Source organism: Elephas maximus, chromosome 3 (genome assembly GCF_024166365.1).
Source record: "Elephas maximus indicus isolate mEleMax1 chromosome 3, mEleMax1 primary haplotype, whole genome shotgun sequence".
Taxonomy (NCBI): domain Eukaryota; kingdom Metazoa; phylum Chordata; class Mammalia; order Proboscidea; family Elephantidae; genus Elephas; species Elephas maximus.
In genome coordinates this window covers 158304167-158448345 of record NC_064821.1, presented here as the reverse complement: position 1 = coordinate 158448345, position 144179 = coordinate 158304167, and the positions used below count along the sequence as shown (strand labels likewise).

Sequence of the window (144179 nt, the reverse complement as noted above, 5' to 3'; positions counted from 1 at the left end):
AAGATTTTGTCACAACTCTCAAGTCAGTCACTTAACTTTGCTATGTGTCAGGCTGAATCAACACAATGTGAAAACATCTGGATGAAAATGAAACGCCTCTGTCAGTTTTCTGGGTGTTTTGTCTACCTGACATCAAACAGCTGGATTCTTGTAAACATTTGGATGACGCACTGAATTTTTCGTTTTTCATTCAGATCACAAATTTTTCTCCAGCTTGGCAGAAACTTAAAGGTCATCTAATCCCTGATATTTGGCATCGCCTCAAATGACCTGTTTTGTATTATATGCAAATCAAACACAGAGATATGAATATGTGCTATGCCTAATTATACACATCGTATCTTATTTAAACACGTGTTTATTTTAACATTTTCTTCTCCTTGGTTGTTTAACTGAATTGTAAATGAATCATTTACAGGGCAAATTAGATTATTATATGTATGAAAATACAATGAAATCCTGTAATTAGCCCAGATTTGATTTAAAAAAAGAAGGAAAAACCATGCTGCAGGTGTGTAAATGTGCATAAACCTTGTCGCTAGGCTCAACACAGAACCAATAGGCTGTGTGAGAGTTACCATCGCTCACAGAGCTATCTGCTTAGTCTACTGGGCAAGTGGTTTCGAGAGAAGAGCTATCTGCTTAGTCTACTGGGCAAGTGGTTTCGAGAGAAGTTTGCTTCACCTCTTTTTCACTTCCTTACTTATGCCTGCCTTTAACGAGCTCAAGCCAGGTGTCTGTTCCTAGACTGAGGCTGATGCAAAGTAAGGGCAAACAACTGTGAAATTCATTAAATCCAGAGATCCGCTTCAGCATCTGAATATCCCTCATCCAGATGGCCAAGGCTTCATCCCATCCCAGCCCCCACCCCCCCAATAGTCAGAGAGTTCCTTTGAAAACATTCACCCAAACAGGGCTTCTTAGGGAAATGAGCTAAGGAAGCTTTCTCTCCCATAGATTCAGTTTCTGGTCTAAAGTCTGTGCTCCATTTTCCTGATAGTCTGCTTGGAGCTTTTCATTTTGTACAAGTTGCTCTCGAAGCCACCGTCTCATTTATACTGGTAGGCACCCTGGAAATGGGTACAGCCAAATTAAGATAGAGGAGCCAATGGGACTATTTTTCAAAACTAAATAATGTGTGTGCTGAGTTAATATGGTAGTCTGGGGAGAAAAAGAAAAAAAAAAAAAAAAAATGAAGTTAGAAGGTCCAGGAAAAGGAAGAAAGGGTGAAATGAGGTGGTGAGTCAGTGCAGCAGGGAGATCTAGGAAGACTGTTCTGGATGGCGGGAGATGTAGATAAGGAGGTTCTTCTATTTGTGGTAATGAAAGCTTATAATGGGATGGAAGGGAAGTGGTAGTAAATCAATCAGTCAGCCAGCAGCAGCACTTGCTGGGTGCCCACTGTGCACAGAGCATTCTGGGTACTAATAACTGTGGGAGTTAGCGAGGCTGTAAAAGACCTTCCAAGATAACTTGAGACCTAGCGGAGAGACCACCATAGAACAACAGCACCTCTGTAAGCCTATGAGAATGCAGAATCATACTGAATAATGAGGAAGGCTATATCCTAAGCAGGCAGCAATACACGTATGTCAGAGTTAACTTTTATTGAGTGCTTACTATGTGGCAGACATTGTATTAAGTACTTTATACACATTATGCCTTATACATGGGAGATGTGGACAAGCCTAGGAAATCTAAAAATCAAGTAATATGCCTGTTCATTTTGGTATAAAATTGAATAAATGAAAGGATGGGGTAGAGATGTTAGAACAGATGCTGGCATTCAAGGATTTGATAAAACTGGTTTTGACTATTGGTGGCAGCCCTTGAAGTATGGGACATGGATTAATTGGTATTTTTCTCAGTTATGAGTTTGACCCATGGTAGAAGATGATTCTCTCTCAGCTTTCGGGAAAAAATCGTTCACTGCCCACTGTCTACATCTCAGTACAACTTCATTGTTCTATAGGTTTCACTGAGTTTGTCATCTTTCTTTTGAAATTATGCTTTAACTCTTGAGGAGGGAAGAGTATAAACCAGGGCTTCTTGCATTTCTAGCAAGTTCCCAGGTGATGCTAATGCTACTGGTTAGGGACCAATTCTGAGAACCAGGAGTAGAGCAGTGGTTTTCAAAATTTATCATACATAAGAATCACCCAAGGATCTTGTTAGACTGTAGATTCTGATTCAGTATATCTGGGAGTAGAAATACAAACTCTTAGCAGAGTTTCGAAGCTCTGCTATAAACTATCATTTTAACTGAGAGTTTGTGGAGTTGCAAAAGTTTTAAGAAGTCTACTTCAAGAGGGCAAAATCCCCTGATTTTAGAGAGATGTCAAAGTCCTCCATGATGTGGGCAAATTCCCCAATGTCTCTCTTTAGTTCTAAGGTAGGAAAGTAATGGAGTCGGAAGGTCTGTATCTGCAGTTCCATTAGTGATGAAGCTATGACAGTGTTGCTCTTCTTAAGTCTCCTGGGAAGTAACACCTAGGTATTACTCAGAGTTCTAGGGTGAAGCCTTGTAAATGTATTTTGGACGGGCCAATGTTTCCTCAAAGTCCTCTTCAAAGGAAAACTGGGCTCCTCCTCCCATTTCCTCCCACGTTGAGGCACAAGACCATAGCTGTTCCTTGAAAAAGAGTGGCCATGTTCTGTACTACAGGAGCCTGCTTTCTGCCTTCTAATTAGGTACTTAGTCAACAACTGACATAAAGGCAAAAAAAAAAAAAACCCAAATGAAACCAGTTGCCACTGAGTCGATTCCAATTTATGGCGAGCCCTATATGCAGAATAGAACTGTGCTCCATAGGGTTTTCAATGGCCAATTTTTCAGAAGTAGATCTCCAGGTCTTTCTTCCCAGGTTTGCAGCCAAGTTCATTAACGTTTTGCACTGCCCAGGGTCTCCAATATAAAGGCAGCCATTCTGAATTTTGGGAAGTAGCTCCAGTATTGCAGAAAGTCCTGTAGCAACAGAAGTGATGATTAAATAGGATAATAAAGTTCTCCTGGGAATTTGAACTGGAAAATACTGAAAAGTAATCAATATCATGAGGAGAATCAAGAAGATAAACACAGAAAAGCAGCTTGACAGAATAGCCCAGGCACGCTTGTGGTGAACAGTAAAGAGATGAAGGACCACCTTGGTGGGTTAGATCCTTTCAGTTTCCATAGGACATGTCACTCACTGTGAGACCACAGCTGCCGGGTGCTCCTGTGATGTCTCTCTCTCGTATTGCCTCAGCTATGCCTCAGTAAGCTCCCATTGACTGAGGTAGCCTGAGGGACATCGGCTCCCGGGAAATGAAAAAACCCTGGATTGTCAGAGCTGGTGGGGACCTTAGCCTGGTACTGCTCAAAGAGTGGTCCAAGGACTGGTGAAATCTGCCACCACTCCAGTCTGGAGGAAGTTAAGTATAGAAATTCAAAGTAAGCATTTAGAAACTTTTTAATAGGAATTTGACTTTGCCCCCCCCATTCAATTTCATGTGTATTGATTTAATAATAAAAAAATTGGGGCTTGCATTTTGAAAGTCTGTGCATTTGTTGTTGCTGTTTTTACCTTTCATTTTTCTAGTACTTTATTTTTATCATGTTTAATAAAAGTATCAGCATATGACAAATGGAAATTGTAAAAAATTTAAAAACTGATTCTTCACAACAGAGAGTTTGAGGAATGCTGACCTGGTCCACTGTTTTCAAACCGCGAATCCTTGATCCATTAGTGGGTGGGGACCTTTTCAAGAGTCACGGAGATAAAGTGTGGACACCAGCATTAAAAACAGAATGGAGTAGAAATCGTCAAGACACATTGCATGTAGTAAATAAATGTGAATCTGTTTTGTGAAGCTTTTTTGAAAAAATCTATGCATGTATATATGTATGTATGTATTTTTGCATGTATATACAATAGGGAGAGGAAGCTGGGATCCCCATGTTATGTCTGTAAAAGGTGCCTCTGCCATTCTAAGAGGTGTAGGAAAAAATGTGTGCATCATTGGAAAACTACGTGTTGTCTAATCACAGCTTTCTGCCTTGTCTGATTCTATGAGAGTTATTTTAAAGCTCTATAAATTGATCAAACTTAGGCTAACCATAACAAAATAGGATCCCTCGATAGGAAGGAAAGCCTGGGTCCCCAGTAAGTCTGAGGGACTTCTTCCTGGGTGAATTTGACTTTCTGCTGCTGCTGCTGAAAAAGTCCAAAGAAAGGGGAGGACCTCCTTCTGAAAGATCACATGCCGCCGGCAATGACTTTGATTACAGCTCTGTTATTTCCTTCCCATGCCTTGTTCCTGTGATATTTTAAAGTACACATCTCTTTTACTACAGCTCAGAAAAATCTAAACTGACAAATGAGTATGGACTAGGCAAATTAGAGGTATGAGGTCTCAGATACAGCAAGAGAGAACACTAGCCTAAGAATCAAAAATCAAGATTTTAGGCCCTAATTAGCTATACGATCTTAAGCAAGTTCCTGTCCAGATAAGATTCCTCATTTGTACACTGACGCAGCTGAATGCCTTCCAAATGTTTTTGCCTTTTTTCCATAGCACAGTTTTCTCAAAAGAAAGCTTACACACAGTCCCAATTTGCAAAACAACCTGAGTCCCCTGGTTCAGTTGGGTGTCTGCTTGGCTTCAGCTCCCTCCACAATGGTGGTCTCTAATTATAGGGGTCCCTCAGGACTCTGAGTGAGTAGCACGGAACTCGACAGCCCTAAAACTCCTCCTTGTGCTATCGTGTTACATTCAATTATTTTATCTCTGGGTTGCTGCTAAGTACCATTGAGTCGGCTCTGACTCATAGTGACCCTATGTACAACAGGAGAAAACACTGCCCAGTCCTGTGCTATCCTCACAATCGTTGTTATGCTTGATTCCATTGTTGCAGCCACTGTGTCAATCTGTCTCTTTGAGGGTCTTCCTCTTTTTTGCTCTACTTTACCAAGCATGATGTCCTTCTCCAGGGACAGGTCCTTCCTGATAACACGTCCAAAGTACAGGAGACAAAGTGTCACCATCCTCACTTCTAAGGAGCATTCTGGCTGTACTTCTTTTCCAAACTATTCCACCCCTTACTTACCTACTCCCCACCCCATTGACTATCTCCAATTTAAGCTCTGACTTTTGGAGTCCTTGTCTTATCCCTTTGGCTCCTGGGGCCCACCCCATAGCTTCAGTTCAAAACCTATCTGTTATATTATAACGATCTGTTTAATTATATGCTTACCCCACCAGACCTGTGAGTTCCCTGAGAGTCAGAATCCTATCTTTCCTCTTTTGTTCCTTGGGTCCAGCACAGTGCCTGACCCTTTTCTCTGCTCTTAGTACCTACTCCCTGAGTTCTCACCTCCAGCCTGCCCATGTATCTCCTGAACTTGAGGCTTGCATATACAACTACTTGCCAGACAATTCCACTGAGGGCATCTCACAGGCTCTATAAAAGCAACACATCCAAAACTGGACATAGCTTCGTTCAGAATCTTCTCCTCCTCAAGTCCTATCTCCACAAAAGGGGTTGCAATCTACCTGCTGCCCAAACCAGAAATCCTTCACACCCCTCTTTCCTTCATTCCCGCATTCAATCAGTTACCAAGTCCAATCAATCCTACCTCCAACAATTCTTGAAATCATGTACTTCTCTCCATTCCCACTGTTATTGCCCTAGTTCAGGCCACATGGATAATAACAGATGATTCTGATGGCGCTTCCTGGGTGCCAGGTGCTATACCAGAAGAAAAAGCTTTCATACATCTCATCCTTCAATGTTGATACCTACATTGGGAAGTTAGTGCTATTAGCAGCCTAATTTTACAGTTAAGAAAATTGAAGTAAATTGCCTAAGCTGGTAAGTGATGGATCTGGGTCTTAAACCTTTATCTCTCTAATGTCAGTGCTCTAGCCCTTAATCAGTACATTAAAACAAAAATATTAACAGGTGTTGTGTCCATCCTATCAGCCTTGCCCCTTTAAATCCATTCTCCATACTACAACTGGTTTTTTTTAAAAAAACTGGAAGTCTTATAAAAATACTCTCCACTTAAAACCCTTCATTGTTCTCCCTTTGCTCTGGGATACGATACAAACTTGTTCTTCCCTCATGAGGCCCTTCATAGTATGGACCACCTTAACCCAGCTGATTTCTTCTCCCAACTATCACCCCTGGCTTAAGTCATACTGAAAATTTGCTATTGGGGGAGAGGGGCATATCGTGCAAGCACCTCCCATCCACACCTCTACACCTCCTTTTTCTTCTGCATGCAAGTTCTCCCCTCCCCACTTCTCCCCCAGCCAGCTCCTAGTCACACTTCAGTTCTCAGCTCCGAAGTTTCAACTCTAAGGAGCTCTGTGTGTCCACCCCCGCTCCCTGAATACCATGTATCTTCTGAAGACATCATTGTTACTCTACATTGTAAGTGCCTGACTGTCAGAGAGCCCTGACGCTGCAGTAGTTAAAGCACTCAGCTGCTAACCAAAAGGTCAGCAGTTTGAACCCATCAGCTGCTCTGCAGGAGAAAGATGTGGCAGTCTGCTTCCGTAGAGATTACAGCCTTGGAAACCCTATGGGGCAGTTCTATTCTGTCCTATAGGGTTGCTATGAGACAAAATCAACTTGATGGCAGCAGGGTTTTATTTTGGTTTATTTGTCTGGGGAGATGAGAGGGCTGCTTCTGTTTTGTTCAGTGTTGTATTTTGTCTTAAGTTTGGTTTCCTAGAGGCAGGGCTTGAGACAAGGATTCTTATGTGATTTATTTACTGCTTTCAGGTGAAACCTGTAAGGAGTGAGGGAAATAGGGCAAGGAGGAAGATCAGCGAAGCTGTGAGTTCAGTTGACGGCTAGCCTAAACCTGTTCCCAGGGGGAGTTCTGGAGCTTGAGTGACACAGGCTGAGATTTTACCCCAACTCGACAATCTATGTGTGTGGTGGGGAGGGCAGGGTAACTTCCCAGGCATCACTGGGTGAAGTGCCCCCCACCTACAGGTCTCCAGAGAAGGGTATAGCTTGAGTCCTTAGCAACTAGGGGGTTGACGCACTGCCAGGTAATGGGGTCTGGGCCCATTTCCAACAGTATCTACTACACACCCTAGCAGCTAGAACATAGCCTACACATCACACCCAATAAATGGCAAAGCAATAAATGACATAGGTTTTTCATTCATCTATTTCTCATTTATTCCTGGCTTAATGATTTTTCTAGAGGATTAAGTCTCCTAATCTTCTCAATCTTGATTTTTCTTTAAGTCCTCCAATTTTTTTTCAACCTTTCCTGAACTCTAATTTTATGGGTTTCCAAACTTGAGCAGCTCTAGTTTCTCACTTCCTATGTCTTGTTAAGCACTAAACAAACACTTGAATGAACATTAATACTTCTACAACTTAATTAGTTTTTAAAGGTCTGGCTGGACCCCAGTCAGGATATACACAACTCTTCAAATCAAGTGGGGATATATGGGGAGAAGGTTTCTGCCATTCCAAAAATTATAGGCAAATTTGATTTTTTTAAAACCACTTATTTAGAACAATTTCCTCTATAGCATATCTACATATATCCTATGTGGAGTTCTGCCAAACGTATGTGTGAATTCTACGTAATTTGTATATATGTTATCTGGGCTAAAAGCCCTTGTCTAACAGCTGCTGCCTGTTCAGATGGCCTAGCATCAGCAAACTCCCTCCACCCCTTGGGAAACTAGAGAGAATCCTGTGGAGAATTTTCCCCACAAGAAGGTTCCCTTCTACTCAAGTGGATTCGGGTCCACACTTTCTTTACTCTTCAAGGAAATTTCCTTTCTTGGAGAAATTCAGCCCAACCAGACTCAGCCAAGTGTTAAGAGCCTTAAGGGTAGATACTGGGTCTTGTGCATCTTTACATAAAAACTAATGATATTTCATACTTGACTGTTTAAAAGTCATATACATATAGTGTTTCATATGATCCTCACAAAAATCACAACGAGGAAAGAATTACCATTCCCATTTTACCCATGAGCAAACTGAGACACCTGGAGGTCAAGTGACTCTCTTAAGGTCACATAGTTAATAAGTAGCAGAGCCACGATTCAAACCAGGATCTCTGATGCCAAATATGACAGTCTTTTCAGAGCACCCTACTGTGTAACACAAGGCCTGGCATGCCATATGCCCTCATTAGCTCTTTGTTGAGTTGAATTACCTATGGTTTCTATTATTCATGTCCAGCGCTCCCCTTCTTTAGTATAGATAACAAGGAATGGATGATGGGCTAGTCTATGTCAGTTAAAGCATTGTGCCAATGAGGTCAAAGTCATTAGTTCAGTTCCCAGAAGACTAGTTACATTTGTCTCAAGGGTATAGCAAGACCACTTAGTTCCAGTGGTGCAGACCACTCCCCTAAATAGCCATTTTTCCTATGAATGCCATTGGTCAACATAAGGGAATGGACACAGAAGGGCAAATTCTGGGGGGCATGGGGAAGAAAACATCATGACTTCCTTTTTTTGCTTAGAAGGAGGGATCAAGAATCATTACAGTTACCCATAGAAGGCTCTGGGCCAATATTTGTTGAATTGAATTCAGTGATTTGAGTAGATCTAGCCTAGAAAGGCTTCATAAAGAGGAGGTCTACCAGGATGAAGCAAGAGCAAGGGCACAGGAAGAAACAACCAGCTGGAAAGTCCTCGTCAGGCCTTCAGACAGAAGGTCACAAGGTATGTTTTCTGCTAGAGGTAATTTGGAGACTTTGAGGAGTAGGAAACTGTCCAGGATTTAGTGGTTCTAGCAGCTAAATTTAAAATCCAGAACCCCAAACAAAACCTTAACTCAAGTTTTCCTCTTCCATCCCTGCAACTTAGCCTATGGTCCCAACAAAGAAACAAATGCTTGAAAACTGCAGAGCTCTTTTGTTAATAATTTTCATGCCATTTAATTCGATAATTCCTGATTGGCAGGGCTATTTTAAATCCACCACTCTACTAGGCCAGGGCGTGGGGTATATGATGTCGCTCCCTTTAAGAAGCTTATCATCCAAGGGGTGAAACGACTGTGACATACAGTACAAATCAATCGATAATAAAGTACTACTTGCTGAACATGCTCTAACGTGTTGTTAGCTGCTGTCCAGTTGGCTACCAACTCATGGGGACCCCATGCACAAGGGAACAAAACGCTGCCCAATCTTGGGCCATTACCATGATCGGTTGCAGATCTGACCATTGTGATCCAGAGGGTTTTCATAAGCTGATTTTTGGAAGTAGATCATCAGGCCTTTCTTCCCAGTCTATCTTAGCCTGGAAGCTCCACTGTAATCCCTTCAGCATCATAGCAATCCGCAAGCATCCACTAACAAGTGGGTGTTGGCTGTACATGAGATGCATTGGCCCAGAATGTAAGAAGGTAAAAAGTTGGCTATGGGTCAGATTCCTTTGGAAAAGTTTCATGGAGAAGGACTGAACTGGGCTTTGAGGGATTGGTGGGATCTGAATTTGAGGGGAGTGGGAAGAGTATTGGTCTTCTGAAACCAGTGCTTCGCCTTGCATCCTCTGGGCCAAACTTTTAATTCATCCATTGCTACAGCAACCAGTTTCAAGCAAGTAAAAGCTGACAGCACTGGAAACCACTCACTTTTTCTCCCCTGGCCTCTCTGCCACCACTGCCTCCAGGAACCTGCTCAGTCATTCTAATACGAACCTGGAGGTGTGAGGAAGGTGACACCCAAAAGGCAACACTGCATCAAAGGGGAGCAAACGCCGGTGGATTAATATTACCCTCTCCTACCCTTCAGGCTGACAAGTCTGAGATGAGTCTACATGGCTCTTGGCAGAGGGTTCCAACTGGGATTGAGTTCCGGTTGTCCACAATGGTGATCAGATAAAAAGTAATCATGGATTAGCTTCCCCTTCTCCCCTGTTTCAACTTTTGCAGACTCCAAGCTCCCTGATGTTATTTCTAAGTACTGCTTCCCAAATCAATCACCTGCATACAAGCACTTGTTTTGGGGGGAACCTGAACTAAAACTAAGAATGAATTTGTTCTTTTTCTCCTGCTTCCCTGGGAAGTAGCCGTTCCAGTGACAAGAGAAATTCAAACAATATGGCATGGAGCGTAGAGGGTACGAATTCTCCTTACCGTGCCTCTCAGGCCTCTGACTGGCTCCGTGGTGGTTCATTGATGGAATTCCTGCCTTCCATGTGGGAGAATGGTGTTCAATTCTCAACCAGTGCAGTTCAAATGCAACCACCACTCATCTGTCAGTGGAGGTTCCACGTTGCTGTGATGCTGAACAGGTTTTAGGGGAGCTTCCAGATTATATGGACTAGGAAGAAAAGCCTGGCAATCTACTTCCAAAAAATCAGCCATGAAAGCCCTATGGATCACAATAGTCTGATCCCATTGTGTATGGGGTCTTCATGAGTTGGGGTCCAACTCAACAGCAGCTAACAACAATATGGGGGTCTTCACTTAGAGCCACCAGCGGGTCTTCAGAATATGCCTGAGTTGTGGAGAGCTAAGCCCTGACCCCCCAACTCTCAGAGCCTGTGAAAGCTGAAAGGGGTTCTTGTATTCCCAGACCGAGGGTGGTGAAGAGGAAGAGAGCTGACCCTCAGCCTGCCTGTAACATCCTTTTTGAGACTCCTGTATCTATCTTCCCAGGACCCCCAGCTCATGCCCAGGTTGGCACTTGCTCAGGATGCAGACAGCCAGGCTTCCCAGACCACTCAATCCCGTAATGTCCTGCACAGGAGCCATGCTTAGAAGGCCTATTAGGCAGGCTTGCCCAGATCTCAGCAATAGGCTTGACTGTTTCTGAATGCAGGCCGTGTTGAGTTTTGTGCTTCACAAGTGAAGCGTGATAACAAGGACTTGGGCAGGATCTAAAGCAACCGAAGAGACACAGGTTTGAGAAACAGATCTAGGCTGAATGCCTAGAGGAGCAGGGAGATTTCATTTGGTGAAAGGGAAAGATGTGCAGGGTGATTCAGTCCAGTGGAGTGGAAATCCTGTGGGAGATCTAGATGAGACAGGACTTTGTCCTCGTACAGGCTGTGGAGGCCTTGAATTTGGTAGGAAGGTAGGATGGGAAGATGCTGAGAAGGACTACTAGCTAGTTTTCTCTGGTGATATTAAAAAGAGCTCAAATAGCTTAAAGATGAGTAAAGGGATGCCCAGTCAGTGAGGGTGGTGGGCTCAGTCGCCTCAGTAATCTCTCCAGCTGAGTGCCCCCAACCAAAAACCCGTTGCCATCGAGTTGATTTCGACTCATACTGACCCTGTAGGACAGAGTAGAACTGCCCCATAGAGTTTCCAAGTAGCAGCTGGTGGATTCGAATTGCCAACCTTTTGGTTAGCAGCTGAGCTCTTAACCATTATGCCACCAGGGCTCCATGAGTGCCCCCATCAGGGCTAAATTCTACCCTTGAGCACTTGAAGGTACAGGAACACGATAAGGAAAAGAAGAAGAGGAAGTGGATACACTTCAGTGACACCTCCAGTAATCCTTTAAAAAATTTGCCGGTCTTTAATATGAGAATCTGTTCAGGTAAGCAGTTTGGGATAGGGTTAGAGCACTGGCCTTGGAGTCAGACTCAAGTGGCCCAAAGCTGTTGTTTATAGGCTGAGCAACCTTCATTAGATGGTACTTATCCTCTCCAGCCTCAGTTTCCTCATCTAGAAGCTAAGCTCCATGAGAACAGAGACCGTATCTGCCTTATTCGCTTTATTATCACTAGAGGCTTGTGGGGTACCTGGAGGTGAGTACATGTTTACTGAACGAATAAACAAATCTATAAAATGAAAGTGACATTAGCACTACTGCATAAGCAGTAAAATGTAGTGATAAAGGACACAGATGCTGGAGCCAGATTCTTAAGATTTAAATCCTGACTCAGCCACTTCTACCACTGCAGCTTTGGCAGGTTATTGAACCTCTCTATGCATCTCTGTACCTCAGTTTCCTCATCTGTAAAATGGGGACAACAATAGTACACCTACCTCAAAAGTTGTGGTGAGGATTAAAACACAGTTAATGTATGTGAAGTACATAAAACGGTGGCTGGCTCTATATTAGCTATTGTGATCATTGCGAGGACTAATTGACAAAACCCAGAAAAACGCTAAGGATGTCATATTTTGTTTTATGTATTTCTGAAAGATTCATCCCTCTTATGCTGAAATGCAGTCAGGTGTTGTGTGATTAAATATTTTTAAATATAAAATATTTTTTTTAATTGTTTTTTTGTGGTTTATTGTGCTAAATATGGGTCATACAAAATTTGCCATTTTAACCTTTTTGAAGTGTGCAATTCAAGGGCATTAATTACATTCACAACGTTGTGCGACCTTCACCGCTATCTACTTCCAAAACGTAAAAATAGCTTTTCAGTAGTTAACTCATCATCTGCCACGTTGCAAGCACTCACTAAACGTTAGCTATTATTACTATTGTTATTGCTGTTGTTGTAAGAAAACTATTCTGACCCCTCCAGGTCTGTAGGCTGGAGATAAGGCAGAAGGTTTGTCCTCAGGATCAGTTTAGTATAGGAGCAGGCAATGGCAGGGACTAACTGAGGAAGGATCCTGAGGAAAGCTGCTATTGGCATTGATGAGAATGAGAGTAGAGGGAACTCGAGCTGGTTGTAACATTTAGCCGCAGGCTACAGAAACAGACTTGAACAAGAGCGGACGGAACAGGAGAAAACAGCTACGTGAAGAAGCACTCACACTGACTGACTGGGTGGAACTAGCTGGAATATATCAGACCAATTTCTTCCTCTGTATAGTTTGTTACTTCCTAGTCAGGAGGGCTAGTTCAGTTCTTCAAGCAGTATTTATGAAACTTGTTCTATTTTTTTCAGCTCTGTGATCAGGGTTGTGGGAAAAGAAAAGGAAGAATAAGACAGCCCTTGCTCTTGGGTTTACAATTGCTTGCATTCAGAACACATTAGATAATTAAGATCGTATATGGATATATTTCAAGGTGGACAAAAGAGACAACTGCTATAAGTTAAGACAAAGGAGACTTCAATCCATTTGTTCATTCTTGTATACACCCATTTAACCAGTTGCCAGTGGAGTCGATTCCGACTTATGGTGACCCCACGTGTATCAGAGTAGAACTGTGCTCCACAGGGTTTTCAGTGGCTGATTTTTTGGAGGTAGATCGCCAGGGCTTTTTTTCCAGGATACTCTGGGTAAATTTGAACCATCAACTTTTTGGAGCCGAGTGCATTAATTGTGTCACCCAGGCACTCCATACATTCATTTACTGACTGAATATTTAATAAGCACTTAGTGGTCATTCACTGTGCTGGGGGCTGTGAAGGACAGGAAGCTAAGGAAGCTGCACTCCTGCTCTCAAGGAGCCTGTACTTTAATAAGAAAATAATGGTGATCAGAATGAGAATAGTGCTCATACAAGGCAGAACATGATAATGCTTTAAGAGGCGAGAGCTTACTTGGCTTGAGCATTATCAGAGTTGCCTAGTTGAGTCATCTATTGTGGCTTTATGAGGATGGGGAGACTTGAAGGCTTGGTATCATCTACACAGACGGAAGCAAAAGTTGGAATCTGAAGCAGGAAGACACTAAAAGGAAGCTCATAGAAACAGGATGAACACGGTTTATCTATGTGACAGCTTACTGGTTCATCAATCCATTGAACACACTTCTTTTTTTTTCTTTTGAAATACCTATTATGTGCCTGAAAGAAAAATAAGACATCATTCTTTCCCTCAGTTTGCAGTCTAATAGGGGAGGCAGACACATAAAGAAAAAAATTATATTACAGTGTGATAAATGTAACAATTGAGGTCTGTATAAAGTAGCATGCAGAAGGGTGTCATTACCCCTGGTCATTGGTAATGAGGTGGGGGCTCAGTAGGTGGCAAGGAAGCTGAGGGCACTGGAGGCACAGGGGACAGCATGTGTAAAGGCTCCTTAGGAAGCACCTTGGGGGGCAGTAAATAAGGACGGACAAAGGGTGATGCTAACCAAAAGGTTGGCAGTTGGAATCCACCAGGTGCTCTTTGGAAACTCTATGAGGAAGTTCTACTGTGTCCTATAGTGTTGCTATGAGTCAGAATCCACTCGATGGCAGCGGGGTTTTTGTTTGTTTTCTGGGAAGAGTGATGGAGAAGACAGGTAGAGATCAGGTTATAAAGGCATTCAGAGGACATTCTAGGGAATTTGGGCTTTATTTAATGGGCTGGATAATTAGTGAAGGGTTAAAGGGAAATGACATGCCACATTTGCATTTTGGAAAGGTAATGATAGCAATGTCTTACATTATTTACATTACTTAGAGCCAACCTTGGTTTATAAATAACCTTTATCATCCCCAGAGATATGAAAAAACTTGTCCAAGGTCACTCAACTAGTAAGGAGCAGAATGAGTATTTTCTCTCTCCAAGGCCATCCTCTTAACCTCAACACTGGGTTACCTCTGGCACTGCAGTGCAGAGAGGAGTGGGGGCTGGAGGTGAGGAAGAGGGAGGTGCTGCAGTCAGGATAAAAGAAAAACAAGGCCAGAGCTGAAGCAGTGGCAATATAGAGAGACAAGAGTTCAGAAATATTTACGTAGTAGGCTCTATTGAAAGAAACCCTGGTGGTACAATGGTTAAGTGCTCAGCTGCTAACTGAAAGGTTAGTGGTTTGAACCCACCCAGCTGCTTCCCTGAAGTAAGACCTTATGATGTGCTGCCATAAAGATTACCAAACCAAACCCAAACCCACTGCTATGGAGTTGATTCCGACTCATAGTGACCCTATAGGACCCTATAGGACAGCCCCCATCGGGCTTCCAAGAAATGGCTGGTGGATTAGAACTGCCAATATTTTGGTTAGCAGGTGAGCTCTTAAACTACAGCCTAGGAAATTGTAGGGCAGTTTCTACTCTGTAACACATGGGCACTTTGAGTCGGAATCAACATGATGGCACCTAACAACAACGGCAGGCTCTGTTGGACTTTGTGACTAATGCATGTAAGAGAAGATTGGCTGGTCAGACTGTGGAGAGTCTAGATGATACGAAAACACATGAACTTGAGTTTGAAGACACTAAGGAGTCACTGGCCCTTTGACATAGAAACAATTCTTTAATTGCCATGGCTCAAACTGAAATACTCAAGAGCTAAAACTGAATTCTATTTTGCGCACCCATTCCACTCTGTGGTGGAAATAACACCTCAGGTAAGGCATCAGCCAGCATCCCCATCCTCAGGGCAGACACCAAGTTCTGTGGGGCTCAGCAAGCATTGGGGTGGGGAGCTGGCTGGCCCTCTGCCATTGTCACCCATCCTGCTGGCACCTCCGAGACATGTCCAATCCTGTGAGAAGCAGGTCAGGGCCATGGGCTTCTTCTCAGAATGTCAAGGTCTTCCCTGGTCTGGGAAAAGCCAGAGCTCCTAGGGCTCGCAGGCACTTACCTCTTTAGTCGTGCCCCTCATACCCTCTGGTGACTTAAAGGAGAAGGATCAAAAGAAATGTTGAGTTACGAAGTGGAGGTGGAAAATATTTGTTAATGTCTTAAAATATTGCCCTGCCACATATAATGCTAATCATGTTTTGGGAAAACCAGTCCCCAACACTGAACAGTGTCTAACGGAGTGGGGGAGGTCAGAGGAACGGGGAGACCACTGCAGTAACGGCAGTGTTGCACCAGGTTTTGTTTTTTTTTTAAGCCTGGAGACCTCATGTCTGTGAGAGTAGAACTGTGCTCATAGGGTCTTCGATGGCTGATTTTTCGGAAGTAGATTTAGATGGCTAGGCCTTTCTTCTGAGGCAGCCCTCGGTAGATTTCCATCCTCTAAACTTTGGTTTAGCAGGCAAGCGCATTAACCATTTCCACCACGGACTATATAATTTATAATGTACTTTTACCTCTCATTTGATTCTCACAGTAACTCTGTGAGTTGGTCTTATTATCCTCACTTTACAGATAAGGCAACAGAAAAAAGTTATATAAATTGGACGAAATCGCCCAGCTAGCAAATAGAAGAGTTCAGGCTTAAAACCTTGATCTTCTGATGAAAACTTGCAAGGGAAAAAAAGAATTCCTTCTTGCGCATTCATCGCTCACTGCACTTCGTCCCTCTCTGGGAGTAAGGTGTTGTAAACATCAGATCCTAAAGGGGTGTTCAGAAGCTGTCTTCAGAGAATATCCCGCTGGGAAACAAGGCTGCGCCGCCTGAAAGGATTCCTCTGGGCTTTGGAAGGGACTTCCCACAGAGAGCGGCTTCCCGTGTCGCCTCGGTGAGCCTTCCGCAGGGTCCCTGTGTAACTTCACTGTCAGGCGCAGCAGAAAGCCCGCGCAGAAACCGCCCTCTGATTCATGCTGAATGAATCCCTGGTACACGCCGTCACACTTTAAAAGGCAGGTGTAGCTCCCCTGACGCTTTGAATAGGAACTTGTTCAAATCATGCAGCCTCTCTAGGAACCGTTTTTCAAAGGAGTGGTTTCTAATTTCTCATCTGTCGCAGTAGTAAAGGGGCGGACTTGGAAGGAGGAAGACATACTGATGGAGGAGCCCCGAGGAGAGAAATCATCCTGGATTCAGACCAGCAAGGATCAAACGAGAGGGGCGACGCTCACCCTGGTGATGAGAGATCGGGAGTAGTTGTCTGGGAAAGAATGCCTGTGAAGATAAAGGGCAGAGAAATTCCATTTGGTAGGTGGAACCCTCTCTATGCAGAGAACCAGAAGAGGCTTCTATCCTGTGGCCTCCCCCGTCCCTGATAGCTAGTATTCAAGGCTTCCTAGCCTCCAAGTCTCCTCTGTGGGAACCCTCTACTCCAGCCAGGCTACTGCTCTTGGTTTTCCAGCCTTTCCCTCCTTCTGACCCACAGCACCCTCTCTTCCCACTCTTCCTATAGCATCTTCTGTACATTCAGTCATCCTGTTCACCATTCTGGATCACCCTCTACCTTTGCTCCACCTCCCTGATCCAAATCAAATTTAAGTGCCAGATGCCTGGTGAATCTTGACCTGTACCCCTGCCCACAGCAATTCCCAGGTCCTACCCCAGTGGTTCTCAAACCCCAGAGTGCTTCAAAATCACCTGGAGGACTTGTTAAAACACAGCTTGCTGGGCAACCCAGTTTTTGATTCAGTAGGTCTGAGGTGGAAACCCTGCTGGCCTAGTGGTTAAATGCTAGGCTGCTAACCAAAAGGCTGGCAGTTCAAATCCACCACGCATTCCTTGGAAACTCTCTCGGGCAATTCTACTCCGTCCTATAGACTCTCTATGAGTTGGAATCGATTCGGTAGCAACGGGTTTGGTTTTTTTGGTTTAGGTTTGAGGTGGGGCCTAAGAATTTACATTTCTAACAAGTTCCCAAGTAATGCTAAGGGCCAGGGACCACTGGCCTATGCCATTCATTTGGCCTTAATCATGCATTGTCCTGTTGTTGTTAGGTGCCAACAAGTAGGTTCTAACTCATAGCAACCCTATGTACAACAGAACAAAAGACTGCCCAGTCCTGCCCCATCCTCACAATCTTTGCTATGTTTGGGCCCGTTGTTGCAGCCACTGTGTCAATCTATCTCATTGAGGGTCTTCCTCTTTTTCGCTCACCTTTTACTTTATCAAGAATGATGTCCTTCTCTAGGGACTGATCCCTGCTAATAACATGTCCAAAGTAGGTGAGTCGAAGTCTCGCCATCCTCACTTCTAAGACACATTCTGGCTGTATTTCCAAGACTGATTTGTTCTTTCTTCTGGTAGTCCATGGTATATTCAATATCCTTCACGCACACCATGTTTCAAAGTCATCCGTACTTCTTCAGTCTTCCGTATTCATTGTCCAGCTTTCACATGCATGTGAGGCAACTGGAAATGCCAGGGCTGGGATTAAGCACACCTTGGTCCTGAAAGTGACATCTTTGCTTTTTAACACTTTAAAGAGGTCTTTTGCAGCAGATTTGCCCAGTGCAATACGTCCTTTGATTTCTTGACTGCTGCTTCCATGGGCATTGATTGTGGAGCCAAGTAAAATGAAATCCTCAACAACTTCAGTTTTGTCTCCATTTATCATGATGGTACTTATTGGTCCAGTTTTGAGGATTTTTGTTTTCTTTACATTGAGGCGTAACCCACATACTGACAGCTGTAGTCTTCGGTCTTCGTCAGTAAGTGCTTCTAGTTCTCTTCACTTTCAGCAAGCAAGGTTGTGCATCCGCATATAGAAAGTAGTTAATAAGCCTTCCTCCAATCCTGATACTGTGTTCTTCTTCATATAGTCTAGCTTCTCGGATCATTTGCTCAACAGACAGATTAAATGATTATGGCGAATGGATACAACCATGACGCACACCTTTCCTGATTTTAAACAGCTCAATATCCTATTGTTCTGTTGGCATGACTGCCTCTAGGTCTACGTACACGTTCCCCATAAGCACAGTTAAGTGTTCTGGAATTCCCATTCTTCTCAATTTATCCATAATTTGTTACGATCCACACAGTTGAATGCCTTTGCATAGTCAATAAAACACAGGTAAGCATCTTTATGGTGTGCCCTGCTTTCAGCCAAGATCCGTCTGACATCAGCAATGATATCCCTCTTTCCACACCCTCTTCTGCATCTGGCTTGAACTTCTGGCAGTTCTCTGTCACTGTATTGATGCAACCATTTTTTAATTATCTTCATTGTCTTGTATTGATACTTTAACTGAGTGTGTATATTTTGCCTCCCAGATGAAGCTGTGAAGGATTCAAAGCAGGGCTTTGAGGCAGTTCATTAGGTTGGAGCCCCTGCTGAGAATTCGAGTTTCTAACAAGTTCCCAGGCAATGCTAACGCTGCTGGTTAGGGGCCAAGTCTGAGAACCACTAGTAGAACAGTGGTTCTCAACATTTATTACGCATAAGAATCACCTGGGGATCTCGTTAAACTGTAGATTCGGATTCAGTACATCTAGGGTGGAAATGCAAACTCTAAACACGGGTTCAAACCAGAACAAACTGGTTTGAAGCCCTGATTCAAAGGCAGTGATGTGGTAGATACCTGACTGTATTCCCCACAGCACCTACATGGTATACTCTGAGCAGGTGCCTAAACCCAAGTCAACTCAGACTTGTGGCGACCTATGTGGTGTCAGAGTAGCTGATTTTTTTGGAAGTAGATCACTTTCTCCGAGGCACCTGTGGGTAGACTCAGACCTTGAACCTTTCAGTTAGCAGGCTAGCACATTAAACCTTTGCACCACTCAGGGACTCCTGAGAGAGACTAGAGGTATTTAAATACTGTGGGAGAGAAGGCAGTGGAGGAAGAGAGGTGATGATATGGGAGAGGGAAAAATGGAGAGAAGGGGGTCTTTGAGGAGAAGGGTGGGTGGGATCCAGAGCATAGGGAGAAGGATTAACTTAGACAGGAGCAGGACACCTCTCCCATTGTAGATGGAAAAAGGAAAGGATGGCCTTAGATGCAGGAACAATGAGGCTTTAGACGCTAGGTGACTTCTAGCTCTAACATCTTGCAATTCCATGAAATTAAATTGCCACAGCATCAGTGGCTTAAAGTGTCACCTCTTCTTGGCAAAGCTTTAACTCAAAGAAATGAATCTTTCATGAGAGACTCTCAGGCTATGGGAGGCCTTTCAGTGGTGCAGTGGGATCTCCCTAGTGGCCTCAAATACCTACTACGCTGTTACACAAGGTGGAATTGGGTAAACGAGACAAACGTGTCCAACTATGACAATGTAAGGACAAAAGCAAGCTTGCAGAGCTAATACATAAGTTCTGGAACCAGATTTAGAACCCTGCTCTGCCTGACCCTAGCACCCACATCTCCCATCCACGCTTTTTCTGCAACAAGCAAGGGGGAAATACAAAGAGCAGCTTCTTCCTAACCCTTGGGATGCAGGCTTGAGCTGTCATGCTCCATCCCAGACCCACAAAGCACCAGCCCATCTCTGGGGTTCTGAGAAACCCTGATGGTCGTAGGAACAATAACAAGAATAACAACAATTAATCAAATGCCTCCTCAGCCAACTAACCATGTAAAGTACCTGGGACCTTGTAAGATACATAGTCCTTCTACATAACCTGGATCATTGGAAGAGTAAGTCATCATCATTAGCTTCCTTTCCCTCCTTCTCATCATCATCATCATTACTCTGTGCCAGGCATCGTATTGTTGTTGTTGTTGTTAGGTGCCATCGAGTCAGTTCCGACTCGTAGGGACCCTATGCACAACAGAACAAAACACTGCCCGGTCCTGAGCCATCCTTACAATCGTTATGCTTGAGCTCATTGTTGCAGCCACTGTGTCAATCTACCTCGTTGAGGGTCTTCCTCTTTTCTGCTGACCCTGTACTCTGCCAAGCATTATGTCCTTCTCCAGGGACTGATCCCTCCTGACAACATGTCCAAAGTATATAAGATGCAGTCTCGCCATCCTTGCTTCTAAGGAGCATTCTGGTTGTACTTCTTCTAAGACAGCTGCTGCAGTCTGAAGTCTGAGGCACTGTATAGGGTGCTTTATATATTTCTTATTTTTTAAAAGTATATGTTTTACCCGATTAGAAGTAATAGATGGTCAGTGTTTAAAAAGTCTAACAAGAAACTCATAACCTCAGAAGTGCAAGTGTGTTGTGCTGAAAAAAGAGGAAGCACTTGATTCAGACTGCCTGTGCTTACATTCCGGCTCTGTTAATGCAGTGTGATCTTGGACATGTTATTTTAATCATCTGTGCCTCAGTTGCTTCATTCGCTAAAAGAGGGAAATAACAGTTCTTATATCATCTTATATCATCTTATATCTTATAAGATATATATGATATTTATACATAAAGCACTTAGCGCGATACTTGATATACAGTAAGCAGTCAACACCAAGAGAAAACAAACTCACTGCCATCGAGTTGATTTAGATCAGAGTGACCCTGTAGGCAGAGTAGAGCTGTCCCATAGGGTTTCTGAGACTATAATCTTTACAGATACAGACTGCTACATCTTTCTCCCATGGAGCAGCTGATGCATCAGAACATACAACCTTTCGATAGCACCTGAGCACTTTAGCCACTGCGCCACCAGGGCTCCTTAAGCAGTCAATATAATATGGTTATTACTGATATTATTATCATTGCTTTTTTGATAAAATTCCCCATAATCCAGGCTTCAGAAGTAACCAATACTGATAGCTTGCCTCATGTTTTCTCAATGCATACATTAACATATATTTGTGAGTGTATATGCGCGCGCGCGCGCATGTTGTTGTATAAAACCAGTTGCCATGAAATCAACTTCAACTCAAGGCGACCCCGTGTGTGTCGGTAGAACTGTGCTCCTTAGGGTTTTCAATGGCTGATTTTTTGGAAGTAGATTGCCAGGCTTTTCTGCCAAGCTGCCTCTGTGTGGACTTAAACTTCCAAACTTTTGGTTAGCAGCTGAGTGTGTTAACTGTTTGTACCACCCAGGGATATGTGTGTATAAAATTTTTAACAAAAATGAGAGCCAATTCAGGGGACATCTAAGTCAATTGGCAAAATAAATTCTATTAAGAAAACATTCTGCATCCCACTTTGAAGTGTGGCGTCTGGGGTCTTAAATGCTAACAAGCAGCCATCTAAGATGCATCAATTGGTCTCAACCCACCTGGATCAAAGGAGAATGAAGAACACCAAGGTCACAAGATAATTATGAGCCCAAGAAACAGAAAGGGCCACATGAACTAGAGACTTACATCATTCTGAGACCAGAAGAACTAGATGGTGCCCGGCCACAACTGATGACTGCCTTGACAGGGAGCACAACAGAGAACCCCTGAGGGAGCAGGAGAACAGTGGGATGCAGACCCCAAATTCTCATAAAAAGACCAGACTTAATGGTCTGACTGAGACTAGAAGAATCCTGGCGGTCATGGTCCCCAAACCTTCTGTTGGCTGAGGACAGGAACCATTCCCGAAGCCAACTCATCGGACATGAAAGGGACTGGACAACGGGTTGGTCAGAGATGCTGATGAGGAGTGAGCTACTTGTATCAGGTGGACACTTGAGAGTGTGTTGGCATCTCCTGTCTAGAGGGGAGATGGGAGGGTAGAGAGGGTTAGAAACTGGCAAAACGGTCACGAAAGGAGAGACTGGAAGGAGGGAGCAGGCTGACTCATTAGGGGGAGAGTAAATGGGAGCATGTAGTAAGGTGTATATAAGTTTATATGTGAGAGACTGACTTGATTTGTAAACTTTCGCTTAAAGCACAATAAAAATTATTTAAAAAAAAAATGAGAGCCAAAATTTTTTTTGCATTATTTTTTCACTTGACAACATGGGTGATTCTCAAAACAACTTAGTACATATTCATACTTTATTTTGCCTTCATTATAACCTCTTTGAAGTCTGCATCTTCATATCCCGGATGTTCAAAGGAAACCTCTTAAGGCTGAAATATAGGGCATGGGTCAGCGATTTGGGCTTTGCAAACCATGCAGCCTCTGTCACAACTATTCATCTCTGCTGTTGTAGCAGAAAGCAGTCATACACAATAGATGAATAAGTGTGGCTGTGTTTCAATAAAACTTTATTTATGGATGCTGAAATTTGAATTTTATATAATTTTCTAACGTCATGAAATATACTTTCCTTTTTACTTTTTTTAACCATTATTTAGAAATATAAAAGGTGTCTCCATTTTTAGCTTACAGGCTACACAAAAACAGGTGGCAGGCCAGATTTGGCCCCTGGATCATAGGGTGCAACTAGCTTGCCATTCTAGAGCCTGGCTGAAGATTAAAGGGGCAATGAAATATAGACGTAACATCTTTTTCTTCTTCTTCTTCTTTTCTATTGTACTTTAGATGAAGGTTTACAGAACAAACTAGTTTCTCATTAAACAGTTAGTACACATATTGTTTTATGACATTGGTTAACAACTCCACAACATGTCAACATTTTGCCTTCTCAACCTTGGGTTCCCTATTACTAGCTTTCCTGCTCCCTCCTGCCTTCTCGCCCTTGCCTCTGGGCAGGTGTGCCATTTAGTCTCATTTTGTTTTATGGGCCTGTCCAACATTTGGCTGAAGGGTGAACCTCAGGAGTGACTTCATTACTGAGCTGAAAGGGTGTACAGGGGCCATACGTTCAGGGTTTCTCCAGTCTCTGTCAGGCCAGCAAGTCTGGGCTTTCTTTTTAGAAGTAACATCTTAATATAACCTTCCTATCTTCTTAGTAGGAAATAGCTTTCCTCTGTTTGAGATGCCATTATCCTGCCAAACTTGTTAAAACCCTACTCATCTTTCAAAGCTTAGATCAAATGCCACATCCTTTCTGAAGCCTTCCCAAAGTTCCCCTGAGGAAATAAATGCTGTTCTCTCCTCAGTGTTCTCATAGTACTACTTTTTCTTCTACCAGAATCCCTACTAGGCCTAAAACTCCTTGTGACTTCAATTTAGCCCATGTGCATCCAGAACTAGTGCAGCATTTGGCAACCAAGGAGAGATGAGTTGAACCCTGAGCTTCACTCTTATTCTTTTGGATGCAAGTAAAAGCAACCCATTAGAACTAATCCAAGCAAAATTTACAAAAAAAAAAAAGGAGGGGGGCATTTAGAATGTGGAACATTTTGAGATCTCGTAGAGACCCTATAGGACAGAATAGAACTGCCTCCACAGGGTTTCCAAGGAGCAGCTGGTGGATTCAAACGCAAACCTTTTAGTTAGCAGCAGAGCTCTTAACCACTTCACCACCAGGGCTCTTTTAAGATCTTAAAAAAAAAAAAAAAAGAATGAAAACCCATTGCCGTTGATTCCAACTCATAGCGACCCTATAGGACACAGTAGAATAGCCCTATAGGGTGTCCAAGGAGCACCTGGTGGATTTGAACTGCTGCCCTTTTGGTTAGCAGCCCTAGCACTTAACCACTACAACACCAGGGTTTAATTAAGACCTTACCAAAAAAAAAAAACCAAACCCACTGTAGTGAAGTCGATTCCGACTCATAGTGACCCTATAGACCTTAAGGAACCTAAATTCAAGAAGCCTTTACCTAGCGCTAGAGTCATGGTTTGTAAAACTGACAGCTAAGGAGGCCATGTTTTCCTTCCCTCTTTTCTCCCTTCCTTCCTCCCTTCTCTTCCTTTCCTTTCATCCTTCCTTCTCTCTCTCTCTCTATCCGAAGTCATGTGGACTCTCATCTCTACCTCTTTGAGTAGGTCTATTTTGTTCCAATTTTCATCCTTGGCAGTCCTCCCAATAAATAGAGATCAACTAGCTTCCGTGAGGCCGAATTTTAAATTTCTGAGAGAGAGAGTCTGAGAATGGGTTGCATAGTATAAACATAAGTGCAGAAGCTTATCTGAGTGGGCAGTCCAGGGATTATTCTCCAGGAACGGCGGTACTGTATTGGGCAGACACTTCAAAATACCTGTAAGACTTGTTGGCTTCTTTTATATCATCATGGCTTGTGTCATGGTTACTTGTGTACCTGTCTCACCTTTCTGCTATCTACTAGATGGCATGCTCTTTAGAGCAAGGGCAGTGTCTTACTTATTTTGTTGTACCATTAGGGGCACTCAGGGCTCTCAGGCCTGCTTAGAAGCCAGCATAGGCAGCTGCTTCCGAGGCACAAGCCACAGCTGAGTAAGTCTGCTTAAACTGATCTTGAGAACCGTTTGAGCTGATTCTAAGAGGGGCAGATTTCTTACCAGCTTGGCTCCAGAGTTCCAGTTGTTCCGCCCTGCAGAGCTGGAAGGAGATAATTGCTCTATAACTATTATAGTTACATTCATAGTACATCTGGACCTGAGGCTGTTTGACCTCTGAAAACCTGAAATGGAAATAATGCAGTTATCTGAGCTAAAGACAATTTAATAATAATAAAAAAAAATACTGAAACCAGAAAAAGGGAATTTTTTTTTTTTTTTACTCCTAGCACAGTGTTTTGCCCACAACAGATAATAGCAAATGCTTATTGAATTGAGTTGAAAACAACAGCTTTTATTCAGCCTTTAATGCATCTTTCATCCTTATGAAAGGTACGCATTCCATCACTAGGCAAGACATGTGGCTTAAAAGATAAATTCCCTTTTTCTGGTTTCAGTATTTTTTTTTATTATTATTAAATTGTCTTTAGCTCAGATAACTGCATTATTTCCATTTCAGGTTTTCAGAGGTCAAACAGCCTCAGGTCCAGATGTACTATGAATGTAACTATAATAGTTATAGAGCAATTATCTCCTTCCAGCTCTGCAGGGCGGAACAACTGGAACTCTGGAGCCAAGCTGGTAAGAAATCTGCCCCTCTTAGAATCAGCTCAAACGGTTCTCAAGATCAGTTTAAGCAGACTTACTCAGCTGTGGCTTGTGCCTCGGAAGCAGCTGCCTATGCTGGCTTCTAAGCAGGCCTGAGAGCCCTGAGTGCCCCTAATGGTACCTGATTCCCTGCGCCCATTAACCAAGACTAGTTTAAGCTCATGCTCAATGCCATTACAGCAGCCAAGGTCAATCAGAAGAGGCAGTCCCTGTCCTGGCTGCCTTGTGAACTGCTGGAGAGTTTCTCTCTATAGTTCATTATATCTCCTCTGATCTGCTCCCTTGGGGGAGAAGTTGGCTCATTGTTTACCAAAACCAGTTGCTCCCACTGGTGGCTCTGCTGCCTCTTTCAGCTCTGAGGAGCTGCAGGCTTCAGGCAGATTTCAAGGAACAGGCATTATAAACACAGCCATGGCAAATGCCTTCCTTGCCTTGGTTAACACTAAGGCCCTCCTCAGGGTCTCCTAAGCTCCCTTCCATATCCTGATTAGAAGGTGTGGGGGATGGGGTGGGGGGCTGGGGGGAGTCAGGATAAAATGGCTTTTCTGTCGCACTAAAATGTCACTCGTATTATTACATGTACACTTGATTCATAATAGACACATGCTAAGATTTTCACATTTGAAGTACTTAATGTACTATCAAGGCTGATTTTCCTCCCAAGAGAATTGGGTGTGAGTACGCACGCACGTGCCACTTTTTTAAATTAAATGCATAGAACTCCAATTTATTATTAGTTAACCCGCTCAAATAACAACTATATAAATATGAATCAAATAAATATGAACTCAAGCAAATCTCTTTGACTACTGTTTATCATTTCATCAGGATCCTTTAAAGGCATTTCATAGGTCATTAGTGACAATTAATGTTCTTCAAGAAGTTGCCTACAAACAGGAAAAAATAAACTTGTGCTAAAAAACAAACAAACAAACCACATGGTATGTTAAGACTTTGGGACATTTCATCTTTTGGCAACTTCCAGAATGGTTATTCCCTCAGCTGACCCACATATGAGTCCATTCTCCTGATTGATTATAACTTACAAATAATGAAAAAGCTGTGTTTATTCTGAAGGAGGGGAATTTCTGTTCCTCACTACAATGAAGGTCTATTTTTACCTTCTATTTCTACTGGAAGTCAAAAATGTGAATCTATTATTAATATATATTTTTGAAGTTAATTAAAAAAAAATACTCCCTTAAATGGTTTTTGCCTATAAAAGTTATAATTTTCAATTTTCTACCAGTCTTAAAGTTTGGGGAGAAGCAGATTACAGTTTGTGAATTACCCAGATGCTGTGTTCTTTCTTCTATACGCTTGTCTGAGGGTCACATGAATGTTCTTTATTGACCCGAAGCTTAGCTGAGAAGAAAAAGTGCGTGAAATTTCAACTCATAACTTTCAAGCCCCAGAACATGCGTTTGTCACAATGCTTTACTGAGATGCTTGAACTCTACTCTGGATTGTTTTGAGGAGTCTTTCCAAACAGAATTTTAAAATAATAACATGGTTTTTCTAAAATGCCCAGTGTAGGAAATATTTTCCTTGTGTATTTATGTTTACAGACTAGAAGTTCAAGTGGGAACCTAATAAAGGTCAAACAGATGATGATGTAATTAGTAGGTTTTTTCAATAATCTGTGGTTCAGATGAGTTGATGGAAAGATGGACAATACAAAACGGCAGTGAAGTACAGGGGCTTTGGATCAAAAAGAACTAGGTTTTGAGCCCCTTGTATTTATGAGCTGTGTGGCCTTAGGCAAATCACTTAATCTCACCACATCTGTGGAATGAGAACAAACATAACATCTAACATTTGTTGATTACTTTTTATATGCTGGGCACCGTGCTAATTATGTCACATGCATTCATTATCTCATTTCATCCTCAAAATAAACGGATGAGGAAGACACTATTAATATCCTCGTTTTACAAATGAGGAAATTGAGGCTCAGAAAGACTGAGTAACTTGTCCAAAAGCGCAGAGTAGCAGAGCTGTAACTCAGTGCCATGTCTGTTTGGCCCTAGAAACCAAGTACATACACACCATTGTGTCCCTATAGTAGACTCTCCCTTACAGGGTGAGTTATACAAACCCGTTGCTGTCGAGTCAATTCTGACTCGTAGTGACCCTATAGGACAGAGTAGAACTGCCTGCCTCATAGTGGATTCGAACTGCCCACCTTTTGGCCAGTAGCCAAGCTCTTAGGAGATAATGCATGTAAAGAGCATGCCTGGCACATAGTGGTGTAATTCTTAATACGTATTAAGAATTCTTATTATGATATTACCAGCTAAAATTTGTGTACAACTTTACTGTTTATACAGCTCATTTACCTAGTTAACTCATTGGATCTTCATGATATCATGTGACTTAAGTATCATAAAACTGTGGCTCAAAGAGTCAGCTTATTTGGATCTGAATAGGGTTTGAGCCAGAAGAAAAAAGAAAACAAACTGTGGCTCAGAAGGTTAAAAGACCTCGCCAAGGTCATTTAGCTTGTAAGCACACTGATATTAGAACTCAGATCTTTTAATTCCAGAATCCAGCGATTTCCCCCTGCCTTTTAATCTTTGTGGGGTAGCTATGTTTTTATATAGTTCATTTCATTTATTATTAGGAAGGGTAGCTATAAAAAAAAAAAATTTTCAGATTAGGTGGGTTCTAATCTTGCCTGCCCGTAAGCTGCTGTATCTTGGCAAGTCTTGAAATCCGTTTCTTGATTTTCTGCCTGGTTCTCTCCTTACGTCAGACAATGCGCCTTCCAGAAATGTGGAGGAGAGAGAAGCCTCATTTGTCCAACTCCCACATTCTTTTCCACAGTTAAATATATCCAGGTAGACAGCAAATTATGAATGGGTTGTATTTTTTTAAGGTTAATTTGTAACTTTGATGTTTGGAAATCAGAACATTTTTCCCTCATAAAATCCATGTTTTAAAAGGAACTTAAATCCCGCAATGAGCCCACAGGGACTTATCATGAACATGTGCCAGATACAGGGAAAGGAGGAAAGGAAGTGTGGCGGAAAACGAAGCAAGGGTCCGTCTCCTTTCCTTTCCAGGCTTGCCCAAATAAAATTTTGAAACAGATTATTGGTCTTTAAGGAGCCCTGGTGGTGCAAACGTTAAGTGCTTCGCTGCTATCTGAAAGGTTGGCTGTTCGAACCCACCCAGCAGCTCTTTGGGAGAAAGACCCAGCGATCTGCTTCCATAAAGATTACAGCCTAGAAAACCTTATGGGGCAGCTCTGCTCTGTCACATGGGGTTGCTATGAGTCAAAATTGACTTGACGGCATCTAACAACAGCAACAATTTGCCTTTAGTATCTCCTTACCTCCACATAGTTTGTCTCCTCTCCTAAACCCTAAACCCATTGCCGTGGAGTCAATTCCGACTCATAGCGACTCTATAGGACAGAGTAGAACTTCCCCATAGGGTTTCCAAGGATTCAACTGCCAACCTTTTGGTTAGCAGCCGAGCTCTTAACCATTGTGCCACCAAGGCTCCTGTCTCCTCTCCTAGTGCCCCCTCATCACTCAAATCAGGTCTGTATTATATCAGAGCCTTCTAAGCTCCAAAACCCTCTACCTGCTTCCCCTGTTCTTTCTGCTTCACCTTCTAATCAAAATGGTTTAGGTGCTTGGAGGAAAGTAGGCAAATGAAATAATGCAATAAAGTATGTTGTTAACTTCTGTTGAGTCAGCCCTCTACACTTGGAGACCCCGTGCACAACGGAACAAAGCACTGCCTATGTCCTGCTCATTGCTGTGTGCTGACAAGTCAATTCTGACTCATAGCGACCCTATACTACAGAGTAGAAGGGTTTCCAAGGCTGTAATCTTTACAAAGCCGCTTCTCAGCTGGTGGATTCGAACTTCCTCTGACCTTTCAGTTAGCAGCAGGGTGCTTTAACCACTGTACAACCAGGGCTCCTTCCATGATTGCTAGCAGCCCAAATTGGGTCTTTCTTGCTTGTCGCTTCGAGCCACCATCCCGCTCCAACACACCTCCTCATGCTTGTGCATAAACACATATCTCATCAGCTACCTTGGTTTCTAGTCTCTCTGTCATAAACCGGACGATTAGCAGAATGGTAGCATTTCGGTGCTGGAAAGAGTTTCAGAACTAATATTGTTCGCTCATTCTATACTTGAGGAGACAAAGATCAGAGATCAAGGCCTGGGTTCACATAACCAATGAATGGTGGAGCCAGCACTAAAATCCAGATCTTCTGCCTTAGAATCCAGAGCACTTTCTGCCACACTCCATGCTTAGCATCCAGAAGTCTTGTAAAATAAACTTAGAAACACTCATGCATTAACCTTGTTCACTTAGCCACTTGGATTTGCTTTTTTCTCTTTGGAGTTGGCAGGTGGAAGCCATCAGTGCTGGAGGCAAGACAGTCTGACCTGGTGTTCCTACCAAAGTGTTCTAACCCACAGGCTTGTGATTATTCTGTCCTCTGCCAAGTGGGACTGCAGAGGAATTGGAAAACCAGGGCTGTCCAGGGGCCCTGGTACATGCTTTCTTCTCCATTAGCTACTCATGGGTGATGTCAGGAGATTAAACAATACATGGGCAAATGTTAGGATTATTATCACCTCTCCCTTCTTTTCCCTCATTGAGCATGTAGATTGTCACTCTAATAATTGGACCACTCTTTTTGCTCCCTTAGCAAAATAGCAGAGTGGTGGAGAGCATGGTCTCTGGAGAGAAAGACTGCCTGGGACCAGATCTCAGCCACCACTTCCTAGCTCAGTAACCTTAGCATGTTGCTTATCCTCTGTGCCTCAGCTTCTTCATCTAGAAAATGGAAGCAATTATAGTTTATATCTTATGGGATTTTTTAATATGTGTGCTTAATAACTGTTAGTTGTTTTCAGCCAACGCCCTGTGGGTGTTTTTAGTTTAGTTTCCTTTTTTTAAAGGAAGAGAAACCTTCCTGACCTTAGCTGGCTTTCTCCATTGCTTAGCAATCTGTAAATTGTGCAGTCATTTAAGGGTAAGTTGACGCTTTATGTAATTCTTGCCTATGAGGCCTCATTGTGTAGAGTGAGTCACCACCACTTAGAAGTGGACAGTTAGTCAGTAGCCCGTTAAGGGGAGGTCAGAAGGTCCCCTGACTCAAAGAGAGAGAATCCAAACCCAGCCCTGGGGTGCAGAAAGAAACAGCGTGCTTCTATGGCTAACTCGACATGAAGTGCCATGGAGAAGCTAGGTTACTTGAGTGAGAGGGTATAATGCAGTGGTTAAATGCTGGGACAGACCTGAATCAGATTTCAGCTCCACCTCTAACTTGCTGTGTTACCTTAGACAAATTACTTAACCTCTCTATGCCTCATTTTTATCATCTGTAAATGGAGATGACATTACTGGAAATGACTTCATGATATAAATGCTTGGAAAAATATCTAGAATTGAGTACATACTCAATAAAAAAAATTATTATTTTCAGTATCACCACTATTACCATTACTAGTGGGAGTCTTCAGGACAGACAGTTCTAGGGATCAGCAATAATGGAGGAACCAACCAAGGGGAAAACCTAGCAGGAACAAGGATGTGTCTTTAATGTGGCAAGTTCTAGGTAGCCATTTAGCTAGTGTTAATGTTGTTAGGCACTGTAGAGTCAGTTTCTAATCATAGCAACCCTACGTCTAACAGAACAAAACTCTGCCCAGTCCTGTGCCATCCTCACAATCTTTGCTATGCTTGAGCCCATTGTTGCAGCCACTGTATCAATCCATCTCATTGAGGGTCTTCCTCTTTTTCGTTGACCCTCTACTTTTGCAAGCATGGTGTCTTCTCCAGGGACTGGTCCCTCCTGATAACATGACTAAAGTACGGGAGACAAAGTTTCACCATCCTCACTTCTAAGGAGCATCCTGGCTGTACTTCTTCCAAGACAAATTTGTTCGTTCTTCTGGCTGTCCATGGTATATTCAATATTCTTCACCAAACCATAATTCGAAGGCATCAATTCTTCCTTGGTCTTCCTTATTCATTTTCCAGCTTTCACATGCATATAAGGCAAATGAAAATACCACGGCCAGGATCAAGCACACCTTAGTCCCAAAGTGACATCTTTGTTTTTTAATACTTAAAGAGGTCTTTTGCAGCAGATTTGTCCAATGCAATATATCCTTTGATTTTTTGACTGCTGCTTCTATGGGCATTGATTATGGATCCAAGTAAAATGAAATCCTTGACAACTTCAAACTTTTCTCCACTTATGATGTTGCTTATTGTTCCACTTGTGAGGGTTTTTGTTTTCTTTATGTTGAGGTGTAATCAACACTGAAGGCTGTAATCTTTGATCTTCATCAGTAAGTGCTTCAAGTCCTCTTCACTTTCAGCAAGCAAGGTTGTGTCATCTATTACATCTATTGCATCTTTCTCCAATCCTGATGTCCCATTCTTCTTCATATAGGTCAGCTTCTTGGATTATTTGCTCAGCATATAGATTGAATAAGTGTGGTGAAAAGATACGACCCTGATAAACACCTTTCCTGCTTTTAAACCACGCAATATCCCCATGTTTTTCAAACAACTGCCTGTTGGTCTATGTACAGGTTCTGCATAAGCACAATTAAGTGTTTTATAATTCCTATTGTTCACGATATTATCCATAATTAGTCATGATCTACATAGTTGAATGCCTTTGCATAGTCAATAAAACACAGGTAAACATCTTTCTGGTATTCTCTGTTTTCAGCCAGGATCCATCTGACATCAGCAATGACATCCCTGGTTCCACAACCTCTTCTGAACCCGGCTTAAATTTCTGGCAGCTCCCTGTTGATGTACTGCTACAATCGTTTTTGAAATGTTTTCTGCATAATTTTATTTGTGTGTGATATTAATGATACTGTTCGATAATTTCCACATTCTGTTGGATTACCTTCCTTTGGAATAGGCATGCATATGGATCTGTTCCAGTCGATTGGCCAGGTAGCTGTCTTCCAAATTTCATGGCATAGAGGAATGAGTGCTTCCAGCATTGCATCCATTTTTTGAAACATCTCAATTGGTATTCTGTCAATTCCTGAGATTTAGCTAGTTGCTAAGTGTACAAGGTCATAATTTATTCCTTACTGCACTCCTATGAAAGGGTGGGTGAAGTGCGTTCACATAATTTCCATTTTGTAGAGGAAGATTCTGAGATATAGAGTATTTGTGACCTTCCTGTAAAAATACATCTCAGGTTTTGCTCTTCTATTAGTACCTGAGTTTCATTCAGCTGCTGGTGTTACTGGATTAACTATTCTGGCCTAGGCATAGGAGACCTTGTGAGGTCTGTGACTCTGCAACATGCTAAAACTATAAATGTCATGTAATCATCCTGTCCTTCTTCTGGAAACCCTGCTGGCGTAGTGGTTAAGTGCTACTGCTGCTAACCAAACAGCTGGCTGTTTGAATCCACCAGGTGCTCCTTGGAAACTCTATGAGGCAGTTCTACTCTGTCCTGTAGAGTCGCTATGAATCAGAATCGACTCGACGGCCCTGGGTTTCGTTTTGGTTTTGTCCTTCTTCTTCCTGATTTCACTTTGCTCTCCTGACTATATGTCATCTGCAAATTTCCACATTCCTTGTGTTCTTTTCTGTTCACATTTAGTGCCTTCCTTTGCCATCTCATTTACTCTGCATGTTTCATTCTCTGGGCTTCCATTTTCCTTCTTTTTTAATGCAGTGTTTTGTTCCCCCCCATCCATTCCCTCCTTCACACCCCACCTTCCTCCTCCTTCCACACACCAATCAAATTCCGGCTTGCTTCTTGCCATATTCATTATCCTACCTCTTTCCTCCCTCATTCCTAGAAAACAACTCACAGAGACTTACCCTTCCCCCTCCAAGGCTCAATGCCCACCCTCCATAAATCCCAGTAGCCTGGCAATAAGTAACTTCAGCATCACACTTCACAGCTCTCAGAGTTTACACTACTTGCTACTACTCTCCTTGCTACTGCTCTCTAGGGTTTCTGCTATTAAAAAAGGCTCCACTTTAAAAATATCTTGGGTACAAGTTGAACCCACAGTTAAGTTTGCTCACGCATTTACACATTTCATGGTTTTATTTTAACTAGTAGCTCAGGTCTATTCTCAATTATGCAGTGAGGATTAGATCCTTAGGGAACAAAAAAAAAAATTTTTTTTTTTCCTAGTAAAAAGAAAAAAGCCATCTAAACATTCAACAGAAATCCCAGTATTGGGTGCACCCACCCTCTTATCTGCTGGCTCCCGCAACCCCAGGCTGATTGGACTTTGCTTTTTCCTTTGTCGGGTCGTTTATTTCACTCTTCCTGGAGCTCAGATTGCCTGCGTGTCTGTGTATGTGTGCACACGTGTGTGGCCACTGCTGTTTTTCTAAGGGCTCACCTCTCTTCTGCCATTTTACCAGGACACAAGAGGCGGCTCTCCCGCTCAGCTCTCTTTCTTTCCCTGCCCCCAACTCAGCCTGGGCTTTTTCCTGTCTCTTAACTCCACCAGTGGAGCAGCAACTAGCTGAGCTGCTTGCGTGAGAGAGAGAGAGTGTGTGTGTGCGCGTGTGTATGTGTGTGTGTATGTGTCTGCGTGCGCAGCTAGGCCAAGCCTGCGAGCCCGCCTGTCACTGGAGAGTTTTAGTTTTTGCATTTAGAAGAAAGGAGGAGGGGAGACAAGGGGGAAGGAGGAAAGGGGGGAGGGGGGAAGAGGGGGGGGCGCGGAGAAGGGAGGGAGAATGTCTTGTTTGTGGCTTGTCAGCAATTGCTTGAGACAAGCTTCCATGTGTGAAAGCTACTTGGCATGAATGCCTGGGCCGTACCAAGCGTCACCGCAGCAAGAGGGGGAGTCAGAAGAAAAACAGATCAGACCAGAGCAGACAATAGGCCCCTAAAGTGTTCCCCCTAAGTTGCTTTGATGTTGTCCTAGTGTCTTGATACCAGGAGGCCAGGGATTGCAGGAAAAGGGTCTTTTTTGTCTTCATTCACTTTCCCCCCTCAGTTTCTGAAATGATTCTCCAGAATTTCTCCTCATAAAAAAGGTAAGCGCCCTAACAATTCCTTCTTCTGTGGCAGGCTTGATCGCCCGTGCCTGGAAGTGGGGGTCTCATTCCTGCGCTGCTCAGGAGGAGCGCTGGGGTCCTGCGATTGGCGCTCCTGCGTTGCCCCTGGAAATCTTTCAAGGCGCTCAGGGCTGGGGATGGCCCCTCTTTCGAGGGAACCCCAGTAACACGATCTGTGCCTCTGCGTTGGTGGGGGAAAAGGGGTGGATGGAGAGGGGTGGGAGGAGGGTGGGAGGGGAAAAAAGAGAGAGAGAGAGAGAGAAGCCTGAAAGAGAGGGAGAGCAGGGCAGAGCCATCCCTCCGAGGAGCCCCAGCCCGGAGCCCAAGGCGGCCTTGCAAGCTCCGGGCTGTGCATTCTCAGGCGGAGCCGGGCTGCCCGGGGCTCTGCCGAGTTACTGCAGAGATTGCCTCGAGCTTTGTGTGTGCGTGTGTGCCCGTGGGTCTGTGTGTGTGTGGACTTCCCACACATCGCCCTGGCGTGGCTCGTTTTGAAGGGGAGGTACCCCAAACCTTATCACCGGAACTCAGACTCTTCAAGGCAGAGCGGGATGGCAGGCAAGAAGGGAAAGCGAGCGAACTCTGCCCGCAAGACAATCCAGAAACTTTTCCAGTCTCTGGCCGTAGACCTGTAAAGGAGTTGTGGGGTGCCCCGTGCCTCAGTTTCCCCATCTGCACCATAGGGAGAGAGGAGATTGAGGTCGCTGCGTGCCATCCTGGAATTTAGCAAAATAGAGCAGATCACTGTCTAAAACGCTCCGAGAAACCTTCGGGCCAGAAAGGCTGTGGAATCACAAAGTAGAAGTGTTATCGTTATTCTTGATCGTCATCATCCTGATAATAAAACCATCATTAAAGACACCCTAAGACAAATAGACCGGGGAGCACAGATCAAGTGTCTGCGCATTTCTAAGGAAACAAAAAGCCTTTTTCCACCTGTTGGCTTCTGTCCTTTTCTCTTGTGTCTTTTCCTTGGATTTATTGGCCGATTTGTACAGAGAATGGGGTGGGAGGGGTTGGGTTTTCCCCTTTCCTCCTCCCTTGTACATATTTTTTTAAAAAAGAAGGTCAATGTAAGATGCTTGAGAGAGAAAATGTGCCGCCTGTTTTAGCAGTTTAGTCAAGACCTTGTATTTTCTGGCGCTGGCAGGGCACGCGGACACATCTGTAAACTCTGCCTTGGAGGTTAAAGATTTTTATTGTGGCTTTCAGAGATTAAATGAGATTTATTTACAATTGCTGCTTATCAGAGAGTAAATAGCTTACTCTCTGTGTGAGGGTTAAGAATGCGAAGGCTGTTTACTCATGGGCGGTTTTGTGGATAAAACGTTTTGCTTTTTTAAGTGACATCTTGAGAGGTAGGAGTAGAGGGCTCCAATTGGGTCCTAATATTCATCTTTAAAAAAAATTTTAAGGAAAAAAAAAGACTTATTCTCTTGAATTTGTGTATTTCCTTTCTTCTGTTTTTATACGGTGATTGTTTTCAAGGCTCTCTATTGTAGTTCCCTCTGAATTCTCTAGGGGAATTCAGCTTTCTTACCTAATTCTAGGTTTTCTGTGACTCTGCTACTTGTCCAAAAAAAAAAAAAAAAAAAAAAATCTGTAGAAGTCTGGGAGGCTATGCCTCCTTCCATTGTAACTGCAAATGTTTACCAGACTGATCCCCTGTGATAGCTAGAGATTGAAGCAGAGGTCCAGCCCAGGCTGAAAATACTTCTTTGCATAGAGGCCTGGGGAACCTGGCTTCTGGGTGTGGAGAATGATGAAGGAAAGGCATTAAGAAGGTGACAAGAAGGTCCCCCATCCCCTACATTTCATGTTTTACTGGAATGGAGCTGTACTTCACATCATGAAGCATAATTGTTTTCTACTCTGTAGGTGAACGATCTTACCATGGTTTGTCTCTGGCAAGATTTCAGGGACCAGGTATCTTCCTAAAATGTTAGAATTTCGGAAATGTAAGCGAAGCAAAAGGTTATCCATCATGCCTTAGATGAGGGCACTAAGACACAGGAAAGATAAGCAGTGCTCTGAAGGGGTTCAGTGAAACTGGTGGCATCCGGACCACACCCAGGGGCTCAAAGTGCCCTGAAGGTCAGCATGCCACCCAGCCTACCTCACCTCCACACTTGATTTTACACACCCAGCCCTTGGGCCTGTCAAAGAAAGGCACCTTTAGTGTTCTGCCTGCTGTCCTGGATTATGACAGCACACTCTGCCTTGCTAATGTCATAACATGTCACAAACATGGCAAACACGTGTCACAACACGAATTTGCATGATTTCATTCATGTGTTCATTTGTCCATCCAATTAATATTTGGGGGGGCATTTGCTGTGCCCCCGGCAGTTTGCTAGGCACTGAGGATGTTGGAAAAAACAAGCCAGATGTGTCCCCTGCCCTCAGGGAGCTTACAGTCTCTGTGGTCTGATTGACATTAACCCCACAGTTACACAAATTAGTGATTCTAATGTTGATAAGGAAACCCTGGTGGCATAGTGGTTAAGTGCTACAGCTGCTAACCAAAGGGTCGGCAGTTTGAATCCACCAGGCAGCTTCTTGGAAACTCCATGGGGCAGTTCTACTCTGTCCTATAGGGTCGCTATGAGTCGGAATCTACTCGACGGCACTGGGTTTTTTAATGTCGATAAATGTATATTGAACTGCATGCAGAGGTCATGCACAAAGTTGTATACGGTATTGACCTGAAGTCCAGAACTGGACATAAGCTAACTTCTGATTTTCTTTGTGGCTGAGTTCCCCTTGCCTCAAGCCCAGCCTCATTCCACCAGTGGCATTCCTACTTAGACAGAGCTCGGCATTTCCAAAGGTTATCTAAAATTCTCTTTCTCTCAGCACACAGTACGGCAGAGACACAAATAATATCTGTTAGCCCTTTCCACTTGTACTATTAAATAACTTCACAGTTGCCATTATCACGGTAATTCAAGGTAGATGTAACCTCTGCGTTCTGTTAAACCCTAATGGGTATTGAAGGGGACATGTGGTTAGTGAGGTTCTTGTCTCACTTTACTTATTCTATGGTTAGTCCAGTTGATATTAAACACTTAGCTTCTGGAAAGTCCACCATTATCACTGTCATCTTGGAATTCCCGAGACAATTAGACAGTGAAATGGTCTCTCCCACCCCTCCCAACAAGAAGACGTATTTACTTATAAAGGAAGAGGGAAGTATAAAACCAAAAAAACCTCTTCGACTTTGTCCGCATTTTGGTTGGGTTATTAAAATTTTACTGGTTTGATGCTATCAAAGGTAGGATCATCTTTTTCTCTCTCTCCTATTTGTGTTCATCCTGGGAGAGAATAGATGGTTGAAATGCCAGTCATTTCCATGGAGGTAGATTCATGTTAATGATTGTATCACCATTTTCTACATTGTGTCTTACTCTATTACTCAGAGGAGTTTTGTCTTCAGGGTTGTCAATCCATCTTTCTTTTTTTTTTTTTTTAAGATTAATTTAGTTTAAAAAGAAGACAGACATCCCCACCCACACATAAATCATAGGTTTGGTGCCTATACTTTAGGAACCCACACACGTCGTGTGGTTAAGTCGTTTTCGTGCGATGAGCAAAATCAGAGTCATTTCTGTGTACCCAAATGTTGTCACGCAGGGATGTACCCTGCCCACATTGTAGTGACAAACCAAATCCTAGCTGGCCATGGTCTGCATTTGGCATTATGTGACCAGTGCCTTCTCCTATAAGAGGTATGTACTTCATTTGCAAGTCTTTGATCATTTCCGACATACTCCCTCCCCCCAACAAATGTGTTACTCACTGGGGAGCTGCCTCTGGAGGAGGCAAGCTGAGTTGGCATTGGAAGAGCAATCTAAAGACAGGAGTATAGTCTGAGTGGGAGTAAAGGAAGTGAATAAAAGAAGGAGCTGGTGGGGGCAGAGATTTGAAGGAACTAGGGAGCCAGGCGGCCCTGATCCAGGTCATCCTTAACTCTGGGGGAATAAAAAGGAAGAATGGGATGACATTTAAAGGTATAACATGTAGATACTGTGTATAAATAAAAATGCTAGAGCCTCTAGTCCTACTGGAGAGAAAACCAACACAACGTGCAGGGTGTTCCAAAAACTCATTATTTACAAATACTGCTTTTGCATGGGGTTTTATGGAAGGAGATTCTATCTTTACCCTCATCCACAAATGTGCAAGATGTAAAGTAGAAGTTCTCTCCATTCCTTTTAAACCTTGACATTTTAATACACTGTAAAATAATATCTACTTAGTCCTCTCTTATAATAGCTCTGTGAATTAAGTAATATTGTCATCCTTATTTTTTTAATTATATTTGAGTAAGGTTTTGTGATTTACCCAAGGACTCTGAAGAAAATAAGAAAAGAGATGGCCAGCTGATTAAATTCTCTGTTAGGCCAAATCTCTGAAAGAGAGGTGAAGCAGAGAACTGAGACAATTACCAAGATAATTCAGGTCAAAGGTAAGGTATTGACCTGGCATTTAAATAATTGCCTCAGTTTTGCTCCCCCCCGCCCCAGAATTTAAAGAGTCAATTAAAAAAAAAAAAATGGATATCTAATTCTAACTTAGTAATTATTTTTTTACAAAGTACATTGGACCAGGTTCTGGTTTTGGTTTGGCCAGTCTGCAGCCTAGGACTCCCACTCTACTGTTCTGAACCTCCTTTAAAATGACGGAATTAGACTAGACCATCTACCGTTCCTTCTAGCTCTGATATTCAGCATGTCTTTGATTCCACGAATAGAATCTTCCATGAATCTGGTGTTTATGGTCACCTAATTTGAGGCCCCATTCAAGAACTACTGTTACCAAAGGGGAAATATTGTGGATTTTGTGCGTCTATAGGACTCATTCCTACACATCCACCATGCGTACTATATTGACACTTTGAAGTGAAAGGCGCAATAGGAAAAAGTGGAATTTTAATTCATGGATTTTACGAGAATATGCCAGTCAGCGTGGGGGACACATGTGCAAGGAGTCTAAGAACCATTTTCAACAGAATAGGCTGTTTTGAATGCATGTCTTTCTGTATAACAAGTATGAATTTAAAAAAGGACGGGCACTGGGTACATCTCCTAGCTTCGCCGTTCTCACATGTTTTTTTCACAGAAATCGCGCTGTTCCTTTTTGTACTGTGCTCACATATTGTTTGTAGGACACAAAGGACCAGTTTAAGCAGCCGTAGTGTTGATGATACATGTTATGTGTTTAACACTATGTTTTTGGGGATCACAGGAATATTGACAGTCTGTAGGATATGCAACTCCTGGAGGATATTGTTGAAGACTTGCTGGTATGTTATATATAGACACACAACACACACACATGTACATATATACATACGTGTGTGTGTGTGTGTAGTGTGTGTTATACCTTTCAGATCGTGAGTAATAAACTGCATCTGAAATGTGGCTGAAGGTGGGCCAGAGGGGGTAGAGCGAATGATGTTTTCATTAATCATGTTTTCTATGAGTCATTCTAAGCACTATTCATTTGAAATTGACTAAACCATTGAATAGATATAATTTTTAACTTTTACATAGCTGATCTTAATGCAATTTTTAGAACACCAGAGTAAATTCTTCTACCAGGAATATTCTTCTTACAAATATCTTCTCGTTTGTAGCAAGGAGACTAGTTCCAAGTCTGTTTTGACTGTTAGTAAATCACTGACTCTCTTTGAATTTGTCTTAAGTTTTACTACCTGAGAAGTAAACACTAATAATGCATGAGATATAATTTCTTTCAAACTGGGAAGGGGATTTGTCTTACCTTGCTCCTTTTTACTTAAAATTCCTAACACTTGTTACTTTGCTTAACTTCATAATAATCCAGAAGAGTAGATACCTAAGAGAAATCTATTATTAACTTTAAAGATGGGAAAGCAGGAATAGGTTAGTTAAATGGGTATACAGTCATCCCTAGGTATCTGCAGGGTATTGGTTCCAGGAACCCCACTCCATACCAAAAATCCGTGAATGCTCAAGTCCCTTATATAAAATGGTGTTATATTTGCACATAACCTACACCCATTCTCTCTTATAAGTTAAATCATCTCTAGATTACTTATAATACCTAATACAATGTAAGTGCTATGTAAATAGTCGTTATACAGTACTGTATTATTTAGGAAATAATGACAAGACTCAAGGCGAACAATGATCAAACAAGGAGTGCTGGAGAGAGACTAAGGATCTGAGAAATGGCAAGAGGCTACAGCAGGGGATGCCTACACATCACTTCATTCTCATGGATTCAGCATAGTGCTTGGAACATGGGTAAATTCAAATTTTCCTTTTTGGAAGTTTTTTTTTTTTCCAAATATTTTCCATCCAAAGTTGGTTGAATCTGCGGATATGGAACCTGCAGGTACAGAGGGCCAAGTGTACCAGCAAGCTCTTTAGAACACGAGTATGTGCTCAGTAGAAATATGTAAAATGTTTGGCTATTGTTGAATGCAAGATACAATAAAGGAAAAGAAAAGCATATTGTAGGTACTATTGCTGATCTAATTTTTGATGATCTAAATAATTGTGAAATGTATTTTATGTTAATCACTTAAAGACCACTAATCTACCCTAAAGAAGTAAGAGCTGTGGCACCAATAGACAGACACACATCCATGTTCATTGCAGCATTATCCACAATAGCAAAAATATGGAAACAACCTAAGTGCCTATCAACAGATGAATGGATTAGCAAACTAGTACATTCACACAGTGGAATACTATGCAACCGTAAAGAATAACAATGAATTTGCTAAACAACATAGATGAATTTGGAGGACATTATGCTGAGTGAAATAAGTTAATCACAAAAGGATTAATATTGTATGAGACCACTATTATTTAAAAAACCAGAAAAAGTTTACACACAGAAAAATAAAAACATTCTTTGATGGTCACCAGGAATGGGAGAAGGAGGGAGGGAAAATTACTAACTAGACCGAAGACATGTGTTAATATTGGTGAAGGGAAATGTAATACACAATATGGGGAAGTCAGCATAATATGACCAAGGCAAAGAAGACACTGAGAGGAATGCAAGAATAAAGGGTGACTATGAAATTTTTTTTTTATGGTAATTACTGTAATATAGACAATCCTGCAACGCTAGTATTAACAAACAATAATTTATGAGTGGATACAAAGGTAGATAGGTATGCTAAAGAGGCATGGGAGTATGTAAGAGAGCACACCCACCTGCAGATACAGGTTTGGTTATGGATATTTCTACACACATAATTGTAGGTGCTGCATGTATATTAATACAGGCAATAGAGCGCACAAGGGCACAGTCATGGAAACCTCTTAGACATAACCAAACACCTCGCGGGACGAAGTTCCTAGGCTCAAAAGTGAAGGATTATAGACTTGGGGACATCTACATCAACTGGCACAACATAGTTTATAAAGACAGTGATCTGCATCCTAAGTTGGAGAGTTGCATCTGGGGTCTTCAAGCTAGCGAGCAGCTGTCTAAGATACAACTACTAGTCTCTTCCCATCCAGAGAGTGAGGAAAATCAAAGACTGAAGGGAGCAGTTAGTCCAAAGGACCAATGGACCACATGAACTACAGCCTATATGACCCTGAGACTAGAAGAACTAGAAGGTGCCCAGCTACCACTACCTATAGCTCTGACTGGGATCACAGCAGAGGGTCCTGGACAAAGTGGGAGAAAATATAGAACAAAAAATCCTATTCACAAAAAAGAGCAGACTTACTGGAGACTGGAGGAACCCCTGAGACTATGACCCTAGGACACTCTACTGACCTGGAACTGAAGCCATTTCTGGAGACCACTTTTCAGCCAAATAATGGTTAAGCCCATAAAATAAACAATAACACCCGAGAGGAATGTGCTTCTTAGAACAATCAATTACATGAGATCAAAAGGACTACATTTGCCCAAAAGCAAAGATGAGAAGGCAGGAAGTGGTTGAAAATCCATATGAAAGGGAAAAAGGAACCCAAGGAGGAAATGGGGAGAGTGCTGACACATTGTAGAGAATCCAGACAATTTCATGGAACACTTTTTGTGCAAACTATTGAATGGGAAACTAATTTGCTCTGTAAACTTTCACCTAAAGCACAATAAAAAAAATTTTTTTAAATGCCACTAGTCTAAAGCTTTGGAGAGCTTTAGTAATTTCCATGAAACCCATAATCACTCTTTTTCCTGAAAAATAAACTCAAAATTACCATTAATGGAAGTTAAAAGAAACCGAGCCATCATTTGCTCAGAAGAGAAACCTGTAAACCCTGAGATAGCTTTATCTTCTCTAAAACCGAAACCAAACTCACTGTTGTTGAGTCCATTCTGACTCATAGCGTCTAGTGACTCTATAGGACAGAGTTGAACTGCCCCATAGGGTTTCCAAGGCTGTAAATCTTTACAGAAGCAGAGCAGCCACATCTTTTTTCCGTGGAGTGGCTGGTGGGTTTGAACCACCGACCTTTTGGTTAGCAGCCGAGTGCTTAACCACTGCACCACCAGGGCTCTTACTTTGTCAAGTGCTATATATATATATTGGACTTTCTCTTATCCTTGGGGCTGGTATATGTTTGAGGAGAGAAATTTTACTTAGGGTCTGTGGACAAGGGACATCTTGAATGAGGATCAAGGGCACACTTGATCTACCGATGCCTGGATTAGTGGTTTACTGTATAGAAGTCCATGACACACTGGGGTGTTTAAGGCAATTGTAGTCTAAAGAGTGTAGGATTTTTAGGTTCTGCACCAGCACTCAGGCTGCTGCCTCTGCCTGGAATGTGCTTCTGCCTCATCTTTGCCAAACCAACTCCTGCTGCTCCTTCAAGACTCATCCTGGGCATTTTTCCTGGGAAGCATCTAAGCCCCGAGCTGCTCCATTCCTGCTCCATCACCCACTGGGTTTGGTGCACACTTATGCGGCCCTAATTACATTGCACTGGAATTGTCTGCCTACTCCTCTGTGTTGTGATCCTCTCAAGGCTTGGGACTGTCGTATGGTTTATACCCCCAGCACCTAGCACAGGATGGGACAGAGCAGGAGGTCAATAAATGCTGTTGAAATTAATTGAGCATATTGAACACATTGAATACAGCTTATTAATGAATTTAGCTAAATACAAATAGAATGACAGGTAAAAATGTTAAATTTTACAACCTTGTATCCCAAACCAAAAAAAAGAAAACCAAACCCAGTGCCGTCGAGTTGATTCCGACTCATAGCGACCCTATAGGACAGAGTAGAACTGCCCCATAGAGTTTCCAAGAAGTGCCTGGCAGATTTGAACTGCTGACCCTTTGGTTAGCAGCCGCAGCACTTAACCACTACGCCACCAGGGTTTCCAAAGGGAACAGTGGACCCTTATATCCCGGATAAAAGAGATGGAAATTTCTTCAGTTAGGATATTCACTTTTTACCCCTGTGTTGGTCATCTAGTGCTGCTATAACAGAAATACCACAAATGGATGGCTTTAATAAAGAGGAATTTATTTTCTCACAGTTTAGTAGGCTAGAAGTCCAAATTCAGGGCATCAGCTCCAGGGAAAGGCTTTCTCTCTCTGTCAGCTCTGGAGGAAGGTCCTTCTCCTCAATCTTCCCCTGGACTAGGAGCTTCTCTGCACAGGAACGCCAAGTCCAAAGAACGTTCTCTGCTCCCGGCACTGCTTTCTTGATGGTATGAGGTCTCCATGTCTCTCTGCTCATTTCTCTCTTTTATATCTCAAAAGAGATTGCCTTAAGACACTATCTACTCTTGTAGATCTCATCAATGTAACTGCCAGTAATCCATCTCATTACATCATAGCGATAGAGTTTATAACACATAGGGAAATCATACCAGGTGACAAAATGGTAGACAGTCATACAATATGGGGAATCATTACTTAGCCAAGTTGACAGATATTTTGGGGGGACTCAATTCAATCCATGACAACCCCTGATGCAAAACATAAATCATATATTCATAACAAAGCATTTTAATACTACTGAATCCTCCCATTTCTTTTATGCCCATCTTTTCTCCCCTAAAACTCCTGTTTGTCATGTTTTCTATTCTTGAGCCTTGTAGTTTATCACAGGTGATTTATCACAGGTGATAAATGAGTTGGCGAGGTTTTCCTCTCTTACCAAATACCAGAGCTATTTGGTGATATTTAGATTGCAGCCTATTCTGTCACATGGGGTCACTACAAGTCAAAAATCAATGCAACAACACCTAACAACAATAACAACAAGTAGTACTAAAGAGGAGAGTCCCTGGGTGGTGCCAACAGTTAAGCACTTGGCTGCTAACCAATACACTGGAGGTTTGAGTCCAGCCAGAGGTGCCTTAGAAGAAATGCCTGGAGATCTATGTCCAAAAAAAAAAATCAGCCATGGAAAACTCTACTCTGACACACGTGGTGTTGCCACGAATCAGGATTGACTCCATAGCAACTGGCCTTTTCAAGAGGAGAAGCTTCTTTTATCTTAGAAAGAGTGAAAATAAAGAGTTCGTGAGGAATAGTCTGCACTATCAGAGGATACTTAAGACGGATGCTTGACTTACCAAAACCATAACCAAACCCATTGCCATAGAGCCTATTCCGACTCATAACTTGACTCACAGAATATGTAATTGTGACTCATCTGACACAGAGATGGGAACCATAGAATTTAACTTTCATCTTCTAAAAAAAGGGTTTAGGTGCTGAACCTCCAAGAAAAGTTCTGGTTACAAAGAACTGCCCCATTCAAGTTTCCCCAAGAAAAGGGGCATGCTCTGTGAGGATGCTGTACACGGAATCTGAAAACCCTTCACATACCACGGCAGCTCTTGGGACAACCTCGTCTCTCGTATCAATCTTTCTGTCACTGTGTCTTCACTTTCCTAAGACTTCTTTTGCTACCCACTAGTTTAGTCATCTAAGGAGCCCTGGTGACGCAATGGTTAAGCACTTGCTAGCCAAAAGGTCTGCTTTCGAACCCACCAGCCACTCCATGGGGAGAAAAGACCTGGCAATCTGCCCCTGTAAAGGTCACAGCCTAGGAAATCCTGTGGGGCAGTTCTACTTTGTCATATAGAGTCACTATGGGTTGTAATCGACTCGATGGCACACAGCACTAACAGTTTAGTCTTCTGGCTTCACTATGAGTAACCTCTGTCAATCTCATAGCTTTTGCTTACGCCTAACTGTTACTTCCTCACAAGTTTGATTTGCCAAGATCCCCATGTCCAGAGCACTGCCGTCTCCACCCAGCCTCTTCAGGCCCTGGCTTTTCCTCATGGCTTCTCTCCTTATATTCTTTTGGCTGTCATTTCCCTCTGACAATTGTTTCATTCTCTCAGAATTCCCTAATGCAGATTCCCAAGAAGGAATCCAATAACTCAACTCATCTTTTCATTGCTATGTCTTATAGGTTCCCACCTAGCCTATTGTTGCATTGCCCAAAGGTCAGAAGCTCACCTCTAGTTCAAGTGTCTGTGGCAAAAGAGGGTGGGTAGAGGTAGGAGGTTTGTTAAAAAAAAAAAAAACAAAAACAAAAACAGAGGTTTGTTACTTGGTGTAAAACAGGGTTGTCTTTTCGCAGGGCTGTGGCAGGACTGTCTTTCCTTCCATATAGCTGGCAATGAATGTAGCTGACATGTCTAATATAAGGCCATTATAGAAAAAAAAAAATTTTTTTTTTTTTTTAAAGAAGTATAGGGAAATAAGGATAACCAGTTCATTAAAAATTAAAATCTTTCTTGGACGACAATTGGTAGAACTGAGATAAGAAGACCATGGGAACAAACAGCAAATTTACAACCAGGAAAGAAATTGGGAGAGGGAAGTATATTAGAGTCAGTTCTTAGATGATTGACTTCATTTCATGCATTTTTTTTGAAAAGCAAGAGTAGGTGAATGGTGAGAGTGAGGATATATTTATGTGGATCCCAGAGGCTAGTTCAAAAAGTAAGTGTAACCCCAGAATTGGGAACCAGGATGAGGATAAATAGGAATAATCAGCTCCTTGGGGGGCAGAAACCCTAATCTATACTTTCTTCCCATATTTCCCTGCTCTATACTTGGTTCCTCTTATCTGTGGCTTTTGGAACAATCTGCCACTAATTAGTTATGTGACCTTGGGTGGGCTATTCTCTCTGAAACTCAATTTACTCATCTGTAAAATAGGGATAATGATTATTATTTCGACAGCTTTTTATAAGAATTAAATTAGATGGGATAATATATTGAAAACGACGGTACATATTGCCTGTATGTAATAGGTCCTCAGTTGATTGTGGCAATTATTCTAGCACATAGGAAGGAAGAAAACATTGACTAAACAATGTGCTAGATAAAACTCTCTTGTTATATCATTTGCTTCTTAGAACAACCCTCAAGGACTTGTATTCTATTCCCACTTTTTGAATGAGGATGCTATTATAGTTCATTGAGCATTTGCTTTGTGCCGAACACTGAACTAAACCCTTTTATGCATTACCTCATTTCACTCCAAGATAGGTGTTGTTAATATCTTCACCTCACAGTTGAGAAAACTCTGGTCTAGAGTTTAATTTGTCCAAGGTCATTAAATGAATAATCTCGTTTGTAAGGATCAGCACAAAGCTGGTTCTTATGAGGCAGAGGTTAAAGATATCCGAAATGTCCAACTTTTCCAGACTTCTGTACCACTCCATCATCTATAACATCCAGTATTCCCCCGTCTCTTCTTTGGGTTTGGTAATTCACTGCAATGTCTCACAGAACTCACGAACCATATTTATAGTTAAGAGGTTTATTAGGTAAGAAACAGGGTACAACTCAGAGTTGGGATCAACTGGGAAGTAACAGGAACAACGCAGGACGAAGTTTCTTGATCAGGACAGCTTCTTCTCACCCTGTACCTCTGGGCCCTGCTGGGGGCCCTCTACTGCCAGGCCCTGCCGATCTCCAGGTTCTGCTGCCCCTGCTGGTATTGCTCTTGCTACTGCTGCGCTGCCACCTCTCACTGTCTTCCATGTTACAGCTACTCTCTCTCTCTCCATGTCTTCCTTTAAGCCTAGCAGAATGGCAAAACTGGCCAATCCCTTGTTAGGGTTCCATACACCTTATTTGTATGGTCCCACCCCCTACAAGAGTGTCATGTACCTTGTTTACATTATTAACAAACTATCCAATCCCCTTGTTGGGCCACAAGCTCCTCATTTGCATAGTCCCACCCAGTCATTTGGTGGGAGTTACAAAGATTATGGCTAGAAGGGCCATATTAAGTAATTCACTGAACCACAGTCATATAACTCCAAGCCAAAAAACCAAATCCATTGCCGTTGAGTGGATTCCTACTTATGGCGGCCCTATAGGACAGAGTAGAACTGCCCCATAGAGTTTTCAAGGAGTGCCTGGTGGATTCAAACTCTTAACCACTGCACCACTAGGGCTCTACAACTAGTAAGTGACAACCAGAGCTTGAGTCTATCTGAACCCAGGTTGGTTTGGCTTCAGAGGTTTTCCAAAGCCCTGTAGTTGCTAAGTGATAGAGTCAAGATCCAGGCTGTTTTAAGGGCAGTGCTTCTCCAGCTTACTACCAGAGGTACGTGTTGGCTGAATGAAGGATAGTAGTAGGCCACACTTGTAAGGATGCTGCTGCACCTGAATCTGGACACCATGACTGAACAGACAAGGGCAGATTTTGGAACAAGTACAGAGGAAAAAAATTTTAAAATAATTAAAATATGTCAAAATAAGGTTTCTGAGACCTGATGAAATCATTTAACAAATGTGTTAAATATCTCTTGTCTGCCAGGCAACAAAAAATGAGCTTGGCCTTGCAGGGATTGCAAGATGAATAAGGGTGAATCCCTGCCTTTAAGGTGCTTTCATTCTGGTGGAGGGAGACAGATGCTCATACAACTAATTATAAAGCATATAGTGATGGATCAAAGAACTGTGGTAGTTCAGGAAAGAACAATGTATTTGCTGGGGAAATGAATGGTGGTGGAAGAAACTAGGGAAGGCTTCATGCAGGAGATGATACTTGCAATGGTTCTTGAGGGACGAATAAGGAAGTGCTAGAAGTCTATCGTTTCCTTTTTCTTTGTACCAGTGGGTTTATAAAGGGTAGTACAAAGTAGCTAACTACTGAAGTAATCTATTCACAGATAATGGTGTTTTCAAAGATTAGGTTTTTTTTTTTTTTTTTCTAGTGGCAGTGGAGAAATATCTACTCATACTAATCACAAGAATATTTTAGCATTTTCCTAGTCTGCACTGAATGGATTTCTATGGAAGGAGTCAGAAAATGGAATGCTCTGTTCTAGGCATCCTAGGTTGGGGATCTAGAGTTGTCCAGCAATCCAATAAGGGTCTGCAAATCTCGAGAGTGACCAAATGTTACGCTCTTATTAGTACTCTTATGTGGTGCTAAGTAGGTGCAGATGAGTCATTTATCTGTCTATTCTTTGATTGGAGATTTTAGTCTGTAGTTTGAATTCCCAATTTTTCTTACATACGATACCAGACTTCCTGGATTCCTAATTTATAACATTGTGTCTCGCTGTCTTGTCTTCCATAAGTATGCTCATGATTGGTAGTCTGCCTGTTCTAATTGTTGGCTCGGGTTGTTTTTCCTTGTTGGTATAGAATAAATTAAGTTTCCACATCCTAATCCTGTTTAAAGAGGCCAGGTATGCATCTGCTGCATATGGACTTTATCCACGTGCTGTGAGAATGTGTATTCATCATGCTGGTCTTCGCCCTGTAAGGTAGAAACCCAGCTAAAGTCTCTTGTTTTGTTTTGGCTTGTTTCTTTGCTCAATTGCTCTTTTCCCAAGCTCTGTCAATTGACATTATGCTTATCCTTCCTTCAAGAATTGGCTCAAATGCCATGTTCCTCACCAAGTCTTTCTTAATTCCTAAAGCCCGAGAACCTGTCCAGCCTCATGGTAACCATATTGTACTTTCCCTAGAGTAATCATAATAGTTATATGTGTTGACTGTCACAAATCCCCTATCTTGTGATAAACAAGAGGGCAGAGAGGCCAGTTCTATTCACCAATGCCTCACCCAGAGCACCCAACAGGGTCCCTGACTTACAGGTGGTTGGTGCTCAGAGATGTTTATTGAATTGAACTGAGCTGAACTGAATACATGGCTCCATGGGATTGGCTTTGGGTATGGTAATATTAATGTCTCAGCTCCAGTTCCTTTTTGGAAAAGGTATATTGCATTAAAAAAAAAAAAAGTTTAACTGGTTTTTGGGTGAAAGAGGCCACGTAATATAAACAATGTAATTATTATTAATAAGCATTATGAAAATAGTATGAACTGATAGAATTACTTCCTTTCCTTGCTTTCGCTGGCAGAGTGGGCAGGCTTGGTAAACTAACTGGTCTTTTCCATCTCTAATATCTATGATTCTTTGAAATTTTATGTAGACAAGTACAAGCTAATGTACACTGGAAGGAACAATTGAAACAGCTCAAATTCACTGATGGGCTCTGAATTACGCTACTTGTAAGTGCTCAGGAAAAAGATCTCAGATTCATTGTGGATTGCTCAATGGAGACATCTGCTCACTGTGCAGCGGCAGTCAGAAGAATGAATGAGATATAATAGGCTGTATTAACTTTGAGAATGGGATAAAGAATGATACAGAAAATAATATAGTGCACATAATTTGGCATTGACTATTTCTGTAATTACAATAAAACATTTTAATGATATACATTGATGTTATGACTTCACCTTAAGAATCAGAACTCGGCATTGAAGCGTTTCTTTTCAAAGAAAACAAAGCAGAAATACAAAGGATCCAGAGAAAAACAACAGACAGTCTCCAATACATACAAGGGATTTGCCTGTAATGGGAAACTGAAAAGACAAGGACATTTTAATTTGGGTAAAGGAAAAAAAAAAAAAAATGACATGGTATAAATTTATTTTAAATTAATGAAAGTTTCAGAAAATGGCTAGAGCTGGCTTCTGATTATCCTTGGTAATGGAGGTCAGAGATAGGCAGGATAATTGAAATCCCTGCTAATCTCCAACTCTCATTTTAGCTATTAGTTGCAGCATTCTGTCCTACCAAAAGTTGTAACAGATGAACAAATACAAGACACAGAAGTCCAGGGTTTGTGGACTAAATGGCACATGAGAAATATAGCCTGAGGTATTGGGAAGTGCATAGAATTTGGTATCAGGTAATCTGGGTAGGTTCTATTCCTGGTTGTCTTCCTTAGCTAGTGCTTCTATAACAGAAATACCACTGGTGGTTGGCTTTAAAAAACAGAAACTTATTTCCTCACAGTTCAGGAGGCTAGAAGTCTGAATTCAGGGAACTGGCTCTAGGGGAAGGCTTTCCGTCTCTGTCGGCCCTAGAGGAATGTCCTTGGTTCCTTGGTGATCTTCATATGGTAAATAGATATCTTTCCCATTTGTGCTTCCTCTTCTCTGTGTCTCTGCTGTTCCTTGTAATGCAGATGTGATTAGGTTTAGGACACACCCTACACTGATATGGCCTCATTAACATAACAAAGAAAACCATATTCCCAAACAGGATTACATCCACAGATATATGGATCAGGATTCCAACACATTTTTTGGAGGGGATACAATTCACTTCTTAACACTGGTTATCATCTGTATGACCTTGAACAATGTGCTTAACTTCTTCTAGGAGACCCAGTTCCTCATTTGTAAAATGGAGATAATTGTAATACTTATTTTAGGTGATACTTATAAGAACTACACAAGCTTGTTGAAAGCAGGTGGTGAGCTGTGATGTGTGATGCATGATTGGAGGACTGGTTGTGGAGAGTGCCTGCTTTGCCCTTTAGCTGGCTGGCCTCAGGAGCCAACATGGCTCTCAGCATCTGGGTGCTTACACCTGCCTTCCCTTCTCTTGAGTCTCCTACTTCCTATGTTCAGGACAGGAAATTGTAGAAGAGGTAGGAAACATTTCCTTCCATTTCCAGAATCACCCATGGCATGCCTACTCCCTAGCTCCCTGAAAGTCTTAAAACAATTTTGCCTAAGTTTTTTTTTTATTAATGTATGCCTATTTAAAGGTGATTTCACTCAATCTTCATAATGGCCTTTGGCAGAATAGTCAAGCCTGTGCTATCTTGCCTCTGAGTTGATTGACAAAGTCTAGAAAACTGAGTTATCTGCCTATAGTAATCCCGCCACTGGCAGTGACTGCCCTTTCCTTAGATCCCTGGGAACACCTACTCTACCCTTTGGCAGACAATTCAGGGCTCACCTCTTCCATGGCATCTGTCCTAAGTCCTCAACTTCTGCTGGGAGAGGTCATCTTGTTTGCCTTAGCACCCTGTGTTTCCTATGGTAGGTCTTCTCACCACATTATTACCTTAACGTCAGTAGAAACCCTTGTACCCTATTCAGTTAATAGTCGGTCTTTTAGTTGAACAAGTTCATTAAAGCAGGGATCATATAAAATGATGAACTCATTCCTTAAGCCTTTATTTTAACTTAAAACTTCCCTCAGGTTTCGATGTAGGACCAAGGCCCCGTCTTGGAGTATAGGGCCTCCCATTAGAGTTCTGCGTCCTGTTTCTTGCATAAACCACACCCCTGCGGCTTTCTCAATTACTTTGGGTCTTGGTTTCTTTAAAGTGGAGCCAGATCTTAAAGACGCTTGTGAAGCAATCAGATTTCTCCAGATTTAATGGTGTTTTATAGTTGCCGCTCTCACGCCTAGGCTGACAGCAAAACTTTTAGCAACTTGCTTTTCGTGTGCCTTTCCTAAACATTTGACTTAGGTCATGTAGAACCAATTTATCTCCTTTGCACTCATGTGTCATTAGTTTAAGTAAATTTAGTTAAATCATGCAGTTACAATAATAAGAACTAGCATAAATAGGAAGGAGCCCCGGTGATGCAACAGTTAAGTGTTTGGCTGCTAACTGAAAGGTCAGTGGTCAAACTCACCCAGCAGCTCCACACAGGAAAGATCTGATGATCTACGGCCATAAAGATTACAGCCTAGAAACCCCTATGGGAGAGTTCTACTCTGTCACATGGAACCAACTGTGAGTCGGAATCAACTCAAAGGCACCTAACAACAAAAGCATAAATAGGTTTGGGAACAAACACAGTGACTCTTGGTAAGCATACACCTCTACTGGTGGAAACAGCATAGTGTGGGCATCCCAGCAAGTAGCCTACTACTAGGAGTGATGGCACAGCATGCTGGGGGTCCTACGTCTTTACATTTCCAGAGGGAATAGAGCCCACCGATTAACCAGTTACATGTAGGTCACCTAATAGAGCCCCTATCCAATATGGCTTCTGTTTCATATCTCATCCCTAGAAGATGAACACCTTGAGACTCTAGCTTTTATCTTTGTAGTTTGTCTTAGAGCCTAACATAGTGATGGGTATATAGTTGTTGTTAGCTGCCATTGAGTCAACTCCAACTCAAGGCAACTTCACATACAACAGGACAAAATATTGCCTGGTCCTGTGCCATTTTCACTGTCGCTGGTATGCTCCAGTCCATTGTTGTGGCCACTGTGTATTTTGAGTGCCTTCCAATCTAGGGGCCCATCTTCCAGAACTATTTTGAACAATATTCTGTCGTGACCCATAGGGTTTTCATTGGTTAATTTTCAGAAGTAGATAGCTAGGCTTCTCTTCCTAGTCTGACTTAGTCTGGGAGCTCCGCTGAAACCTGTCCACCACGGGTGACCCTGCTGGTATTTGAATTACAGGTGGCATAGCTTCCAGCATCATAGCAACATGCAAGCCACCTCGCTACAACAAACTGACAGACAAGTGGTGGGGTTATATCGTACGCCTTCAGTAAATGTTGACTAGCTAACTGACCATACCAATAAGAAGAAAATTCACCTTTGTCACTGCATAGCCTCCAGTGGATGTCCTGAGCAGCAATACACTGTTCAGAAATTGGATTAGGATGGAGAGAAAGAGCTAGCAGATGAATTTCTAATATTGCTGTGAGGTAAGATGATATGTACAATTAAATAGTTTTTAAAAAAAATGTAAGGCAGCTATGAAGAAGTACATTTTGTATAGTATATAATTAACCTGAGCAACTCGCTAACACAAAAAACCAGCAATGCAACAAGCTCGATAACATTTTATAGAGGATTAGGTATGTTCTTACATGAGGAAAAATCCACACTTAAAACCACAGTATCTGACTATAAAAAGCCTCTCTGATGATTATGCTCAGGGCCAGCCAGGTCAAGAAAAAATTTCCCTTCCTGATACATCCTTGCAGCACTGAGTTTATTATATGCTTCTTGTGGCAAAGTAAAGCGTCTTGAATTGAATACTGGAAGAGAAAAGAAGTCAGAGCTGAAGGATATTAAACTTGACAAAGACATTCTGCGGTAGGCAATTGGTTTGGAAGATGCGGCAGAATGATGGCGATGGCCAGGATATTCTCTTTCCTAAGATAAAGCAGGCAAAAACATTTAGCCCTGTGCTCAATAGATGAATTTCAGTTTGAACCAAAATATACTGAGGAAGCAGAGTTGGAAAGTTACAGAAACCTTAAATTTATATGACAACAGGAAATGAGATGAGAAAGAGGTTCTATAGGATGGAAATAATCCGGCATAGGATCTGGTCTGAGCTTCTTCCTTAATTTCCCATATAGGGAATCTGTTGGCCAGTTCCAATTATTAATTCCTGAGGACCTCCCCGTTCCTCAAGATGCTGTGAAACAGTTGTCTGGAAGAATGGAATAGAATTGTATCGAACACTCATTGTATGCCAGTCATCATGCTAAGTGTTTCCTATATGTTTACATATTCATTTGGTTGTAAATTGCCACTGTTTTTAAGACCAACTTTATGTGCCACTATGAAAGAAAAAAAAAATTCCAATTAAACTATTTCACACCATCAATATTAAGATGCATCTCTAGTTCAGAGCTATTAAGATGTGAAAAATTATGCATCTTAATAAAATCAATGAGATAAGGCATTTCATTTAACCCTCCCAGCAACCTTTAAACTGAGTATTAATATTGCCAGCTGAGAAAAGTGAGACTCTGGCCTCTCTCTGGCTTCTATGCTGAATGCACCTCAGTTTGTCTGTATTGCTTTTAAAAAGAGAAATTCAGAACGAATCACTGTGCACTATATGGAGTGGAGGAGAACGATCGTCTCTCTTGTTTTAGGCACCACACTTGTCTTGGTGCAGCTCTTTCTGGAGCATTCCATCACAAAAGTGTAGTTAACCTCTCTTCTCTCCCTCCTCTTCCTCCTTCTCTTCTCCCTCTTTTTCAACACATGCCCTGTTATATAGGCAACCAATTTATATGTTGAACTTCAATTGCTTCTGCTTTTATCACATTAAAATTTCATTTTGTAACGGTTGACATTTTCAGATATTTGTTTTTATTTTTTGTATCTTGATGGTCATCTCTCCCAGTTTTGTGACATCCACAAATTAAGTTATAAAAAAAATGTTTTCCTGTAGCTTTAGCTAAATCGTTACTATAAAAATTGAGCGGGACAGGACCAAAAACAGAGCCCTTTAGGAGGTCATACAAAATCTCTGAGTTATTCAGTTACCAATCCACCTGATCCTCCTATCATGTCCTGTATTTCTCTATCTTGTCCGCATGAATACTGGGTGCTGTCCATGTACTATCCCATTTAACTTATGCAAAACCTCCACGTACCAAGGATTATTATTACAGTTAGGCAAACTGAGTGTCAGAGTGGTTAAGTAACTTGCCCAGGACTAACCTGTTTGTTAGAAGCAGAACCAGGATTTGCACCCAAGTTTCCACATCTATTCCACTCTATCGTGGCTGCACCCATTCAGCAATTACCTTGCTGAGACCCAGAGATGGTATTTTTACTCCATTTTCCTGAAACTACAGGAGAGTGCATCTGACCTCAAGGAGCCAAATGTCATAATAAAAATGAATAGAAATGCACTCCACTCCTCAGAGAAGCACAGGTGAGAAGTGGGTACCTTAATCCTCTCTAAGGATGGGACACTCACTCTCTTACCTTCCTGTTGACCTCTCTTAGAAGCAGATACAAAAATGGAGTTTGAAAAAGAAGATTCTTTCCTGGCCTTCTGGGCAATGGAAGAGTAGTTGGGTCCTGAAGGCCAGGAACTAGGACCCAGAGAAAAGAGAGATATTAAGAAGCTGGTAAAAAGAGAGTCATATTCCTTAAACTCTTGGTAATAAAGTCACACACAATCACGCACAAACACAACACTCATGCACACGTTCTAGAAACCAAACCAGAAAGTCTTACTTCACTCTCTTCCTCAAGGATGTACTGACAACTTCAGAATTTAGAATAAATAACTGTATTAAAGTTAAGCTAAACATAAATGATGCAGAGAACCACCCCTGCTACTCAAACCACAATTAGTATCTAGCTTATTTGTAGGCAAGTAGGTATATTGGCATGGACGGGATTCGTGAGGGATGACAGTTCACAGTGAGGTGATCCATTCACTGAGGAAATGTCAACTGGGCATGTTTCTCTCTAGCTGAGGGACTGATCTTTGGCAGAGCCCTTAATCTTCCAGGAGGAGGCTCTTCAACTATTAAAAAGGAATAAAAACAAGGCATAATTAATAACAGGTGCTTTGCAACTAAACAACGCACTAAATATGTGTGATTTAAATAACAACAGGGACATTGAGTTACCCTCTTCTTCATAAAGACAGCCAAGGTCAGTGCATGAAACAAAAGATAGTGAGTGAGGAAAGGTTGTCTTGTTGCTGCCCAAGCCAGTGTTGTACATTCTACACAAGTAGAAATCTCTCCTCTGTGAGGAAGTTCACTCAGCACCTTTCTTCCAAAGCAAAGTCACTTAAGATAAATGAACTCACCAACACAATTGATTGAGGTAAACCCAAACACACTAATTCAGTCTTTCTGGAATGCTTACATAGTACAGTGAAGAATCAGGGAATTAGCTGAAACTTTTATCTTTTTTTTTCTGAAAAGGAACTGCTCAACTCAAAATTAATTGCTAAGGGAAATGGTTTTACATTATTTCCCATAAACCTACCGTGGGGATTGAAGGGCTGTGGGTAGTGGAGAGCCACAGACGTGAAATCTATGTCCTAGGGCACTGTTAACACAGTGCATAATTTTCAGCAACTCCCAAGTGACTTTTTCTGACATCCATTCCATGTAAAACAATGGAAACCCATTTCCATGCTTATTTGTGTTTCCCGGGAGCATTTAAATGCCATTGTAAGATTAAAGGCCTAGGCCCTTCTTATTCCCTCTTATGACTACTTATAATTTTCTGAAATCATCTTATTGAGCAATCCATCCCAAAGGTGAATCTTAGGGTCTATTTGCCTGTTTAGTCATTTATTCACTCCTTCATTCATTCAACTAATATTTATCAAGCCCCTCCTACATGCCATATTCTGTGCTAGCTACAACCAGGCATAAAAAATGAGCAAGATTCAGTCTCCACCCTCAAGGAACTAATAATTTAGTAGTGGAGTAAGACATGTATACAGATAACTGTAATACAACAAAGAATATATAATAAATGCTTTAAGCAGGTTTAGACCTCCTGTGGGAGGTTCTTGTCTAGTCTGGAAGAGCAGAGAAAGCTTTGTGGAGATGGTATCATTTGACTCCAGTTTGAACAGTATAGGATCTCAACAGATGTAAATGGGGGAGGCATCAATTCAGACCCAGGAAATGACATAAATAAAAGCAAGACATGTTCGGAAGGGAGCAGTAGACCTGTTTGATCAGAGCGTAGAATGAATGTTGGCAAGTGGGAAGAGAAGAGAGAAAAGCAGTTCAAGATACATAGTGGAATGTCTTAAACACTGGGTTAGAGAATTACAACTTAGTTTCTTAAGTAGCAGGGAGCCCTTGAAAGTTCCTGAGCAGAAGCATGACTTAAGAAGACCTTTACTTTTAGAAAATATATGTGGCAGTGTCAGGTGGGGTGGATTGCAGAAGGGTCAGACAAGAGCCTGGAAGAACAGAACTACTGAAGCAATTCAGGTGAGAAGCAGTGAGGACTTGAATTAGTGCCAAGGCAGTGGAAATGCAAAGGAGGGAGTGAGCTCAGAAACCTTGTGGAGGCAGAATTGACTGGATTCTAAATGGGGATCAGGGGAGAGGCTCACATATGACTAGGTAACTGGCAAAATGATGATGCTTTTAAGAGAAACTGGGTGCCTGCATTTGCGCGCCTGCACTTATATGGCTGGGCAGGGGGATGGCAGGATTAGGAGTAATCTTTTTTAAATGGATCTTTTTAAAAGGTCAATCAAATCCCATTGTTCCCCTGCTTAACAACATCCAAATGGCCTCCCACCACATTTAGAGTAAAATCCAAATTCCTTACCATGGCCTCGCATAAACCCTGTGTGAATTGTCCCCTGGTTTTCTCTAACCTCACCTCTCAGCCCGTTCCTCTGCTTCAGCTTTAGCCACGCTGGCCTCCATTCAGTGCTGCAAGTGCACCAAGTTCACTTCTGCCTCAGGGCCTTTGCATTTGCTGACCCCTCTGCCCAGAACACTCTGCCCTCAGATCTCCGCCTGGCTGGCCCTTTCTTGTCAGTCAGGTCTCAGCTTAAATGTCATCTCTACAGAGAGGCCTTCCTGAACCAATCAATTTCCATATCCTTCACCCACAGCCACTCTGTATCATATCATCCTGCATTTTTTTTTTCTTTGCAACAGTTACCGTAATCTGTAACGATGTTATTTATCGGTTTACTTGGTTTGTGCCTGTTCTCTTCCACCAAAAGTAAACGCTAAGAGCGTGTTTCATTTATCGCTGTACCCCAATTATTATAACCAAGCCTAGCACATACAAGGTGTTTCATAAATAGTTGTTGAATGCATAAATGAAGGAATGAATGGGTTCATGGTTTCTCTTTTGGGAATGTTTGCTTTTCAGGCAGACATAACATTCAGGTAAAGATGGGCAACAGGGACTTGGATATATGAGACTAGAGCTCAAGGAAGGCCAGGTTTCATATCTTGGTTGCAGGAGATGAAACCAAGGAGAAAGCATCACAGCTCCTTAGCCTCTTTGAGCAAAGGCACCACTTCATTGCTTCTGCCTCAGTCACCGAGCTGGCAGTGACCGTTTTAAAACATGGAGTCTCCGCACTTAATCTGCAGTGTCCAGGTGAGTGTCTTTTGCCCTCCAGAACCATCTACTTGGTAGACTTTAGCAACAATGCTATCTTGTCTGAAATAGTTTTTAGAATTCCTATGTTGGCATTGCCTGCAGAGTCTGCAACATCTTAATAATAATGATAAAATATTAATAACTACCATTTATAAAGCACTTGTGCCAGGCGCTGTGTGAAGTATTTTCAACATTACCTCATTTAATCCACCCAGCAATCCTATAAAGTAGGTAAAGGGATTCCCCAATTTTGCAGTCGAGGAAACTGAGGCTCTGAAACATTAAATCCCTTGAACAGGGTCAGATCTGAGGTTCAAACTCAGTTTATGTGGCTCCAAAGCCTCCTTGCTTAACCACTTTGCGGTACTCTCTGTGGGGGTAAATTGTCCTCTTTGAATGTGAATGTGTCTTTTGGAAACGTCCAGAAGCTGTAGAACAGAATCCCAGTTGTGCTACTCAATAGATGAAACTTCCTCAACAATGAAATGGTGGTGATAACGCTGTCACGTAGGATTGTTCTGTCAAGCACAATCTGTAAAACACCTAGTCAATCTGTAAAACACTTAGCGCAATACAAAAAAATCACCCAAGCCTGTTGCCATCGGATCGATTCTGACTCATAGCAACCCTACAGGACAGAGTAGAACTCCCCATAGCATTTTCAAGGAGCACCTGGTGGATTCAAACTGCTGACTTTTTGGTTAGCAGCTGTAGCATTTAACCACAACGCTACCAGGGTTTCCACCTAGCACATAGCGGGGGTTTAGTTTTTTCTCCTTTCCTTTCCTCCTCTTTCCTTATTCATATAATATTTTGGAGCATTTTGTAATTTGTTAGCACTTCCATGATGAAGTTAGGAAGGGGAGGAATTGCAGGTGGTGCTGTCTGTGAAAGGAACTGGAAAAAAGAAGCCTGAAATGATTACTGTTTGATGTCTGTGACCTTGGGCAAGCATCTGGGTCTCAATTTCCTCATCTGTAAAATCAGATAATAATACTTGTCTTCTACATCACAGGGTTGTTGTGAGGAACAGATTATAGCCATGAAATACCATTGGAAAGCATAAATATCTATATAATTGTAAGGTACTGTTATTATTGCTATTATTAAAAATGAGAGTCTATCATTCTTTTAGAGGGCCTGAAACAGTAATAGTACTCTATTTGCAAATGGCCTAAATTAAACCCAATTGAAGCAATACACAAACCACTCCCTCATTCTTTCATCTTGAAATTCTAACTTAAAGGAAGTTGATAATCTGTTCTGTCCAATACAGTAGCCACTAGCCACATGAGGCTATTTAAATTTAAGTTAATTAAAATTAAATCAAATTAAAGTTCAGTTCTTCAGTCACACTAGCCTCATTTCAAGGGTTCAATAGCCACATGTAGCTAGGGGCTACCATATTTATTGGATGGTGCAGGTAGAGAACATTTTCTTGAATTCCATGCTTTCTCACAACCTTACAGCCACAATAAACCCAAGCTAGTTGTTCTTCAAGGAGCTCTGCTGGCACAAAAGTTAAGTGCTCCAGCCGCTAACCTAAAGTATGAACGTTTGAACCTTCTGGAGGGAAAGACCTGGTGATTTGCTCCCATAAAGATTACAGCCTAGAAAACCTTATGGGGCAGTTCTGCTCTGCCATGTTGATCACTGTGAGTAGAAAATTGATTCAGTGATATCCAACAACAAAGTTATTCTTCAGTTAATAACTCAATGTACTTGTCAATGATTAAATCATAGAATATCAAGAGTCAAGAGAGTGCTAGCCATCATTAATTCCAACCCCATAACGTTATACATGAGAAAATGTAAGCCCTTAGGTGAGATCACTCGATGAAGCCCACACAGCCCTTCAATGGGTTTCCATTGTTCTTTTCACAGAGTAACAATAAATACGGAGTAATAGAGTAAGCTTCTATTCCTCTTGCAGGGCAGCTAACAAATACAATCCATCTCAGAGTATGCCTGAAACAGAACTTACAAGTTGCTTCCTATTGTCATTGGGCATTCTTCCTCCTGCCTGGCCAAGTGCTGCAGTAAGCCCTCAACATTTCACAATGATGATATGCTGAAAGTTGGCTAGCACCCCTTCCTACAGCTGCCTCTGTAAAACTACAAGTGTCCTACAAAGGTGGCTGCCTTGGGAACCAGAGTATTCCATGTTTCAGAATTTGAATAAATTCCCCAGACCAGCTCAACTTCGCTGGGTTTGGCCTCACTTCCTCTTTACACATTCGTTTTAATCATAAAATATTGGATCTTTAAGCAAACTGCTGCAGAGTTTGGAGTGGGGATTAGTGCTTCCCAGGATGACACGCAATGTGAATATAAAATGCTAAACATAGCTATTGGTGCATAGTAGGTGCCCAGTAGATGTTTAATTCCCTTTTCTCCAGATTCACCCACTTCTACCCTCATCCTCTCACCAGCTACCAGCCCTTTCCTGGAAAACCAACATGGCATTTGCAGTTCCCATCTTCTAGTTGGGAGCCCTGGTGGCACTGTGTTTAAGAGCTACGTCTACTTAACCAAAAGGATGGCAGTTCAAATCCACCTTGGAAACCCTATCTGGCAGTTCTACTTTGTCCTATAGGGTCACTATAAGTTGGGATCCACTCGACAGCAACAGGTAATTGCTAGAAGAACCCAGAACTACTGTTTAACATTCTTGTCCCTTTGATTTAACCTTCAATGAGAACCCACAATCAAGGGCCTAGTGTGCTAACGAATATGAAGGTATGGGAGCATATTTTCTAAATGTGTTATTAAGAGAAAGGGTCTGGTCTATATGAAGCATTTCTAGAGACAACAGGGCACATTTAAAGTAAACTATGCCAGAAAATCTACAGCGTGTGGTTGCTCTGTCCCTCCATAAATGTCTGTGAATGGAGCAATGCTGGTGATCCATTCTTCAGGTGAAATGGACTTTGGGCCTCATTGGGAAAGAGACAAGCTTGGTACTTGAGAACAAAATATATGTATAGGCAGGGGCAGGGCCAGGTTTTCTGGAACCTGAAACTTATACAATTTCTTCCTTGAAGAAAGGAGCCCCAGTGGCATAGTGGTTAAGTGCTATGACTGCTAACCAAAAGGTCAGCAGTTCAAATCTACCAGCCGCTCCTTGGAAACCCTATGGGGCAGTTCTACTCTGTCCCATAGGGTCCCTATGAGTTGGAATAAACTTGACAGCAACAGGTTTAGGTATTGGTTTTCTTGAAGAAAAGAATATTCAAAATTAAAACATTTCGTTGAATAAATCAAAAACAAAAGGACAGATGCTGTATGGCCCTAAAAAAAATAAATAAACCCATTGCTGTCAAGTCGATTCCGACTCATGGCGACCCTATAGGACAGAGTAGAACTGCTCCATACTTATATGAAATGTTTAAATAGGCAAATGCACAGCGACAGAAGTTTATTAGTTTTTTTATGGGCTGGTAAGGGGAGCCTGGGTGGCATGATGATTAAGTGTTCAACTGCTAACTGAAAGGTTGGTGGCTACATAGGAGAAAAGACTTGGTGATCTGGTTCCTTAAAGATTATAGCCTAGACAACCCTATAGAGCTGTTCTACTCTGTGACATGCGGTTGCTATGAGTTGGAATCAACTCAACTGCACACAACAACAACAGGGGCTAGGAGGAGAGTGAGATAGGGAGTTATTTCTGTTTACCCAAAACCCACTGCCATTGAGTCGATTCCAACTCATAGCGACCCCGTAAGGTTTCCAAGGCTGTGAATCTCTATGGAAGCAGAGTGGTACATCTTTCTCCTGCGGAGCCACTGGTGGTTTCAAATTGCTGATCTTTCAGTTAGAAGTCCAGTGCTTTCACCATTGCGCCACCAGGACTCCTTTGTTTCAGTTTAGGGGGTAAAAATATTTGACAATGGGTAGTGGTGATGGTTGTACAACATGTTGTTAGGCACCGTCAAGTCGATTCTGACTCATAACGACCCTATGTGCAGAACAAAACACTGTCCAGTCCTAGCACCATCCTCATAATTGTTGCTGTATTTGAGCCCATTGTTGCAGCCACTGTGTCAACCCATCTTGTGGAGGGTCTTCCTCTTTTTCGCTCACTCTCTACCTTATCAAGCATGATGTCCTTCTCTAGGGAGTGGTCCCTGCTAATAAACGTGTCCAAAGTACGTGAGATGAAGTCTCGTCACCCTAGCTTCTAAGGAGCATTCTGGCTGTACTTCTTCCAAGACAGATTTGTTGATTCTTCTGGCAGTCCATGGTATATTCAATATTCTTTGCCAACACCGTAATTTAAAGGCATCAATTCTTCTTCGGTCTTCCTTGTTCATTGTCCAGTTTTCGGACAATGTATAGATGGTGAATGGACTTAGTGTCACTGAATTAACATGAATGTCACTAGTTAATATTGCAAATGTTTTGTTATGTATATTTTACTAAAATAAAAATATATATACAAAATTAGGTGTGGGGCTTGAAAGGGGCCTGTGAAAGTGATGGGTCTTAAAGCTACAGCCTCCTTAGCTTTCGTCTTTTGTCTACAGGTTTAGGCTTAATTGTGAGGGCTTCTCTATGTTTATGGTACCCCACATTGGGAGTGGGGTGGGAAAGCTAAGTGGAAGCTCATCACAGAAAGATTCTGGATATGTGAGGTCATGGAACAGGTATCTAATCATTTATGGAAGTTAGAAAAAAGATTAAATTGGGAAATAGAGTTTGGGTGGTTTTCTACACATTTGATGGAGGTTGGTCAGCCTAAGAGGAGGGCTAGGACCTCTTCCAATGTGGGCAAGGGGGTTAAGCATAGCACTCCAACACTAATATTTCTGTTTGCAGTTTTACTTTGCTTAATGAAAGAATATAGTATTTCCTATTTCTTTTCTTGTTTTCTAAAAAGAGTGACCCCTTCCCAGCCCTCCCTCTCCCAACACACACACACACAACACACCCCCCTATCTCCAGCAAGTGGATTTTACAATAATTGCTTGTAAAGGTAAATTCATGGGTTGTACAGGACTGTACTAGGAAATCAAGTTTTTCGGACGAGAGTTGTTTTATTTTGCTTTATTTCAAATTTTCTTAACATGATACTATCGTAATAGTAATATCGTCAGTAAGTTTAGGAAGTAAATTCTACTCTGGCCTACTTTTCACAATCATAGATATCTTATTTCCAAAATAATTCTAATGGAGTTGACATTTCACACATACTCTATGCCTAAAGGAAATTTAGGAGGGAAAGACAAAATGGAATCCATTCATTTATTTTTGAGTAAAATGAGAGCAAAGAAAAATATTTCATTAAAAAAAATCAGATATATTTAACAATTAATGGTACAAAAATCATTCTTTTTAACGCATCATACTCGGCATATGGCTGACCCTCAATGAGGAATAATGCCTAACCGTTGGAAGAAAATATGTGAGGAAATAATGAGACCATGAGAAGTGAAAGCGAGAAGTGTTCATGCACAATGAAGCCTAAATCCCTTCTTGTCCTAAAACGCTCGCCACAGGACCCACCCAACACTCAGCAACCAATCTCTCCCTCTTTTTAATGCAGAGATTCCCTTATCTACTTTGCCGGTGGGATTGCTAGTGACCCAGCAGATCTGACTGTCTTTCTACTCAGCTACTTGCAGTCTATTTTAAATTTTATGTTCCATTTCAGCTGTAATAATCACACTTTCAAATGGCATATATACTTGTCTGCCACTCACATGTGCATACAAATACTAACCAAAAACCCATTGCTGTCGATTCGATTCCAACTCATAGCGACCCTATAGGACAGAGTAGAACTGCCCCATAGAGTTTCCAAGGAGCGCCTGGTAGATTAAAACTGCCAACCTTTTGGTTAGCAGCGGTAGCACTTAACCACTACACCACCAGGGTTTCCATACAAACACTAGCAAACCCATATAACTGCACTCTCTCCCTAACAAAGAATGATGTCTCCTTTCTTATGGAATACCTTGCATATCAAGTTTCAGGTATGCTAATGATCTCATCAAACTCATTGCCTAGTCTTTTTAGAAATGTGGAAGCTACCCACCATGTGCCTGTCAGTTTGTTGGACTGTGGTAGCTTGTGTGTTACTGTGATACTGGAAGCTTTGCCACCAATATTTCAAGTACCAGCAGGGTGACCATTGGTGGACAGGTTTCAGCTGAGCTTCCAGTATAAAACAGACTAGGATGAAGAAACTGGCAGCCTACTTCTGAGAAAACTGACTAGTAAAAACCTTATGAATAGCAGCAGAACATTGTCTGATATAGTGCCCGAAGATGAGCCCATCGAGTTGGAAGGCACTTAAAAGACGACTGGGGAAGAGCTGCCTCCTCAAAGTAGGGTCGACCTTAATGACATGGATGGAGTCAAGCTTTTGAGATCTTCATCTGCTGATTTGGCACGACTCAAAATGAGAAGAAACAGCTGCAAACATTCATTAATAATCAGAATAAGGAATGCACAAAGAATGAATCCAGGAAAATTGGAAGTCATCAAAAATGAAATGGAATGCGTAAACATCGATATCCTAGGCATTAGTGAGCTGACATGGACTGGTATTGGCCACTCTGAATCAGACAATTACATGGTCTACTATGCTGGGAATGACAAATTGAAGAGGAATGGCCTTTCCCTCACTGTCCAAAAGAACATTGCAAGATCTATCCTGAAGTACGATGCTGTCAGAGATAGGATAATATCCATTTGCGTACAAGGAAGACCAGTTAATGCAACTATTATTCAAATTCACGAACCAACCACTAATGCCTAAGATGAAGAAATTGGAGATTTTTACCTTGTGCAGTCTGAAATTGATCAAACCTTCAATCAAAGCGCATTAATAATTACCGGCAATTGGAATGCAAAAGTTGGAAACAAAGAGGGATCGGTAGTTGGAAAATGTGGCCTTGGTGATAGAAATGATGCCAGAGATTGCGTGATAGAATTTTGTAAGACCAATGACTTCTTCATTGCAAATACCATTTTCCACCAACATAAGCAGTGAATATACATTTGGACCTTACCAGATGGAATATACAGGACTACATCTGTGGGAAGAGACAATGAAAAAGCTGAATATTATCAGTCAGAGCAAGGCCAGGGGCCAACTGTGGAACAAACCATCAATTGCTCATACCCAAGTTCAAGTTGAAACTGAAGAAAATTAGAACAAGTCCACAAAAGCCAAAGTACGACCTTGAGTATATTCCACCTGAATTTAGAGACCATTTCAAGAACAGATTTGACGCATTGAAAACTAATGACCGAAGATCAGACGAGTTGGGAATCATATCAAAGACATCATACATGTAGAAAGCAAAAGGTCATTTGAAAGACAAGAAAGGAAGAAAAGACCAAAATGGATGTCAGAAGAGACTCTGAAAGTTGCTCTTGAACGTCAAGTAGCTAAAGCTAAAGGAAGAAATGATGAAGTAAAAAAACTGAACAGAAGATTTCAAAGGGTGGCTCAAGAAGACGAAGTACAGTATTATTATGCAACGTGCAAAGACCTGGAGATAGAAAACCGAAAGGGAAAAAGACACTTGGTATTTCTCAAGCTGAAATAGGGGAAGGGAAGGGAAGATGACAAGATTTTGGCCATGTTGTTAGAAGGGGCCAGTCCCTGGAGAAGACATCATGCTTGGTAAATAGAGGGTCAGCGAAAAAGAGGAAGACCCTCAACAAGATGAACTGACGCAACGGCTGCAACAATGGGTTCAAACATAGCAAAGATTGTGAGGATTGTGCAGAACCAGGCAGTGTTTTGTTTTGTTGTACACAGAATAGCCATGAGTTGGAATTGACTTGACGGCCCCTAACAACAACTCTTTCATACCCATGAAAGTTCTAGTCATGTTCCAGTTGCTACTGAGTAGACTCTAACTCGTGGCGACCCCATGTGTGTCAGAGTAGACCTATGCTCCCCAGGGTTTTCAGTGGCTGATTTTTCAGAAGTAGATTGACTGGCCTTTCATCCAGGGCACCTCTGAGTGGACTCCAACCTCCCACCTTTTAGTTAGCAGCCAAGTCTGCACCACCCAGGGACTCTCTAGTCATGTAGGGTTCTGTTATGGGACTGAAGTGCTTTTGAGCAGAACTGTGGTCAAAGCACCTCCTAAGAGATGTGGCTCCACGCCCTTGAGAGATTTTAAAACCTAACAGAACAATTTCTTCCTAACTAATACCCTGTTGACTGATACAACCTAGAATGTTCCACTTTATAGAATCACAAAGTTTCAGAGTTGTAAGGGATCAGAAGATACCATTGGGTCTATCTTCTAACTGAATGTTTAAATCCTTTCTATCACTAAACTCCATGCCTGGGATATGCTGAATCAGATGGGTTGTTGGAAGAAGAAATTTTTTAAAAACAAACCAGTTTCTCAGTCATTTTGCTTGGATCTTAAGCAGCACAAGAATATGAGTTTATGATGTCTGTACACCTACCTGAAGAAGAATTTTCTGATATTTTTCTAACACAGAAAATGATCCGATGAAATAGGAGGGGTGATTCAAGACTATTAGCAATCTCCTTCTCTTATCCTCTTTCCTCTGTCCCTAAAGGTCTTTTTTAAAGAAATACATTAGATAATTAGACTTGGGGGCATCTTTGAAGAAAGCCAGCTTCTGTCTAGCCCCAGAACAGAGGCCATTTAAAGAGAGGGTACATTTCTTTAAGTGCATCATTGTATAAGTTCTCACATTTTCCCATGACTTTTTAAGTATATCTGTCCTGTTTCTCCCACCATTCTCATTCGTTCATTTTTCATTCAGTTATTCTTTGAGTACCTACCACTGTGCCAGATGCTAGGGATCCCCAGCGACCACAAGATAAATTCCTTGCCTTCAGAAAGCATACGGTGTAGTGTAGTGATAAATAAACAGTAGACTATAAAATGACAAAAATTATTAATAGAAGCCTAGAGGAGGGAGGGAGTCCCTGAGTGGTGCAAACAGTTAATGCATTTGACTGTTAACTGAAAGGCTGAAAGTTCCAGTCCACCCAGAGATGCCTTGGAAGAAAGACTTGGCAATCTACCTCTGAAATCAGCATTAGAAACCCTATGGAGCACAGTTCTTCTGTGACATACATGGGGTTGCTATGAGTCAGAATCAACTCAACTGTTTAGAGGAGGGAGGGTCTAAACACCAGGCAGCTAAGGGAAAACGGGAAGAAGAAAACTCTTAGACTGAGCTTTCCAGGCAGAGGTGTCTTCTAGGTGAGCAAATGGAGAAGGGAGGCAAGTGGAGAACAGGCACTCAGTGAGAGGGAGCAGAAAGTGTAAAGTTGTGAAGCCATTACAGAACCAAGTCTTCTCAGGGAACAGGTATTTTCTTCAAAAAGATTTGTTTTAGGAGGAAATGAGCAAGGGGCCAGAAGAAGAAGGGTCTTGTCCCATTTCAAGGAATCTGAGCTTTACCTTTGAAGATTATTCTGACAGTACTTCAGAATGGGGCAAGACTGGCCTCAGAGATAATAACTAACAGGCTTTCCAGTGAATCAGGAAAGAGGTGGTGAGGGCCCATGGCAGTGAGAGTGAGGAGGAAGGCACATATTTAACACATTTGGAGATAGAATCTACAAGACAATATGGAAGGGAGGGGAAAGAAAGGGTCTAGGATAATTCGGGCTTCAGGCTTATACCCCATTTTCTTAAAAAAGGAGGATCAGGCTCACAGAAGATTAGTTCCATTTCGGTTTATGTCGAATTTGAGGACTTTGGGGGTATCCTGATGGAGACACCTAATGGAGCTTTGTAGTTGGAAAAATCTAGCTAGAGCTCAGTTAGTTTCAACAGACATTTATGGTGCTTTCTCTTTAAGCCAGATTTTGTGTTCAAGAGGAGATCTGGGCTAGAGATACGGGTTTGAGGGCCATCTGTTTGTAGGTGGCAACTGAAATGATGGGAAATCACCCAAGAAGAGCATGTTGAATGAAAACAGAAGACTTGGGATAGAACCCTGGGGAATCTCTAATATTTAATGAGATGGTAGAAGAAAGAGCTTAGAGAAAAGTGAGACATGAGAGAAATAGAAAGGCTGTGTCGGAGAAGCCATGTAAAAAGAGAACTTCAAGAGGCCTTGAGGAGACAGTAGTGCGAATCCACAGAGGTCAGGCAAGATGGAGGCTCCGGAAAGTGCCTTCTGGATTTGACCATTTGAAATCATTTGTGACTTTAGCAATAGCCGTTTCTATGAAGTGAAGTGTGTAGAAACTTTGCATTATCATCTTCTTAGGGGCAGGGATCAGGTTTTCAACTTCTTATATATTTATTCTCCTTTTTGCTTCTGTTCCTTATCTTATTCCTTGTCTCCCCTCCCTACTGTCCCTGTTGTTGGGTGCCATCGAGTCAATTTTGTCTCAGTGTGACCCTGTGTGACAGAGTAGAACTGCCCAGTAGGGTTTTCTAGGCTATAACGGTTACGGGACCAGATTGCCAGGTCTTTCTTCCATGGTCTTTCTTCCATGGAGCCACTGGGTGGGTTCAAACCCCCAACCTTTCATTTAGCAGCTGAGCGCTTAAACACTGCGCCACCAGGGCTTCTTCCACTCCCCCAGCACATTTTTTTTTAATTCTGCTTTATGTGGAACTTTACAGAGCAGATTAGTTTCCCATTCAATAATTTCTACATAAAATGTTTGATGACCTTAATTTTATTTCTCACAATGTGTCAGCACTCTCCCCATTTCTGCTCTGGTTTTCCCTTTTTCTTTCGTCCTGATTTTCTACCCCTTCCTGCCGTCTTATCTTTGCTTTTGGGCAGATAATACCCTTTTGATCTCCTATAATTGATTGTTCTAAGCATATGTTCCCCTCAGGTGTTGTTTTATCTTGTGTGCTTGTCTCTGGTTTGGCAGGGAGGTGGTCTCCGGAAATGGCTTCATTTTCAGGTCAGAGGGTGCTTTAAGACCCTAGTCTCAGGGGTTCCCAGCGCAACATTATTGACTGATCCTCAAATTAGTATTCCCTTTACTTTCCCTGGGGTTTTCCATGGATTCAGCGTCCATCTGTCCATATGATTCTCTAACACTTTTACTTCTCTCCTGAGTTCCAGGAGCATTTTCAAGTACTCATGCACACCTCAACCTTGATATCCCACGGGCACCTTGAGCAAAACAGAACACATTCTCTTTCGTCCAAAAAGCTGGACTTTCATCCAAAAAGTATACCCTTTCACCCAGTTCCCTAAGGGAAACCTTGTAGTCTTTGAACTTTTTCTCTCCCTTAACTTCTGTATCCAAATAGTCATAAGAATCTATTGACTCCACCTTAAAGGTGTCTTTCGGCATTTTCTTCCTCCTGTATACATACTTCTTTTAGGACTTATTTCATTTCAGCATTATTTTGTATATGTACAGTTCTCCTCACCTAAATCCTGAGATTCTTGATAATAAGACTCTTATTGAAAATAAGGATCTCTCAAGAATAAGGTTATCCCTTATTGAATCTCATAACTCTGCACCTGGTATGGCGCTTGGCACCTGGCTATCGCTCAACACAGTTTGTTGAATGAATGAATGAACAAAACCTTTTCATATTTGACATTTGCTTTACAGTTTGGACGAGACTTGGTGGCTTAGTGGTTAAGGTCTCGGCTGCTAAGCAGCTGCTCCTTGGAAACCCTATGGGGCAGTTCTACTCTGTCTTATGAGGTCGCTATGAGTTGGAATTGACTGGATGGCAGCGGGTTTGGTTTCTGGTTTTTTATTGTTCAGAAGCATATGGAACCATTTCTCTGCCTGTGGTTCTGCCTTTTCTGCCCTTCAGTCTGCCTGCTAACCTAGGACTTCCACTTTAGCTCTGGAAGGAGCTGCCAACCTAGGACTTCCACTTTAGCTCTGGAAGGAGCCCTGGTGGTGCAGTGGTTAAGGGCTCTGCTGCTAACTGAAAGGTCGGCAGGCATTGAAACCCACCAGCCGCTCCTAGGGAGAAAGATGTGGCAGCCTGGGTCCATAAAGATTAAAGCCTTGGAAACCCTATGGGGGAGTTCTACTCTGTCCTGTAGGGTTGCTGTGAGTTAGAATCTACACAGCCAGTTTTGTTTTGGGGGGGAGGGAGGTGACACACGAACTTTGCCTGAAGAAGAATGGACAGATCAAACAAAAAAACTAAACCAAACCCGTTGCCATCCAGTCGATTCTGACTCATAGCGACCCTATAGGACAGAGTAGAATGGCCCCATAGGGTTTCCTAGGGGCAACTGGTAGATTTGAACCGCCGACCTTTTGGTTAGTAATGGAGTTCTTAACAATGAGTCACCAGGGCTCCACATCAAACAAAGCAGTTATGAATTTGCCCCTCCTCGCTCCTCCAACAGAGGAAAACATTTCTCAGATAAGAAGAGTAATAGATAATCTAGTTTTCAGGGGGTGGAGATAGGGGGTAATTCCTGGAGAGTAATTCCCTTTCATCGCCGGGATATTATCTTCCCAAGGCCTAACCTAATGTGTGGCTCCAAGTAGTATCCCAGTATGTGCCAGGTGAATAAATGAATAAATGAATGAGTAAACGTTTGAATGTACACAAGCAATGTGAACCAGACCCCCCACCTTTAAAGAAGAATAATTTTCATACCCCCAGGGAAAAATAGCTTTAAAGACTTCTTAGAAAGACACATTTTAAAGTTAGGACTGTAGGTGAGGAACTTAAGAGGTAGATTTCAGCCCCGCAAATGCATGGCTGTGTGTATGCCTTTTTAACACCCTGAAGCATCTCAGAAGAAAGGCCTGCCGATCTGCTTCTAAAAAAATCACCCATCAAAAACCCTGTGGAGCACAGTTCTACTCTGACACACGTGGGGTTACCATGAGTTAACTCCATGGCAATGGGTAACTGGTAATTCTTTTTAACAGATACTTGAAATGATAAACCCCCAAACCAAACCGTTACTGTTGTGTCGATTCTGACACATGGCGAGCCCACGTGTTACGGAGAAGAACTGCTCCTTAGGGTTTTCTTGGCTGTAAACTTTATGGAAGTATACCGTCAGACAGTGCCACTGCGTGGGTTCAAACCACCAACCTTTAAGTTAGTAGTTGACTGCAAACCATTTGTAACACCCAGGGACCTCTTGAAATGACATTTTCAGGTACAGACATACTCCTTAAAGGGGGCAGCATGATGTATACAGTCCTGAAGAAATCAGCCCCAATGGAGCTTATTGTGGCTACATAAAAGAATAGAAAAGTACAGAAAACAATAGAAAGTACAGACACTTTCTGACACCTCTGCCTCAGGCAGCTTCCAAGCACCCCTGTAGTTTGTAGGAGTCAGTCTGAATTGCTTAGATTACCACTTTCACCAGGCGACTTCTCTGATGCCTTTAAATGGGAGGCCTTGTTTTTTGGCAACATCCTTGACTTTTCTTTTCCCCCTAAAGAAACAAATGTGAAACAGTTTTGTTTTTCTTTTCCTCAGATAAGGAAAGTCTGTTTTCTCAGGCAAATTCCCAACATCCTGTCTTCAGAGGGGCATAGTTGGGTAGACTTGGGCACGTCAGTAACCTTTCAGGGCCACAATTTTCTCATCTGTCAAATGAAGGGTTTGGTTAACTTAACCAAATTCTCCCTTAGACCTTCTATGCTGTTATTTGGGGGTTCGAAATGTTTTCCTCACCACCCTAGCCACAGAGGCCCTCATCTCTCCGTCTGGCATGTCCTCACAGCCCAGGTTGCTGAGGGTCTCAGCTGTATTAAGGAAACGAAAATGATACAGTAAAACTCTGCACGTGAAAGACAAAATGAGAGCCAGGACAATGGCATGATGATATCTTCTATGAAAGGTTTCTTTACCTTCCCGAATCATTTATATATATGTTGATGTTGTTAGGTGCCATTGAGTCAGTTCCGACTCACAGCGACCCTGTGTACAACAGAACAAATTACACTGCTGGGTCCTGCACCATCCTCACAATCGTTGTTATGCATGAGCCCATCGTTGCAGCCACTGTATTTATCACTCCATCTCATTGAGGATCTTCCTCTTTTTCGCTGGCCCTCTACTTTACCAAGCATGATATTCTTCTTCAGGGACTGATCCCTCCTGATATCCAAAGTATGTAAGATGTAGTCTCTCCATCCTTGCTTCTAAGGAGCATTCTGGTTGTACTTCTTAGACAGACTTGTTCGTTCTTTTGGCAGTCTGTGATATATTCAATATTCTTTGCCAACACCACAATTGGAAGGCGTCAATTCTTTCTTGGTCTTCCTTACTCATCATCCAGCTTTCACATGCATATGAGGCAATTGAAAACACCATGGCTTGGGTCAGGGGCACCTTAGTCTTTAAAGTGACATTTTTACTTTTCAATACTTTAAAGAGGTCTTTTGCAGCATATTTGCTCAATGCAATGTGTCTTTTGATTTCTTGATTGCTGCTTCCATGGGTGTTGATTGCGGATCCAAGTAAAATGAAATCCTTGATAACCTCAATCTTTTCTCCATCTATCATGATGTTGCTTATTGGCTCAGTTGTGAGCAATTCTGTTTTCTTTATGTTGAGGTGTAATCCATACTGAAGGCTGTGGTCTTTGATCTTCATCAATAAGTGCTTCAGTTCCTCCTCACTTTCAGCAAGCAAGGTTATATCATCCACATAATGAAGGTTGTTGATGAGTCTTTCTCCAATTCTGATGCCCTTTTCTTCTTCATATAGTCCAGCTTCTTGGATTATTTGCTCAGCATACAGATTGAATAAGCATGGTGAAAGTATACAACGCTGATGCACACCTTTCCTGACTTTAAACCAATCGGTGTCCCTTTGTTCTGTTCAAACAACTGCCTCTTGATCTATGTACAGGTTCCTCATGAGCACAATCAAGTGTTCTGGAGTTCCCATTCTTCACAATGTTATCCATAATTTGTTATGCTCCATGCAGTCAATAGAACACAGGTAAACATCTTTCTGGTATTCTCTGTTTTCAGCCAGGATCCATCTGACATCAGCAATGATATCCCTGGTTCCACATCGCCTTCTGAATCTGGCTTAAATATCTGTCAGTTCCCAGTATACATTTGTTGTTGTAGCTGTGTGCTGTCAAGTCGATTTCAATTCATAGCAACTCTATAGGACAGAGCAGAACTGCCCCATAGGATTTCCAAGGCTTAAATCTTTATGGGAGTAGATTGTCAGGTCTTTTCTCCTGTGGAGCCGGTAGGGAGGTTTGAACTGCTGACCTTTCAGTTAGGAACCGAGCATTGCTCCACCAGTCTCTCTCTCTATATATATAAATATATATGTATATTCATTTTTCATCCTCTTAAATTAGTCACCCGTTATGTTTTAAGACCTGTGCTAAAAGGCAGGTTCCTGTCCTCTTTCTGGATTCATAAGAAGTGTGCTCTTCTCAAGCGGTCATCTAAGATGCATCAATTGGTCTCAACCCACCGGGAGCAAAGGAGAATGAAGAACACCAAAGACACAAGGGAAATATGAGCTCAAGAGAAAGAAAGGGCCACATAAACCAGAGACTACATCTGCCTGAGACTGGAAGAACTAGATGGTGCCCAGCTACTACCAGTGACTGCCCTGACAGGGAACGCAACAGAGAATCCCTGATAGAGCAGGAGACAAGTGGGATGCAGACCTCAAATTCTAGAAAAAAGACCAGACTTAATGGTCTGACTGAGACTGGAGGGACCCCAGAGGTCATGGCTCCCAGACTCTCTGTTACCCCAAAACTAGACTGGACTATAAGACATAAAATGATACTGGTGAGGAGTGTGCTTCTTAGCTCAAATAGACACATGAGACTACGTGGGTAGCTCCTGTGTGGAAGCGAGATGAGAAGGCAGAGGGGGACAGGAGCTGGTTGAATGGACACAGGAAATACAGGGTGGAGAGGAGGAGTGTGTTGTCACATTGTAGGGAAGGTAACTAAGGTCACATAACAATGTGTGTAAGAGTTTTTGTATGAGAAAGTGACTTGAATTGTAAACTTTCACTTAAAGCACACACACACACACACACAAAAGTGTGCTCTTCTAATAGGTCACACTGTGGTTCCCTGTCCCTGAGGCCCTTGCTTGCCAGGGCTGCCCATGCTCTTAGGAATGGTAAGAAACCAATCCTGGTGACCAGTAGAAAATAAGGAAAGAATCCTTAGCTCCCATATGTCTTCACTCATATAAATCTATCTTCAAAAAAGTAAGGGGCGGGGGGAGGCCAGGAACAACATAAGCACGCTATCTGTTGTTTAGGTCTAAAGCCCTTGAGCTATCCTGCCATAAGGGAAGCCAGACACAATCTCTGGCAAAGACAGATCCGTACTTGGTCTCAGGGTACCTGCCTGAGCATCTTCTCTCTGCCAGGATGTATACCATGGGGCTCACCCAAGTGCCCCTGAGGACATCCAAACCCATTGCCATCAAGTCTATTCTGACTCATAACAACCCTATAGACACAGTAGAGCTGCCCTATAGGGTTTCCAAGGAGTGGCTGGTGGATTCAAACTGCGACCTTTTGATTGCAGCTGAGCTCTTAACCACTGCACCACCTGAGGACATAGTGGGTGATGAACGTTCCTAGCAATGTTGCTTCACAGTGAGATGATTAATGGTCAAGAGGCAATAACTCACTATTGTGTGAGATTTGCAGTGTACAATCAGTTGTGGCATTCGTTATCTCTTTTGGGTCTAACTACTCTGAGACAGGTGGGAGGATTACTATTACTCTCCCCACTTTGCACTGGAAGAAGTTGAGGCTGCATGGTCTGAGACCTGAGTCTTCCTATTCCAATCCATTGTTCCTTCCTTCTCCGTGTGCTTTCTGACCAACCCACATGGTCTGCAAGGTAGAGTTCAACCTGACACCACCCGTGACAGTGTGTTTCAGACAGAGGCAAGGTGATTTCTATGCTTTTCAATCTCCATGGAGCTTGATATAGACAGAGACCCTCCTCTCCATCAAAGCAAAGCTCCTGTGTTGAAAGGAGCTCGGTGATTTGGGTATCTGAGACAGGGTTTACCACCACCCCCTCTTCAAGGTGATGTTGGTGTGTCCTACCTAAGGAGCTGAAAAGCACTCCTGTTTCCTGCATCCCACTTCCACTTTCCTACACAGAGAATTCCCAGAGTGATGGGAATCAGGGCCAGGGACTGGCTTCACCACAGGGTGTGGCTGTGGGCAGGCACACTACAAGGTGGAGGGGCTAAGGAACAGCCCATATTGCTGAGGGTAACCTCCTCAGGAGATGGCATAGGAAACCCACTCTGAAGGGGAGGAAGATGCACCTTCTCAGACCTCCACCCGAAGAGATGTATAAGCTTCCTTGGTTTCACCCCAAACTCATACTCTAACCCAGTACTCTATTAATTTACTCCACATACATTTATTGAGCATCTACTACTATATGCTGGACCCTGTTCTGGGTACTAGCAATAAAACACCAAACAAAGCAATTCTGTTCCCCTGGAGTTTACATTCTAGCAGGGCATAGACTAGAGGCCAGGCTTAGAGCTGGCTTTCTCTGCAAAGGTCAGATGACCAATATGCTTCTATTGTAGCCTTGTCCACCATCGATAGAATCACTCCAGGATAGACTGCAGCTCAGGCGACAGGAAATCCTGACCTCAGCTGACCACAGCATCGCATCCTGATCCCCTTAACACCTCTCTAGAAGGAAAAGTTCACAGGTTGAAGTTTTCAATCCTCTGTAATATTTATGAACAGAAGTGAGGGCTTTGTTTCCCCCACCCCATAGAATCATCCAGCAGAGAGTGTGCGTGTGTGTGCACACATGCGTACATATTTGTGGAGTCTCTCTTATTAGAACTGGGGGTAAGAGAGAACCATAGACCCTGGAAATTTTTTCTCACATGGAAAAAAACCCAAGTGCTGGAGCCCAGAGAAAATATCGTAAATGAGGATTTTCAAGATAGATGGAAGCTGGTTCTAAGTGATGTGTTTGCTGTGAAAGAGTTAAATTATGTAATTCTGATATGGGCAAATATTTGTCAAAGCATAGGAATTCTAAAACAGGTAGTCTGATGAATATAAGTCAGTCGAAGTGTGTGTGTGCTGGATCACAGAATGGATCATGTATTAGACACCCAATAGGGGCTTTATAATTGATGAGTATTGCTAGTTAAGCATAAGGCTGAGAGGCTCACTCTTCCTGCTCCAGAGGACAGAACCATAGACTGTCAGAATCAGAAGGAACCTTGGAGATGCCTTCTCCAGTTGAGAGGCTCACTCTTCCTGCTCCAGAGGACAGAACCATAGACTGTCAGAATCAGAAGGAACCTTGGAGATGCCTTCTCCAGTTTCTTTATTTACATACATAAAGATACGTGTATATATATATATAAAGATGATTCAGTAACAGTGGTTAAGAGGGTAGGCTCTGAAGTGAGACCTGGGTTCAATTCCTGATTCTGCCATTTAATAGCAGTGAGGTTTTTGGTAAATTACATATTTGTCTAGGTCTCAGTTTCCTTATCTCTAAAATGGGAAGTATTGCAGTGAAGAATAAATCAGAAAATTCATGTAAAATGTTTAACACAGTGCCTGGCTCAATATATGCACTGTGAGTATTGCTTTTCCAGGAAGGGTAAGTGACTTGCTCAAATCACACAGCTAGTTAAAGAGAAACCTGAAAACAACTAGGTCTCCTAACTCCCTATCATTGCTTTTTCCAGCACCACTACACTATGCCAGAAAATAGTAGCAGGGCAGGTAAGATGTGCTTCGTTCAGAAGTGGGTATTAGGTTCCTTGACGGCACTGGGTTTGAAGGGAAGAAAATAATTCCTGTTGGTGGTTCAGTGGTAGGATTCTCGCCTGTCACGTGAGAGACCCAGGTTCAATTACTGGCCAATGCCCCTCATGCACAGCTACCACACATCTGTCAGTGGCAGCTTGTGTGTTGTTCTGATGCTGAGCAGGGTTCAGCAGAGCTTCCAGACTAAGATGGACTAGGAAGAAAGACCTGACTATCAACTTCCCAGAATCAGTCATCATGGGGTTGGTGCAGGACTAGGGAGCATTTCATTCTATTGGGCATGGGGTTGTCATAAGTCAGGGGCCAACTCAATGGCAGATAACAACAACAATAACTATGTATCAAGTACTATCCTGCATTCCATGTATCTTAGCTCATTAATCCTCACAGAAATGTTACCTGGTATTATTATTATCTCCATGGTACAGATGAAAAACTGAGGCTTAAGTAGATGAAGTAGCTTACTCAAACCCGGGTCCGTCTGATTGACCCCCAAGCCCATGCCTTACTCTATGCCCTGACGACTGCATTAAGAATATTGAAGTGTGTTAAAGGGACTCTGAAGAAGGCTGTGGAGGGAGTCTCCCTTTCCTGTTGTCACTGCTGTCAGTGGCTGTACCTTCATGAGAATGCAGTTGTCATTGGTGGGAGAACGCAGTACGGTTTGGGTGGACAGGGTTTTTATAGTATTTGTTCTCTGTGTATAGGAGAATCTGTGTAAACAAATGAAGAACCTACTGCCATCTGGGACCAGAATTCCAGAAGAACAAGCTATCTGTGCACTTTGATGGCAGGGGAAGGTGTTTTATTTCCAGCGTGAAATGCCAAATAGTTCAGGAATGATAAAATCACCCTAGTTTTTCTTATGAACTCCTAGAAGTCATCTTTGTTGGTATAAATGAGATCGTTTAGCCTAATTAGTTCCAAGCTTAATTAGCAGTAATTATCCCAACATGGGAGTAATATCCGAGCAGGAAGTGCCGAGTCCTCGATTAGATAGATCTCTAATTGGTGTTACAATATTGTAATTAAAGCGTGTTTGTACGCCTCTGCCGCTGCACGCGATTTGTTTCATGTCTGATTAAACAGGGAGACCCAGCAGCCTTTGAGGGGGCCAGGACTTCAGATCTGACTCACATAACATGTTAACCCTGTGACAGAAAAGACTTGGGCACCTGCCTCTGTGGTCAGAGTGCATGTACAGCCTGTGCCAAGGGCATTGCTGAGAGATGTGTGTTTAGTCTACTCAGTCCTTCTGCTGCTGTGTAGCATTTGTAGGACAAGATCAATATTTGGCTGAAGGGTCACTTTGTGAATTTTCTATATTAAAAAAAAAAAAAAACCTCTGCCATCGAGTCAATTCCTACTCATAGTGACCCTGTAGGACAGAGTAGAACTGCCCCAAAGAGTTTCCAAGAAATGCCTGGTGGATTCGAACTGCCGACATTTTTGTTAGTAGCCGTAACTCTTAATCACTACGCCACCAGGGTTTTCATCTCATATATAGCCCAGTGCAAAACGAATAAATAATAACAGCTATCTTCCTGCACCTGGTTAATGTGCTCAGCTGCTAACCGAAAGGTTAGAGGTTCAAGTCTACCCAGAGGCATCTTGGAAGAAAGACCTGGCGATCTACTTCTGAAAAATCAGCATTGAAGACTCTGTGGAGTACAATTCTACTCTAACACTCATGGAGTCTCCATGAGTCAGAATAAACTTGATGGCAACTACTTTTTTACTGAGCATTTACTATGTGCCAGATGCTATGCTTTATATATCAAAACTCATTACATCTTCTGAGTTAGCTATGATAATACTCATTGTACAGAGGAGGACCTGAAGACGAGGCAGTTGCTTCATCAGGGTATGCTCAGGTCATCCTTCAGGTCTAACCTTGAACATCGCTCCTTCAGGATGCCATCTCTGACCCCCAGACTAGGTTAGCTCCCCCACACAACTGCTTGTAATTTTCTTTCACACACTATGATAGAATTACTTGTTTAATTATCTGTCTTCCCTACCAAACAGTAAGCTCATTTCTGCCTCATTCATTGCTCTATGCCCAGTGTCTAGCACCTAGCATAGTGCAACAGTATAGCAGGGGCTTAACAAGTAAGAGCCAGATGAATTGTCTGAAGTCACCCAAATAGTAAGTTGGGTGATCTGTGTGGTTCTATATTCTGTCTGTTTCCATTGCATCCTACTTCCATTTTTAGTGTTAAAAATTCAAAGTTAAGTTTGTAGGTAGTACAAATACAATAAACACATGTTTGGGGGAGGGATGGAGGAACGGTGGTTTCTTTTCTGTCATTTCAAAATGCCGTCTTACAATTTTGCTATAGATCTCTTAACCATTCACTATATTTATCTACTTATTGCTTCAACCGTATGCTACAATTGAGAAGTTTTTTCCTATACTGAAATAATTGGTAATTGAATCTAATAAACCCAAGAGTTTTGGAGCAAACCAGATAGAATTTATGTGCATTTATACATCACTGGATTCTGCAAATTTGTAAAAATTAGCTAAAACTTTCAGGATGTCTATTTCGGTGATTCCCAGCTATGGTTTTTTTCACACCCCAAGAATATCCAGTTATTTTGAAGGGTGACACAAAATTCTCAGGATTCTTTTTTTTTTTTTTTATCCAACTCACTTTGCTGGGTGTGTAAAAGAAAATATGCCACATGATGCTTGTGGAGGAATAAGAGGCAGGCTAGACCAGAATGGAGATACGGCCTTTAAAACTTTGGAAACCACTACAATTTAATCTTGGTCACGGGTGGAACATATTCAGAGATTAAAACTCTCAACTAGAATTTTTATATTCATTTAAAAAAATTTAAATGTATTATTCTTTAAAAATTCAGTAGATGATACTTGCACAAATTATAAAATTCACAGAAGGGTGTAAGTGAAAAAGCCCCTTCCACCTTGTCTCCATTCCCCAGCCACTCCAGAGAGAACGAGGTTTGCATATAATTTTTCCAGGTATTGTACGCATGTACATATACATACATTTTAGAAGGTATCGCTTCTTGATAAAACTCCACAGTACACACTGAATCATAAAGGAAAATTAGCTCGCTTTCTAGTCTAAGCAAAAACAGGAAGTAAGAATAAGAAATTTACTACATAGAGACCAAAAGTACAAATCTCTATAAATCTCTTTTCTTACAAAACTGTTACTAAACAGCATGATAACATATTGGGATTTGAAATACGGTACTAATGAATGAGCAATATTACTTGAGTTGGGACAGTAATGACATCAAGTGTGAGTCCCAGATCTTCCTGGGTTCTCTGTTGCTCTTAGGAGCTTGTATGCACTGTTAGCTGCTTGCATGCAGCTATTTATCTCAACACCAGCACGATGGGGCCAGGTTGATGGGTTCCAGTCATTGTCGACCGTTTAACTTAGTTCTGACTTACTTGAGAAAGTGAGGATGAGTTCATGCAAATCTATTACCATCAAAAGAGAAATGTCTATTACACAAAGGACATCATCATTACATTATTTGGTTTGGACAGGACTTGAGGCATCTCTTGGATGACTATTTGGTGCAAGAATAATCCACAAAGCTTCCCTGTAGTTAGCACACTAAAATCTGGGAGTTCTTCTTTTTTTTTTTTTTTTTCAACGGGAGGACTTTTGAATAACCAGAAATGATCTAACCATGATATTATAATAATTGGATCTTCATTTGGACAAGTAACTGATAAATTGAGTTAAATTTTTTGAAAAAAAAATTGAAGTAGTATGAAATTATCAAACAATATCATGAATATCACACACAAGTAAAATTTTGCTGAAGATCCTTCAAAAGCGGCTGTAGCAGTATATCGACAGGGAACTGCCAGAAATTCAGGCTGGATTCAGAAGAGGACGTGGAACCAGGGATATCATTGCTGACGTCAGATGGATCCTGGCTGAAAGCAGAGAATACCAGAAGGATGTTTACCTGGGTTTTATTGACTATGCAAAGGCATTCAACTGTGTGGATCATAACAAATTATGGGTAACATTGCAAAGAATGGGAATTCCAGAACACTTAATTGTGCTCATGAGGAACCTGTACATAGATCAAGAGGCAGTGGTTCGAACAGAACAAGGGGATACCGTGTGGTTTAAAAATCAGGAAGGTTGTGTGTCAGGGTTGTATACTCTCACCATATTTATTAACCAGTATGCTGAGCAAATAATCCAAGAAGCTGGACTGTATGAAGAAGAACGGGGCAGCAGAATTGGAAGAAGACTCATTAACAACCTGTGATATGCACATGACACATCTTGCTTGTTGAAAGTGAAAAGGACTTGAAGCACTTACTGATGAAGATCAAAGACCACAGCCTTCAGTCTGGATTACATACACCTCAACATGAACAAAACAGAAATCCTCACAACCTGGACCAATAAGCAACATCATGATAAACAGAGAAAAGATTGGAGTTTTTTTTCAAGAATTTCATTTTACTTGGATCCACAATTAACACCCATGGAAGCAGCAACCAAGAAATCAAAAGGTGCATTGCATTGAGCAAATCTGCTGCAAAAGACCTCTTTAAAGCGTTGAAAAGCAAAGATGTCCCCCTGAAGGCTAAGGTGCCCCTGACCCAAGCCATGGTGTTTTCAATTGCTTCATTAGCATGCAAAAGCCAGATGATGAATAAGGAAGACTGAAAAAGAATTAACACTTTGAATTGTGGTGCTGGCAAAGAATATTGAATATACCACTGACTGCTGAAAAAAAAAAAATCTGTCTTGGAAGAAGTACAACCAGAACGCTCCTTAAAGCAAGGATGGCTAGACTATGTCTCACATACCTTGGACGTGTTATTAGGAGGGATCCGTCCCTGGAGAAGGACATCATGCTTGGGAAAGTAGAGCGCCAGTGAAAGGGAGGAAGACCCTCAACAAGATGGAATGACACAGTGGCTGCAACAATGGGCTCAAGCATAACAATAATTGTGAGGATGGCATAGGACTGGTGGTGTTTTGTTCAGTTGTACATAGGGTCACTATGAGTTGTAACTGACTTGATGGAACCTAATGATAACAACATGAGTATCTTATGAGCATCTCAAACTCATGAAGCACCTCAGCCAAATTCATCATCAGCTTACATTTTTTTAAAATATATTTACATATTTTTTTTATATTTAGAATTTATTGACATGCTAGTCTCTGTAGAAAACCTGGTGGCCTGTGAACTGATAGTCTCAAATTATTTATCATCTCATTTTGCTTATCAAAGACTTGTCTATAGTCCCTGTGGCTTTTTTTTTCACCAAGGACTCATCTTGGATGGAGACAGACTCTGATGCTTCTTTTATGGCTGGGAAAGCTTTCATGTCTCTGAGCAGGGTATGGTGTTCTTCTGAAATGTGCCTTTGGCAAACGAAAGGACCAATGCAGTGGAATGTTCTGGAATCATCACCTGGGCCCACAGTAACATTTTGTCTTTAAATATTCTACTCCATGGTGCCTGTAAATGCACTTTGTTTAACCATGTGCCCCGATTTTTAGCTTAGAAAATAAAACAACCAGAGCTGAAACAGAGTCTAGTTTTTGTTTCCCTTAGTGGAAAGGTAAGTGTTCACTTTGTTTCTCTGGGCCCTGGTCTTTCCATTTATAATGAGATGTTGGATCAATTGATCTCTAAGTCTTTTTTCAACTTTGATATTCTGTAAGTTTGCCAGCATGAGCTTTGGAGCAGTGCTTCCAAGGCTTTCCTACCAATACTGTTCTTTCCGCTTTGGTTATGTCTTCATACCAATCTCTGAATGAATATGGCTAAGATCCATGAAACAAATCAAGACATTATGTTGGTAAGGACAAATTTTAAATATTTTGAAAATATGAGGTAATTGATTATTTCCCCTTTAATCCAGCTTAGATTTAGAAGACCCTCTGTGAAACCTTAATATGATCTAAATTCTTCCTCTCAGGATATATCCATCCCCTCCCAGTTCCTGGCCAGCTTTTCTTTGCCATCACAATATTTCCAAGGGTCTACCCTTCTCCTCCAGCTAGCTAATAAGTGTCTGTTATGATTTTACTTGAGTTATTCCCCGTTCGCCGTTAACAAATTCAGTCAGCATTGCTTCCTCCTCTCCATACTACGTGCTGTATACACATTAAAAGTAGTTGCCATTGAGCCAATTCTGACTCATGACGACCTCATGTGTGTCAAAGTAGAAATGTGCTCCATAAGGTTTTCAGTGGCTGATTTTTTGGGAAGTAGATCACCAGGCCTTTCTTCCGAGGTGCCTCTGGGCCGACTCAAACCTCCAACCTTTCAATTAGCCGCCAAGTGCACTAACTGTCTGCACCACCAAAGGACTCCTTATACATAGTAGACGTTCAGAAAATGGCTATTGAAGTGAACAAAATTTCTGACAATTCCTACCCACTACATTCTACAGACCCTCCTCCAAATAAACCTTTCTGGACTAACTCAACTCAGACTTGGCATTCCCTTATTTTGCAGACCATAATATTCTGTACACATGGCTTGTAACATATTGTATATTTATTCTAGTTATTTCTTTTGAATATAAGTGAAGTATAAGGGAAAGGTCCTCAAACTCGGAGTTGAGAAACTTGGGCTCTATTAACTTACTAATTAAGCAACTAAGCACAGTCATTCAACCTTGGTAGGTTTCATTTGATGTGTGTGTGTGTGTGTGATGGGGATGGATCAAATGATTCCTAGAGTCAGCCTAGAGTCAGATCCTTCTAGCCTAAGAATTCTGATTTTGGGCATACTGATTCCCTAACAAGGTAATAAACTTTTCAAAGGCAGAGAACTTCCTTTTTTCTACCATATGGAACAGATACACTGCTTAACACTGATGGTGCTTAGTAAATTCTTCCTTAGAAAATGACTGCTACTCTACCCCTTCTGGCAAGATATCTAAACCCGAGTGTGCCCCTCTTATAGCCAGGGACCCAGAGGGGCTCTTGGATTCACTCTGGGATATGCCGTTCTGGACTTGGACATCAGCAGCTGAGACCAGCACACTGCATTAGTCATGAAGCTAAGGGGCACACCTAACAGCTTTGCCTTTTTAAGTAAATGTGTTTATGGTTTGTGCTGCTTTCCTCAGTAAGATCATTTCCTTGCAAGTAATGAGAGCTGTGTGTGATATGGTTGAAATCCTGTCCCTCGGCTGAGATGGGGAACTCACGTGATGCTGAGTGGGGCCCATTATCCCAACGGCACTCACAGGAATGCTAAGTCTGGCAAATATTAACTCGGGAACCACAGCAGCGGTTAGGAGACAGCAGTCTGCCCACCTTCCTGAACCCACCACTTTTGGGGTATTTTCTGCTTTTCCCTTTCCTTGACTTGAGCCCTGCATTTATTTCCTCTTTCATTCATTTTTCTTTCCTCTAAAAAAGCAAGAGCAAAACCAAAACTTTACATTTCCTCCATCCATCCACAACTGGAGACCCTGATGCTTTCATTTCAGAGCAGAAGGCTTTTTCTCTTTGCCTAAATGATGTCCAGCCCGTTTATTCACCCTTCCTGCCTCCAAATCACAGGTCTGGGCATTGGAAGAACCCTGGAGATTCCCGGGAACAGACTTTCTTGCAGGCAACTATGGATAGAATAGATGGATTGTAAGAGCAGCTCAAAACCACTCCTGTATGTGAAGAAGCTTTCTTCAAGGGCTGTGGTGAAGGAGGAAGAAAAGCATAGGGTATTTTTCCAGATGGCAAGGAAAGGAGTGAAATATTGAATGTAAGAAAGCAAATACACATCTGAATGTATGTAAAGAAAAGACATAACTGAAAGGGAAGAGTTGTGGTTTAGGTTAAAGCCACAAAGGAAGTAAAGGACGTTACCACTTTCCTCTTTGTGGGCAGATGGTTCTTCTTTGGCTCATCTCGTGGGCTCTGTGAGTGAGTCTTCCTACAGGAATATGTTTATTGCTTCTGCTCTTCTAGAAAAGTACCACGGGCAGTGGTTTGTGGTCTTAAAGAGTTTAGACTTGATTTTGAAAGCATAAATATACCCTAAAGCATCCCCTTTCCCAAACCTGTGGTCCCAAACGTGCTTCCCTTATCTTAAATAGAAAAGCAAAGAATTTTCTATTTAAGATAAGGGAAGCACGTTTGGGACCACAGGTTTGGGAAAGGGGATGCTTTAGGGTATATTTATGCTTTCAAAATCAAGTCTTTCAAAATCAAATCTCTCAGGGACAAAAGGGAAGGAAAAGGCTTTTCCCCAAGTTACCTAAGCAATTACCCTGCTTCACCTTAATTCTCCTTTGTTTTCCTAGTAGAGACTTTATGACTAAACTTAAGACTTAGCAAAGGAAATTTTTAGTAATTGTGTTCTCCTAACAGCCACCAATTTTTGAGGGCCTACTATGTACCAGGTATTGTACCTTGTATTGTCTCTGAACTTCCAAAACTTCTGAGAGGAAGGTTTTATTTTTCCTATTTTTATAGGTGAGAAAACTGAGGCTACGGATAATCAAGTGAATTGCCCAAAGTCATACTTTGACCTTGAACCTTGTACTCAGGTGTGTTTGATGGTAGCTTGTGCTCTCTACTCTGCCTCTCCTTAAAATCTGTTTGAGAAATATTTCACCCATTGATGTCACAAATTTGGGAGCCAAGTTTGAAACTGGCTCCACCCCTTATTGCCTGCATGACCCTGGGCAAATTATCTGATCCCTCTAAGCCCCAGTGTCCTTTTTAGTGTGGCAACTGCTTAGGCAACTTTGGGAAAAGGCCTCCATGTTGGCTTCTTATAAGAATTTAGTGAAGCAACAGATACAAAGGTGAAGCACATCACCTGGCACACAGTAAATGCCCAAAAATAATAAACCTGACCCATACTGACCCTAATAGCCATATACTAATTGTGTATAGGTCAGGTTCTAGGTAAAACTGAAAGAGTTGAAGTTTGCTTGAAGGAGGCGTCCCTTTCTTTAAACTGTACCCCCACCCCCACCCCAACTCCTGTCTCTCACTCTCTAGCAAAAGTTGATCAAGGTGTAAATGGCTAATAAAGGGCTATGTTAACACTTGAGGGGAATGTTTATTTCGGAAGAGAGAAGCAATACATCTTCAACCATCAAACAGAAGAAGTGTTAGTTGTAGAATTCCACCCTTCTAAAGCTTGAGACCAAAAACCCATTGCCTTCGAATTGATTCCGACTCATAGCAACCCTATAGGACAGAATAGAACTGCCCATAAGATTTCCAAGGCTTTTTACAGAAGCAGACTGCCACATCTTTCTCCCATGGAGCTGTTGGTGGGTTCGAACTGCCAGTCTTTCAGTTAGCAGGTGAGTGCGTAACCGTGGCACCATCAGGGCTCCTAAGTGTGAGACAGAAGTTGTCTTTTGGTTTATTGTATGGGGGAGTGTTGGGCGGATAGGAAAAGGAATCCTTTGAGTCCCCCCAGTCACGATGTCGCAAGGACCTAAGGCAGCTCTTTAATCTCATGCTCTTCTTTCTGGATTTGCTCAGTGTAAGGTCAGTGTAGATTCCAGGTCTCAGCTGCTTTTGATCAGAACTTTTTTCCCCCTCTTGTGGTGATTTTGCATGAATTTTAGACCCCAGCAAATTTCAGTTGCCTGAGTCTGTTTTTCATTGCAGATTTTGTCATAATTTGACATCTAGATTCCATTTGAAAGGCTTTTCCCTTTTTCTTCTCTGACTATTCTGTGTGAAACTTCAGATTCTGGATTTTTTCCGGTTTATTTTATTTTAAATATAATATTGATGTTTTTTCTATTGCAAATGTAATAACTGTTCATTGCAGAGGATTAGAACAAAGGAATAAAGAAAAATTTTTAATTACCCATGAACCCAGCATCCAAGCTGGGGCATGAGTCACATTTTGTTGTATTTCCCTCAGTCTTTTCTCTATGCAATACATATAATCCCAGCTATAAAAAAAAAAAAAATTTTTTTATATAAATATATGTACATATATGTTTTGCAAAATTGGGATAGGACAATATATACAATTCGTATCCTCCTTTTTTCACATAACATGATAGCGTAACTATTTCTTGCAGGTCATAAAATATTTTTTTGAGAAAGACTTAAGGCTGCATAATATTTCATTGCATGAATCTACCCAGGTTTATTTAACCAGTCCCATCCTGCTGGATGTTTAGACGCCTCTTTGTACAAATCTCTATCTGAATTTCCTTGTTTACTTTTTCCTTATAATGAATTCCTAAAAAGTGTATTACCAGGGCAAAGAGTATAAACATTTAATTTGTTATTTTAAAAAGCATTTGTACCTGATTATTTTAATACTGACAAGACTAGGTATGGATTTTTAAAAGCCTCTTGATATATGCTGCCAAACTGATTTCCAGAAATGGTGCTTTAGTATAGGGGTTGGCAAACTGCAGCCAATGGGCCAAATCTGTACCATGGCCTGTTTTTGGATGGTCCATGAGCTAAGAATGGTTTTTACATGTTTAAATGTTTGGAATAAATCAGAAGAAGAATAATATTTTGTGACATCTTAAAATGACATGAAATTCACATTTTAGTGTCCATAAATAAAACATTTTTTGGAACACGGCCATGCTCATTCATTTACATATCATCCATGGCTGCTTTTCATTCTACAAGGCAGAAGTGAGTAGTTGCAACAGCCTAAAATATTTCCTGTCTGGCCCTTTATAGGAGTTTGCCAGCCCCTGCTCTAGTATGTGATCCTACAACCTGCATGTGAGAGTCTTCATTGGGCCACATGCACATTAACACTGAACACCGGCAGTTGCCACGGAGTCGACGCTGACTCACGGTGACCACACGTGCGTCATAGCAGAACTGTGCTCCACAGGGTTTTCAATGGCTGATTTTCAGCAGTAGATCACCAGGCCTTTCTTCTGAGGTACCTCTGGGTGAACTTGAACTTCAAATCTTTCCGTTAGCAGCCGAGTATGTTAACCATTTGCACCACTCCAACGCTGAATATTAGAATGTTCTTATTCTTCATTAATTTGAGTCAAAAAATGTTTACTGAGTGTTCACCTTGTGCCAGACCCTCATGACAAATACAAATTAGTTAAAATTTCTTTGATTACTGGTTAGGTTGAATTTTCTTCATAAACTCAAGTATATTTTTTCTAGGAATTTTCTGTGCATTTTTAATGCTAAATTTCTATTAAGGCATTTACGTTTTTCACATTGCTTTGAATGAGCCCTTTGTAGACTAAGAGCATTAATTTCTTTTAAGTCATATTCGTTAGAAATATTTTGTCTGCCTTTTAATTTTATGACTTTTTTTACAAATTTTTAAAATTTTTAAGTTATGAATCTATTAGATTTTTTGTTTTCTTCCCTTCATTTTATTCTAAGAATAGTTTTTCCTGTTGCCCACGTCAGGTAATTATTTACCTATATTTTCTTCTAGTTTCTTTTGATTCATTTTTATCTCTTTCATTCTGCTAAAATTTTTTATTGTATGCTGTGAAATGACGATCTCAAATTTTTTCCAAATAGAACCATTGTTCTAACATTACTTGTTTACCTACTTGTCTGTGAGATCACCTCCAATAAATTCTTACATATCCTGGAATCTGTTATCTTTCATTTCAGTTATCTTTCCTGGTGAACTCTGGGCTCTTTTCATTGTGGATTCCTTGTGGGTGTCCACCCTGTCTACTTGTTTTACTGTTCCTGATTACGCCCACACAGGATATAGATCCTGGCTGGATTTGAGGGTTTATATTTTTTCTGTCTCTCCCATGTCTTACTCCTTTGTGATTATAAATTTCAGTAGCATTGCCTCCTCTCTTAGTCAGTTTGTCAGGAATACAGTGTAAACTTATCTCCTAAAAGTACATAAATGGTAAGAAACCTTCCTACCAAGTAAGAGATAAAAGGCAGGGCTAGGCCTCACACATACTTGAACCACGAACTGTAGTACGTACGTATTCATAACCACTCCAGGTGACAAAGGCTTTAGCCTTTGTCACCTGGGAGGTTGGAGGTTTTCTGCCCAAATAGCGTCAACTGGCATAAAAAGAGCAAATCTCTGGGAGGGACTCCCAGAAGAGCTGTTACATGACGCACAGCCCCTAACCTTCTGTTAACAGCTCACCCTAGCCCGACCTGGTCCACAGTGGAGTGATTTCATTTACCAGGTGTGAAAATTGGATTTTGCCACAGAGAAGGGGAGTTATTACCTATCAGGCCTGCTCTTCAGGGCAGTGGAGGTTGAGGTGGGATTTATTAAAAGAGATTTGCTATGCATGGAACATATAATTAGAGATGTGTCCCTTTAAAACTGGATTTGCAATCTTTGTCATTTTAGGAGTTTTTTTTCTTTCTTTCTTTCTTTCCTTTCAGTTTCTCTGACAGCCTTCTTTCCTGTGTAGGTTGCATGCGTTCTACCTAGGACCTGAATATTTTATATGGCACCATTCTGCCAAAAGACGGACCTCAGGGGTGTGACAAAGAGTACAGCTTAGGAGGATGGTGGGGATTGCCTGTAGTTTGGATGCTGATATTGTATTCTTATACCAAGAATGGGAAGGGGGAAGATCAAATAATTTTCACATTAATTAATTGCTATACAGTCCAGGCTTTGGTTTGATAGAAGTCTTAGGGTCACTCTGAAACCCTCTAATGAGGGAACTCTTGAAAACCAAGAGCTGAATTACCTGTTGTTAGAGGTTGTATCAATTGTCATGTCGAATTGACGCTGACTTATGGGGACCCCCTGTGTGTCAGAGTGGAACTGTGCTCCATAAGGTTTTCACTGGCTGAATTTTTCAGAAGTAGATCGCCAGGCCTTTCCTCCAAGGCACTTCTGAATAGACAACCTCAAGATAAGTACCTGGTTAACTACATCTATTCTTAAAAAGGAACCCTGGTGGTGTAGTGGTTAAGTGCTACGGCTGCTAACCAAAAGGTCAGCAGTTCAAATCCACCAGGCGCTCCTTGGAAGCTCTATGGGGCAGTTCTACTGTCGGAATCGACTCGATGGCAAGGGTTTTTGGGTTTATTCTTAAAAAAAAAAACAGAACACACCTTATTTACTATCATGGTGAAGGGGGTGGCTGAATTTGTTAGCGGTTAGCATTTCTAGCACACTTTGTTCTTGCTGAGTGCCTTAAGCGTATTTATGTATGTATATTGGTTACTCTTCACAGCACTCCCATGAGATGAGTGGGTGATAAGCTTTATTATCACCTGCTTTTCCAATGAGGCACAGCTTCTGAGAAGAGAAGGGATTTTCCTGGGTTTATAGCTCAGAGCTCCTGCCACCTTGTTGGGAAATCCTCAACAAAATGATGAAAAATGCAACCCTTGCAGCCTTCCTCTCTGCCCTTGCCCAGCCCTGGTGTCCCACCTCTGTCCCATCCTGTATCCCACTAACCACAGTGGGATGCTCACTCAAGATCATCATCATCACTGTTATTGGCCTCTGGCTCTGTGCCAGGCACTTTACATCTAAGTGTATCACCCTCCTTACACAGCTGCCCTTCCTCACTGCTTCTCTGTTCAAGGCCCTACTTCCTTCTTGCCCAGCCCCCATCTGTGGAGTCATCTGTGACTCAGCCTTTCTGCCCACCTCAGTTGCCCAGTCAGCCATGGAGACTTTGTCATCTGCGTGCTTTTCACATTTGTCCCTTCCTTCCTCTTCCCCCTGCCTTACTCCCTACTTGGACTATTGTAATAGCCCTTACCTGGGTCCTCACATGTCAGTCCATCCTCAACTCTTCTGTTTGTAAATCTTCCTCAAACACAGCTCTGATAAACACCCTTCTGCTACTGGGCCCGTTCTCAGGAGCTCCTCACTGCTTTCCAATTTAAGTGCAGATTCTCCCCTTCTACCAAAAGGTCACCTTTCTTTTTAGTCTTCTCACCTCCTAATGTGATACCCTGGGTGGTGCAAACAGTTAATGAGCTCGGCTACTAACCATTGAAAACCCTATGGAGCACAGTTCTACTCTGAAACACCCGTGGGGCAGGGGGTCGCCATGAGTAGGATCTACTCTTGGCAACTGCTTGGTTGGTTGGTCTCCTACTAATCCACTAAACAACTTTACTGAGCGTCAAAATCACGTGGGGAGCTTTGCAAACAAGCCCCTGCTGCACAGGTTCTGATAGGCCTTCGGCGAGGTCCGGGAGCTGGCACGTTTAACAAGTCCCCAGGTGATTCCCACGCCCAGCTCACCCTGGACCACACCCTGCTGTAGCGCGGCTCTCACCCTTCCCGACGTTTCCAGCCCCTGTGCCTCGCTGTGCGGCTCCGCTCCGTTAGCCTGAAACACTCCCCCCGCCCTCCACCTCCACCTGTGGGAGTTTTCCTCATGTTTAAGGCCTCGCTCAAGTATCTCCTTCGTGAAGCCTTTTCTGATTGTTCCAAAGGGAGGATGCAAACTCCTTAGCTTTACGTTTAAGGTCCTTTCGCAGCACGGCCCCAGTTTAGACTTCCCAGTCTCATCCCCTACCTGTTCCCTCTACCCTCCCTGAACGCCTACCACACTGAAACGCGCTCAGCACCGGCCCTTTACTCAGCCCTTTGTTGTTTGAATGCGGCGCGTCTCCCCCTCCCCCTCTCCTCTACCCCCCCCCGCCCTTTTCTTAAACTTTTCCTACAAGGCCCAGCTCAAATGTCCCTTCCTCCGTGCCACATTCGTCACAACCAACAGTCTTTCTGGACTCCCCGCAGCACTAAGTCACTCCCTCTTCTGTGCTTCCCCGGCCCTTTATTACAGACCAGTAACAATATCCTACTTCACGGCTTACCTGTTTAGCTCCCACCCCAGGCAGTGAACTTGGCTAACGTTGTATTCTTACCCTGGCACAGAGTAGCCGCTCAGTGAATACTTCCGGAATGCACGTGTGAGCGGCTCCCCTTCCTCCCTGCTCCCTCCCTTCCCCAGCACGATCTTTGCCTTTCTCCCACAGCGTTTTCCTATCTTCTCTGTGGAGCTATGGTGGCGCAGTGGTTAAGAGGTTGGCTGCTAACCAAAAGGTCGGCAGTTTGAATCCATCAGCTGCTCCTCGGAAGCCCTATGGGGCAGTTCTACTCTGTCGTGTAGGGTTGCTATGAGTCCTTGTTTAATTTCCCCTTAAGCACTCGGCTGCTAAGCAAAAGGTTGGCAGTTCCAATCACCAGCCCCGCCTTGGAAACCCTACGGGGCAGTTCTACTCTGTCCTATAGGATCGTTAGGAGTCAGAATCTACTCCAGAGCAACAGGTTAAATTGCAAAAAAGAGTCCTGGTGGCACAACGGTTAAGCTCTGGGCTGCCAACTGAAAGGTGAACGGTTCGAACCCACCCAGCAGCTCCTCAGGAGAAAGACCGGGAGATCTGCTTCCGTAAAGATAACGGCAAAGAAAACCGCATGGGGCAGTTCTGCTCTGTCGCATGGGGTCGCTATGAGTCGGAATGGACTCAGTGGGACCTAACAACAGCAGATTGCAGTCATACACAGTTGAAAGGGGAAACCTTGGAGGATTTTGTTTATTATCCTCGAACATTGTTACTTACCCTGGGCACCAAAAACAAAACAAAACAAACACCAAACTTCTTGTGGTGGAGTGGTTTACAACCTATAGTGACCCCTCAGGACAAAGCAGAACTGCCCCATAGGGTTTCCAAGGAGCCACTACTGGGTTCCAGCTGCAGACCTTTTGGTTAGCAGCCAAGCTCTTAACCACTACACCACCAGAGCTTCCTAGCCATGGCAGGAACTCAATAAATGTTTGTTTAATTGAATTGTAGGATGTTGTGCTCAGCTAGCTGCTAAACAACCCCATTTAAGGGGTTAACTAATAACACTCTGAGAAGTTCGGCTCCTTTGGGGACATTTGCATTTTAATGAGAATCTTAAAAACCCTAAGGAAATGTTCTTTAATGGTGGGATTTCAGGCATTGTTGGGAGGCTCTTTTTTTTGGTGGTGCTAGCTGAAGACTGAGAAAGATTTCTCCGACCCAGAGGCCCTTAAATTTTTTCTGCCGTGGGCCCCTTTGGCAATATGGTGACACCTAAGGACCCCCTTTCAAAATAATGACTTAAGTTTTTTTTTTTTTTAATGAGTTTAAACATATAAAAAACCTAACCAAAAAACCAAGCCCGTTGCCGACTCTGACTCCTAGCGGCCCTATACGACAAGTAGAACTGCCCCATAGGGTTTCCAAGGAGCGGCTGGTGGATTTGAACTGCTGACCTTTTGGTTAGCAGCCGAGCTCTTAACCACTGCACCACCAGAGGGTTACAAAAATAGTTATAATGAAATATGCTGATCAAAATAGTAAAAACATTAAATGTGTGCTATATATGGGCTTCTTTTTTAAAGATTAGTAAAATGGTGGCAGGTCTTGCAACTACCGCAATTTTGATGTAGTGAGGAGTACAAGTGATATTTGGGATAATTGTGACAACTGTAAGGTGATATGAAAATATCTGTGATTCCATTGATGAAAAGTCACAGACTGCTAATACCACCTCGACTCGTTGCAGACATTCATCATTGAAAGAAATGCTAAATTTCAGTTAGATGTTAGTGAAACTAAGTATGATTTTTTTCCTCCATCCCATTTCTATACAGTTTCCACCATGTAGCCAGGCTTAAGAGGCTCTGCTTACCTGAACCCCAGATATGATGTGGATGGCCCCGCCCCGGGGCTTGCTTTTCTACACCCAGCCGGCTGAGCTCATAGATTCTTATTTTTTACCCTTTATTCCCAAACCAAGGATAATAGTCTAAGTTGGCTTCATTTACACCAGAAATGTGGAAGAAGGAGAAATATAAAGGATTGTTTGGGTTCTGCTTCCACCAGCCAAGGCACCGAATTGCCAGATCTTGGGGGAAGGAGAGGATTTCGGCTGTCTCTTCCAGGACACTTTACATGTGGGGAGTAGGGGAGACAGCAGGAGAAGGGAGGCTTGGGGGAAAGTAGGTTGCAGAGTTTGCCTGAGAGTCTCAACTGGCTCCTTCTAAACTCAGAAGTCAGTACTGGGACCAAAGAACCCAGTGGCAGGGTGGTCCGGCCTAACATCCATCCTTCTTGGTAGTTAGTGACTAAATGAAATTCCACTGCTCTTGAAGCACCGCACTCCCTAATGCTGATGTTATTTCTAATTTGGGTAAAAGTGTTTGTGCAGTTCTCTTTTTAGTATCAGAATACAGGGAACATATTCAGTCCGCTCCCAGTTACCCTTGTGTATTTTAGTCACTTAGAGGCAATTTTCCCCGAGACAGATTTACCCTGATGTCTGCCATGCCTTGGGGTGCATACCTCTGCTCTCAGTGGGTACTTGCTTAAAGAAAACAAGTGAATTTTACTATTAACCAGGCAGATTGCTACCAGGGTGAGCACCATATTAGCTCAGACAAACCATTATCCCTGTCCCTAATGGTAGTGATACCCAAGGTTTTTTCCCTTCACACCTTTCCTCTTGTGTACCTTTTCCTTTGGTGACTTTGTCCATTTTTATTGCTTCAGCTCTTTCCTCTGCACCTCCAGCCTGCCCTCCTACCTGGCATCACATCCTAAGTTTCTGACAGGACATTTCCCATTTCCACTTCAATGTCCAGTGGTCACCCATCGTTCTAAAACTTAACTCCCTTCTTCCTTCACAAACCAGTTTCGGTTTTATTTAAACAGCTTCATTAAGGTATAATTACATTCCAGGAGTCCCTGGGTAGCACGAATGGTGAAGGGCTCGACCACTAACTGAAAAGTTGGAGGTTCAAACCCACCCAGAAGAACCTCAGAAGAAAGGCCTGGCAATCTGCTTCCCAAAGGTCACACAGCCTTGCAAACTCTATAGAGCAGTTCTACTCTGCACACATGGAGTCTCCCTGAGTCAGAATCAACTTGATGGAAACTAGTTTTTGTTTTTAATTACTTCTCATAAAATTTACCCATTTTAATCGTATGATTCAATGATTTTTGTAAATTTACGGTGTTGTGTAACCATCACCAAAAATCTACTTTTAGAACGTTTCCTTCACCCCAAAAAGATCTCACATGCCCATTTTCAGTCAATTCCCGTTTCCACTGCCAGCACCAGGCAACCACTAATCTGCTTTCTGTCTCTATAGATTTGTCTTTTCTGGACATTTCATGTAAATGAAACCATGCAATATGTAGTCTTTCGCATCTGGCATCTTTCACTTAGTATAATGTTTTTGAAGTGTATCCATGTTGTAGCGCATATCAAGAGCTCATTCCTCTTTATTGCTGGATAACATTCCATTGTACCACATTTTATTTCTCCGTCATCAGTTGATGGACATTTGAATGGTTTCCACTTTTCGGCTGTTATGAGTAATGCTGCTACGAACATTCATGTCCAAGTCTTTTGTGTGGACATATGTTTTTATTTCTCTTAGGTAGACATTTAGGAGTGGAATTTCTGGATCATATGGTAAATGTATGTTTAACTTTTTAAGAAACTGCCAAAATGTTTTCCAATGTGGCTGTATCATTTTACATTCCCACCAGTAATGTGTGAGAGTTACGGTTTCTCTCCTTCTTCGCCAACACTTGATATTGTCTCTTTTGAATATAACCGTCCTAGCTGGTGTGTAGTGGTATATCACTGTGGACCAGCATCGTTTTTAAACCCCTCCCACGTCTGGCCACAATGCCTGTTTCCACCAATTTTATGGCTAGAACCCTACTTTAAGCTACTCTACTTTTCTATTTATGTGATGTGGAAGTGAGCTTCTACCATCTTCTTCAGGTAGCACCTAGATTTGCCACCTCTTCATTCCCCTTTATGCCACACTTGCTACTGTCATTCGGTGCCATCAGGTTGATTCCGACTCATAGCGACCCCACATGACGGAGTAGAGCTGACCCATTGAGTTTTCTAGGTTATAAGCTTTATGGGAGCAGATCACTAGGTCTTTCTAACATGAGCTGCTAGGTGGGTTCAAACCTCCAACCTTTCAATTGGCAGTTGAGAGCTTAACCATTGAACCTTTGGGGCTCTATGCCACACTACCTGGGTCTATATCACTTCATCTCTAAATATTTGCAGTTTTCTAGCTGCCGTCCTCGCCCGTTGTGGCTTTTTCTTCAAATCTTCCCCGCCGAAGCTGCAAATTGTTAGAATCCCATCATAAAAGGGCATGGATGTGGAACCAGGGGATCTGCGCTCTAGCCTAGGAATAGCCATTCATTGTCATATGACCTTGAACTAACCTGTGACTTTTCTGATCCCAGCTCCTTCATCAAATTATTTAACTTCTCTAAGCCCCAGTTTCCTCATCTGCAAGGTAAGGCTAATCATAAATCAGAAAACCAGTTGCTGTCCAGTCAATTCCAAGTTACGGTGACCTCATGTACGTCAGAGTAGAATGGTGCTCCGTAGGTTTTTACTGGTTGCTTTTTGGGAAATGGATTGCCAGGCCTTTCTTCCAAGATAGCTTTGGGTTGACACGAGCCTTCAACCTTTCAGTTAGTAACTGAGCACATTGTACCACTCAGGGACTCCGAAGATAATAATAGAACCTATCTTACAGACTTGTTATAAGCCAATTCTACAATCTACGTGAAGCCCTTAGCACAGTGCTAGGTGTATGGTAAACATCTTTCAGCGACGGCTAATATTATATTTTAATGGTTGTTAAGACTGGTATTGTTATTCATTACAATGGAACCACTTGCCAAGCCTATCATATGGTTAGCATAAGGATCAGATGTGGCTGTGGATATGAAAATGCTTTGAAGAGTATTATGCAAATTGCCATGGTATTATATTTACAAGGTTTTCCCTTGCTCAAGGAGAGAGGCAGTACTGGATAACAGCAAGAACACAGGCTTTGCAGACAGACCAGCATTCAAATCTGGACTATGCTATTTAACAGTTGTGAGGCTCGGGCAAGTCATTTAACCTCTCCGTTTTGGCTTTCTTATCCATAAAATGGATATAATCATAAATCACATTCTGGGTGATATTGTAGTGATGGTGCCCGTTTCATAGGAGGTGTTCAGAAAACTGCATTGTTGGTTGTTGTTATGTGCCGTCGAGTCAGTTCCAGCTCATAGTGACCCCATGTACAACAGAACAAAACACTGCCCGGTCCTGCGCCATCCTTACAATCGTTGCTATGCTTGAGCCCATTGTTGCAGCCACTGTGTCAGTCCATCTCGTTGAGAGCCTTCCTCTCTTTCACTGACCCTCTACTTTACCAAGCATAATGTCCTTCTCCAGGGACTGATCCCTCCTGATAAGTAACCCAAAGTATGTGAGAAGAAGTCTTGACATCCTGGCTTCTAAGGAACATTCTGGGTGTACTTCTTCCAAGACAGATTTGTTCATTATATTCAATATTCTTCACCAGCACCGTAATTCAAAGACATCTACTCTTTGGTCTTCTTTATTCATTGTAAACTGTTGCTTTATTTTATTAAGAACTCATCATGTATCCTTTTTGTACACTTTCTCTGTGTTACATTCTGTGTAATGTATTCTTGCCTTATGTATCCAACTTTATTCCCTACTGGAGTCATTAAGAGCTTTCACAGCAGTCAGACCTGGTTTTTAATCTTAGCTCCAACACTGTCTAGCTGCGTGACTTCAGGGCAGTTACTTACCTCTCTGAGCATCCAGCCCACACCTGTACACTGGAAATAATCGTTCGTACCTCATGGGGTTGTTGTGTGTGTTAAATGAGATAAGGTAAATCAAGCACTTAGAATAGTGCTTGGCACACACACATGCTAAATACTCAATAAACAACAATCACCTTTACTATTCTCATTCTCTGACTCACTGTCCACATACATGCTGTGCTCCTTTCAGTCTCTGGCTTTCATGCTTGTCTCTCCCTCCTGGGGCATGCTTCCCTCCTGGAGCTGCCTGAATCCTATTCTTCAAGACCGCAGTTCAACTTCTGATCCTTCATGAAATTACTACTTATTGCTCAAATTGACTCGACAGCCCCTTACAATAATCACTCCAGACTGTGCTTATTTCTTTTTTTTCCCTAGAATGCTATAGTTTTCCCTGTGTCTGTAATACAGTTTAGGACTTAATTGTTATTAAACAATTTTTTTGTCTATTTGTTTCCTCACCTGAACTGGAAGGTTTCTTAAGAGAGACTATTTCTTCAGTGTCTAATGAGATTCTCACTGTACTTCGTTTGGCACTAGACACATAGCTAGTTGCCGTCAAGTCAATTCTGACTCATGGCGACCCCATGTGCTACAGGCTAGAACTGTGCTCCACAGGGTTTTCAAGGCTGTGACCTTTTGGAAACAGATTGCCAGGCCTGTCTTACGAGGCGCCTCTTGGTGAGTTTGAACCACCAACTTTTTTTTTTTAATTGTACTTTAGACTAAGGTTCACAGAACAAACTAGTGCGTATAATGTTTGGTGACATTGGTTACCAACCCCATGACGTGTCAACACTCTCCCTTCTTGACCCTGGGTTCCCTATTACCAACTTTCTTGTCCCCTCAAGCCTTCCAGGTCTTGCCTCTGGGCTGGTGTGCCCCTTTAGTCTTGTTTTATTTTATGGGCCTGTCTAATCTTTGGCTGAAAGGTGACTTAGGAGTAACTTCTTTACTGAGCTAAAAGGGTTTCCAGGGGCCATACGCTCGGGTTTCTTCAGTCTCTTTCAGGACAGTAAGTCTGTACTTTTTTGGTGAGTTAGAATTTTGTTCTGCATTTTTTTTCCAGGTCTGTCCAGGACCCTCTTTTGTGATCCCTGTCAGAGCAGTCAGTGGTGGTAGCCAGGCACCATCTAGTTGTACTAGACTCTATCTGGTGGAGGCTGTGGTGGTAGTAGTCCCTTAGTCTTTTGGACTAATGTTTCCCTTGTGTCTTTAGTTTTCTTCATTCTCCAGGGTGAGATCAGTGGCATATCCTAGATGGCCGCTCACAAGCTTTTAAGACCCCAGATGCTACTCACCAAAGTAGAATGTAGAACATTTTCTTTATAAACTATATTATGCCAATTGAGCTAGATGTCCACTGAGACAACTGAACTGCCAGTCTTTTGGTTAGTAGTCAAGCGCTTAACCATTTACACCACCCAGAGACTCCAGAAACATAATAAGCACTTACGAATTCTTGATTGATAAACAGTTAAGTATGAAAGCAAACATATAAGTCATTATGAAATTCTAAAATCAGCGGCTTCTTGATTGCCTGTAAGTCTCCTCCATTAATATGAATCAGGATTGATCCTGAGCAAAATTATTTATTCCAAAACACAGACTATAATGAAGAAAAGGGCCCTGAATGAACAGTCCCAAAATCAAGGTCGCCACTGTTTGCTAAGTTAGTGCAGCTTGTCTTTAGTGGCAAAAATGACCTTGTTTTTATTTTCCTCATTACTTCTTGGCATCTCTCTTTGATCTCAACCCCCTCCCCAATCCCAGAGGAACTACTGCCCTCAGAAAGTCCTCTGAGTATCTCCATCCTGCTTGAGTTTCTAGAGAATGTCCCCCAAGCTTTAGAATTAGCTTTTCCTTCTTCTCCACAGTATTCCTGTTGTCTCAATGCAGTTAGCAGTGAAGGAAGATAGAGGTCTGGTCAGATAACTTACTAAAATAAGATAAGAACTAACTATTGTGTTAGCCTTCCTAAGGGCTTCGTAACATCTTGAATCTAAATGTACAAATTTCTAGTGGCAGAATTTAAAGGGATGTGTCAGGAGAGTTGAGGAGATGCCAGGAAGTAAGATTAGGTATGAGAATATTAAAGTATTGAGAAGATGGACTTTTCAGTGCCCCTAAAGCATTTCCCTAAAGCCAGTTCCCATTGGGGATAATTCAGAAATGATCAAATGCAATAAGAATAACCAGTATTTATTGGGTACTTTTTTTTTTTTACCTTGTGCTGGAAGGAGCCTTGGTGGTGCAGTGGTTAAGTGCTTGGCTGCTAACCAAAAGGCAGTCTGCTTCTGTAAAGATTTGCAGCCTTGGAAATGCTATGGGGCAGTTCTACTCTGCCCTATAGGGTTGCTATGAGTCGGAATCAACTCTATGGCAACGGGCTTTCTATGTGCTGGAGTCCCTGGGTGGCACAAAGAGTCAAGTGCTTGGCTCTAACCAAAAAGTTGGAAGTTCAAGGCTACCCAGAGGCACCTCAGAAGAAAGACCTGGTGACCTGCTTCCAAAAGATCAACCACTGAAAACCCCTTAGAGCACAGTTCTACTCTCACATGCGTGGGGTCAATAGCAACTTTTTTTTTTCCTATTTTTTACTACTTGCCAGACACTTGTTCTAAGTACCTACATGCAATCACTCATTTATTCCTCACAGTACCCTGTGAGAAAAATATTATCATGACTCAACTTTCTGGGAGAGAAAACTGAATCCTAGAGAGGTTAAGTAATTTTTCTAAGGTCACACAGCCAGCTAGTGGCTGAGCTAGGATTCAAAGATAGGCCATCTGAATCGAGAGCTCCTCCATCCAGAAATGGCTCTGCTGAATCACGAGTCTCCCCTTATAAGCATTCTGGGAAAACAGAGAAACCAAGCTCATGAGAAAAACCTAGACATCATCAGCATCAGCATCGTGGGGTTGTGCCTATTGTGTGCAGGACACTGTGTGGAATGCTGACAAAACAGAGAGACGTCCTCCCTCACTGCATGGCCTTCAAGGCTAGATCAAATGCTCCCTTCTCCACGAAGCAGTTTCTGCTCCTCCTCCCTCCCCCTAGGAATAATGTCTCTTCTCTGGTTGCCATTGTTGTACTTTTTGCCTCTGCTCTGCCACTTATTTATTACTTTCTTTATCTGTATTATGGTTATTTATATACATTGTCACGCAGCTGAACCTTTGTACATTGCTGAGAACTTTGCCTGGCTGACTGCTACACATTCTTTAAGATTCTGCTCAGGTCTTACTACATTCTCTGAGTATCCTGTCTGGAGTAGATACCTCTCCTCTGTGTGCCCCAAACATCTGGGCTTATCCACATCATAGCACTTACTACAATTGATTATAAACGTTTATCTGTCAGTATAACTAAACAGATCCCAGATCCCAACATCAGGGAACATGTCTTATACATATTTGAATCTTTGGTATTTTGCATAATACCTGGCATATGTTGTTGTTAGGTGCTGTCAAGTTGGTTATGACTCACAGTGACCCCATGTACAACAGAACGAAGCACTGCCTGGTCCTTCACCATCCTCAAAATCATTGCTACGTTTGAGCCCGTTGTTCCAGCCACTGTGTCAGTCCATCTCATTGAGGGTTTTCCTCTTTTTCCCTGATCCTCTACTTTACCAAGCATGATGTCATTCTCCAGGGACTGGTCCCTCCTGGTAACATATCCAAAGTATGTGAGACCAAGTCTCGCCATCTTTGCTTCTAAGGAGCATTTTGGTTGTACTTTTTCCAATACAGATTTGTTCATTCTTCTGGCAGTCCATGGTGTGTTCAATATTCTTTGCCAACATCATAATTTGTCTTCCTTACTCATTGTCCAGCCGTCACATACATATGTGGTGATTGAAAATACCATGGCTTTGGTTAGGTGCACCTTAGTCCTCAAAGTGACATCTTTGCTTTTTTAACACTTTAAAGAAGTCTTTTACAGCAGATTTGCCCAATGCAATACATCATTTGATTTCTCGACTGCCACTTCCATGGGCTTTGATTGTGGATTCAAGTAAAATGAAATCTTTGACAATGTCAATACCTTGCATATAGTAGATACTTACTAAAGTTCGTTTATTTATTTATGAAATAATCCTCCAGGGCAGACTTGGGTATTTGGTTCATTTTGTATTTCCCATAATGACCTGCACTCAGTAGATGTTCAATAAATATTTGTTGTTGTTAGTTGCCATCAAGTCAATTCTGACTCATGGTGACCCTGAATAAATGACTTAAAAACACAAAGAGATGTAAGACTCTGCTGTTGGTATACGGAGTAAGACTGGGACATACAATAAGACAGGTGATATTAAAAGTTTGCATATCTAAATAAATAAAAAAAAAAAAGGTTGCATGTTCTAAATTAGTGATCTATTACTGAAATAAATGAATGCCTGGAGTTACTTGGCTAGTAAAATGCAGCTCAATATTCAAGCCTAGGTCCACCTGACTTTAAAGCCAATATTGTTTCTGTTATGCCATATTGTTGAGCTCTTAGGGCCTGAGGGGCACTAGGTAGATCCAGAAGAACAAGTAAGGCTTCAATAATTAGAGAAGAATAAGGACTCTGTGTAGGTGTTTTAGGAAGTCCTATCTAAGAATTGACTGATGAAGAGAGACTGGAAACAGGGGTGTCTATTTGGAGGCTATTGCAACAGTTCCAACTTGGGAACAGAAATAAGGAACTGATTTAGAGAAGATTTGTAGACATTGGTGACTGCAAAGATAACACAGCCAGAGAAAGATTTTGAGTCAGGATTACTCCAGAGTTTTGAGCCTAAGTGAAAGAAGTGAGACTTAATTTTGAAAAATGGTTAGTTTGTTTTTTGACATGTTAAGTTGACCTCTAGGTGGGTAAACCAAGTAAGTAGAAATGCAGAATTGAAGCTCAAGACAGAGGCCAGAACTAGGCCCGTAGACATGTTGGTCATCAACAAAAAGATGGTCCTCTGCAGAGAAGCTAAAGTTAGAAGAGTAAGAGGGATCTCCTAGGGAGAATTGGAGGGAGAGAAGATCAAAGAACCAAGGACTCTAAGGAATGACCATATTTAGGAAGCAGAAGGAATAATTTAAATCAACAAGGATGACAAAAGCAGAATATCATAATATCTTGGAATTCAAAACTAAAAAGAGATTTCAGGAGGAAAGAATATTTACTTGATGGATTTGGCAATTATGTTTGGCCATGTTGGAGAGAGGAGTTTGGTAAAATGGTGGGGTTAATCACAGAGGACGAGAAGGAATTGTGGTGGCAGAGAATGTAGGTTACTCCTTGGATAAATTTGGAATAAAAAGAAAGGGAAAAAGGAAGTACTGGTGTAAGAAAGATTTTACTGGAGATACTCAGGTAACGGGTAAGAAGCCAATGGAAGGGAGATAACTGAGCAAAGCCTTGGGAGGTGGGAGAAGATGACAAGGTTGCTCTTCCAACGTAGGAAGAGTGTGGATAAAATGTGAAATAACTGCTATGGGAAATTATATAGGAGGGCAACGGGGATAAATCAGAGGATTGCCAAGAAATAGGTAATGAAGGTCAGCTGAGGTTTCATCCCTTGAATTTCGATTGAGATCCATTTCTTTGGTTTCATGATTTCTCTAGCAATATCTGGCACCCCAGGAGTGGAAACAAATAAATGTGGATATATCCCAGCATTAGGGACTTCCATTGCTGGAATGGTGGGTGGTCAAGTGTTCCAAAAAGGCAAGGTGGCTAGTGAGAGCAACCTGAATGCAAACCACAGGGTTGAGGTTAAAGCTGAATGGTTGGTAGAAATTCCAGAGATGCTGGAAGCAAGTTGATTGGGTAAAGGCAGAAGAGTCCAGTAGTAAAGGCAGAACCCAGGAAAAATAGAAGAGGTGTATCTGAAGGGCAAAATTCCTAGGGGAATGTCTAGGAGAAGGAAATTAAAGGAAATAGTAGAGGTACTTATCCAGAATTATTCTGGGGAAAGATGTTAAGAATAAGAGATGTAATGGTGAATTAGTGGAAATTGAGGAGGAAAAGGGAAGTGGACTATAAGGACAGATGGGAAGAACTGGTATGAAGATCAAGAGATTTGGGGGAGAAATCGTTAGAGCACATGGAACCCTGAGGTTGTTTCTTCTTAAGCCATCATGGACTATGATTAAAGTGAGAAAATGGAGAAGGAGATCAACATTGATAATTCATCAATTGTTGTTTTTGTTAGGTGCTGTCAAGTCCTTCTGACTCAAAGCGATTCTATAGAACAGAGTAGAACTGCCCCCTAAGGTTCCAAGGAGCGCCTGGTGGATGTAGAGGGAAATTGTTTCTTCATCGTGAGCAACCTAAAGAAGAAATCATTTCCTGGCAATTTTATCATAGCATTGGTCAACAGTACTATAAAAGTCAAGAGATGCTATTCCATCCTAACCTTTCATTTTCAGTCATTAATGACTCTCTTTTTTTTTTTTTTGGTAGTTATTCCTTTGGAGTTTTGGTTTGGACAATGAGGTAGATGATTGGTAAGAAACAGTACAAGCAGCAGGAACTCATGGACAAACTGAGGGCTTTGACCAAGGCAAGAATTTATTAGAGCCTCTTACAACCATAGCACCAGCTGGCTGAGTGGGCTCAACTTTCTGCATCTGAATTTCATCATTCCTAAGGTGGAACTTCATGTTCTTTCCTACAATAATAAATACTATAAGGAATGAACAATTCCTGAACATTAGAACAGTCCTGTGGACTGTTAGACTTGAAAATGCTAGTCCTTAAAAATCAGCACAGTATATTCATGAATATATCATGGACTGCCAGAGGAACGAACAAATCTGTTTTGGAAGAAATACAACCAGAATGCTCCTTAGAAGTGAGGATGGCAAGACTTCGTGTCATGCACTTTGGATATGTTGCCAGGAGAGGCCAGTCCCTAGAGAAATACATCATGCTTTGGTAAAGTAGAGGATCAGTGAAAAAGAGGAAAACCCTCAATGAGATGGACTGACACAGTGGCTGCAACAATGGGCTCAAACATTGCAACGATTGAGAGGATGGTGCAGGGCTAGGCAGTGTTTTGTTCTGTTGTACTCATAGGTCACTATGAGTCAAAACTGACTCTATGGCACCTAACACAAGAACAATCAGCATAACCTTGCCAACTCATTAAACTTCTAAACCTTAGAATTCTCTTGAGTAAAAAAGGGGGGAGGTTCTTTCCAACACTAAAATTAAGGTGCACGTTTATCAAGAGCTGAGGGAACAAAAGCATTTTGAAAGTGGAGCTTACAGGTAGAAAAGATTGGAGGCAAATTTAAATACCACAGATGCTGCATTTAGCTGAAGAATTAAGAAGCCAAACTTACATCATCCTAGCTTGCATCACAGCGAGTATCTGTCATTATGATTCATTATCTCCCCTTAAGCAAAATTTTCTAAAGTAAAAAATCAAACTCAGGTCTCTTTAGTGTCAAAAGCATTTATTTTTAACAATTTTATCATTTGGCTAAAATAAAGTTTCTAGAGTAGCAGAAATAGTTTGAAGCTTTTATTTATTTATAGAAAACTTTTAAAAAGGATTTCATCATAATCCAATAGTGTTTATGTATATACAGTGTGCCAGATCCCCAAACAGCAAAATCGAATTCTTTCTCAAATGAGATGAAAATGCATGGAAGCTGGAAAATTCAGAGGACAAAAATCTTACTAAAATGGATAAAACTGCTTAGTAGAATAAATAATATTTTGAAAAGCATTTCCACTCTATGTGCAATGCAGCTCAATTAACCTTACTCTGGAAACTCTAATGAGTCCTGGTGGCGCAGTGGTTTAAAGCGTTTGGCTGCTAACCGAAAGGTCTGCCTGGCAGTTTGAACCCACCAGCCACTCTGTGGCAAAAAGATATGGCAGTCTGTTTCTGTCAAATTACAACCTTGGAAACCCTGTGGGGCCATTCTACTCTGTCCAACAGGGTACAGGATTCCTGTGAGTCAGAATCAGTGGGTATGGAAACTCTAACCTTTAGCTTTCACGACTTTCAGCATGCTTAAATTCTCAATATTATTGCTGTTTTAACCTAGTGTTGCACATTTAATATTTATTTGCATTTTTTGTCTGGTTCAGCAATTTTGAACTTTGACACATACGGTTGAGTGAGGGTTTAATGCCTTTTAAAACAGTAAAGACTTTTTGCATGTACAGTACCGTTATAAGGAGTTTGTTTTTGAGGTTGCCAAGCTGAGGTGATAGAGTCTGGAACACCCAGGTACAGAGCCTATTGGCCCTGGTTTTCTCTTAAAAATGCCATCTGTGATTCCCTTCCTCCCACCTGTATTAGCAATCCCAAATGTTTCTTGCATATTCCTGGATTTGATTGTCTCTTCTTATGTCCATACTTGACTTTTCCCTCCTGCTTTCTTCTACAGAGGTTCTTAGCTGTGTTACCTTAAATATTCTATCGCTAAAACTTACCAAAAAGCACTTTATTTTGATTATTTTCTATTTGGGATCTTTCAATTGGTATTAGATTTGTATTGTTTATACTTAAACCTGTTGCTGTATGGTCAGTTCCAAATCATGGCAACCCCATGTGTTACAGAGAACTGACCCCTGGGCAGTGCAAATGGTTTGTGTTCCTCTGCACCCAACTGCATCATGGAAGAAAGGCCTAGTGATCTGTTTCTATAAAGACTGCAGTTAAGAGACTGCTATGGAGCAGTTCTACTCAGTAACACATTGGGTCGCCATGAATCAGAATAGATTCCATGGCAACAAGCTCATCTTTACAGAAGTAGATCGCCAAGCCTTTCTTCAACAGTACTGCTAGTTGGGTTCGAACCACCGAACATTAGTTTAGTAGTTGAGTGCAAACCATTTGTGTTACCTACTACTGCCTTTTTTTCCTTAATTTATATCCTCAGTCTTAACAGAAGGCAAAAAGAAAAGTATCCTGCTACAGTTTTTCATAGGATCTAAGCCAGGAAGACAGACATGGTACAGAAACTTTTAAGCCAGGAAGACATGGTACAGAAACTTATATGGCCAGTTAAGAGTTTTAAATGGTTTTGAAAGCAGTCAGTCAGCTTTATTATTTAGTGCCTTCTTGTACCATCCTTTACAACGGGCACCATTCATTAAAAAGTTGCGGTAAGGAAGATTTCCCGTTTTATAGACAGAGAAACTGACACAGAAATTAGTATCTTGGTCAAAACCATGGGTGACAGAAGCAGAAGCAGGTAAAATTTATCTAGTTCTCTTGGCCATGTTGCCTCCATCTATCTTCAGGGAGAATAGGCAGTACGATATAACATAGGAAGTCTTCAGGTCACTGCTTTAGAAAGGCTGTGGGGCCAGTGCACAGAGTTGCAGAAGTATCTTAGATCAAGACTCTACAAAGCACAAACATGCCAGAGATGTACCAGTGTATTCTGGGGAGGGCTGCGGAGCAGGCAGGTCTGTAATAAGCGCTGGTCAAGGCAACAACAAGGACCACACAGATAGAACAGGAGTAGCCAGGATCTCGGCTTAATTCAGCAGCATTTGCTAACCATGATGCCGTCATTTTTCCTTCTGAGAAAAAGTGCAATCGAATGTGCCACCCTCTCACTTCACAGGGGACAGTGCCGGGATGCCCTGGCTTTGAGCTCTCCAGAGCAGAGGCCTTCCAAAAAATCAGGGGCGGTATACTGCCATTAAAACGCGATTGTGAAGCCATTCGAGGATCGGGGCAGAAGATCCTCCACGGGCACTAGGTAGCGATGCGTGAGCGGGACTGGGCTGGGCCCGAGGTGGAGAGACCCTGCACCAGCCACCACGGCTGCAGGACCCTGACGAAAATCTGCTTTGGAGGGGCTGGAGAAGGGCGCAACCCCAAGAGGAGCCTGCTACCGTGGGAGGGGACGGGGCAGGGCAACGGAAACGGGAGGGAGGTAGAGTGGAATTTCATCCTGGAGGTGTTAAGTGGTGGCCCTGAAGACTGAGGACTAGGCAGGGAGGTGCGAGGAAAGACCCGTTCCTTCAACAGCTCCCAATTCATTTCTGTCAAAGATGGCCAAATTTCACACCGCCCTTCCCCCTCCGTGCCTTTTTTAGTCCCTTCGATTGCTCCCCAGTGCTGCGTGAGGTGGTGGGGAGGTCCGGGTGTGTGCGTGCGTGGAGGACAGTGCCGAGAAGGAGAGACCCTCCCTGGCCTCACCTCCCACCCCGCCGGCCCTTAGGAGACTCTTTTAGTTGAGAAGGAGAGTTCTGCCTCTTTAAGGTGGGGAGTGGGCGTCACCTCTGGACGGGTGACGAACGGGGGTGGGTGGGGGGGAAAACCTGGTGGGCGTGGTCATGCAAAACAGGCGGTGGGCGGTCCCATAGTAAAATTTTGGGCGGAGGGGCGGGGGTCGAGGAGGCAAGGCCACTTAGTGGGCGGGCCCGAGAGGGGGCGGGGCCTCTCCGGGAAGGCGGGGGAGTGGGGAGGAGGAAGCTGCCGGGTTGGTACCATTGCGCGCGTTCCAGGAGGGGGAAAAGTGACATTCCCTGGAGGGGGCGGGCCCTCTTGGCTCCGGGGCCGGGCGCTGAGGCGGGAGGGGCGGTCCCCATTCCCGGGCCGGGAGGGACGTCGGGGCGGCGGGGAGGGGGCACTTCTCGGCTCGCGTCCGAGGCGGGGCCGGCTGTACCTTTCGTGGCGCGGTGCGGCTGGGGGAGGGCTGAGGGGAGGGAGAAGGGGCGGTCCCGGGAGGGGGGAGCCGGAAAGGGGGTGGCGCCGGCGGACAATGGAGCCTATGTGTGCCTGCGGGAGTGGGACGGCGCCGCCGCCGCCGCTGCCGCCGCCGGGGGGAGACGCTGCGCCGCCGCCGCCGCTGGCCCCGGCCCCGGCCCCCCGGGGCTGAGAGCCGCTCCGGACCGGAGCCTCCTCCTCCACTTCGCTCCTCCTCTCCCCTCCCCCACGCCTGCCTTCGGGGTAAGTGGCCCCTTGGGGGAGGGGGAGGGGAGGGAGCGGACCGGGGGAGGGGGTGGCCGGGTCCGCGTGTTTTGAACCGGTTTGGGGCCAGGGGCAGCCACAGCCGAGGAGAGCCGTGGGGGGGGGAGGGGAGAAAAGGGGCGGGGGTCGGGGTTGCGGATTTAGTGAGTTGAGTCTGGAGAAACCAGTGGGGGGAGGAGGGGGGAGAGGGGCGTCCTCTGCTCACCCCTCACGAAGCGGTGGGGAGAGACGGGGGCCTCTCTCGATTTTCCAGAGGCTGTCCCAAGCAGTACCTGGAGAGGCTGAATGAGGACATGGGACGGTCTCAGGGTTCTAGGATGAAGGGTGTTGGAGGAGCGAGATGGAAAGCAAAAGAATGGAATTCGGGTTGAGTTTGGTGGGGTCTTTAAGACCCTGGAGATGGATAGAGAGATAAAGGGGACTTTGCAGGCCGGTGACTTGTTGAAGGGGGGGGGGAGGTGAAAGCCGAGAAGAACGTATGAGTAGTAAAGGGCTCCAGCAGGTGAGTTGGCGGTGTCTAGGTCACTGAGTCATTGAGGGGGTCGTGGGACACACCACCGATTTCCAAAGTGGGGCCCTAGTCATTGGCCTTTGAAAGTTGCAAAGACTATTAAGATGTCACTGTTTAGTGTTGGGTGAGTCTGGTGAAAAGGAGCTATCCTAAGGAAAACAGCAGCAGGCTTGGTTATTATGTTCAGAGGAAAGGGCTGGAGGCCTGTAATAGTCTTGCTGGGGGCCTGATGTGAAGGCCACCCAAGCAGGGAAGGAGGAGGCCTGAAACCTACTCTCCTAAGAGCTGTGGTCTGCAGGAGGGAAGGGAAAACGGGTTTCAAGTGATAGAGAAGAGTGGTTTGGAGCCTAAACTTGGGCTTAGCTGGGAACCAATAAAGTTTATTAGAGGAGATAAAAAATAGACATAATGGGTCTGTCTATAAGGTGGGATAGAGTTGGTACAAAGTTGACTGTGGTTAAGGCAAATATAGATCCCTGGCAATGGCATCACATGGGAAAATGAGTAACTGAAGGAGTTGCATTTTGGTCAGTGGTGTGTGATGGGTATTTGTTTAGCAATTGATATATCCAGGAGTTAGATGTTTGTTCTTGGGGCAGAGATTTGGGTTCTTATGCGCTGAGTACAGAATGATCAGTCAGAATTAGCAGGTAGGAAGAATTAGTAGTAAACTTGTTGAGAGATTGGGAGGAGGGCAGGGCAGAAAGATGGTGGTGGGTAAGACTCGTGGGAGTTAAGAATCTGACTCTCCTTGGAAATCATGCAATATGATTGTTCTCTTGGTTTTGTTTTTTTTTTACTTTTGACTGGTTACTAGTGATTTGGGAAGTTTTAGCAAGGAAGAAGCATTAGTGTGAATAAAGGTATGGGTCCTAAGTAAAACTTTAAGGAAAAAAAAACCCTTCCTCACTGTTACGGGAGAAGATCCAAGCTATCAAGATCAGAGATGGGTTAATAAAAGGAGCCATTAGTTAGGTGGAATAAGGATGTTTTGAGGAAGGAGGGTTCCATTAATTGTTTGATGGTTTGGATAAAAAGAGAAAATGTATTGTTGAAGTTGAGACTGGGGTGACATTTGGTGGTTTAAGGTATTGGACCATTAGAATATTATTTTGTAAAAAACAATGTTGAATGTGAGATGGCAAGAGTTCCCAAAGTTGTGGTAGATAGATAGGGAGGTCACTGGCTAAAAGATGAAGGAACAATTTCCATACTGTCCTGTTTGTATAAGGCTAGTAATTACATATTAGCGAGGTCAGGAACGCTTAGCTCTGGCTAGCCCACTCAAAAAAAATACCTATGTGTATTGGAATTTATGGGCTATTTCTCCCATCGCCTTACAAGTGTCTGTTCCTGTAAATTAAAGGAAAATGCTCTCTTGCTTGTAGGGAGGGGGAAAAAAAAAGTTACAGAGGTTTCACAAGCACTATAATCAGCTAAGTATTTGATCATGGTGGCATGGCACAGTGGTTAGAGCCTTGAACTTGAAATCAGGAAGTTGGTGTTCTCATTAACTTATATGTGACTTTGAAAAACCTCTGGTGCTTGTTCTCCAGTTTTCACATTTATGAAGTGATACCACCTGCCCTGACCACTCTTAAGTACATTGCAATGCTTAACACATTAATGCCTTTCTGTAAAGTGCTTTGAACAACTCTGAGAATGAGAAATTATGTAGCCTAATTTTTTGTCGCATTTAAAAAACTACTGCCTCAGGAGCAGACCAAATCCAGCTTTTGTAGCAATTACGGCAATATACTTGGTCAAGGAGCCAAAAGCAGTACCTTGTACATCTGTCTTGTTCTGTTGTCTTGATCTTGGTTTTATATTAATTTTGAAAAGTGATACCTGCCCCTCTTTAGTGTCAAGACAGTGATAGTGATGACAGTTGCAGAAATGTAAGCAAAAGTCCCCATGGGAGAGTGGTGTAAAGATCCCGTGAGTGCTAACCAAGGCCAATACCGACCCTAAATTTCGGTGACCTTGGACATGTTACTTGGCTTACTGGTGGCTTAATTTTCTTCAACTGTTACATAATGTTGGTAGAATGGTTTGTCCGCCTTGGTGACTACATTGATGGTCTATAGACCTTTTAGACCTATAGGCCTAGAAACTTTACTTGCTCCAGATTAAGGTTACTTAACCTTTTATGTAGCATGTACTTCTTTGGCAATCTGATGAATCATAGGACCCCTTCTAAGATAATGTTTTCCAAATGTATAAACTACAGAGACTTAAAAATGAAATTGAAATAGTTACCAGAATATTAAACAATTATGATACAGTGATGTATGTGCTTCTTTATAGCATTAAGTAACAAAATGTAACCAAAACCAAAACCAAACCCACAGCCTTTGAAGTGATTCCGACTCATAGCTACCCAATGGGACAGAGTAGAACCGCCCCATAGGGGTTTCCAAGGCTGTAAATCTTCACGGAAGCAGACTGTCACACCTTTCTCCCACAGAACGGCTGGTGGGTGCAAACCACCGACCTTTTGGTTAACAGTCGAGCACTTAACCACTGAGCCACCAGGGCACCAGGTCTAATAATACTGTAATTTTGAAGTAGTGATGAGTGTAAACATTATTTTGAGAGATCTGCAACCGTAATGTAACAGTCGAGCACTTAACCACTGAGCCACCAGGGCACCAGGTCTAATAATACTGTGATTTTGAAGTAGTGATGAGTATAAACATTATTTTGAGAGATCTGCAACAGCTGTAATGTGACACGAAAATATCTTGTGGCTTTTATTGGTGACACAGTCATAGGACTGCTAATCCTACCATGGGTTGTCACCTGCATTCACAAGTGAAGACAGCGCTAACTCTTAGTTAGAAGTTAGTGAAAATAAAGATCAAATATTTTCCCAGCAAGTTCACAGACTGCCTCCCTGCCCCCCACCCAAGAACTTATAACCATGGACTCCTTGGGAGTTGTTGGACCCCAAGCTAAAATCTCCTGCTCTAGACCAACTGATTTTTGCAAGTCAAATTGTCTTATGGTCACTTGCATTTTTTAGGCTTGGCAATATCTTTTGAGTATATCCATTGTGCTAAGAATAAGAGCGTAGAAAAGAAACAAAAATCCATTTTGCAATCTGTCGTGACTGTGCCTTGGTTGTGGAGAAAGTTAAAAAGTAATGATTAAAATGAGATTTTTGTGTCTGGTGGGTTTTGCTTTTCTAAACTCCCCAGTCGCCCATCAGCTTGGCTAGTCCTCAGCGAAGGAGCCCTGGTGGCGCAACGGTTAGTTGCTTGGCTGCCAACTGAAAGGCAGGTGGTTCCAACCTCTCAGCAGCTCTGCAGGAGAAAGACCTGGCAATCTGCTTCCATAAAGATTAAACCAAAACAAAAACCAAACCTGTTGCCATCAAGTCAATATTGACTCATAGTGACCCTATAGGACAGAGTAGAACTGCCCCATAGGGTTTCCAAGACTGTACTCTTTATGGCAGCAGACTGCCACATCTTTCTCCTGTAGAGCTGCTGGTGGGTTCGAACTGCTGACTTTTCAGTTAGCAGCCGAGTGCTTAACCACTGTACTACCAGGGCTCCTTCTGTAAAGATTACAGCCTAGAAGACCCTATGGGGCAGTTCTGCTGTGTCCCATGGGGTCGGTATTAATTGAAATCAACTCGACAGCACCTCACAACAACATTGCGTAAGTTGCAGTGCCCCTACCTCCAACTTCTTGTATTTTGAATTTTAGTGGTTTTGCCTTTCTTCCTTATTTTTGGCCTATTTCCTTACTAGTCTTTCTTCCAGATATTGCTTTGGCTACAGAATATTGGGGAATGGGTGGTTTTCTTTGGAATCAATGTGAATTTGGGTGTGAATTTTTCTCTTTTCATCCTCATAGGTCTGAATGTGGCACTAGCTGGTGTTGCTCCACTTTGACCTAAAAATTCACTTCTGTTTGGGAGGCAGGGATCATCCTTGGAAAGTTCTTTTGTGTCCCGATATAGAAGAGAGAGCAGATTGGGCATTTGGAAGGTAAAGAACCTGATGATGAGCACACAACCTCTGTGATTCAATCTGAGTATGTTGGATTATTATTATTTTTTTAATCCAGAGTCATTGTAAATTAAAGCTGCATTTGTTAGTCGAGCAGTTTCCAAGGCAAAGGTCATCAAGTTAAATGCAAGTCAAAACTCTATAAGTACACTTGACCTTGTACTTTTCTCTGAGTAGGAGCTTCTGCAATAACATACCTCGTAAAGCTAAGGGGAAAGGCAGGTGGTGAGAAGTGAAACATATTTATCATGTCATCATTCGTTTGCATGAACACATGGTGAGTGTAGCCATTCACGAGCCCCAGGCTCATTATAAAATGCCCTGGTGGCACAGCGGTTAAACCTCAGCTGCTAACCAAAAGGTCGGCAGGCAGTTTGAACCCACCAGCCTCTCCACAGCAGAAGGAGGTGTCACTCTGCTTCCATAAAGATTACAGCCTTGGAAACCCTATGGGCTAGTTCTGCTCTGTCCTGTAGGGTCTCTATGAGTCGGAATTGACTCCATGGCAAGGGGTTAAGATCACTACAATACATGGATCAACCAGCATATATTGAGTTTCTTCTGGGTGTCAGGTGCTGAGACAATGAATGGCACAGGCCCCACCCTCATGGAGTTCCCTGTCTACACATAACAGGAATATGGTTTTGTAAGTGTTACAAGAATGTCGTAAATATAATATGGTGGGACCACAGATGGGTGTTCCTGGGGTGAGTTGAGAATCAAGGAGAGTTTCACAGAGAAGGGATATTGGTGCTGGAATTTTACTTTGGGTAGCCATTATTCCAAATGTGATCGCTGAAATCCATTTTTGAATGCTTAAATTCTTTCAGAACTCTTTAGCTTGATACAAGGTTTTGTTTGCTTGCCTAAAGTTTGTTAGCTGTTGAAAGTTGATAGATGCTTTTTTATCCTCTGAGTACAAAAACATACATTAATATTTCATCTAGACCAAGGTTTTCTGTATATGCCCATTGTATAGTTTTCTTTTCTCCTCTGTTTGGGAAAGATTGGTTCTTCCTATTGTGTACTTTTTCTGAGAGGAAGCCTTTTAGTAGTTGGCATGCCAGATGTTAAGAATGATCTAGGAATGGAATCCTGAGGCCTTTTAGTTCCACATTCTAAGTTTGATACTATGCCTTTTATGGAGTAGTGGTCATAACATAGAAATGAGATTTGTTAAACATGACATAGTTGTAATAAACTTGACTTCTCAGAGCAGGAAAGTGGGGAAGGATTATTGGAAGAGTTAAAATTGGAATTGTAGAGGTGATTCTGAGCTTGGTCAGATTGATCCTGTGAATTTTGTTATAACTTTGTGGCAACCCCGACATCTTCTTTTAAAGGTTCTTAATTTGGACCAAAGACAATCTGGAACCTGGTTCTCTTTTGCATTTTCAAACTATAAATTCTGGGCAAAGGGAGAGACTAGGTGTCACATCTAGCTTAAAGGGATTAATGTTATTGGAAATTGTTCTGCTTGACCAGTAACTGAGTGTTTTATTGACTTACCTGGCTCAGTTCAGTACAGCATTTTGCACACAGTAGGCAGTCAATAAAGGGACATCATCTGGCTAGGTTACTGAGCTCTAAGTTCTTCCCAGAATATATGAAAATAAATTTTCTTACGGACTGCTTACCATCTGATGTAAAGTTTACAGTTGAGGGTGGAGAGGAACTGAATGGTCTTTACTTTGTGAATTCAAAAGCATGTCTGCAATTTTGTCTATTTTCATCTTTACAGTCAACTCTCAATTCTGAATGGAGAGAAGCAAAAATTTGAGGTTTTTCCCCTACTAAATGCCCAGAAATGTAAAAAGTAGAAAAATTGATTTTATTTGCACTTAGCATTTCTCCAGCCTCTGAAAATAAAATGTGCAGCTGAGAAGGAAGGAGAGAAAAGAAAGCCTTGAAATATCTACAGATTGGTTAATATACTCTTTATTGGGAGTTGATTCTCTTTCCATTGGGAGATGACAACTTCCTATAAAGCTGATATGCTAGAGTAAATAAGAAACTTGTTTATCTTTTAAAATATTCAATAGCAAAATGATATTGTTGATTGTTTTTTTTTTTTAATTAGGAATTTTCTTTTTCTTTATCCTCATCCAGGTGAGGGCTGCCTTTGAGAAAGGAGTTCCTGGACTCCTTGGACTCCTCACCTCCAGGATGAGCACTGCAGTGTCGTGACCCTCGGGGTTTTGGTGAGTAGCTTGACAGATGATAACACTCGAGAGCATGTCCAGCTTAGAAAGATGATCTTGGGGAAAAGCTTCACCTTTAATGCAACAAATATTTATCAACCAAATACCACGTGTCAGCACAATAGTAAGTGTTAGGAATACCGGGATGAACAAGACCATCTTGGTCTCTGCGTTTAGGGAGCTCACTGTCTAGGGGGCGGTGAATGTTACTACACAAATGATCCCATCATTACACATGTAATTACAAAACATGGAGAACGTTATGAAGGAAAAACGCAAGATACCATGAAAAGAGCGTAATGGAGAATTTCATGTAGACTGGTGTAGTTAAGGGATCCTGCTTCTCTGAAGAAGAAACATTTAGGCTGAGACTCATGCATTCCTTCCTTTATTCATTCAACAAAATATTTGAATTTGACCTGGGAGGGTTGGAGCAAGAGAGACAGGTGTCAAGAATGACACCCAAATTTCTGATATGAGCAACCAGGCAAATGAAGGTGTTAATTACTAAAACATGAAAGACGGCAAGAGGTATAGATTTGGGAGGGAGGTATAGAGATGAAGAATTCATCTTTGATTCTGTTAAGTCGGAGACATCAAGAGCAATGTCAAGTAGGCAGTTGTATATATAGATCTGGAGAGCAGAAGCGGTATCTGAGCTGGAGATGTAAATTTGGGAGTCGTTGGCCTAGAGAGAACGAATAGAATGAGAAGAGGACCCAGGGTAAAGTCCTGAGGAACTTCAAATTTTAGAGATTGGCTGGAGGCGGGACCAGCAAAGGAAGCAGATAGAGTGGCTGGAGAAGTGAGAGAAACACTGGAAAGTGTGGTGTGTGGAAACCAAGGGAAGAGTTTTGAGAGGAAAATCTAAGAGATAGAATAAGATGAGGCTAAAACAGTGGCCAGTGGTGGCTTTGACGAAAACAGTGGTTTTTGTGATCTAGATGTAAAAGTTGGTTTAAAATGATTAAATAGTGAGTGGCAGATGAAGGAGGCAGTCTTGTCAACTGTATGTGTGTCTTGTCAACTCTCTGGAGAAACTTGGCTCTGAAGGGGAGTAGAATGCTAGAGCTGCATTTTGTTTTGTTTTGCCTTGCCTTGCTTTATTCATTTAGTTTTTTAAAGCCAGAAGATACTGGAGCATGTTTGAATGCTGATGGGAAAGATCAGGGGATGCAGGAGATAGAGGGTGTGGCCAAGGCAGAGGATGAGGGCTCCCAGAAGGCTGGAGGGGGTGGGGCATAGACCACCTGTGGAAAAACATAGGCTATTTTCTCAGTTTCAGTAACAGAGAAGAAGAGGGAATAGGTACTAATGAAAATAGGTTTGCAGATTTGGTGGTGAGGACTTCCTGCCTGGTGACTGTTCTCCCTATGAAGTATTAGGTAAGGCCACCCACTGGGAGGAGGATGGGAGAGAGGGAGGGAATGTGGTAGAAAGAAATGTAAAAACTAGTTGCCATCAAGTTAATTCCAACTCATGGCAATTCCATGTGTGTCAGAGTAGAACTGTGCTCCATAAGGTTTTCAGTGGCTGCTTTTTCAGAAATAGATTTCCAGGCCTTTCTTCTGTGGAGCCTCTGGGTGAACTCAAACTGCCAACCTTTCAGTTAGCATCCAAGCTTATTAACCATTTTTGAGGCCCAGGGACTCCAGATAGGAGATATAGAAGGTATGAAGTAGCCATTAGGTGGTGTTGGCGAGTGAGCTTGCTAGAGGGTGGCAGTAGTCACAGTAATTGTTAGCATGGGAGTGCTGTGTTGTGCTGCTGAGCATTTATATAAACCAGCTCATCTTGTCATCCAAGTCTCTGCTTTGCCAGACACCACGGTAATGAAGAGCACAGACTCTGGAGCCAGAGTGCCTGGTTGAACACCAGCTCGCCCACTTACTGAGGGTGTTACCTTGGAGCAGTTACTTACCCTTTCAGAGCCTCAGCTTTGTCATGTCTAAAATGCAGATGGTAATAACACTAGCCTCCAGGAGTTGTTGTTAATGAGTTAACATTATGTAGGGTGCTTAGAATTGTACCTGACATACAAATTTTTATGTATTTTTAATTATTATTAAAAGTGATTAAAAATTTAGTTTTCTTTGTAAAGGGAAATATTATGTAACTAGATCTAAGGAACTAGGAAATTTGGTCATCATATTGGGGAAAATATCTCTTTGGCTATAATTAACAGTTCTGTGGAAGGTCTTTTCTAATCCTTAAAGGTAAGCAGTTGAGCACTAACCTGCCAGTGTAGGCCCTCAAGAGCCTAAAAAATTTATGTTTTGGAACTATGTGATAAGCTACTTAGGCAAATATTTGGTCTTTTTTTTTGAGCATTTTATTGTGGTTTGGGTGAAAGTTTACAGAGCAAATCAGCTTCCCATTCAACAGTTTATATACATTTTGTTCCATGATGCTAGCTGCAGTCCCCTCAGTGTGACAACACTCTACCCCCTTTCCTCCTGGGTCCCTGTTGACATTCACCCATCTTTCCTGCCCCTTCCTGCCTTCTGAACTTTGTTTTGCTCATTGGTTTTGTCAGAAAGGCTAAAGGCAAGATAAATTATTTCAGCAATTTCCTTGGGTTAGGGATCGAATCACCTGGATTTTACTCCCAGCCACCGTGTGGGCCTACATGCTTATTTCAGGTGTCTGTGCTGTTTCTCCATCTGTAAAGTGATGGTAAGGGAGATGGGTTAGAGGAAAGAGCTGGGGTCTGAGAGCGCTGACTGGAAACCTGGAAGAAGCCATTCACACTGGTGTGCTGCATTCATCCATCCGCAAAATGCCTGTCAGTCAATGTCCGGCGAAGTGTGAGAATAAGAAACTATATGTAGAAGTATTTTGAAAATTATTGGTCTATGTTTACATGTCATTATTAGAACTAATCTTTGCTGACAGCTAATCAGAAATGACTAAGAGATTAATGTAGTGATTTTATATTTGTAATACGTCTTGAGTCTCTTTGGAAGAAGAGTGTAACACAAATGCCAGGTGTTTCTGTCTCACGAGAAGCTAAATAAGTTACCTGGGCTCTAACCATGTTCTTAGTATATCATACTAGGTATTACAGAAAATCCAAACAACTTTAAAACAAGGTTCTTGTCTTCAGAGAACTTAGCTTTCATAGGAGAAAGATAAAATACACACACAGAACTATTTAGTATAACTTGTGATTGACTGCTAGAATGTGTGATGCAGGTAGAAAGTACCAGAAGTTACAAAAGGGGACTATAGAGGTGGTAACTGTTTTCCTTTTCCTGAGATAAATGTTTTCTGATGGCTTTGTCCATACAAGATTCATTTGCTACTTCTGTTTCACCAGTGATTTCCTGATGTTTACTAAGAAGTTACAAAATGGTTTATGGTCATACATGTTGAATTTGACAACCACAATCAATTTTATAGTCTTAAACTTGGGGGAAAAAAAGCTGAAGGTGGTGGGGGATAAAAATATGACCTTAAATATAATCAAAACCAAAATGTTTTGTAGGCTGCTTTCTCCTCAGGTCAGCATAGAGACGTTCCGTAATTTTTTTTTTTTTTTTTTTATAACTTTTATTAAGCTTCAAGTGAACGTTTACAAATCCAATCAGTCTGTCACATATAAGTTTACATACATCTCACTCCCTACTCCCACTTGCTCTCCCCCTCTTGAGTCAGCCCTTTCAGTCTCTCCTTTCTTGACAATTTTGCCGGCTTCCCTCTCTCTCTATCCTCCCATCCCCCCTCCAGACAAGAGTTGCCAACACAATCTCAAGTGTCCACCTGATATAATTAGTTCACTCTTCATCAGCATCTCTCTCCCCGCCGCTGACCAGTCCCTTTCATGTCTGATGAGTTGTCTTCGGGGATGGTTCCTGTCCTGTGCCAACAGAAGGTCTGGGGACCATGGCCGCTGGGATTCCTCTAGTCTCAGTCAGACCATTAAGTTTGGTCTTTTTATGAGAATTTGGGGTCTGTATCCCACTGATCTCCTGCTCCCTCAGGAGTTCTCTGCTGTGCTCCCTGTCAGGGCAGTCATCGATTGTGGCCGGGCACCAACTAGTTCTTCTGGTCTCAGGATGATGTAGGTCTCTGGTTCATGTGGCCCTTTCTGTCTCTTGGGCTCTTAGTTGTCGTGTGGCCTTGGTGTTCTTCATTCTCCTTTGATCCAGGTGGGCTGAGACCAACTGAGGCATCTTAGATGGCCGCTTGTTAGCATTTAAGACCCCAGACGCCACATTTCAAAGTGGGATGCAGAATGTTTTCATAATAGAATTATTTTGCCAATTGACTTAGAAGTCCCCGCAAACCATGTTCCCCAGACCCCCGCGTCCGTAATGTTTTATTCTAGTTCCTTTTCCTGACTTCTTTACTTGAGAAGAAAGAAACGCAATTGTGTACGCTCAGAACTTTCATAAGTTTCTCTCAGCATCCCAGGTAAAATAGCTGAGACTATTGCAGATTTCCAAATGAAGAAATAGACATTGAACACTTGACAGTGATTATATGCAGTGCCAAAACCTAGAATATAACTGATCCTCCCAAATTCAGTCCAGTTCTTGAGTCTCTCAAGACCCGAGTTACTTCTAATCCCTTTGATTTTTTTTTAGCTACTAATCCTCATCTGATATCCTCCTTCTGCAGTCCCATAACCCATCAGTAAGATATCATAGGAGTCCCTGGGTGTGCAAATGGTTAATGTGCTTGGCTGCTAAATGGAAGATTGGAGGTTAGAGTCCACCCAGAAGGCACCTTGGAAGAAAGGCCTGGCAATCAACTTCTGAACAATCAGCCATTGAAAACCCCATGGAACACAGTTCTACTCTGACACAGATGGGGTCGCCAAGAGTCAGAGTTGATGTGAAGGCAACTTTTTTTTTTTTTTTTTAAGATACCAGAAAGAAGGGGGTAAGTGGACAGTAGTTATAAGAAAACCATATTAGGAGGGAGCAGTGATTTAAAGAGTATTTGGCCTTCCCTGAACTAGTCTGAGCAGCTCTAAATAAAGGGCTTTCTCATTTGTTCTCTGGCTAGGTTTGGGAATATTTTCTTGACCTTTCTGCTTCAAATTAGCCTTGCAAATTTGCTCAAAAAATATCTTAGCCTTCAAAGATGTTCTTTTACCTTCAGAATTATGGATCATTCCCATGCTTACCCATGCCTGCAGTCCCTGTCATTAAGCAGTGAGAACACAAGACACATACTCGGCATAATTTAATGGAAAGATCATGGAAATCAGGATAGAACTGATTGTGTTTGGTATTAGCTCAATATTTGATTTCAGAAGTACCTCCTTTAACATTCTCCACCCCCACCTCGAGGCCTTGAGAATATAAACATGTTAATTTGTCTCGTGGTTTGAAATTGGGGTGGGTTTGTTACATTTCAGTGCCACTGTTTGCCATCGGGGCGAAACACCAGCTGGTTGCTACGCATTTCCAGTGCCCAGTGGTTCCAAAGCATTGTTTCAAAAAAAGAAAAATCAAGTTTTTGAGGGTTTTGTGTTCAGAGTAGAGAAATGTAAAAAGACTATAGGGCTAAAGATAAAAATGTTTTTCTCATCTGCTTACAAACGCCTGGTACATGATGCTTGGGTGGGAGGCTGGTGCGCTTGGCAGAACGTCTACGCACTCTTCAGCTGCCTTAGCACCAGAGCCTTTTGGTCAGAACGTGAACATTGCCCTTTCCTTTAACCCTAGTAGAAGCTGAGCAGTGATCTAGCTTCTTCATGGTTGAGTTGGCTAGTGCTTTAACCTTGATCCTGTTTTAAGGGTGTTTTATGTCTCCCTATTTTGGGGTGGCCTTTTCCCACAGTGTGCCCTGGAGATGCGAGATTTTCCTTTGGCAGTAGGAGGCACACACCCAGAGAATGCTGGAGCTGCAAGGGGAAAGGACCCACTTCCACAGCAGAGAAAAACAAAGAGGAAAAAGGCATACAGGCGGCCAGCACTAAGGGACGTGCCCAGAAAGCAGTGGCCCACTGCCACTGCCCTGAGCAGCTTTGCCTGCTGCAGCCCGAGAGGAACTCGGTGAGCCTGTCCCTGTCTGTGACTGCAAGCTCAGGATTTCGATCAATGCATTCCAGCAACCCTAAAGTGAGGAACTCTCCGTCAGGAAACACACAGAGGTAAGGACCAGGACCTCTGCCATCCACCCCCTCCACCAGCCACCACCCTCAGGGGTGTCAGAGGGGGACCTTGAACACTTATTGGTGGAACAGTATTCACTAGTGTGGGGAGAGGACAAGAAAATAGACTAGTAAATAGTCATAGGCTAGTAAACAGGCTAATGGTACAATGAAAGCCTATGCTAGTTTTCCTTTGCCCCTCATCTGGTGACCTCACCTCTCGACCACCTCCCTCCTTGCCAGAGCACAAACTTAAGGGCATTAATGATCAACAGTAGAGCTGGCTACACGTGACAAATGAGGAAACTGAGGCCCAGAATAGTGAGGAGGCCTAAGGCCCTAGAACTAAAACACTGGGCCCTGGACTCCCACTGTGCAGCTTGTTTCACTGTCCCACTGTACTGAAAGAATTTTTGCCCTCCTCCCCGGTTGGCTGCCCTTGGTCGGCAGTGTCATACTGCTTGTTGGGAGGATCATGTGCTGGAGCGCTTCCCCAACCTGCCCATCACCCGCAGCTTTCCCCATGCTCTCCTGGACCTGCTTTTATTTTCCAGCAGGGACTTCAGGCTCTCATTACACCTGTTCCTTGTCATCAGCCTGGGGATGGGTAGTATTTTGATCTTAGTGATGCCTGTTTGTTTACTCTGAGCTAGTCTTAGTGTGAGAGTCACTGCTCTCTGTACATAGAAACCGTTGTCCTTTATTGACAGAAGCCTAGAGATGGGCCCCCATGTGACTGTGGGGTTCCCAAGACCTGGCAGGCCACTCTGCTTGATCTTCCTTGCTGTTGAGATCACTGAGATGGGAGCAGGGGTGGGGGGAGCAAGCAAGCGGTCGAGGTGAAACATGGGGAGGTGACTTCAGGGTCTCCTTGGCCCCACAGCAGAAGCTGCTGCTCCCCGATTTGTGCCGACCAGCTGCACCTGGCATCTGATCTCCCTTTGTTATCTGTTTCTTTTAGTAGCCCTAAGTCAAAGCAGGAGGTGATGGTCCGTCCCCCTACAGTGATGTCCCCATCTGGAAACCCCCAGCTGGATTCCAAATTCTCCAACCAGGGTAAACAGGGGGGCTCAGCCAGCCAATCCCAGCCATCCCCCTGTGACTCCAAGAGTGGGGGCCATACCCCTAAAGCACTCCCTGGCCCAGGTGGGAGCATGGGGCTGAAGAATGGGGCTGGAAATGGTGCCAAGGGCAAGGGGAAAAGGGAGCGAAGTATTTCCGCCGACTCCTTTGATCAGAGAGATCCTGGGACTCCAAACGATGACTCTGATGTTAAAGGTATGTCTATAAGATCTTCGAGACTCGGAGGGAAGTAGGCATCCTGAGGGAAGGCCTCGGACTTTTGGTGGATGCTGGAGAGCTAGTGTCAGCCAAGTGGGGAGAATAGGGATCAGACTCAGGAGTTTTCACAGTTGATAATGGAACTATTTCTTCCCATTTTTCACTAACTGAGGACTAGCTAGCAGCATCCTGTTGAGGAGTTCTCACTCTTGAGGATGCAAGTGGGTTAGGGGTCATGGTGGGATATTCTTCAGCCTAACCACATTCTCATGGATGTTTCTGGCCTCCACGCTGTTTGTGCTTCATATCAAACCAGTATATCCTGTTCGTATGCGAATGGCCTGCATTGGAGCAGTTTTCTTTAATCCGTCAGATTGATCCTCCAAGATTCAGGTTTTGTGCTCTCTGGTTGCCACTTTGCCAGATTTGTAGACACAAGAGGAAGCCTTAATGGCCCTGGCGCTAGTCCGGTTTTGCCACAGCTGATTTCACAGTGGCAGGAATGAGTGGCTACATGTGGTAGAGATCTGGCAGGCACCAAGATGGAGTGAGCCAGGAAGAGTGTGCCAGAAGGTTTCAGGCTTTTTTCCTCCTAGTATGAGTCCAAAGGAAAGAAACCCTGGTGGTGTAGTGGTTAAGTGCTACAGCTGCTAACCAAATGTTGGCAGTTCGAATCCACCAGGCGCTCCTTGGAAACTCTGTGGGTCAGTTCAATTCTGTCCTGTAGGGTTGCTATGAGTTAGAATTGACTCAATGGCAACAGGTTTGGTTTGTTTGTTTTTTTGTAAGACCAAAAATCTTAACTGTAGACCAGAACATGAAGTTTGTATTTAAGGAATGGAAGTGTGACTCCCCAACCCAAATTGGCAATGAAAACCTGGGTGATTGCTCCCCCCACTTCTTTTCCTCCTTCCCTCCTTACTTGTGTGTTCATGGGGAGCTTTTTATGAGCACCAGTGCTATGCTAGATGCTCCTCAAGATTTGAGTGCACCTAGAAAACAGAACGTTAAAAAAACAACTACAATAAAACTCGACAAATGCTGACGTAAGGGAAGTTGGGGGGCTATGAGATCAGTCAGCAGAGGCATCCAGTCAAGTTCAAGGTGTTCTGGGAGATTTCCAGGAGGAAGGGACCATGACACTGATATCTGAAAGAGGTGTAATAGAGAAGTAAGGAGGCAGAGGACAAGTGCTTTGTAATCGGTCATTTAGGGAGAAGAGTATTTGAATTTTTATAAGTAAAAGAAACGCTTTTCTCTTAGCAAAGTACTTCCTCCTTGAAATTCTCAGAGTGGGTATGTGTTGTGATGCCGTTAATTCTGGCAGAAAAAATGGAGTTTTATTATTTCTTCTATGACATGAGTCTTTTCATTCTTCTAGAATGTAATTCTGCTGACCACATAAAGTCCCAGGATTCCCAGCACACACCACACTCAATGACCCCATCAAATGCTACAGCCCCCAGGTCTTCCACCCCATCCCATGGCCAGACTACTGCCCCAGATTCCACACCTGCTCAGAAGACTCCAGCCAAAGTGGTCTATGTGTTTTCTACTGAGATGGCCAATAAGTAAGTTGATGGCAGTGTCTTGCTGTTGAGTATGGCTTGGGTGTTTGGAGAACCAAGTTCTTATTTCTTTTGCAGATTGATCCCCTTTTTACCCACTTGTATTAATTAAAGTTCACAGTACAGAAAGAAGTAAAATAAAATTTAAAAACCTCCCCAGCCCCACTCCCCAGAGGCAACATCTGATAAGACTTCCTTGGCTTGCCATCCAGAAATTTTATGTGCTTATACAAATATACATGTGTACCTTTTTTAAGCACGATACACACTTTTCTGCAGCCTACTTATTGTTCTTTTTTAAATGGCACAAATAAAACCTGTCCCTTTTAGAATAATTAGAAGATACAAATATCTAAAAAAAAAAAAAGAAATCCCTGGGATTCTGACAACAGAGATAACTACTTTGAACATTTTGGTGTATATGTTTCTAGTAGATAAATGGATCAATTTTTTTTTTAACCAAAAATGTGATTATACCCTAGATATGGTTTTCTGATTTTTTTTTCTTTCATTTAAGATTTTTTAACTTAAGATTCAAAGTGACTCTTGACAGCCTTAGACAGTTACTAGGTGTTGTGAGATTTCCTGACCACCCTTCTTGGGTTGGGATTTTGAACTAGGGTTCTCTCTAAAACACCTACCACAGTAGATTGTTCTGAGGCAGACAATTGTGGGGTTTTTTTTTTGTTTGTTTGTTTGTTTTCTAATGCCTGTTTTGAGATTAACTAATGACTATGTTTTAATTTTTAATTTCAGAATTTTGAGAGTAAATGATAAGGTCAGACATCAGTAAAAAAAACTTGTTTCTCTTGATTTCTTCCCGTTCAACATCTCTGGCGGCTCTCTAATATTTCTCCTTCCTCCCCTTACAAGTCCAACCTGGGGTCAAATTGCTTTGGAATTATAGTTTGTGAAATAAAAATCAGTCCTGATATCTGCTGTCTCTTCTGTCTCTGCAGAGCTGCAGAAGCTGTATTGAAGGGCCAGGTGGAAACTATCGTCTCTTTCCACATCCAGAACATCTCTAACAGCAAGACAGAGAGAAGCACAGCCCCTCTGGTATGTATTCTTGGAAATGGAATAACGGTTTAATAGTTCTGCAGTGACTGTAAAGGTGGGAGGTGGTGAATTTCCTCAATAGGGAGGTAGTCTTGATGGTGTGAGCTGCACTCTGGGCATTTCACCTAATTATGGTATTGTGCGGTCTTACGCATTCTAGAATGCTGATAGATTGATGAATTACTAGAGGGAAGAAGGTGCAAAATAAAAGAGGAGTTATACAGATATCGCAGGGTTTCTTGTAACCATCTCTGGGAAAATCTGATTCGGATCCTGTGTACAGAATAGCCTTTAAAAAACAAACACACACCCTTGAGTTGGTTGAAGAACAGATTAAAAAGCAGCAACTAAACTACAGCCCTAGGATAATAATACCGTAATTAGAGTCATAGTGACTTTCAAAATGATTCTTACCTATTTCAAAGTGAGAGAATCATTGAATGTTTTTAATGGCTTAATGATTTCCAAAATTATTAAATATGTTAGTCTGTTTACTAATTGGGACTTAGACACCAACTGTAAATTACGTTAGAAAAAGCATACAACAGTGGTTTTAATACATGTAGTTTACCAGATTGAACCAAAAGATATTTCTTGAGTGTCCGGCATTGACTAGGCAAGCACTGTGAATGCTATGGGGATCTAAGAGGCTCAAGACGTGGCCCCTGCTTTCATGGAGCTTAATATCCAGTACTGGGAATGAGCCTTAAACACAGGAAAAGTTAAGTGACTATAAACGACCAAAGTGACAATTCAAGATAAAAAGACATGATGCCTGTTCTGTGTATCAAAAAAGTCTCCATTCTTGTTGACAGAGCAGAGCTCGGGCTTTTCTAGACATAGGAATTTCACATTCCTCATGCCTCTCCACTACTCAGGGGCTGTTGTTGTTCGTGCTGTTGAGTCAGCTCCGACTCATGGCGGCCCCATGTACAACAGAACGAAGTGTTGCCAGGTCCTGTGCCATCTTCACGATTGTTGGTATGCTCTAGCCCATTGTTTCAGTAACTGTATTTGAGTACTGTCCAACCTAGGGGCTTGTCTTCTAGAACTATAAACCTCATCGCCATTGAGTTGATTCTGACTCATAGCAACCCTATAGGACAGAGTAGAACTGACCCATAGGGTTTCCAAGGATTGGCTGGTGGATTCAAACTGCTGGCCTTTTGGTTAGTGGCTGTAGCTCTTAAGCACTATGCTACCATGGCTCCTCCAGCACTATATCAGCCAGAATTCTATTGTGAGCCATAGGGTTTTCACTGGCTAATTTTTCGACGTAGATCTCCAGGCCTTTTTTCCTAGTCTGTTTTAGTCTGGAAGCTCCGATAAAACCTTCCACCGTGGATGATCTGGCTGGTATTTGAAAAAATACCAGTGACAAAACTTCAGCATCATGTCAACACACAAGCCACCACAGTACAGCAAACTGACAGACAGGTGGTGGACTCTAGAGGATGAATATAAATACTGTATTTAAATGTGTATTGTGCTGGAATGCAGAGTATGCATCCAACTTGAACCAACATTTTATTGACTTAATGACAGCCCTTAACATAGTTGTCTCCTCTACCTTCTCGGGTACTAAATTGAAATCAGAAAAGGAATTAAGGAGGAAATTGCAACTAATCAAATATCCATGGATCCAAATCTAAAATAAAAAGAGTGGAACTAAACTGTTTCTTCTGTTCTGGTTACTTTATATGAAATCACTGCCCACCCCCCAAGCAAACAAAACCCAGCCATGAAAACCAAACTTTAAATGGCAATGGAAGGAAAATGAAGGTGATCTCCACATTCCAGTTAAGGAGTCACAGACATGGAATACACTTTTGAACATCCAGGGTCATGTGGATCCAGCCAGTCTTTCCTACACAAGTCTGTACCTACAGACATACGTGTATACATACCTTCAAGTGAAACATTTACATACACAGTCACAGGTTGTAAACATTCAAAGACGTATCTTTGTGTATAAACAGCACAAACTATTCATGTGCAGAGATACACATAATGGTTTGTGTGCAGATCTGTACATAGCTAAATATTCCAGAGAAATTGTAAGGGGAGGTAAGTAAGACCCTTAAAACCCAGAAACCAAACCCATTGCCATTGAGTCACTTCTCACTCCTGGCAATCCCATGTGTATCAGAGTAGAACTACATTCCATAGGATTTTCAAGCCTGTGACCTTTCAGAAGTACATTACCAGGCTTTTCTTCCAAGGTACCTTTGGGTGGGTTCAAACCACCAATCTTTCTGTTAGGGGAGGTAGTGGAGTGCTTAACCATTTGGACCCCCAAGGGACTTCTTGTAGGAGTCTTAGCGATTTAGAAATACAGACTATATTAAGTGAACAAGTAGGAGCAAATGAACACCTAAAAGGAATCACAAGGGTCACTGGAGGCTGGAGAAAGATCTCTTTCACAGTTCGTAGATCTCTTTTTTTTTTTTTAATAATTTTCTGTGTGTTTTCAGTGAAAGTTTACACAGCAAATTAGGTTCCCGTTTGACAATTTTTATAAGTTGTTCAGTCACAGTAGTTATGTTTTTTGCAGTGTGTCAATGTTGTCATTAATTGTTTTCTGCTTGTTCTGTTTCCAGTACTCTAGTTTCCCTACCCCCTTTGTCTTCTACACTTTGCTTTAGAGTAATTGTTGACCTTTTGGTCTCATATGGATGGTTTTTTAATGCAGCCCCATACTCATGGGTAATATTTTTTATTTTGTGTGCCAGTCTGTTCTTCCGTGATTCTTCTTCTTCATCACTCTCTTAAGTCTCAGCAGGGTTAAAAGTTTAGAACCATATCGTATATGTTGCCCTTCTAAACGCTAACAGTGTTCATGTCACCTGTTGTAGGTGACTGTGCTTTTACCTGGGATCTGCTTTAGCATTGGTACTTAATAAGTAATAATAAGGCAGCCGTCCAGCCTGTAAAAAGGGCAGTCTGCTGCCTATTGGAAAGAACAGCTCAAGAGACACCATGAGGTAGATAGCCTCAGATTTCTCCACAGACGCTTCCTGCCTACAGATTATCTTACTACCGTTAATGTTCAAATTCTTATCAAATATGGAATCAGTGATCACAAACTGAAAACAGAAACCAGAGATGTCAGGCCCCCTGGAAACTCAAGGAGAGGAGTACTCAGTAGTCACCATGCCAGAGGAGGTGTTGAAATGGAGCAGCCTTACCCACTGCCTCTGCTTTTAGAGTACAGCGCTGTAAGCGACGTGTACTTTTTCTTTCAGCTGGAAACATCAGACCGTTTGATTGACAATGCGAAGTCGACATACCTGGTTGTAACTTTCAGGGAAAAGAAAAAGGTATTAGGAACAGCCTCCCACATACCAAGAAACTAATCTCTCCCTGAATCAGAAACACATAGTAGACATGTGATATCAAACCTGTTCCTCGAAATAGATACTCAAATGTATTCACTTTGGCAGAGTGGGTCTCCCCTGGCATGCTTATAAAGTTATTGAAACCTAATCTTCAGCAAGGGGAAGAGGATGCCATTTGACAGAAAAGTTTAAGAAAAAAATATCAAAATGTCTTCATGTCTACAGTGGGGTTATACACGAGCAGTGTCTACAGCAAGTGTCAGAATAGATTTATGTGGCTGGGACAGATCCTTTATAACATATCTTGCTCATTTAATTGCCCTTCTTTTCAATTTACCAATGGTTTTTAAAATCTCGTTTATCTCCAGAACACACAGATATCTGCCCTTCGGAATGATCCAAAACCTCTCCCACAGCAGCCCCCGGCTCCAGTCAACCAGGACCAGAATTCTTCCCAGAATACCAGACTGCAGCCAACTCCACCCATTCCGGCACCAGCACCCAAGCCTGCCGCACCCCCGCGTCCCCTGGACCAGGATAGTCCTGGGGTAGAAAACAAACTAATTCCTTCTGTAGGCAGCCCTGCCAGCTCCACTCCACTGCCTCCAGACAGTACCGGGCCAAACTCGACGCCCAACAACCGAGCAGTGACCCCTGTCTCCCAGGGGAGCAACAGCTCTTCAGCAGATCCCAAAGCCCCCCCGCCTCCACCAGTGTCCAGTGGCGAGCCCCCCACACTGGGAGAGAACCCAGATGGACTATCTCAGGAGCAGCTGGAGCACCGGGAACGCTCCTTGCAAACTCTCAGAGATATCCAGCGCATGCTTTTTCCTGATGAGAAAGAGTTCACAGGAGGTCAAAGTGGGGGGCCCCAGCAGAACACTGGGGTGTTAGATGGACCCCAGAAGAAGCCAGAAGGGCCAATACAGGCCATGATGGCTCAATCCCAAAGCCTAGGTAAGGGCCCTGTGCCCCGGACAGATGTGGGAGCTCCATTTGGCCCTCAAGGACATAGAGATGTGCCCTTTCCTCCAGATGAAATGGTTCCACCTTCCATGAACTCCCAGTCTGGGCCCATAGGACCTGACCACCTGGACCATATGACTCCTGAGCAGATAGCTTGGCTGAAACTGCAGCAGGAGTTTTATGAAGAGAAGCGGAGGAAGCAAGAACAAGTGGTCGTACAGCAGTGCTCTCTCCAGGATATGATGGTCCATCAGCATGGACCTCGGGGAGTGGTCCGAGGGCCTCCCCCTCCGTACCAGATGACCCCTAGTGAAGCCTGGGGGCCTGGGGGTGCAGAGCCATTTTCCGATGGTATCAACATGCCACATTCTCTGCCCCCAAGGGGCATGGCCCCCCACCCCAACATGCCAGGGAGCCAGATGCGCCTCCCTGGATTTGCAGGAATGATAAGCTCTGAACTGGAGGGGCCAAACGTCCCCAACCCGGCATCTAGACCAGGTCTTTCTGGAGTTAGTTGGCCAGACGATGTGCCAAAAATCCCGGATGGTCGAAACTTTCCTCCTGGCCAGGGTGTCTTCAGTGGTCCTGGCCGAGGGGAGCGCTTCCCAAACCCCCAAGGATTGTCTGAAGAGATGTTTCAACAGCAGCTAGCAGAGAAACAGCTGGGTCTCCCCGCTGGGATGAGTATGGAAAGCATCAGGCCCAGCATGGAAATGAATAGGATGATCCCAGGTTCTCAGCGACATATGGAGCCTGGGAATAATCCCATTTTTCCTCGAATACCAGTTGAGGGCCCTCTGAGTCCTTCCCGGGGTGACTTTCCAAAAGGAATGCCCTCACAGATGGGCCCTGGTCGAGAACTTGAGTTTGGGATGGTTCCTAGTGGCATGAAGGGAGATGTCAGTTTAAACGTCAGCATGGGATCCAACTCTCAGATGATACCTCAGAAGATGAGAGAGGCTGGGGCAGGTCCTGAGGAGATGATGAAATTACGCCCAGGTGGCTCAGAGATGCTGCCTGCTCAACAGAAGATGGTGCCCCTGCCATTTGGGGAGCACCCTCAACAAGAGTATAGCATGGGCCCTAGGCCATTTCTTCCCATGTCTCAGGGTCCAGGCAGCAACAGTGGCTTGCGGAATCTCAGAGAACCAATTGGGCCCGACCAAAGGACTAACAGCCGGCTCAGTCATATGCCACCACTACCTCTCAACCCTTCCAATAACCCCACAAGCCTCAACACAGCTCCTCCAGTTCAGCGTGGCCTGGGCCGAAAGCCCTTGGATATATCTGTGGCAGGCAGCCAGGTGCATTCCCCGGGCATTAACCCTCTGAAGTCTCCCACCATGCGCCAAGTCCAGTCACCAATGCTGGGCTCACCCTCGGGGAACCTCAAGTCCCCCCAGACTCCATCGCAGCTGGCAGGCATGCTGGCAGGCCCAGCTGCTGCTGCTTCCATTAAGTCCCCTCCTGTCTTGGGGTCTGCTGCTGCTTCGCCTGTTCACCTCAAGTCACCATCACTTCCTGCCCCATCGCCTGGATGGACCTCCTCTCCAAAACCTCCCCTGCAGAGTCCCGGGATCCCTCCAAACCATAAAGCACCCCTCACCATGGCCTCCCCAGCCATGCTGGGAAGTGTAGAGTCAGGTTAGTATGCTCTTTTCCCCTCACGCTTGCACCTTGTAGCTGAAGATGGCTACAGTCTGATTCGTTCACTCTGAGAAGATCGGTGTCCTAACTTGATTGCGCAGCCAGAAAAGGCAGCCTTTGCCGAGACGGACATATTTGTGGCAAGGTGTGTAGTCAGTACTTCTGTTGGGTTGTGAGCAAGTGTCCAATCCTGGCAAAGATGCATGGGCTCTTGGTGCAGAATATGTTTGTCACATGGGGCCACTGAAAGGAGGAGGGGGAATGGGGAATGCATGTCAGCTCACAGGATAATTCACATTGGCAGAATGAACACGTGTTGGTGAAATAAAATGTCTTAACAGTGGAGAAACGTGGCTTCTTTAAATACTAGACCCAGTCACTTCAAGGAGCTGCTCTCGTGTCGAGAGACTGAGTATAACCCTAAGCAGAGACGGGAGGCTGCAGAGAGACTTGATTATTTCTCATAAATGCATGTGGACCATTTGAAATAGTTAGCAAACCTTATCCTTGGTAGACTGCTGTTCTCGTAGATCAGCTACAATTTGTTAGCATTTTCTTCCTAGGAGAGGCCCTTGCTGATGATGGTAGTTTTGTGAATGGGACCGGAGGTGGTCAGTAGAAGATGATCACTGAGGTGTAAATACTAGGTCCGTGCCATCTCCACTTGAGAAAAGACTAGAATCAGAATAAGACGGTTGATTTATCCTGCCAAGCTAAAGTGTCTCTCGCTGCTGGGTAGCAGGTCACTGAAGCACTACAGTGGAGCAGCCCCTCAGACCTTTTTAGTTCAAACATCTTGGTTGTGGGAATTAACCAAGAGTGCTTATGGGGTGATGTGGTTAGTACCTGGGGTCGGACTGCTGGCCTGGCTGCGTGGCATACTAATAACTGAGTCGGATTCTAAATGGTGATTGGCAGGGGAAAGGGAGCTGCTTATTTCATTCTTCTCAGTGACGTAGTTGCCTGTAAGCCATGTCTTTCCCAAGCTTGGAGTAATATTTCTAATGCATTCTTTGCGTATGTGTCTTCATGTCTGCTGATCCCTCACCTCCGTGTCACTCTGCCGTCTCCCTCTGCACACACACGGAGCTTGACTAGAAGATTGATGATTCCTCTTCTGGGTCTAATAACACTGTCCTGTTCATCTCTCTCATTCCTGGCCTTGTTATTTCATAATCATAAGGCCCAGTAGCCTTCAAGAGGAATCTAATTCCCTGCCCATTTTTGTTGTATTTTGCTTTCTTCTCCCAGGTGGCCCCCCACCTCCTACAGCCAGCCAGTCTGCCTCTGTGAATATCCCTGGAAGTCTTCCGTCTAGCACACCCTACACCATGCCTCCAGAGCCGACCCTTTCCCAGAACCCACTCTCTATTATGATGTCTCGAATGTCCAAGTTTGCAATGCCCAGTTCTACTCCCTTATACCATGATGCCATCAAGACTGTGGCCAGCTCAGATGATGACTCCCCTCCAGCTCGCTCTCCCAACTTGCCATCAATGAATAATATGGCAGGTAAGAAATCAGGAACATGGGCTCTTGAGCCAGCACTAGACAAGAGAGTAACCCCTTGTAATATTTTCTCGGTTGCTGTAGACCTAAATAGATCTCATTGCTCTCCAGCCAGGGAAGTTCAACAAGTTGAAAAGTATCATCTGAATGTACCGTCTGCATTAGTTTCAGTAGAATTAAAGTGTCTTGACTAGATCAAGATAACTAGTTTTCATTCGCTTGACTCAGTATTTCCTTAGAAGAAAGCAGGTTTCGTTATAGTTTCGATGCTTCTGTGTACCTGCATGGATCTTTTTTTTTTTTTTTTTGTCTACCTGGAGCAATACTGGAAGCACTTTCTTTGAACATGCTGATAGGAGTATCTTGAGTCCTGAAGTATTTTCCTGGAAGGACAGCCTCACACCACAAGCAGCCATAGACCTTCAGACAGTGGAAAGTCCCTATTTCCTAGAAAGGCACTTCTTTAGGACTGGCGGTGGTGGGAGGGGCAGTGATAAAAATCCTCCCTTCCCTACTCATCCTGTACCCCTTTACTTCAGCTCTGCACAAAACCTCACAAACAGGAGCTGATCTGGAATGGTAAAGGTGATGGATTAGCGAAGAGAATGCTATTTATTCATCGGTAATCCTAATTAATCAGGTTAGACACGCTCTGTGGTGCACAAGCACCATCCAGCCCTACCATACTCCATGGTAATTTAGCAAGAAGACCACCAAATACTGAAATGTGCCAAAGATGGTAGTAGAACCTGTGTGCTTTCTTTTTCCGTTAAAAGTTACCATGTCTTTAACATGTCATACAACCCAGAGTTTTAAATGCTGTCGCTATAGGGCGTATACAATGATCATACCAAATGTCAATTAGAAAAAGGCCTATTTCTTGCTCTTGGAATTGTGGGAATGATTAATTCTCTTTCTTCACAAAGGACCATACTTAAGTCATTCAGGGAAATTGTTTTCTTCTATATTAAGTGTCTACAGTGAAGTCCACTGTACTCGTTTGTATATTCACTTGTAACTTTTCATACAGGAGTTTCTTTCTAGCCATCTTCTACACACTCCTGTATCAGACAATTTATAATAATATATGGCCATTTAGAGCTGTTGGTTTGTGTCCCCAAATGTAACGTAGTCTTACTGAGGGCAGGGACTATGTGTTATGTTTTCTTAGCATAGTACCGACACTTTAGATGCACAATGATAGTTCCTTAATTTGATTTTTTTTTTCAAGTTGCTTTTGGTTAAGTTGATCCCTTTGATATCTTTATTTTTCTAGGAATGGGCATTAATACACAGAATCCTCGAATTTCAGGTCCAAACCCCGTGGTTCCGATGCCAACCCTTAGCCCAATGGGAATGACCCAGCCACTCTCTCACTCCAATCAGATGCCCTCTCCGAATGCCATGGGACCCAACATACCTCCTCATGGGGTCCCAATGGGGCCTGGCCTGATGTCACACAATCCTATGATGGGACATGGGTCCCAGGAGCCGCCGATGGTACCTCAAGGACGGATGGGTTTCCCCCAGGGCTTCCCTCCAGTACAGTCTCCTCCACAGCAGGTTCCATTCCCTCACAATGGCCCCAGTGGGGGCCAGGGCAACTTCCCAGGACCCATGAGTTTCCCAGGCGAAGGCCCCCTTGGCCGCCCCAGCAACCTGCCCCAAAGTTCAGCAGATGCAGCACTTTGCAAGCCTGGAGGCCCAGGGGGTCCTGACTCCTTCACTGTTCTGGGGAACAGCATGCCTTCAGTGTTTACAGACCCAGATCTGCAAGAGGTCATCCGACCTGGAGCCACCGGAATCCCTGAATTTGATCTGTCCCGCATTATTCCATCGGAGAAGCCCAGCCAGACACTGCAGTATTTCCCTCGAGGGGAAGTCCCAGGCCGTAAACAGCCCCAGGGTCCCGGACCTGGGTTTTCGCACATGCAGGGAATGATGGGCGAGCAAGGCCCCAGAATGGGACTAGCATTACCTGGCATGGGAGGTCCAGGGCCAGTGGGAACTCCAGACATCCCTCTGGGTACGGCTCCATCCATGCCAGGCCACAACCCAATGAGACCGCCGGCCTTTCTCCAGCAAGGCATGATGGGACCCCACCACCGGATGATGTCACCAGCACAATCAACGATGCCCGGCCAGCCCACCCTGATGAGCAATCCAGCTGCCGCCGTGGGCATGATTCCTGGCAAGGATAGGGGCCCTGCCGGGCTCTACACCCACCCAGGGCCTGTGGGCTCTCCAGGCATGATGATGTCCATGCAGGGCATGATGGGACCCCAACAGAACATCATGATTCCCCCACAGATGAGGCCCCGGGGCATGGCTGCTGACGTGGGCATGGGTGGATTTAGCCAAGGACCTGGCAACCCAGGAAACATGATGTTTTAAGCTGCTAAGACTGGATGTGCCGATCCTTGTCAAGATGAGATTCCAGGTCCTGAGAGCTGCTTTGAGAGAGTTCCAGGAATACCATTGGTCATGCAATAGGAGAACAGAGACCCGAGGGCTGCTTTGGGGGTGGGGGGAACTTGAGAATGTATGGATTTACCTGAGAGCAAATTATTCATTTAATCAACAGGTGTGTTTTTTTTAAGATTTATTTTTTAAAAATTATTTTTGTGGACTTGGGTATCCCATGATGGCACCTACTTTTGGGAATCTGTAGCCGTGCTTTGAGAATTGCCATCGGTCATGTGTTGCACCGTTCTCTGTATGTTTACGTCCTTCGGACTGGCTTCTCCCAGGATTCTATTCTGTTTTTGTTTTTTGATTTGGGCTTTATTTTTTTTGTGTACTGTACTATATTGTAAAAGGGATTTTAGCAGAGACTTTAGTCTTTGGGGCAGGAGGAGAACAGGAATGCTGGGCTGTTTACTTTAGGTGGAGAATCCATCTTCAGACCTTCGGACTATTTTCTTTCAACTCCAGTGTATAGAAAACCAAACCACGACCTCAGAGCAGAGTATTAATGAAAAGCACAAAAAAAGGAACTAAGTTCAGCAAGGGGTGGGGGGAGGGGGGATTTTTTTTTTTTTAAATAATGACTCTTAGGACCTTGGTTTTTTCAGTTCAAGTGCTCTTCAGCACTGTCTGTCTCTCCAGTATACAAACCAACCTCCACATTTTTCTCTCGTTTTCCCTATCTCATCCTTCCGTATCTCCTCAGTTAAGTGAGTTTCCTTCCCTGTGCCTCTCACCGCTGACCCCTGCTTCCCTTCTCTTTCCCTTTGGCAGCTGCAATACACGGTGTTATTTTGGGGAAATAAAATCTAGCAAAGCCTCACCTTCCCTGCCGAGTGTCCTCCTGATTTCGGGAGGGAAAGGTCTGTCCTTGGGGTGCTCTATGGTCTTTTTTTTTCCCGCTTAGTCTTTTTCTTCCCCAACATACCCTTCGCTGCCCCCTTGTTTTCTGTTCTCCTTTTACTGGGAATTCCCAAATGGATTTTATTAATGTGGGAGTGGAACAGATGCTAAAAGCTATCCAGGATTTTGTTTTTGTTTTGTTTTTTTAATTTTGTGGTTCCTTCCCTTTCCTCCCCCTCCCATGCGTAAAACGTTCTGTGTAACCTCCATTAAATTTGGTACAAAACCACTCGCCAGAGCTGTGGTGTCAGAAAAATAAAATATATTGTTTCTTACAAAATTGAACTGCCGCCTTTTGTTCATTTGGATTCTTGTTTAAGTACTGGGCATTTTGGTTGTCATGTGACCCAAAAGCATAGAATCTTTGTATCGGAGTTGATCGATAGGGTGAAGATTGTTGTTAGGTGCCCTTGAGTCAGTTCTGACTCATAGCAAGTCTTTGTACAAGCACTGCCCAACCTTGCGCTGTGCTCACAATCATTGCTATGTTTAAGCCCATTGTTGAAGCCGCTGTGTCAAGCCACCTCGTTGGTCTTCCTCTTTTCACTGACTGCCTATTTTACCAACCATGATGTTCTTCAGGGACTGGTCCCTCCTGATAACATGTCCAAAGTATGTGAGACAAAGTCACCATCCTTGCTTCGAAGAATGAAGATTAAACCCATTGCCATCGAATCAATTTCGATTCATAGCAGACCCTATAGGACAGAGTAGAAGTGCCCTATAGGGTTTCCAAGGAGCAGTGGGTGGATTTGAATTGCCGATTTTTTGGCTGTCAGCCCAGCTCTTAACCACTGCACCACCAGAATTCCATATGAAAGTGCCTTCTCAGGTGAAACATATTCCTTGCTATTGTTTACCTTTACTATGCTCCTTAGAAGCGAAGATGACGAGACTTCATCTCATGTACTTTGGGCATGTTATCAGGAGGGACCAATTCCTGGAGAAGGACATTGTGCTTGGTAAAGTTGAGGGTCAGCAAAAAAGAGGAAGACCCTCAACAAGATGGGGACACGGTAGCTACAACAATGGGCTCAAACATACCAATAATTGTGAAGATGGCAGAGGACCAGGCAGTGTTTCATTCTGTCATACATAGGTCGCTGTGAGTTGGAACCAACTTGATGGCACCCAACAACAATTCTGATCTCGCACATGAAATCCAAGAGCAAGCCTGGTCCCCATTGCTGAATTTTACCTTTGGGACCATTGTCTTTATTAGGAATTTTCACAAAGGCCAATTTAATAGTACATAGAATTAAGGGCCAAAGGGTATTTTTAGTTGTTTGAATAAGCTATGAAGTGGCTTTTTTTTTTTTTTAAGGGTAAAATGTCACTATATCTGCAAATAGCAGGTTTCGTGGTTCCTTCTGCCTTCCCTCCTCATTGCCCGCCCACTCTCCCCTCAGCCAACCCTGCTCAGTCTGTGTGCACAGTTCATTTCCACCTTTCATGCCTTCAGTGTGTATCCTGCAAGGTAAGTGTCTCAGGGACTTTGTGTTTCTGTGCAGTTAAATTTGTTCTGATGTGTGTGTTTCTCTGAGCCACTGTAGGTGTTTTTAGCTGAGTGAGTGGGCGTCTGTGTTGTGTTCTTAGGTGAGAGAATCTGAGCGAGGAGCAGCAGGTGGAGAGTTGTGTGCAGACAAACTTAGACAAATTGAGCTCTGCTGATGTTTCACAGTTTTACCTGCAAATGTTTCTTTGAGAATTGTTTTTGAGAGGCATTTGGTATTCTCTTCCACCTTTAGCAGCCGTCTTTTCAGTAACATAAGAGCCCCAGACAACAGAAAACGTGGAGATGAACGTTTGGGTACCTCCTCTGCTACTCACCTCCACATTTGGTATCTTGCTAATTTTTGAACCGCTCTATGAAGGAGGTGGTAAGCATCTCATTTACAGAGAAGACTGAGTTCACTAGTTTAAGAATTCTGACAAAGTCAGATCTATTCTGATGTTCCTGGGTGGTGACCATTTTATGTTGTGGAGAAATTAGTAAAATGAGGATTCTGTGTCAAGAATTTAGTCACATTTCCAGATTCTCCGTTTCTGAAGTACACAGAGGTAAATAAATAAACAGTCAAGCATGGACAGCGTGAGATGAGAGCCCTGAGGAAAGCTGGGCCTGGTGTTTGTCCACTGCTCTGGCTTCTGGGGCAGCCCTACACCCTGCTACCCCTAAGAATGCTATGGTCACTGCTGGGTGTGTGTGGTCCTTTTTGCTACTTTCCTAGTTAGGGAGCCCAGACAAAGAAAGGAACACAAAGCAGGTACCCACTTAGAGGGCTGACCCTGGAAGGATGGGCAAACCTGTGAGGAGGCAGCAACAGCCTGCTTGGCAGGGAGGCTGGGGATGTGGCTCACCTCTCCCACAGCCCCCTGCTGGAAGCTTGCAGCAGTGCAAATTCAACTTTCCCATTTCTCTCAAGCTAGTTGAGTTTTGGGGCCCTGATGGCACAGTGGTTAAGCATTTTGCTGCTAACCAAAAGTCAGCAGTTCACATCCACCAACCACTCTCTGGAAACCCTATGGAGCAATTCTACTCTGTTCTGTAGGGTGGCTATGAATCAAATTGACAGCAGATGGATTTGGTTTTGGTTTAGTTGAGTTTTGGAGCCCTGGTGGCGCAGTGGTTAAAGAGATTGCTAACCGAAAGGTTGGCATTTCAAAACCACCAGCAGCTTTGTGGGAGAAAGATGTGGCAGTCTGCTTCCTTACAGATTTATGGCCTTGGAAACACTATGGGGTCGCTGTGAGTCGGAACGGACTCAATGGCAGTGGTTTGGGGTGGCGAAGTAGTTAAGTAGCTTGACTGTTAACTGAAAGGTCGGTGGTTCGAACCTGATGCTCCGCAGGAGGAAGGACCTAGTGATATGCTCTCTTAAAGGTTACAGACTAGGAAACCTTGTGGGACAGTTCTACTCTGCCGTCTAGAGTTACTATGAGTTAGAATTGACTCAACAGAGCAAGCTGAGCTTTGAAAAGACCCCTTCATAAATCTCCATTCCTTTATCAACATATGCCAACAACATTTTATCACAGTGACCTCTGAAAAACAGTTTACTTGAGTTTAAATGTAACGATGCCTAATTTACTAAGATTGTCATGCAATAAAATCTCATATTGAAAGACTGGATGCTACTGCCTGGAGAACCAATGATGCAAGATTTAAAAAAAAAAAAGAATGATCAAGATGTTAGCATAATCCTGTGAAAGCCAGCCAGTTTCTCCCTACCTCTCCCCATATTTAGGGATTGAATGGAAGAAATGTAATAATGACTTATTGCTTCCTTCAGGGGTAAGTGGTGGGATGTGTGTGATAGCATCATTTTTTAAAGACTAACAAGTATAGGAATAAGGTTGGTGGTTCAAACCCACCCAGCAGCTTCACAGAAAATTACAGCCAAGAATCCTATGGAGCAGTTCTAGTCTGTAACACATGATTTTGCTATAAGTTAGGGTCCAACTTGACTAACAACAACGAGTATGTTGTGTTTTCCCCAAAACAATGTAAAATAAAACACTTTTTAAAAGAATCTGCACTTACAAAAAAAAAAAGTATAATTGTAGGGATCTTATGAAGGGATACAGACAGGTGTACACGAAAGGTGTGCGTCAGGATTGTATCCTCTCACCATACCTATTCAATCTGTATGCTGAGCAAATAATCCAAGAAGCTGGACTCTATGAAGAAGAATGGGGCATCAAGACTGGAGGAAGATGTGTTAACAACTTGTGTTATGCAGATGACACAACCTTGCTTATGTAAAGTGAAGAGGACTTGAAGCATTTACTGATGAAGATCAAAGACTACAGCCTTCAGTATGGATTGCATAAAGAAAGCAAAAATCCCAGCTGGACCAATAAGCTGCATCATGATAAACAGAAAAGACTGAAGTTGTCAAGGACTTCATTTTACTTGGTTCCGCAATCAACACCCATGGAAGCAGCAGTCAAGAAATCAGAAGACGCCATTGCATTGGGCAAATCTGCTGGAAAAGAACTCTTTAAAATGTTGAAAAGCAAAGATGTCACCGTGAAGGCTAAGGTGTGCCTGACCCAAGCCATGGTATTTTCAATCGTCTTTTATGCATGTGAAAGCTGGATGTTGAATAAGGAAGACCAAAGAAAAATTGATGCCTTTCAATTGTGGTGTTGGTGAAGATTAATGAATATACCATGGACTGCCAAAAGAATGAACAAACCTGTCTTGGAAGAAGTACAACCAGAATGCTCCTTAGAAGCAAGGATGGCTAGACTATGTCTTAAGTACTTTGGACATGTGATTAGGAGGAATCAGTCCGTAGAGAAGGACATCATGCTTGGTAAAGTAGAGGGTGAGTGAAAAAGAGGAAGACTTTCAATGAGATGGATTGACACACACAACAATGGGCTCAAGTATAACAATGATTGTGAGGATGGCGCAGGACCAGGCAGTGTTATGTTCTGTTGTACCTAGGGTCGCTATTAGTCGGAACTGACTCAACAGCACCTAATGACAACAACATGACTATGAAGGGATGGGAATGAGAAAATAACTGAATTTTTAAAACAATTTTACATATTTTAAAGCTACTCTTAAAAAATTTAATCCAGAATTTCTCCCAGCCTTTCCACTGCCCTAGACTTCTTGATGTGGTAATCCTGGTACAACTGCAGTCATCAGGGCCAGCTTCACAGGCGTGCAACCTGATGCACAGGTCCCGGGCTTGATTTAATGCTCTGCTGCTGCTGTTTGAAATTCTTAATTTTTTAATAGAGGCTTTACATTTCATTTTGCACTGAGCCCCACAAATTATGTAGCTGGTCACGGCTGTTGTGAACAGCAGAAATCACAGCAGTTCCACTGCAGTGCTGGGATCCTGGTCTCCATTCGTTTCTCCTTACCAGCAGCTGAGGGTGCCCCAGGCAGTGTGGCCGCTGTGTTCCCTTTAAACCGTCTACACTTTAGTCATTTCCTTTTCCTTCTCTGAGTGCTTTTAAAGTGCTGAGAAGAGAGGGAAGTTGTATTTAACCAAAAACCAAACCAGTTGCTGACTCTGACTCCAACTCATGGCAACCCCATGTGTGTCAGAGTAGAGCTGTGCTCCATAGGGTTTTTCAGTGGCTGATTTCTCAAAAGTAGGTCACCAGCCCTTTCTTCTGAGGTGCATCTGAGCGAACTTGCAGCTAAGCATGTTCCGTTAGGACCACCCAGGGACTCACTAATTCAGCAAACGTTTACAGAGCACCTACTGTGTGCCAAGAACTGTTCTAAGACTGGGAGGAGGAAATACATGGGCAGATTGATCATTATGATACAGTGTGGTAGCTGCTACAGTGGAGGTGCAGCCAGGGTGCAATAGGTTCAGTGCAGCCTCAAAGGGAAGCTGAGTTTTGAACTGACTAGAAGGAGAGAGCATTTCCTGAGGGGAGGGTGGTGGATGGGCATTTAAGCAGAGGAAGCGGGACCAGCACAGGCCTGCCTGTTGAACCTGCATGGCCTCTCTGAGGGACAATTAGTTGGATGTGGCTGGAGTATAGCATTTAAGGGAGGTTGGTGGTAGTAAGAAATGAGCGTAGAGAGAGGACCTCCCAGGACAGGAGTTTGAACTTCAGCATTTTAAGCAAGGGAATCAGGTGATCCAATTGGCCCTCAGAAAGATGACTATGCTGGGGTGTGGAAGACAGGCTGAGGTGGTACGAGAACTACAGGAAGATCACTTGCAAAAACTTGCTTATTCTACAAAATCCTTAAACTCACACTCATCTTTTTTGCTTTAAAAAGCATCAAATTATATCATCTTTGCCATGCTGTTTGAACAACTTGAGCTTTCCTGTCACTTTATTTTCTGTAACCCAGACCAGTAATTTTTAAAAAATTTAAAAAAAATTAAAAATTTTTTTAAAAATCACAACCCTGATGTTTAAGAAAAGTCATAGCACTTTAATGTGATGGTAAAATTTTAATGACAAATTGAAATCTCTTACAAAGCACAAAAACCAGTTTGTGGCCCAACATTTAACACTGGCGGGGTGGGAGGGGAGAGGAGTAAATAATAAAAAGGTTAAGAGGAAGGTATGTGATGAGGATTGTAATAAAAATCATCACTTTTTTAAAAAATCTGTCTCCTTATCTAGGTTATTGGTAAACAGGCGTCGCCTGTTTTCTGCCTATAGGTGACCACACTTCAGCTGTTAACTTGCTGGCTCAGTGCTTAATTGTGCTTGGCAACCAATACTACTAGAGGTAGAAGATAAGCATGTGATCATACAGAAGATTCAGAAATGATTTCCTCATGCATATTTAAGGCAGTTATTTCACCAAACACACATACACACACACACAAACAGGCTTTCCTTGTAAAATACCCCCGCAGACCCTCAAGCAATTATGAGGGACCCAGAGGTTCCAAAGAGTCCCTTGGTAATGAAAACAAGTGAACTGCTGAGCTACTACTAACTGAAAGGTTGACCGTTTGAATCTACCCAGAGGCACCTCAGAAGAAAGACGCGGAGATCGACTTTCAGAAGTCCACAACTATTGCAAACCCAGTGGAGCTCACTGCTACTCTGAAACACACGGGTTCGCCGTGAGTCGGAATCGACTCCATGGCAACTAACTGGTAAATGACAAATGGGGTTCCAAAGACTAAGTTAAAGAAATTCACTCTAGGAAAGTGTGGGTCTTGGCTGTGGCCAGGGACTGGGTTGATGCAAGACTCTGGGAAATTTAGTTCCTCCTACCTTGCACTCTGCCTTTAGGGTGGCAACCCTTCCTGTGAACGCTGGAGACTAAACAGTGCCCCCATCCTCTCCGAGGAAGCACTTAGGAAGCAGCCCTCTGCCCAAAGCTCAGTGCTAGCCACTTACCCTCTTCCTTTCTCCGGAGGCTGGAGCGAGCCTCAAGGGCAGAATCAGCTTACAAATCTCTACGGTAGTTGGTGTCCTATTAATTAGTGTTGAGGGTGAGCTTATGGTTTTCAAGGTTTTTTTTTTCTTTTTGCCACAGCTAAGATTTTTTCTGTTAAACACTCTAGAGCCTGTGTTTATTTTCCATCTTCACTCAGTTTCCAGGAGTTTTCATTTTCTGCACTTCTCACATAACAAGCCCACAGCTACCCTGGAGCTTCTTTCCCTGGAGACCCCTGTCCATCTCCATGAACCAGTCTGTGATCTAAGCACTCGCTTCCAGCTGCACTGTGAGCGCTCTGGAGTGCTGGCCCCTGGCTGCTTGACTCGGCACCCAGTGCAGTCAGGGGCTGGGCCCAGCACCACTAGTGGCTGAGTCATCATCACAATTGTTCAGTCAAAGTGCATTTGGTTCCAGGGGATCATGGATTACTGTGATTTATTTTGCTCTCCAAATTGCAAAAGGTCTCCTAGGCTTTGGCAAAGTTCTCTAGTATAGTCATCACAGTTGAAATATTAAAATATATGTATGTATACGTACATATTTATGCAGGTCTATTTTATGTGTACCTTAAAAATACTAAGGTATGAATAATAATTAAATGCCAGTTTTGAAATATCAACACACCGTAATGAACACTTGCTTGTTTTTTCTTTGTCAATGAAGCTGAAGAATCTCTAGAATTCTCTTCATTCCTACTGTACTTGGTGCCTGCAAGGCCTTTAAAAAATAATTGTCATTATTTAAAGGTGTAATAATACTGATGAGAAAGTAGAAAAATCATATCTATACAAATGATTGTCTAGCCCTCAGCATTATGTAAGAGAACCCATGGTTTTAGCAAGGACCTCGCACCCTTCGCTGTGCTGGGCACGTGGAGTATGAGGAACAAGGAACCTCACCTATTCTCAGCGTCACCATATTCTGTGTTCATATTTCATTTTGAAATAATTACTAAATTGGACAACAAAGACAGACTTCTTGTTGTCAAGTCAATTTTGACTATATCGACCCCATGTGACAGAGTAGAACTGCCCATAGGGTTTTCAAGGCTGTAATTTTTACAGGAGCAGATCTCCAGGTCATTTTCCCGTGGAGCCACTGGATGGGTTCTAACT

At 42.8% G+C, this 144179-nt stretch overlaps 1 protein-coding gene across 9 annotated transcripts; it reads left to right on the top strand.

Moving 5' to 3' along the window:
* The first annotated feature begins 33994 nt into the window (after nucleotides 1-33994).
* Nucleotides 33995-135811, top strand: BCL9 (BCL9 transcription coactivator). 9 transcript variants are annotated; one of them, XM_049879906.1, is made up of 10 exons: nucleotides 33995-34239; nucleotides 112974-113107; nucleotides 115238-115329; nucleotides 121123-121435; nucleotides 122397-122713; nucleotides 124098-124287; nucleotides 125244-125343; nucleotides 129050-131291; nucleotides 132546-132806; nucleotides 134080-135811. In XM_049879906.1, exons 4-10 carry the CDS (start codon nucleotides 121383-121385, stop codon nucleotides 135195-135197), a joined length of 4281 nt encoding a protein of 1426 aa, XP_049735863.1. In that variant the 5' UTR covers nucleotides 33995-34239; nucleotides 112974-113107; nucleotides 115238-115329; nucleotides 121123-121382; the 3' UTR covers nucleotides 135198-135811. The 9 variants fall into 9 exon arrangements, with proteins under 9 accessions (XP_049735863.1, XP_049735870.1, XP_049735869.1 ...); XM_049879913.1 differs by having other exon boundaries at nucleotides 112974-113153; nucleotides 122397-122491; XM_049879912.1 differs by having other exon boundaries at nucleotides 112974-113153; nucleotides 134116-135811.
* Nucleotides 135812-144179: the final 8368 nt, after the last annotated feature.

Bases quoted from the DNA above. Each gene is read 5' to 3' on its own strand.
- BCL9 (XM_049879910.1), top strand. From the start codon at position 121,383: ATGCATTCCAGCAACCCTAAAGTGAGGAACTCTCCGTCAGGAAACACA. The intron at 124,288-125,243 runs GTAAGTTGATGG...CTGTCTCTGCAG, and splicing joins TCTACTGAGATGGCCAATAA to AGCTGCAGAAGCTGTATTGA. The intron at 125,344-129,049 runs GTATGTATTCTT...GTTTATCTCCAG, and splicing joins AGAGAAGCACAGCCCCTCTG to AACACACAGATATCTGCCCT.